Below are 120952 nucleotides of genomic sequence, written 5' to 3' on the forward strand. Positions count from 1 at the left end.
CCCTCTCCTTTCCTGTTCTCCCCCTACCTGTCCCAGTAAATGGCCCCAGTTGCTCCAGTCAAAATCCTAAAGCGAGTCCTTTCATTCTTCAAACACTTACTCCAGCCATTAGCAAGTCCAGTGGGCCCTAACTGAAAGGCAATGTCAAACCACCTCCCATACCCTCGTCTGGGGGCCAAGAATGCCATCTCACCAGGCTCTCCATATCCCCCTCCATGAGGCAGTCAGAGGGACCTAGTAAAAGCAGAACCTACAGCATTCACTTTATCCAGTCTTGCATTTAACAAATATCTGCACACCCACTCTGGGCCAGCACTGTTCTAGCACTTTCTAGACCTTGCTAGACATTGCATCCTCATCAGGAAGAGGATAACCGACAAAAATAAAGAGGGGAACGTAGAGCGTGCTAGAGAATGTTAGAGCTGTGGACAGAAAATAACAACGGGGTGGGAGGACATAGAGTGTGGTGACTGGCTGAATTCATTCCAGTCCTTTAAACAGAGGGTTGCAATTTTACGTAGGGTGGTCAGGGAAACCTCACTGAAAGGGGAATATGAGACCAGAAGGAGGCGGGGGAGCCATCTGCACCACACCTGGGAGAAGAGCTAAAACCCTTCAAGGGTTCCCTATTACACTAAAATAGAGCCCCAGTCCCTTAGAAATGTATTTACTTTTGGCTGTGCTGGATCTTTGTCTGTGCACAGACTTTTCTCCAGTGGCAGACAGCGTCGTCTACTCTGGGCAGGCTCCTCTTGCTGTGCAGAACAGGCTCAATAGCTGTGGTGCACGGGCTTAGTTGCCCCACGGCATGTGGAATCCTCCCAGACCAGAGATCGAACCCCTGTCCCCTGCACTGGCAGGCAGATTCTTTACCACCGGACCACAGAGGAAGTCCTGCCCTCTGTTCTTCAGCCACCACCTCCCGGGTCTGTCACCAGGCCAGCCAGCTGCTTCCCTATTTCAGGGTCTTTCCTCTGGGTGTTCCCCTGTCTGGGACACCCCATCCACCACTCCACACACACTTCATTCCCCTTTCTCCTTCTCTCAAGACTGGTTTCTGTCCATCCTTAGGTCTTAAGGATGACAGTTCCTCCAAGAGGCCTTCTCTGACCACCCCCAGCCCCCCACCACTCACCCTCTTGCTATCTTTTATTCTCATCATGGTTCTTATCAATGTCTGAAATCATCTTGTTTCCTGTCTGCCTCCCCTACCAGGAATGCCAGCTCCAAGACAGAGAATCTGGTCAGCCTGTTTACGGCCAGGAATGGGCCCTGGTACTGAGCAAACATTCAATACATATTTATCGAGTGAAGAAATCAATCGGTCAAGTCAAGCTAGATAACGAACTTGTAAATAATTAACGTGATTCAGGGCAGCAAATCGAGAATCACCCAAAACGAATCAACCCTCATCTCAGACTCTGCCATTTTATCAGCAATAAGAACAAACAGCAATAGCAATAAACAATAAAACAATTCAACAATAATTCAGCAATTCCATTTCATAATTCAATTCCATAAGACAGTTCAACAATACTAAAAACATGAACCTTTATTGAATTCCTTCACCTCTACCATTTTTTTTAATCCTCATGACAACCCAGTGAGAGATGGATAGCCCATTATTCCCACCTTAGTGAGTCCAAAAACTGAGGTTTAGGGGATGTTTTGTGACTTGTCCAAGGTCACTCAGCTAGTATGGGGCAGAATCAGCATCCTATCACCAGGTCACACAATGGTACTCAAATTCCTCTAAGTATCACGCAGCATCTACTGTATGCAAGGAATTGTGAGAATTTCAAAGGCTAGTTATCTCACAGGCATATTGAGATGTCTTAAATAAGAGAGTCTTCAGCTAATTCTAAACTACTTGAAAGAGATCCAACTATAGTAGACACGGAATGTGAATACCACATACTGAGCATTTACTGCCCACAGGGCCCTGGGTGATGCCCTTTGCATGCATTACCTCATTACTATGTATTATTGCCCCACTTTACAGATGAGAAAACTGAGGCCAGAGCAATTAAGTGGCTTGTTCAAGGTCCCATGACCAGGAAGTGATGGAACTGGGTTACTGAACTCAGACAGAGAAAACCTAGCACTCCATGGGTTAGATCTGCTCCACTACTAGAACTTCTGAGAATATAGAAGATACTAGAAATGTCTAAATCTGTCCACTGTCAGACATGTTTGCAGGACTTGCAGGAAAACATCTATATATTCCATTTTTGGAGAAGGTTCTTTCCTTTATCTAAAAGCAATGTGAGCCCCTGGGCAAGGTCTGGTCCCTCAGCTCCTTACCTGTAAGCCATGGCCCAGTATTGCCAGCATGCCTCCTAGGGAGGGGGCTTGGAGTTTGGCAAGAACAGCTCCTTCGGAAGTGCAAGGGCCAGGCCAGTGGCCCCCATGACAGTCAGGGGCCTTCTTCTGGCCTGTGCTAGGGTCTCTCTCCCATCGTCCTCTCTGCAGGGCCCAGCTGTTGGAGCCCAGTCTTAGTAGGGCTGGAACCATGAACATGATGGCCCTGAAAGCAGAAACCTTCCAGACTGGAAAATGCAAGCGCCTGTGTCCTGGAATGTTCTGCCAGGCAGCAGCTTTGGTGTGGAACAAGGTAGGTGTTCAGTCTTCAGTGAAGCAATTAAAACACTTTGAGGACAGGATCTTCAGCTTCCAGGGGGAAGACCCAGGCTGTAAGCAGAGGTCTTAAAATATCACTTGTTGTTTTCTACCCAGCGTATCTCCTCTGCGGTCCATTCAGTCTTGAAAAGACTTAGAATTCTAGAGCAGGGGGAGCAAAAATAAATTAGGCTCCCAACATTCAAGTGGGAACTCAGGATGTCCAGAAGTGAACCTTAGTTTTCTTTTTTTTTTTTATTTATTTTTTTATTAGTTGGAGGCCAATCACTTCACAACATTTCAGTGGGTTTTGTCATACATTGATATGAATCAGCCATGGGTTTACACGTCTTCCCCATCCCAATCCCCGCTCCCACCTCCCTCTCCACCATATTCCTCTGGGTCTTCCCAGTGCACCAGGCTGAACCTTAGTTTTCATCTTTTCAAAATCCTGCTTCATTCCCCAGCCTTCCAAGCCCAGCTAAGAACAATCACCTTCTTCCAGAGACCCAAGTGGAAACTGCAGGCGTCCTGGACTTTCACTCTCTTTCACACCCATAGCCTCTCAGTTACAGCTCCTGGCAGTCCCAGTCATCCAGAACCCGACCATTTCTCCCCACCTCTACTGCACCCACCACCTCCTGAGCTCCTGCAAGGCTCTGATTAGTCTCCCAGCTCCAGCCCTTAACCTGTTATTGTCACTCCTCAACTCAACAGCAGGGCTATTGACCATGTTAAAATTAAAGTCGAATCTCATCATCTCTTGTTCAGGGTCTTCAGTGGCTCTCATAATGCTCCAAGGAAAAGTAAGATCTCTCTGCTCCAAGTCCTCACTACTCTCCAGTCCTCCAACCTGCTCCTGAAATGTGCCAGGCACCCCCAGGACCTTTGCACAAGCCTGATACCTTTCCTCTGCCTGATACTCTTTCCCCAGGGAAATTATCCACCTAGCTTCCTCCCTCCCTGCTTTCCCATCTTCTCAGATGTCTTCTCAAGGAAGTTCACCCTGACCTTATAGAAGGTGCCAGCTTGTCCCTGTCTTCCACCTCTGCTCCCAGCTCTCCTGCCATCCCTTATGTGCTCTGGTTTTCCTTTGTTCCTTCCTAGCACTTAACACTCCTGACCCACTAAATAATGCACTTCTGTGTTGTACCTGTTGCTCATATGTTTTCCTCTGTGACAGGGGTCCCCAGCCTCTGGGATCTAATGCCTGATGATCTGAGGTGGAGCTGATGTGATAATAATAGAAATAAAGGGTGCAATAAACGTAATGTTCGGAATCATCCCGAAACCATTTCCCACCCCTGGTCTGTAGAAAATCGTCTTCCACGAAACCAGTCCCTGGTGCCAAAAAGGCTGGGGACCGCTGCTCTGTGAGACAAAGTCCTACCAGGTGAAGCTCTTTCTCTATTTGCTAGCATATCTTGGGCAGTTGGACTGAGCCTGGCACGTGGAAGGAGCTCAGTAAAGATTTGTGAAATGAAGGGGAGGCCCTGCAAAGCACAGAATTTGTGCCAAACAAAGATGAGAAAGAGAAGAGAGGAAATATTTTGGACTTTCCTGCCCCTTGGGGAGATGAGATGGGAAGAGGAAATCGGGGAGAAAGACCATGCAGGCCCCTCCCATAGCCACTCATAAACCTGTGCCCACCCCTACTCCAACAGAGAGGGCAGGCCCTTGACCTCTAAAGGCTGGGTAGTGGAAGACCTCCACCCACTGGGTCCTCAGCTGCTCTGAGAACACCATGACCCCGAAATCAGGCAGAGAGAAGCAGGCAGAGCTGTAGGAAGCCTCTTTCCCTACCTGTGGCCTCCCAGCGGTCTCCAATCTGGTGGTGGACTCTTCGAGGCACTCAGCTTTCTAAGTAAAGATATCGATTGCCGAAGAAAGCGAAGGGCTAAGAGTGATGTTAAGAGACGCAGCCTCTCTGCAGAGGCTGGCGTGCCGAGGTCTGCTGGGACACCCGCCACCCAGGCTGAGAGAAGATGGCACCGCTCCCCCCACACAAGTACAAATTCAGTCTATCCTTGTCCCTGGCTCTTTCATGAATCTGGTCACAGCCTGTCCTCCCTCCTCTCTCTCCCTCTCCATCTGGGTGTTAACAAGAAAAGCAGATTAGAACTGTCACTTCCATGACTGGTTCAGAGCTGCACCTCCGTCCACATGCGTTCCATTCCAACAGGTCCAATTTCCTTCCTCAATCAAACACCAAGTATTGGGTTTTGAGAAACTTTCTACTTGTTTGGATTTTGGGAGCTCGACTATGACCTGGGGTCAGTAACTCTTTTATGAACAAAGTATAGAAAAGGCCAATAATAAGGAGTTTGGTTTCCTTTGTGATTGCAGATGGAGTCCATGCAAGTCAAGTACACACAGGGCTGCCCAATTTATTATAATCAGGGGAGGTGAGTCCTGTAAGGGGATGTGCAAATGGTGTGGGTGAAAAGGAGAAGATTCTTTTTCATCATCTTATTGTTTAAGAGTGCATACTGTCCTTTTCAATAAGTCCCAATGCTAGACGAGTCCTTTACGAAACAATTTTTAAATACTCTGAAAAATTATAATTGGGGCATCTTTGTTGTTAATTAAAAAATAAATCTGAAGCCAAAGTTTTATCGTCATTATTTTATATAGAATGTCCTGAAATAGCCATGTGTTTAAAGGCGTCTACTAAAGCTATAAGCTCATTTTATCCACATGGGTGTTCATGGGTTATTATGATGCCCTTGGGAAGTAAGAGGTGTCCCGGAGTGATTGTTATTTAGTCATTGTTTTCTTTAGCATGAAGCTGAAGATGAACAGGCGTGATTTAACTGGGAAGGAGGACCACACAGACAGCTGAAATTCAGGACCAGCATGAAGATGCCTCCCGAATCTCATTTTCAGTTCTGCATACCGACCACTAAAGCGTCTCTAAACAGAAGCCCAAGGAATGACCACATAGTGTGTTTAACAAAGGCTTATCGCAGCTTAGGACTCTGACTGTGATACCTTCAGCCAGCCTTAAAGAAAAACTGCAAAAAAATAAAAGAAAAAAAAGAAAAACTGCGGAGGTTTACATACTTTTTCAAGGTGTTTCTATAAAGAAGAAAAACTCAAGAATTTAGATTCCCTGGAAGCAGTGACCTTAAACTTTGTTTTGTTTTCAACACAGAAAATAATCACATAAAATTAAGCTTTTCGAGAACGTTTCTATGATGATTTAATTTCAACTTTTTCTCCCTTCATTGAAGCACTAACTCTAGAATCTGAATAGTATTCTCCCCCTTAGATGTAATGATCAGTAACCCACTTTTTAAGGGCTTTTTATTAAGCAGACAAGGGCTTCCCTGGTGGCTCAGCAGTAAAGAATAATCTACCTGCAACGCAGGAGACTCAGGTTCGATCCCTGGGACGGGAAAATCCCCTGGAGAAGGAAATGGCAACTCACTCCAATATTCTTGCCTGGAAAATCCCATGGACAGAGGAGCCTGGCGGGCTATAGTCCATGGGGTCGCAAAGAGTAGGACATGACTTACGACTGAACACACACATAATAAGTGGACAATAATAGTATTGAGTGATCAGGTGGTACAAGGGATTAGCAGAGAGGTTAGCAAGAAGCTTTAGAGGGTTATGTACCTGGAGCTCCATTATCAGAAACTGGGCCGCACTGTTTGTTGGAAGCAAAACCTGTTAGCCAACTGAAGACACTTAATCATGGCAGTTTCTGTAATGGGTGATCTTGGTAGAAAGGGTAAGTTGTAAATAAGCACATAATAAGCACATCAGATACCCAGTTTTCATGCATTAATTTATTCCCGAAAGACCAGTTTAACTGTGATGAATTACCTTGTAGATAATAACAATAGAACTTACACATACCAAACCAATTGAGATCAACCACTGTGTGCATCTGTGAAAGCATTTACTTGGCTGATCCTGAGAGAATTATCTTAAAGCACTGACCCAGGAGCCTGGAGGGCTGCAGTCTATGGGGTCACAATAGAGTCTGACACAACCTGGCAACTAAGTATCAGCAACTTAGTCAAGTGCTTATTTGGTGCACAGTGGAGCTTCCCCAAGAATCTGAAAGTCAGTGTAGTCTTTTAACCTACAGTGCTCGCATCCTGTTTTGGGGGAAGGGAAGAACATAAACCCACTGCTTCTAGAAGAGATGTTGAATAAAGGTGCTTAGGATGAGTGTTTGATGTTCTTCACAGCATAATGCTAAGATTCAAAGGATTTCCAGTGATTCACTCTTGTTTGTAATGGGAAATTTTTGAAGGAGGATCTTTATTCAGGGAGAGAGAAACTACTTTTCTTCTGCCTCTTAATAGTGGAAATCTCTGATTAACAAACACACTGAAAATCCCTGGACAAACCTGAGATCTATGACTCCTTAAAGAGTCTTAGCAACTACACTGTATTGCTCACTCTTAGCAACTGTGTGCTGGGCACACAGCAGGAGACGTTCCATCTAGAAGCTCCTGTGCTTCAGGGGTGGAAACTTTCCTGTGTTATTTCTTTGCCATTTTCCTCCCCTCCATTTTTCTCAGTTCTCCCTGGAATTCTTTTGGCTCCATTTCTTGTTTTTTAATTTCTGATTCGTTCTGCCATTCTTTTCTATTTTTCGTCTGTCTTTTTGCTCTAGCTCCTGAGAAATTTCCTCAAGTTTATCTTCCAACTCACCTACTGATCCCCCCACACACATTATATTTTTAATTCCCCAGAGGTTATGGTTTTTTTGAATATTCACTTTTAAATAACATTTCAAGAGTGCATTTGCATCTCATCTCTCTGAGATATTGTTAATTATAAGATTTCTTTCTCTCTTTTCTGATGCCTGGACTGTCTTCTCTCTCCTGTCTCCTGTTTGTTTTATTGTGGTATCTACTTTTGAGTTAGACTTCCTGTGAGATTATCCTTGACTTTCTGTTTATATTTAAGGATAAAGCACTACAAAGTCCAGGAAACTGCTGTGTGGGAAGAGCTCGTGATTGGAGGACTTCCTGTAGAAGGATGAAGTGGGGACTGGGACCTTTCATTGGAAGGCTTTCATTGTCAGTTTCATTAGGTCCTTTCTCTTGAGATGATTAATTTCCCTGGAAATGAATAATCCTGTCTCCTGCCTAGGTTGGATAGTAGTGCCGATATTCTGAGACCTAAGAGAGGAACAAACGCCAGGCGCCTCATTGTTCAGAGCCAGACTCTCACTTGATCACCAAACCCTCACCAGCCCACCCCTCGGTGCCAGGGGTTTCCAAGTCCAGATTCCTGGACATTTTTTGGGCTGCCGTTGTTTCCTCTTCTATTATCTTCATCCTCGTGGGGTTTTACTTTTAAAATCCCCTAGTACAGTCATTTCACTTGGGTTCAGGAAGAGATGAAAATAAATGCACACGCTCTCGCCTCCAGGCCTAACTAGAAGTCCTACCCATTCATCTTCCACTTCAAGAGGTTTAATGCAAAGCACATTCATAGGCGGATCAATAGTTGTTCTCTGAGCTCCAGTGGAGCCCAACTGGGGGAGAGTAGAGGAAACCATATGGTGCAAAGATTTCTACATGCCACTGAGGCGGTGGAACGTCACATCACAGGTGGCCAAAACTGTCGTCTGAGCAGCTGGCACTTCCCAGCAGACACTCATGACAATGTTCACAGCGGAGTGGAGGGCAGAGAGGTGCCGTGGGATCAAAAGAACCTTTTTCTACAGGTGAAATATTTTCAGGCTCAGGGAGAAGAAAGACCAGTCAGTAATGCGTTTAGATCATCAAAGAGTGAGGACAAGCTTCTAGGTGCGATGCTGGCAGAGTGGGCCTCCTCAGGGCAGCCCATGCCTGAGACCTCCTCTGTTCCTTCTGCGGTGGCTCCTTCCCACCCTTCAGCTCAAGCGCCCCCTTCTCAGAGAGGCCTCCCTTAACTGCTCTGTTTAAATTAAGTACGGATTCAGGCTTCCCTAGTGGTTCAGTGGTTAAGAATCCACCTGCCAATGCAGAGGGCATGGGTTCGATCCTTGGTTGGGAAGACCCCTCTGCTGTGGAGAAAATAGGCCCAGGAGCCACAATTACTAGAGCCCGAGCACGCTAGAGCCCATGCCCCGCAGCAAGAGAAGCCACTGCAATGAGGAGCCGGAGCCCCGCACGTAGAGAGTAGCCCCCTGCTCTCTACAACTAGAGGAAAGCCCACCTGTAGCAACGAAGACCCAGCACAGCCCAAAATAAATAATAATAATAAATAAGCTAAGTACGTATTCAGTGTACACATGAGTCATGAAGCGGAGCCCATAAGCCGAGTTGCAGTTTCCTCCTTTGTAATGAGGAGGGTCAGACCTGTAGTGAGGGGCAGACCTGCCCGGAGCCCCAGTACATGTGGGCGCAGAGTGAGGCCTGGGGGTGAGAGGGGAGCCAAAGAGGAGAGCGGAGAAGAGCTTTCTTGGCAGGGGAAGATCCCGGAGGATTAGAGACAAAATATAAAAATACCTGGCACGTGGTAAGCCCTCAGTAAAAGGGAGCTTTTACTGCCTCTTAAAGACAACCCCAGACTTGGAAACCTATGTAAACAAAACAAAGAAATGATCACGTGCTTCGGACTTTTAAAGGACCCTCATTCTACCCAGGACTTGGCTGTGCCCCTCTCTCCTCACAGCCCCCCTCCCCAGGCATATTTGAAATAGGGTTCGGTTCACAGGACTTTTAAAATTTTGGATGCCAAGAGATCTTAATAGTAATAATAAACTTATGAATGGGACAAAAGGGAAATAGGGTGATTCTGGACTGGGAAATTCTTAAAAAGACAAAACCCTCCAGGGGCAAGGGGCAACTCAGGGCCTGCTCAGAGAAGCTCCTTCCCCCCGCCCCAAATTATGCCATGCCTACTACAAGGAAAGGCACAGCTCCCCAGCAAGCAGGCCACTGCAGGCTGCTCAGGAGAGAGAAATAATGCCCTCAGCCACCATCAATGGTGGTACCTGGAAGAAAAGTGCTGTGGTGAAAACAGAACTTGGACAAATAAAAGGGAAAGATCAGAGGCATGACCCAGGAGAGGAGGAGCATGGTGGTGGTGAGAGGTGAGATCTGCTTCTTCCTAGTTCTAATTAGTTCCTACTGAGGGAGGGGGATGGGAGGTGTGTTCATAATCCCATTAAATCCAGTGGGGGAGGGGTTGCTCTGCAGGAGGATTTTCTGTGTATCAACTTAGAACGCCCTTGAATTGCATTCTAAAAATAATTTCAGAAATGTTATCAAAGTAATATGTGTGGTTAATTAAAACAATTTCTTCAATGCTTTATAAGTAGTTCAAGCACCAGAGTCGTCACAACCCTCTAAGGATATCGATGACAGACCCAGTCGCTGTTTTTCAAAGAGAACACGGTGGTCAGTCCCACCCCTGACATCTCCCTCCCAGCCCCACGCTGCGCCCACCCCGCACGTACAGCTCTGGGACACCAGCCACCGGCCTTCCTTGCCTCGGGGCTTCCACGCAGCTGCCAGGGTGCTCTTTTCTGGAAAGCACATTTGCCCACACCATTCTCCGAGCTCTACTCCTTCCTGGGCCATCCCACCAGATCGAGGAAATCCCTGAGCCCAACACCTCAGACGAAGCCTTCAGACATTGGTCCGCTCCTTCCAGGATTACCAGCTGTCCCCTCGCCCTGTGCCCTCTGGCATCAGCCACAGCAGCTGCTTCCAGCAGCCTCTCCGGCTTCACCCATACTCTCCTCTCTCTGGAAGCCCTTCCTTCCATTTCTCAGCCTCCATGACCTTATGTGTCCTCTGGCCTCTAACACTATCTCACTGAAACCTTCCCTTTAAATTCCTCATGCAGCTGATGGTGAATTCCTCCAAGTGATCAGACTGTATTGCCATCACCGCTATTAAAGCATATCTGATTTAGGGTGTGACTTTTTTTTTTTTCTGTTTCTGTATTCCCTAGGAGAATGTGAGTTCCTAAAACCCTTATCTGATTTGTTGGTTTTTAATTATTCGCAGTGCCAGGCACTGTGCAAAGCAAAAAGTAAGCATTCGATAGCTGTTTCTTGGATGAACAAAGTGAATGAATGAATGAATGGTAGCTGGTCTATGGTACACTGCAGTTATCAGAGTGCTCCTTCTGGAAAGCAGACCTGATCATCACTCCCTGAGCTATATCCCTTCCGGGGCTCCTCCTCAGGTGATGAGGTTATAGAGGGAGCTAGTAATAAACAGGAGGAGCAGACAAGGGGGCAAGGGAGGAAGAGAGGAGAGAGGAGAGGAAAGTGGAGAGGGAGGGGAGGAGGAGGAGAATAGGAAGAAGAAGTCTATGTGACTCTGACGAATTACTCATTTTCACTGAGTTTCGGTTTCCTCATTTGTATAATAAAACGGAAGTGCTGGCCAGATTACCTTTGAAGGGATCTTCCAGTTATCAAGTTCCAGCCCTCTGGACTCCCAACTAGTCCTGAGTCTCTGGCAGCTATAACCCAAGTTTTCGCGCCATCTAGTGGTAAACAGACAAAGCAGCAGTGAGGAGAAAGGCAGAGGGGCTCGGTCATGTCCGACTCTTTGAGACGCCCCAGTCGACTGTAGCCCACCAGGTTCCTTTTCCATGGAATTTTCCAGGCAAGAATACTGGAGTGGGTTGCCATTTCCTACTCCAGGAGATCTCCTCTACCCAGGGATTGAAGCCACGGCTCATGCATTGGCAGGTGGATTCTTTACCACAGAACCACCTCAAACTTAATTATTTGATGAGGCAGCAAGAAATGAGATCAAGTAAAAGTCGCTCAGTCATGTCCGGCTCTTTGTGATCCCATGGACTACACAGTCCATGGAATTCTCCAGGCCAGAACACTGGAGTGGGTAGCCATTCCCTTCTCCCGGGGATCTTCCCAACCCAGGGATCAAACCCAGGTCTCCTGCATTGCAGGAGGGTTCTTTACCAGCTGAGCCACAAGGGAAGTTCAAGAACAGTGAAGTGAGTAACCTGTCCCTTCGCCAGCAGATCTTTCCGACCCAGGATCGAACTAGGGTTTCCTGCATTGCAGGCGGGTTCTTTACCAGCTGAGCTATCAGGGAAGGGTATTAACCAGGGAATTCCATTAACCTGGTAATGGAATAATTAATTAACCTCAGAAAATATAGGAAGCAGCCAATTAGGACGTCTGAAATGAAGACAGCAACAAAACAATTCCTGTGTACTCCTGTTTTCTTTTTTAAAATCAGTTTACAGCTTGCTATCCTGATTAAATCTTTACCTTGGGAGGGAACATACTTTTGAAGGACCGGTGGTGTGGAACTCTAATACCTCAATTAACCACATGCTAAATATTTAGTTTAAACTGTACTTGTTGTTTCAAATTTCTTTTTTTACCTTCACTGGAGTGTGATAAGAAATGTTAAAAATCCAAATATTGCCAATTAACACTGTAGAAAATATTAGGGACAATTCTGAGCGAGGTAGCAGAATAGCAAACTCCAGGGTCTAAATAATGCTCATGTGTAAGTTCCAATAAAATATACTGACCTAAAATTTTTATCAACCTGGTATTTGATTTCTAAATTACTTTCTAGTTGCCACAAATAAGAATCAACCAACCAACTTGAACTAATACATACATTTTTTTAATTGAACATATATTGAAGAATGACACTGAATTTTAGCTATAATCTGTCCCCAGAGTCATACTCCTGAAATGACTTTCTGGGCAAAGCAAACATTTAAAAGGTATTTTATAGACACTTAAGTTTAAAGGGCCGTGAGTGGGAAGGAGACAAATTGGTCCTACATTTAAACCATCTCTAAAAGGGAGATTCCACTGTAGTGTGTAATTATATTTGCAAGTAATAATAACCTATATCTGCAGAGCACATTACTTTATAAACCTGTTCTTATTCATCCTACCTTATTGTGGTCTGATAGAATCTTGCTAACTATTGATGAATACAATACATATGCAGGAATTATTTTTGTGTAACCCCAGAAATGCATATAGTATGACACTGAAACTGAACCATTGCACTGTATTGACTATATTTTCCAAACCAAAAATCAGGCTGCTTGTATTTTTTTTAACTTTTTATTTTATATTGGAGTATAGCAGGTTAACAATGCTGTGATAGATTCAGGAGGACCACAAAAGGACTCAGCCATACATATAAATGTATCCATTCTCCCCCAAGCTCCCCTTCCATCCAGGCTGCCACATAACATTGAGCAGACTTCCCTGTACTATACTAAGGCCGCTTGTACTGACAAGAATGTATGTGCCCATGGAGATGGAGGGAAAACTGGAATTCCCAGTACGTATCACCTGCAGACTATTGCTTCCTTGAAAAATTTATAATCTAGAAGTGTTCAAAACAACAGAAGCTACAGAAGCAAAGTCGATCAGTCTCTTTATGACTAGAATCAGAATCCAATCTTAAGTCTCAGAGACAGCTTTGAAGGAAGGTATGACTCGGTACTATTAATAACAACATGAAAGAATGTAGCGAGTTATGGATGATGGACTTATGAGGCAGGTCTGTGCCTGACTTCTATATTTTATCTGCCATTACATATACGCCTTAACCTGTAAGCTTAAAGATGGACCTCGCTTGTGCCTAACATAGTTACATAAAGGAGGATATGTTTTGTTTGGATAGGCTCCATTTATTTGACAAATTCCAAGAGAGTTTTAAACATACAGAGTTAAAAAACAAACTTGCCAGAAACAAAATGCTAATAATTAGCAGTTTTAAATGCTAATAATGCTTAAATGCTTCCCAGGTGGCTCAGTGGTAAAGAATCCCCCTGCCAGTGCAGGAGATAGGGGGTAGGAGGTTCAATCCCTGGGGTGGGAACATCCCCAGGAGAAGGAAATGACAACCTACTCCAGTATTCTTGCCTGGAGAATCCCATGGACAGAGGAACCTGGCGGGCTATAGTCCATGGGGTGGCTGAGTTGAACTCAGCTGAGCAACTGAGCGCGCGCACACACACACACACACACACAATGCTTAAATAGGTAGCCAAAACACTCGGGAAGAAGGCCCGTTAGCCCAGTGCAAAGTCATCAGCTCCATAGTCAAAGCCAAACAAGGAAAACACCTGCGATTAATTTCATGGTGATTTAAAGTATACTAGGTGATTGCAAACAACTCCCTTCCTGAATAGGGCTTCCCTGGTGACTCAGTTGGTAGAGAATCCACCAGCAATACGGGAGACCTGGAGTCGATCCCTGGGTTGGGAAAATCCCCTGGAAGAGGGCATGGCAATCCACTCCAGTAACCTTGCCTGGAAAATCCCCATTCACAGAGGAGCCTGGCGGGCTACAGTCCATGGGGTCACAAAGAGTCGGACATGACTGAATGACTAAACACACACACACCCCTTCTGAACTGGCATCCATTGAAATGTAAATATTTCTCATTCTCCCCCCTCCCCATTATTTTCCATCCTGAAATTCCATTTGGAAATTGTATATCCATAGACATCACAGTCATTACCTCTTCTTCGTTGATAAGGATGCTCTGCTTAGAGGTTTTTATGTGTTATTTTTCCTGTAATGAACCCTCAGCAATTCAAGCCCGTCTTTTCAGCTTGCTGCATGTAAGTGTCCCTTGATTAATGGACCTGTCACCTCCGCGAGCTGATATCCAACAACAAAGCCTCAGCTGAAAAACATCATTTTCTTATCCTGGTTGCCCAAGCACTTCTGGTTTCTAAGCTTTGCGCATATAACATATGTCCCCAGTACTTCATTCTGGGTTCTGTTAATAATAAGGAAAGTTACATTCACACGGATAATTGAATTGTTTAATTCAATAGAAATAATTTCTTTTCTTCAAATTATGTGCTTCATAAGATGGAGGTTTATTTCCCCCTTTCTGTTTTTTCACTACCATCAACTGAACTGCCACCTAGCCATTTAAATCAGTGTATAGGGCAATATAAACATTTTGTTTTTTGCTTGATTCCCACTGGAGATAAAAACTTGCAAGAATAGAATTGTTTTGGGGGGGGGGGGGTAGTGAGTCTGTAAATAAAAATATTTTGCTTTAGTAACAAAGGCATCAGTTCAGTTTAGTCACTCAGTCATGTCCGACTCTTTGCGATCCCATGGACTGCAACGCACCAGGCTTTCCTGTCCTTCACCAACTCCTGGAGCTTGCTCAAACTCATGTTCATCGAGTTGGTGATGCCATCCAACCGTCTCATCCTCTGTCGTCCCCTTCTCCTACTGCCTTCAATCTTTCCCAGCATCAGGGTCTTTTCCAAGGAGTCAGTTCTTCACATCAGGTGGCCAAGTATTGAAGCTTCAGCTTCAGCATCAGTCCTTCCAGTGAATATTCAGGACTGATTTCCTTTAGGATTGATTGATTGGTTGGTTTGATCTCCTTGCTGTCCAAGGGACTCTCAAGAATCTCCTCCAGCACCACAGTTTAAAAGCATCAGTTCTTCAGTGCTCAGCTTTCTTTATAGTCCAACTCTCACATCCATACTGACTACTGGAAAAACCATAGCCTTGACTAGATGGACCTTTGTCGATAAAGTAAAACAAAGGCACAGACTCAGAAGTGACGGCTGTATGCTTAGCCCATTTTGCTTGTGCTTTTATGTTGTCAGATTCCATTTCAGTGGAGGAATCAGAACTCTCAGATTATAAACAAGCAGAATTATGGGCTACATCAAGCTTCTAGATATACAACATTCCTAAAAAATTACATAATTTGGGGGGTAGAATAGCTATCAAGGGGATTACCAAGACAAGTGGTCCCAAAGTTATAAACAAATGGACTACCTCAAAAAATGTATTTCATGACCTGAATGAAAAAAGGAAAGGACAAAATGCCATGCTGAGGCTCAACTGCAAGTAGGAAAATGAAAAACTTCTTTCAATGCCTGGGGCTGGAGGGAATCTATATAAAATGCAGGCCTCAAAGGAAATAAGGGACCAGAGTATAGGTTCATGCACATATCATTTCTGTAGCCATAAAATCCTAAAACGTTTTCTAATAATAAGAAAGGAGGACTTCCCTGGTGGTCTAGTGGTTAAGAATCTGCCTTGCAATGTAGAGGATGAAGGTTTGATCCCTGGTCAGGAAACTAAGATCCCACATGCCAAGGGGCAACTAAGCCCACAATCTACAACTAGAATCCTCCCATCTCAACAAAAGATGTGGCATGACGCAACACATTCCTCCCGTGTGCTGCAGCTGAGCCCGGACACAGCCAAATCAATTAATTAACTTTAAAAAAAAAAAAAGAAAAGGAATGTAAACCTGGATCTCAGATGCTGGACACAACATCCAGTGGAAAGGAAGTAGAGGGTGGCATTCCCAGGGCTGGCAGGCACGCAAGGACAAGAAAGCTAAGATGAGGCAGGGACACCCAGGAACACACACATACCAAATCTAAGCAACAGTGAGACTGAAGGTCAAACATCCAGTAAAGAACCAGTGACAACGCAGGGGGCACGAGCACTTGGATGGCGCTGAGGTCAGCAGTGGTGTGCTAAGTATGAGTAATAAGACACTCAGCTGAATACAGTGTAAGAAAGCCCATTGAAGATCCCGGAAATATGCAGCTTACTAACACATGGGATAAAAAGAGAATTAAGGAAGCTTTCAGCCGAAACCAAAGTTTGGGATGAAGCAAAACATGAAAGAAACACATACATTTTCTATAGCTGACCACTTCCTTATTTTGTTCTCTTTTTCCAAAAGAGTGAATTGTCTCTTCTGTTTGATGTTCTTCAATAGTAACAAGAAATCCCCGAGTAGAACTCCAAATCCCCAAGTAATACATTGCTTCCGGTGGTTTGTTCGTTGTGTCATTCAACATCATATCATTAGCCGACAAATTAAGAGAAATACCCCTTTTTTTTTTTCATATTGGCAATCTCATGCAGATATTGTTAGGGTTCTGCTATTAAAGGTGTGTGAGGGGTGGTGCCCTTAGACTTCCTTCTAACCACGTCTGAGAAATGCTGATTCAACAAGCATTATTATTTGTTTCAGTTTCTTGTTTTCAGGACTATTACTCATATCTGGAAGAACTACCCTAGATTGAAATGAATAACTCAAATCTGAATCATGCAAAGTTTCTAATCTCCTTTTTCAGTCTTCAAAAATTTCTTTTCCACAGTCATCATGTAGTGATCCAAAGGAGTAATATTAAAAAGGATCTACCTACATCCTCAGGTCTATCCTTTTAAGTAAATTTAGATTCTGATAGAATACAAAGTACTATTTTTAGTACAAACTTTTGTGGCTCTTACTGCTTCCTGGTCACTTTCTTTCCTGGTGAGTGCTGTTTTGTTTTTGTTTTGTTTTCAAGTTTGCCCAGTCATTTAACATAGTATTGAACTGTGGTGCTGGAGAAGACTCTTGAGAGTCCCTTGGACTGTAAGGAGTTCAAACCAGTCCATCCTAAAGGAAATCAACCCTGGATATTCATTGGAAGGACTGATGCTGAAGCTGAAGCTCCAATACTTTGACTACATGATGCAAAGAGCCCACTCATTGGAAAAGACCCTGATGCTGGGAAAGATTGAAGGCAGAAGAAGGGAGTGGCAGAGGATGAGATGGTTGGATGGCATCACTGACTCAATGGACATAATTCTGAGCAAATTCCAGGAGATGGTGAAGGACAGGGGAGCCTGGTGTGCTGCAGTCCATGGGGTTGCAAAGAGTTAAACATGACTTAGCACTGAACAAAACAACATCCTCAGCCTGTTCTTTTAAGTAAATTTAGATTCTGATGGAATGCCAAGTGTTACTTTTTGGTACAAACTTTTGCTGCTCTTACTCCTTCCTGGCAACTTCCTTTCCTAGTGGGTTGTTTCCTAGTTGTTTGTTTGTTTTACAAATTTGCCTCCAAATCATTTAATATAGTATCCTCCATGGAATTCAGGTCAATCTGATTTTAAAACCTTTCACATACTTTAGGCTGATAACATGGAAGCTTTCAGTACGATAGGAATTATTCATTTGGACTGTCTGGGAACCCTCCAAGTTCTTTTTTCCCTTTCTTAAAGGAGCAAAACACTTTGAGTTTCAGGAATCTAGAGGTGTGAAAGGTGGGCTTGACTACCCCAGTCTACATGCACGTTTTTATAGAGACTATGGGGGCTTCCCTGATGGCTCAGTGGTAAAGAACTTGCCTGCCGCTGTAGGAGATAAAAGAGATTCGGGTTCGATCTCTGGATCAGGAAGATCCCCTGGAGGAGGGCCTGGCAGCCCGCTCCAGTACTCTTGCCTGTAGAATCTCAGGGACAGAGGAGCCTGGCAGACTATAGTCCATGGGGTCACAAAGAGTCGGACACAACCGAAGTGACCTAGCACACACACACGCGTAGGGAAATAAGTGAAGTGAAGTCGTTCAGTCATGTCCAACTCTTCGTGACCCTGTGGACTGTAGCCCACCAGGCTCCTCCGTCCATGGGATTCTCCAGGCAAGAATACTGGAGTAGGTTGCCATTTCCTTCTGCAGGGGATCTTCCCGACCCAGGGATTGAATCCAGGTCCCCCGCGTTGCAAGCAGACGGTTTAACCTCTGAGCCACCAGGAAAGCCCAAGGGGGATAAAGCTACTCTGAATTTCTCAGGGCTCCAGGAAAAGCCCTGACTCCTGAGACTCTTAACATGCCAGGATAATTAGATCTGTAGCCATTTGTCTAGTTAATTGCCCTCCTCTGAAAGGATGATCAAGTTCTTCTTCTCTCAGGGAGAGGCCAAAGAGCTCTAGTTGGACCCAGACACCAAAGTTCAGCCCCTAGGTGTCAGAAGACACCAGGGCCTTCTCCTCAGGTATTTACTTCAAAATGGAGAAGTTCCAAAACTTGGAGACTGTATTAGACAGTAGAAGCAGACACTAAGGGCTATCTAGCTCTAGGAAAGACTTTTTATATACAAAATGGTTGGAGTTAGGTTTCAAGCCCACTTAAGTTTTCCAAGGAGAGTTTCAGGAAGGGAGGGGGATAATGACCTCCTTCCTTTTTTTTTTTTAAAAGCACAGAAAAATGCCTTACCTGTGGCATGTCCAACTACAAGTGTAGGACTGCTGAGCCCTGGCCAGAGGGGAGGCCTGGAGTAAATGGGAGCCAAGTACTTATTATTATTTGTTGTTGTTTTAGTTGTTAACTCATGTCCAACTTTTTGTGACCTCCATGGACTGTAGCTCGCCAGGCTCCTCTGTATGGGATATTCCAAGCAAGAATATAAGAGTGGGTTGCCATTTTCTTCTCCAGGGGATCTTCCCAACCCAGGGATTGAACCGTCTTCTGCTTGGCAAGCAGATTCTTTACCACTGAGTTACCTATTTGTGCATGCATGCTAAGTTGCTTCAGTTGTGTTCAACTCTGTGTGACCCTATGGACTGTAGCCCGCTAGGCTCTTCTATCCATGGGATTCTCCAGGCAAGAATACTGGAGTGGGTTGCCATTTCCTCCTCCAGGGGATCTTCCCAACCCAGAGGTCGAAGCTGCATCTCTTGTGTCTCCTGCAGGCGGATTCCTTACCACTAGCGCCACGTGGCAAGTTCCTAAACCAAAGATAAATGTATTCAAAATACGCAAGGTAGCTCTTGTCACTCAGGAAAAGCTGAAGACCACACCAGGGAGTAATAAGAACCTGAACAATCTTAAGTATCCATCAATGGATGAATGGATAAAATCTTGTGCTATTCACAAATTGAGGTTTTGTGGTGACCCTTCATCAAGCAAATCTATCAGCACCATTTTCCAGCTACACTTGCTCACTTCATGTCTCTGTTACATTCTGGTAATCCTTGCAATATTTTAAACTTTTATTATTATATTTATTATGGTAAATTGTGATCAATGACCTTTGATGGTTTGCAATTGTTTTGACTTTTTAGCAATAAAGTATCTTTTAATTTAAAAAATTGTGTGATAAATATGATATATATATTCCATATAATACTGTGGAATATTATTCAACCATAAAAAAACAAGGAAATCCGACCACAACAAGGGTGGCCTCTGAAGGCATTATGCAAAATGAAATGTCAGAGAAAGACAAATACTGTAAGCTCTCACTTACACATGAAATCTCAAAAAACAGATAAGAAAACAAACCTCTTGAAAGAAAGAGATCAGATTTGTAGTTACCAGAGGCAGAATTGGGTGGGGAGGGGTGTGAAATTGGAGGTAAGTGGTCAAAAAAGTACAAACATCCAGTTATAAAATAAACAGGTACTAGGGACGTAATGTACAATGCAATGACTAGGACTAACACTATTGTATGATACATAGGAAAGTTAAGAGAGTAAATCCGAATTTCCTCTTTTTTAAATTGTATCTATATGAGAAAATGCATGTTAGCTGAACTTATTGTGGTGATCACTTAAAAATATATGTAGACCTAATTATCATTCCTTACACTTATACAATCATGTTGTCAATTATTTCTCAATAAAACTGGTTGGCGGGGTGGGGGGAAGGAATCTCAGCAATGGGAGTAAATGATTGGTGAGGTCATAGTACTGAAGTTGTGATACATTTGCTCCTGTTTTCTCTCTTTCTCCCTCCATTCCATTGCTCCTCTATCAGGATGCTTTCAACTTCTGGTAACAGAGATCACAACTTAAATAACAAAGGTATGTCATGATCTCATATAACAAGTATTCTAGAGATAAGTGATTTCAGAGTTGATCTGGCAACACCAGCATGTCACAGTTTGCACCTCTGATTCTTCTTATTCTTGGACTCTTCAGTCACAAGATGTCTGTTGCATCTCCAAATAGATTCTCCCCATCAGCATTGCAAGGAAGAAAGAGGGACCAAAGCATGGGGTTCAGTTCAGTTCAGTTCAGTCTCTCAGTCGTGTCCGACTCTTTGGGACCCCATGGACTGCAGCACACCAGGCTTCCCTGTCCATCACCAACTCCCGGAGTTTACTCAAACTCATGTCCATCGAGTTGGTGATGCCATCCAACCATCTCATCCTTTGTCATCCCCTTCTCCTCCTTCCTTCAATCTTTCCAAACATCAGGGTCTTTTCAAATGAGTCAGCTCTTCGCATCAGGTGCCCAAAGTATTGGGAGTTTCAGCTTCAACATCAGTCCTTCCAATGAACATTCAGGACTGATTTCCTTTAGAATGGATCTCCTTGCAGTCCAAGGGACTCTCAAGAGTCTTCTCCAACACCACAGTTCAAAAGGATCAATTAATTCTTTGGCACTCAGTTTTCTTTATAGTCCAACTCTTACATCCATACATGACTACTGGAAAACCCATAGCCTTAACTAGACGGATCTTTGTTGGCAAAGTAATGTCTCTGCTTTTTAATATGTTGTCTAGGTTGCTCACAACTTTTCTTCCAAGGAGTAAGAGTCTTTTTATTTCATGGCTGCAGTCACCATCTGCATGATTTTGGAGCCCAAAAAATTAAGTCTGCCACGTTTCCACTGTTTCTCCATCTATTTGCCATGAATTTATGGGGCTGGATGCCATGATCTTTGTTTTCTGGATATTGAGATTTAAGCCAACTTTTTCACTCTCCTTTCACTTTCATCAAGAGGCTCTTTAGTTCTTCACTTTCTGCCATAAGGGTGGTGTCATCTGCTTATCTGAGGTTACTGATATTTCTCCCAGCAATCTTGATTCCAGCTTGTGCTTCATCCAGTCCAGCATTTCTCATGATGTACTCTGCATATAAGTTAAATAAGCATGGTGACAATATACAGCCTTGACGTACTCCTTTTCCTATTTGGAACCAGTCTGTTGTTCCATGCCCAGTTGTAACTGTTGCTTCCTGATCTGCATACAGATTTCTTAAGAGGCAGGTAAGGTGGCCTGGTATTCCCATCTCTTTCAGAATTTTCTGAACTGAACTGATCGGCATTGCAAGGAAGAAAGAGGGACCAAAGCACAGGGTGGGGTTCCTTTATTAGGGCACCCACCCATCATCCTTCCCTGTATACTCATTGGTTAGGTTTGGGTCCAATGAGCACCTCCAGCCGCAGGGAGAGCTGGGAGAGTGAGTGTCTGGCATAAGCGGTCTGAAGAGCAATGATTGGCTTACACTGGGGGCTTCATCCCCTGGGGCTGGGCATGTTGCTGCCCAAAACTAAATCAGGATTCTGCTAGCAAGGAGGATGGGGCAATAGCCCTCAAGATTCAGATTCCCAGGTAAGAGTCAATGGGCCTAGTCTGGGTCATCCTGCTTGAGTCAGGAAACATGATTGAAAGGTAAGCTTTTGAAAGGGAAGCGGGAAGAAGAAGCAGGAAGCTGAGTACAGAAGAGACACAGCTCCACCTCCCTCTTCACTGGTCTTTCCAGATGGCAGGACAGCCTACATAATTTGTGAGGCCCAGTACAAATAAAAATGTGAGCCCTCTGGTTTACAAATTATTAAGAATTTAAACATGGTGGCAAGCACAGGTCCACGTGTGACCGCATGGGTCATATACCCATGAGGCTTGCCCTGGGTGTAGCCCAGAATGGAGAGACCATCCCAAGAGAATCAGCCTTGGTTGGGTCTGTTTTTATAAGAGATTGGGTTAAAGATATTCAGGGATGGTGGGGAAAGCTGTGGTTGGTATTGTTATAATTCACATATATCCAGGCTGTTGTACAAACTATTAGTTAAAGAGCAAAGAAAGAGGTGATCACGCCCCTTCTGCATGTGTAATAATCACAGGCAGTGGCAGAATTCAGAGAATACAGAGTTCTGAGCGGGCTTCTAATCTATTCCAACTGTGGCTGGGCAAGGGGGGGTGGCACTTCGGCTTTATTTCTTGTGCCCATGCAGACTTGACCATGCCAGTTTATTATTTGATCGTCTCAGTGGCCCTGTGCAGTGCAATGTATTATCTCCATGAGGTTACTGGGGCTCAGAGAGGTACACGGTCAAGCTGGGATTGGAAGCTAGGCAGTGTAAATCCAGAATTCATGCGTGTCAGCTCTCTGAAGTGTCAGCATTAGAACACATCTAATGAGGTTGGGGAAATTGTAAGGAGTGGGCTGTGTAAGACTGGACATAAAAGGGCTGTTTTTGAGGGACTCTAACTACTAGGGGCGGTTTCATTAGGGATATCAGTCCAGCAACAGAAATACAGGATGGATTATAGCCCCAAGGATGGCCACAGGAGATCAACTAGGGAGACTGAGCTGGAAAATAAACTTGATTTTTCTCATAAAAGTGTCTGTCATACTTGGTCAGTTTCTGAAATGAATCCACAAGCCAGGAACATTTGTCTAAATACTTTTAATCAAAATGCATTATAATAGGATAAAAGCCAGAGTGCAAACACAGTATTCATGTTTACTAAGAAAATGAATGAAAATATTCCAGGGAGCCGAATACATTTGGATAATGAAACTGCAAACAGCTTCTTGGTTTTCATTTTATTTAAAATATTTATGCAGTTAAAAAAATAACTTGATGTTCATTTTCTACCAAAATGCAGGAAATGTTGAAACATTTTAAATTAGTAGAGACAACACATATAAATAGAAGTCCTGTTTCAGCTGCAGAATAATAGTATTCCTGATCTGTATCATCCATATCTTGGCAATCAGCCCATCTCATTCTATTTGGAGAATAAGGTCAGCCTCAAACTCAGTTTATCTAATATCCAAAGTTTGTGAAAGTATCAAGTTTTATGAGATTTCTCAGTGAAATTAAGACACTGCTGATCTCATTTCAAAATCAATTTTCTTTCCAGGACAATTCTTGGAAACCTCAAAAATCTCTCGCTTTATATAATAAGCAGTATATACTCAAGGGATGATATCTAAAAGAATAAGTGCATTTATATAACAAAGATTCCTTAGTAAGTAGAAGATCACAGTGAAGGTGTCTTTGAAACTTTTTGCCATCTACTGAAAGGCAATAAGCTGATTGATATATCTGAAATACTTGCTAAGATGGATGCATTCTCTATGCTTGGGTCATAGAATATATAGTCCAAATATGATAAAGAGGAATGGGGATGGTAAAGAAAAAATTAGCCCAAGCCTCCAGAATTCTCCAATTTAAAAAGTATTTACCAGTGAAATGATATCTGTATTTTTAACTGCAGCATTACTTTTAACAGCATATGACTGGAAACAATGCAAATGGCCATTAATGGGAGAGAGGTTAAGTGTTACAGTGCGTGTACCTCTTCAGTCATGTCCGACTCTTTGCAACCCCATGGATTGTAGCCCGCCAGGCTCTTCAGTCCATGGGATTCTCCAGGCAAGAATACTGGAGTGGGTTGCCATGCCCTCCTCCAGGGGAACTTTCCAATCCAGGGATCAAACCTGCGTCTCCTTCTCACCTGCATTTCAGGCGGATTCTTGACTGCTGAATCACAGAGGAAGCCCCTAAGTGTTACGGTACATCCATACAATGGGCTAGATTGCGGTCCAGAAAAAATAAGCAAGCCCTTTATGTTCTGATAGGAAACAATCTCCAAAATAAATCAAATGAAAAATAACAGCAGCTCTAGTCTGTTACCATTTGGAGGGGGGTAGGGAGGGAAGGAAGGAAATCAGAGTGAATTTACAAATTTCCTTGTGCAAGCTTAAAAATATCTCTGAAAGAATAAACAAGAAACTGATAATCATGGTTGCTTCCAGGAAGGGGACCAAGGCAGTTGGAAATCTGGGGTAGGAGGGAGAATTTTTAATAACTATCCTTGGTACATATGTAAATATGTTATTGGCTTCCCAGGTAGCTCTAGTGGTAAAGAACCTGCCTTCCAATGCAGGAAACATAATGAGACATGGGTTCGATCCCTGGGTTGGGAAAATCCCTTGGAGGAAGGCATGGCAATCCACTCCAGTATTCTTGCCTGGGGAATCCCATGGACAGAGGAGCCTGGTGGGCTACAGTCCATGGGGTCACAGGGAGTTGGACACGACTGAAGTGACTTAGCAAATAGGTTATTACCTTTAAAAATAAAAGTTTTTTGAAAGGTCAGTTAATAACACTGCTCATCACTATATTCAATAGAATGATTACTAAGATCACATGATACAACAGGGACTAGGAGAATCTGTTTGTTACCCTGGGGTTTAGCAATACTTAGGCCAGTCTGGGAATTCCCATATTGTTTACTCTTCACAGGGGAAATGAATGCTCTGCTTTCATTTGAATGGATTAAGAACACAACTTTGCCAGCCTTCAAAGGCCCCTTCTGTAGTTCACCAGGTTTCTGTAATTTTATATGAAATGGGCAGGACCTATTGGAATGCCAGGTCTTCTGTATTCATTGTTGCTGATGGGAACAAATGGCCCGATACTAGTTTTGTTTATAATCACCCACACCCCCCAAAGAGCCATGTGGTATGCAAATATAATCCTCTCAATAAATATTCATTTGACTGAATGACTCTTTTTCCTTTTTTCATTATAAAAGCAACATGACTTGTTCTGGAGAAAGCCCAGAAATTTCAGTGGTGTTAGTCACGAGACTCTACCTTCTAGGCTTAGTGGAAATTGCTACCATTATCTCTGAGGGTTTCCCAGGTGGCGCTATTGGTAAAGAACCTATGTGCCAATGCAGGAGACATAAGCGACTTGGGTTTGATCCCTGGGTCGGAAAGATGATCCCTGGGAGGAGGGCATGGTAACCCACTCCAGTATTCTTGCCTGGAGAATCCCACAGACAGAGAAACCTGGCAGGCTGTGGTCCACGGGTTCACAAAGAGTCAGACACAACTGAAGTGACTTAGCACACATCATCATCTCTACAGCAAGGGTGTCAAAAACAAGTAATGGGTTAATCCCTGATGAAGAGGATTAGCTAACTGGCAGAGTGGATGCTCAGAAACACTCAGAGCTTCTTGCCAGTAAACCATTTCCATCATATCTATTCTAAGAAAACAGCATCACTGGGCACAGTGGGATATAGTCTGCGGAAGATAAGTACTAACTGTCCTAAGGAGCACGGTGTTCCTAATGTGACTGCCCAGCAGAGACAGCACCAGACCACCGTCAGATGCGCGTGCAATCTGCGCGTGCAATCTCCGCTTGTCAAAGGAACAGCATAGCTGTCTCCCACTTCTGCCAGAAATGTTTTCCGTTCTTGAAATGAGGGGAAGACAAATTCCTAAGGGGAAAATCCAAACATTCAACAACACTTTGTTTCTCCAACAGGGCTTCCCATGTATTGAAGCCCTACAGAAAAGTATTTTGTTCTTAAATATAATTACAGGTGCAGAGGAGGCAGGGTTCTCTAGTGACGGTGGGAACTCACCCGGCACAGACACTATGAAGTTTGTTAATTTCAAGACCAGCCCCGGGAGATGGAGAAACTGATGTCAGATCAGGACCACCAGCCGAGCGCTTGAGGCCACTACCGCGGACAAGCGTCTTGGCCTTTCGCAGCGGAGGGTGCGGGGCGCAGGGGGGACAGGGGGGCGGGGCCGCGAGGCGGGGCGCCGGGTGGTGGGGGGCGCGCACCTGCGGGGGCTGGGGGCGTGGGTAGCGCACTAACTGCCGCTCATTCCTCCTTCTCCTTCCTCGCCTCCTCCCCGTCTTCCTTTTCTTCTGTCTCCTCCTCCTTTTTCTCCTTCTCCTGCTCCTCAGGAATCTCCACCGACGGGATCTGTTCGCTGGGATCCGGGCCCGGGCTCACGTGGATTCGCACCGAGTGCTCCTCTGGCCGCGCCGCGGCCTCCTCGTCTCCATCCGGCCTCTCCTGGGAGGCAGGTGGTGGAGAGCGCGGGGCCCGGACCTCTGGGGCGGGGGCCTCTGGGGCCGGGGGCTCTGGGGCGGGGGCCTCTGGGGCGGGGGCCTCTGGGGCCGGGGGCTCTGGGGCGGGGCCCTCTGGGGCCGGGGGCTCTGGGGCCGGCGGCTGTGGGGCGGGGGCCTCTGGGGCCGGCGGCTGTGGGGCGGGGGCCTCTGGGGCGGGGGCCTCTGGGGCCGGGGGCTCTGGGGCCGGGGGCTCTGGGGCCCGGACCTCTGGGGCGGGGGCCTCTGGGGCCAGGGGCTCTGGGGCAGGGTCTTCTGGGGCCAGGGGCTCTGGGGCGGGGGCCTCTGGGGCCGGCGGCTCTGGAGCCGGGGGCTGTTCTGGGGCGGCCGATCCCGTCTGTCTCAGGGCGGCATCTTCCGAGCTCTTGGCCTGGAATCCAGAAAGAGTGACTAGTGAGGCAGAGGGGTCTTGGAGGGGTCTCGGACACTTTCCTCATCCTCGGACCCCTGAGAGGACGATGGCACCCTGCAGGTGAAATCTAACAGTTGTAACATTGGACGGTGCTGCGTCAGGGTTATTTGGTAGAAACATATATTGTGGGGAAGTTTAAGGATTCAAAGTCTGGGTAGGGTTTGGTGAAGGTCTTTGGGATATTTTAGGTGTCTGTGGAGCTGTAGGGCTGGAAGCTGGAGAGAGAATGCAGGTTCAACGGCAGGGCCCCGCACTGAAATGAGGGAGGAGAGAGAGGCTGTGACCAGGAGGGACCACAGCCAAGGCCTCTGCAAAGCTTAGCCGGCCTGCCCCGCCCAGCTAGCCTGGATGTGTGTTCGCTGGAGTATGAGAAAAACTCTAAGCAAAAAAGGTAAAGGCTGAGAATTTCCTGGTGGTCCAATGGTCAGCACTCTGGACTTCCCTTGCCAGGGCTGAGTTCAATTCCTGGTCGGGGAACTAAGATCCCACAAACCAGAGGGTGCAGTCAAAAAAAAGAGAGAGAGAGAGCAAGAGATAAATAAATATAAGGTAAAGGCTGCTGAGAGCAGGAGCAGTTGTGGCCTGCCCATTTCTCAGAGGGTCTCTCAGGTTGAGACCCCCAGGGAAGAATGGGCTGGGCGCCACTGGCGTTGGGCTGAACTGAGCCCCTGCGTTTGTGGACTTGGTGGGTATGTCCAGTCTCCAGCCTGCGGGGTTCTAGGGACCCAGGTTCCTATGGGTATAATTAGGGAAGTGGGTGAAAATCCAAGCCTTTGTGGATACCCACGGCCCCTCCTGCTGTCTGACCCCATCTGGGAGTGGGAGGAAGCTGGGGAGGGAACAGCCCCCAGAGGAGAAGGCCCGGTGGTTCTTAGGGAGTTTCACATGAGAGCAGTCAGTGTGCTTATTATGGAGACTAGCGAGCCCCTGAAGTGTACTCAAGTCAGAGGGTGCTGGAGGAAGGGAACTGGGTAAAGGTGGGGTTACCCAAGAAGCTCCTGGATAGCAAGGCAGTTCTGGGACCTGCAGCTCCCCGTCTTGCTGTTTCTGCATGTGTTGGAATGCCTGTTTCACCTCACCACCCCCAAACCCTGACAACACACTTCCAGGGCAGGATGCCTCGTGGGGCCCCTCGTGGGATCTTCTTGAAGCATCCTGCTGTGAATGGAGCCAGAAGGATCATGGGAAGGTTGATCAAATGTTTCACCTTGTTGAACATGCTTTTATACAAGTATCCAAGATATCCTGCTTCATCTCTGCCACCCCATGGGACAGCCAGGAGTAACCTGGGTCCCAGGATGTCCTGGAGGAGCTTCCCCAGGACACAGGGTGACAGAGCCAGGGTTTGGACCTGTGTCTTTAGGCTGCTGTTTAAGAGTTCCTTGCACTCCGCCCAGTTCTAAAACTGCCTTTTATGAGCACCTGCATGCAAATTGAATGCACATCTTCAAGCTGCCTGGGTGAAGAGCTAACACTTAGAAGCAACAAATTGCTGATCCATTTCAGATAAAACCTTTCACTGTGCTGAGAACACTATCAGAGCACCCATTTACTCAGCTCCACACACCAGCCAGCACCTAAGAGCCCAAGTTTAAAAACCAGCTCAACCTTGCCCTTAACAGTTTGTGAGCCAGACAGTCACATCTCTCCTCAGTCTGAGAATTTGTCCATTTCTTCCAAGTTGTCCATTTTATTGGCATAGAGCTGCTGGTAGTAGTCTCTTATGATCCTTTGTATTTCAGAGTTGTCTGTTGTGATCTCTCCATTTTCATTTCTAATTTTGTTGATGTGGTTCTTCTCCCTTTGTTTGTTGATGAGTCTGGCTAACGGTTTGTCAATTTTATTTACCTTTTCAAAAAACCAACTTTCAGCTTTGTTGATTTTTGCTATGGTCTCTTTTGTTTCTTTTGCATTTATTTCTGCCCTAATTTTTAAGATTTCTTTCCTTCTACTAACCCTGGGGTTCTTCATTTCTTCCTTCTCTAGTTGCTTTAGGTGTAGAGTTTGGTGGATGTATCTGGAGAATGTCTTGGAACCCTAGGTGACTTGGGTGTCATTCCCTGACTCCTGCTGTCAAATGACCTCTGAACAGGTCTCCTGGACTCTGACACCAGCCTGGATTGAGACGAGTTCACCAGGCTCCTTTGAATTCTGTCATGTAGACTGCCGTCTGCTCCCCATCCCCACCACTGAGCTTCTGCCTAACCCCACCCCACCCCCTTTCCCAGCAGCCTTCCTAAAGGACAGTTATGAACAACCATAATTAGTGCAATCATTCTAATTGGCATTCTTGGCATTAGTCACAGAAAAAAGTCCCAGAACTAATTTTAAAATTCCCTTTAGACTTAGGGGGTGGGGACCGTTGGCACCAGGCCTGTTGCCTTGGTTTTTCCTTTCAAATCTTTTAAATTGTCATAGACACAACATTAGATATGAGACCATCTCTGTTGTCTGGGGAGGGACATTCCCTGCCCACACCCAACTGCTCCTACCTCTGCAGCAGCACCCGAACTTCCATTTGGAGGAACACTCCTCACCCCAGCCCCTCCCCACTCTGAGTCCATGGGTGGGCACATGAGCTGGTCCTCACCAGAGACCACATTGGTGCTCCACACCTCAGGAATTGACATATGACTCAATTCTGTCCAATGACTATGAACCCTGGGATTTCTTGTTGGGACTACTGGGAAAGAGGTACTTTCTGTGGCAGTTGCTCAGCCAGGAGGATGTAACCTTAGGGGCTGTCATGTTAAGCCCCTGGGGCCCTGCCTGGGAATGGAGCCACCGGCCAGGGAAGCAGAGGTGACAGAATGGCAGATCTCATCCTACTGGCATCATTTGAACTTGTAGATCCAGGCTTGCCTGAACCTTTCAATGACCTGCTCCAGTAAATTCCCTGTTTTCTCAAGCTAATTTGAGCTTGCACTGTCAGTTGCATTTCTGTCACTTGCAACCAAATGAATCCAGACTGATAGAAAGAAGGAAAAATAGTCCCTACAATGGAACGCCTGGGTCCTGAGGCCTTTTCCCTAGCACGTGGTTAAAATGGCCCAGGTGGCTGGGTCTCCAACTGCATTACCTGTTCAAGCAACTGCTGCTGTCTGGCGGCCGCCTCCAGCGCGGCCAGCTCCTTGAGTCGAGCCCTGAGGAGGGCAAGCTTGCCGCCTTTGCCTCCCTTGGCACCCATCTTTCCTGCTGCAGCCAGGGCGGCATTGAAGAGCTTGGGGGTGCCCGCCCGCGGAGGGAGAATAAGCACACTCTTCTCCTTGGGCTTGTTGTTATTTCTCAGCATTCGCCTGAAAGAAAGCAGCATCCGCTAACATCACCGGCAAGCTCTGGGAGAGAACGAAGCCTCACTCATTTGGGCAGAGCCCTTTAGCTGAGTTGTGTGATGCAGGCTGGTTTGGCTGACAGTTTGAGGTCCTTTTCTGAGCCCAGCACAGTGCTGCTTGGGACATCACATCTCACTGAATGATCAGAACAGTCATAATGATTGGGGTCTTACTGAGGCTCAGAGGGGTTGAGTGACTTTTCTGAGGTTACACAGGAAATGATGCAGGATACTTTAATATATGGAATCGGAAATAGGATGCCCAGAGGAAAAAGAGCCTGAGCTTCTTGCTACTTCTTCTTTGGCTTTATTGTCATTTTATCATCATCACCATGACCATCATCCACACGGAGGGTCTATATGTGTCAGGCTGTGTGCTCAGACCTTTACAGGCAGGCATTCTTTGGTGATCCCCATGATCCCCTTTCCTGGTGTTTACACCTCTGTGTGACCCCCTTCCTTTGAGTGTGGTAGGACATGTGACTTGCTTTCAATCAATGGAATACAACCAGGGAGCTCAAATGTCGTTTTTGTGAATGTAAGCCACATAGGATTGCGGCCTCCGTCCTGCAAGACTCCTTCCCCTGCTGGCTTTGATGAAGTAAGCAGTCATGCTGGGGGAGACCGAAACCTGAGCGTGGCCACTGGCCAGTGACTGAAGCTGCCCCCAGCCCCACAGCCACGAGGAACTGAATTCAATCAACAACTGTGGGACCTTGGAAGATCCTTCCCCAGTTGAGACTTGAGATAAGACCCAGCTCGGGCCCACATCTTGATGACTGCCTTATACTGGATGCACCTAAGCTGTCCCCAGACTTCTGACCCCTAGAAACTCTGAGATAATAAATATGCGTGATTTTAAGCCACTCCATCTATGGTAACATTGTTATGCCACAACAGATAACTGATCTGCTCTCTGTTCTTTATCAGAGTAATCTTTGTACTAATCCTCGCACGAAGGTCCTATTATTCTCCCTCATTTCAAATGAGGATATGGAAGCCCAGAGAGGGTGAGTAATTTTCCCAAGGCCACACAGCCGGGAAGTAGCAGAGTTGGAATTCAAATCCATGCCTTTGACCCCAGCACCCCATGTCTTAATGATTACAAAGGAATATCACGTTTATTATTTTCTTGGATGCTGACAATACTCTGTGACAATACTCCATGGGTTAGGTGTGGGTTTGGGGATCCCACAGGGGCCTTGCTCCTGGCTGTGCCTGCAGTGTGCTGGCCAGAGGGATTATTGTACCTAAAAGAGCTGGGGAAACTGAGGCTCAGTATGAAATGAGTGACATGCCCAAGGTTGCAAGAGGTGGCAGAGACAGAGCTACAACCCAGATCTCAATGCAATATACCACTCTGCTTCTCTAAATAAGGAGAGAATGTTCCATCAGAGAGAGCCCTGGCCTTTTCTAAGGAACTGTTCACGCTACTGACACGTGGTGAGTGGTTTGGCTCAAGAACAAACGAGTTTCGCCTGTAATCTAGCCGGCCTCGGCAACTAATTGGCAAATTCATTCATCAGGGTCCCAGCAAAACTTGTTTAAAAATGAGGCCATTACTAGCTGCTTATCTAATCAGACGCAATGGATTTAAATTGTGCATATTGATATTAATTGCCCAAGACTTGCATTGTCTAGCTGGGGCTCCCCCGGGAGGCCACAAACACAATAATCACGAGGGACCTCTTCCAGGCCTGGCGCTGTCACCGGTGTTATCTGAGTCCATAATTCACAGCACGGCCGTCCGTGGGAAGGCTCAGCGTGGTGCTCAAATGACACGGAGGCAGCAGCTATGGGACTTTGCTGATTGCTGATGGCTGTCTCTGTTTTGAAACACTGAGCTGACTTCTGGGACATTTCCAGATTAAGGAAATTTATCCTCATTTTCAGCTGACACGCGTTTCACTATAATTACTGTATAATTCACCCCTGGAGAGAGCGGCATGGATGAGACCTTTTTGCCTCGTTTCTTGGAGTGGCCAGGTCAGAGAACGGAGCATCTCACATCTTTGGGGCCTTGGGTCCCCCATCTGTAAAGTGGGCAGCTTGGACAGAATCCCAAGCGGGGCTCTCACCAACTCAGACACCCCCAGGCCCTGTGGTTCTCAGCCCCGTCTCTCCTTGGGTGGGCAGAGCTCATCTGTGACCCCCCGCCTCTCTCCTGAAGCTTGCCTGTCCAGAGAAGCAGCCTCTGAAGAGCCGTGTCACTGCCCCCTCTGGAGGTGGCCTTCCTCCTCCTTCCTCTGGTTGCCTCTGGCCAGCACACTGCAGGCACACCCAGGAGTGAGGCCTCTGTGGGAGCCCCAAACCCACACCTAAGCCAGGTGGAGGGATGGGGTAACAGCTCTAATATGGCTTTTCTGAGCCATGCTCCTCTTGCAGGGGGGCAGGAAGGGAAGGGGAGGGGGACCTGGGGCCCGTTCTCAGACTTAAAGTCAGTTCTCATTATCTGCGGTGGTTAAACTCTGTCAAGCGTCTGCAGACACGGAATTAGTGACTACTGAGCAATGGCTTTTCAGGAAAATACAGGATTTGGTTACTGTGAGCCTCTCAACACAACATTTTCATCAACTGATCATTTTCTAACCTTGTCTTGTGTGTGTGTGTGTGGTGTCTGTTTTAAAGACATCTTATTTAATATTGTTGATTCATTTACAATGAACGTGTGGCTCTGTGACTCAGGCCTATACGTGGAAACACGAGGCCTCACTTTAGCACTGCACCTGGGGCCATTTTAATAGTGAACCACGAACAAAATTCACAAAAATGTGAAAAATGTGGTACAAAGTGAACCACAGAGAGACACTTGTTTCCAATCTGAGCTGAAATAAGAAGGCAGAGTGTCACCTTCTTCAATTTAGCTGGAAAGTGCACTTCCAATGGACTCAAATTTTTGCCACTGGGCACGTATCTGCGAATGTCCCTATAAGCCTTTGAGTATTGATTTGGGGGTTATGAATAAATTTTAGTGAGTAGGTGAGTTGAAAATACAGAATCCATGAATAATGAGGGTTGACTCTCCCTCAGGAGAGTAGGGTGAAGCAGGCAGACTTGGCAAAATTTGAATATGCTACTTATATGTTAATTGACTTTATTTTTATTTCCTCTTTCTTTGGCGGAAGCTCAGGTAACCAGTCATTGGAAGGGCCCAGTGGCTGCTCTGTGAGCAGCCAGGTAAGATGACTTACGGGGCAGCTTCCTTCCCCAGGAGACCCCAGCACCTTGTCTGTATTATGCTCTAAGGTTGACACTGCTTCCATTCATCTGGGAGCTGCCAAAGGGATTTTATTAAAAACTTAAGTCACAGCAAGTTACTCTGCAGTGTAAAACCCTGCATAGCTCCCCTCCCTCAGACTCAAAACTAAAGCTATATATGAGACTTCCCCTATAAGGCCCTACCCAATCTCACCCCTTCCACTCCTCCCATCCCATAACAGCCTATGCTCATTTTGTTGTTGGTCTATGTGAAACACCAAGTCTGTGCCTCCTCTGAACCTTCACACATGCTGTTCCCTCTGCTTGGCATGCTTTTCCCTACAGGCAGCTCACTCCTTCACTCTGGGCTGGTCTCCGCTGAGGTGCCATGTCCTTAGAATGACTCTTCCTGACCAACTTATCGCACATAGCTCCCTCCATCACCTCTGTCTCCTCAGGAGGCTTTATATTTCCTTATGGCCTTTATCTCCAGCTGACATATCACACAGTCACTCATTTCTCCACTGCTGGTCTCCCCGGCTAGAACGTAAGCTTTGTTTGGTCTCTGCTGTGTCCCCAGGGCCTCAACATATCAGCTCAACAAATTATTGTGCTGTATGAATGGATACTGGTGAGTTTTTTCCCTCGATCATGATCATTCTCGGTGTAGTTTATTCATGGTGACTGAAATGGAAAATATGAATATATGTTAAAAGGTATGGGAGGAAATGCCAGATAGGTGGGTTAAAAAGATATTATCCCACGGAAAATTACAGAGAGAATTTAATGGATAAAGAGGAACCATCATTATTATTAACATATATTGAGCTCCCTTGTGTGCTGGGCCCCCTGCTGGAGACATTCACACACACTGTTTTTATTTAATTGGCTCCACAACAAAGGGATCACCCTTGTTTTCCAGTGGAGAAACTGAGATCAGAAAGAAAAGTAGCTTTTCTGAGGTCACGCAGCCAGTACTGCTCACAGACAGCCTTTGAATCCCATCGCTCTCCCAAGTCTGCTTTTCTACCACATCAAGCTGCATCCGTTGCTCAATTTAAAACCTGATCTTATGGGTTTGAAAGCAAAGCAACTGCTTTTCTTACCTATTCCAGGGGATTCCCTAGCAGTCCTGTGGTTAGGATGCCAGGCTTTCACTGCCAGGGGCAGGGTTCAGTCCCTGGCTGGGAAACTAAGATCCCACAAGCTGCACAGCACAGCCAAAAATAAAAATAAAAAAAAAACAAAACTACCAGTCCCCCAACAATACAAAGTACAGATGCATGAGCTTATTCACTGCAGTACTATCTATAACTGCAAAATATTGGAACTAGCCTACATGCCCATTCATAGGAATGTTTTGCAGTTGTCAAAAGGAACGAGGAAGCTGTTGTAGACTCATAGAGAATGTTTTCTGGGATTTATTGTCACATGGAAAAAGTCAAGTGGAAAAGAAAATCTACAGTATGCTACCCTTTGTGTAAGACAGAAAGGGAAATAACAAAATGGTCATGAATCTTCCTATTTTTGCAAAAAGAAACACAGGAATTAAAAAGCAGAGACTAATGAGATTAGGCTCCTATAGAGGGTGCGTGGCAACAAGTGGGGGTATTTGGGACTCTGAGTGCACTGTTTTGTAGACTTCTGCCATGTTAATGTTCTACATATTCCAAACACATAAAATAAAAAAAAAAAGTGGGGAAACACTAAAATGGAATGAAAAATGAAACATGTGAACCTAGCTATACTTCAAATGAACAGAACAACCACAGTAAAGGCAAGAAAACAGAATCAATCCAAACAACTGAATACAACATGTATATCATAGGTACTCAGGCTAAAGACAGAAGGAACTACTCTCTACTTAAGGCTTTCTTCTTTCCAATAGTGTGGGATAGGAATTCTGGTACTACATTATACTGTAGGACAGAACAAATGAGTAAATGTAATGAGGATAAAGGGACTCAAATTTCTCAGTGTTGAGAAAGAAATTTACAAATCTGGAAAAGGAGATTAGAATGAACTCTGTGATACTGGATTGAAATTGTTAGATGGAAATAGAGACATAGATAGACACAGACAAAAAAAATAGATGTTGATGTTTATGTATATGATGCACATATATGTATATATTTGCATTTATACACACAAATGTACATGTGGGTACCTTTTCCAGCTGCACATGTGGGTATATTTCCCAGCTCTATCCACTGTGAAGGCCTAGTAGCAACCCAGTAGCAATGAGTGAGTGAGTGAGTGAAAGTCACTCAGTCATGTCTGACTCTTTGTGACCCCATGGACTATACAGTCCATGGAATTCTCCAGGCCAGAATACTGGCGTGGGTAGCTGTTCCCTTCTCCAGGGCATCTTCCCAACCCAGGGATCACACCCAGGTCTCCAGCATTGCAGACAGATTCTATACCAGCTGAGCCACGAGGGAAGCCCAAGAATACTGGAGTGGGTAGCCTATCCCTTCTCCAGGGGATCTTCCCGACCCAGGAATTGAACCAGGGTCTCCTGCATTGCAGGCAGACTCTTTACCAGCTGAGCTACCAGGGAGTATTCAGACCTTAGTTTCTGAAAACCATTCCCTTCTAAAAGGAATCAAGCCTCCTTGGAGAAATGACTATTTCCAGGGATGCAGCATGGAAAGTATAAGATGAATCTAAGGCAACTTATTATGCCTGTAAGCAAAAAAGTGCTAAAATATAACAGGGACGTAACAGAAGTTCACTACACCCAGCCTGCAGAGGTGTCCAGTGGCCAGTCTGGAACTGGAGCATCAAAACCATGATTGTAACAGGGTATTCATGGAATAAAGCAAATCTGTATCTCTATAAATAGATAAATGAATAAACAAATGGGAAAGAAAAGAAAGCTCTTCCATATAGTAGGACACTAGTTAATAAATGTAGCAGGCATGATGGAGATAGAAAATCACCATTTGCAACCATCATGGCAGTCATTGCAAGGAACCTTCATTGGAGGCTGAAAGTAGTGAGTGAAAGCAAGATGAGGAACAGGAAATCTAAATCGTCTTGACTTCTTACTCATTACTTACTAATTATTTAACCAGTGATCAGAGTAAAAATCATCAGTATAGTGAGGAAGCAGCACCGTGTGCCTCTCGATATGCTGTACTGAGAAGGACACAACATCACTTCTCAGCAATTTCTGCCTCAAACGCAGAACCTGAAGATAATGATGAGAAAATATTAACATCACGTAAACTTAAATGGAGGGGACTTCCCTAGCGGCTCAGTGGTAAAGAGTCTGCCTGCCAGTGCAGGGGATATGGGTTCAATCCCTGGTCCACATGCCATTGAGCAACTAAGCCTGTGTGCCACAACTACTGAGCCAGCACTCTAGCTCACGTTCTACAACAAGAGAAGCCACTACAACGAGAAGCCTGAGCACTGCACCTAGAGAGAAGCCCCTGCTGGCCACAACTAGAGAAAGCATGTGGGTAGCAATGAAGACCCAGCACAGCCAGAAATAAATAAATATATCTTTTCAAAAAAACTTAATGGAGGGCTATTCTGCAAAATAACTGGCCTGTCCTCTTCAGAGATGTTAAGCAATAAAGATCTTAAAGATCATTAAAGATCTGGGACTCTGGTCCCAGATCAAAGGAGACTAACATGGCAACGTCATGCAAAGGAGATCCAGGAATAGAAAAGAAGAAAAGAAAAGCTATAAAAGACCCTCTTGGAACAATTAGCAAAATTAGACTATGGATTAGAGGTGAGATAACAGTATTGTTTCAATCTCCAATTTCCTAGTTTTTAGGAAGGTACTACGGTTATGTAAAAGAAAGTCTGAGTCCTTAAGAAAAATGCACATTAAAGTCTATATGGATTTTTTTTAATTAAAAAAAAAATGTACCTGGCCTTCTTGCGGAGCAACTTCTGAGACTCAGGATAATGCACAAGAATTTCATTCAGGTCCTTCTTATCCAGAATGAAGAGGTTGGTAAACCCATGGGCCACCACGTTAGCTGTGCGCCGGTTCCCGCCCCCAACAGCCAGCAAGCTGGGGCAGAGACGAGAGGGAGGTGAGGCCCTTCAAGGCTGTGGTTTTGATCACATCAGCACCTTCATTTTCACCCCTGCCTGGGGAGCACCATGATGGCCTCAGGTGGGTGAGAGCTGGGCCTGAGACAGGCTGGGACCTGGGGCCCTTTACTGCAGGGCTGCAACGCTTGCACCTGGACAAACGTCTCCTCCTTGACACCCTAGCCACCCCTCTGGCCCAACCCCTGAACACACCCCTACCTTGAGCCCATATAAGAAACCAGCTCACCCCCCTCACCCCACCTTAGGGAACAAGTGAGCAAGGGAAACTTTTGCTCGTTCTTTCTCCCTCCTGTGTGACCAGGGCCCCAACAAAGCCTTGCCTGAATTTCTTCTCTGACCTCACATCAATTTCCACACCTCGGTCGGTATCAGTCCCACCTCTCTCACATGTCAGCAAGTGCCGGTACAGCCCGCACCGTGGTTTCCTCAAACCCACCAGAGGGCCCTTGAGGATGTGGTCCCCGGCCACGGGTCACACCCCCTTCCCCAGCCTTTGCCCGGGTCCCCTCATCTCACCCCGCTCTGACCTTATTTCTCCGAACACAGATCCAGCCTTCAGCGTCACCAGCACGGATTTCCCATCCGGGCCACCCAAGACCTGCACCTGCCCCGCCTGGATGATGTACATTTCCCGGCCTATCTCCCCCTGAAACAGAGAAGGGGCGGTCCCCCTGTCATCACCAAAGGCAACCACAGAAGCAGCGGGGCTGGGACCGGATGCTGGTGGCACAGCATGGGGGACCAGCCCTTCCGCTGGCTTGGCATGTGGTTCCCCTCGGGGGCCTCAGTCTCTCCATCTGTGGACTGGGGAGAGTGACCACCCCCACCACCCTGTCTAACTGGCAGGATTATGGTAGGGACTTAGCGGTATGATGGAAAGTGCTAGATAAGGAGGCCCAGGTGTAGGAGTATTTGGCAGATTCCCAACTGTGCATACCATGAGGGCCCCGAGGCATGGAAAAGCCCACACGGTTCACACAATCAGCTGATACCTGTGACTCCCCCACATCCTATCAGGTGCTTGGGAGGCATTTGCTAACCGACAGGGGAATGACAGCATGAATGAGAATGGCCAGCACTTATCTATCACTTCTCTGTGCCAGGTGCAGCTCTAAGTGCTTTATGTGGCTGGGACCACTGAGTCCTCAACAGCCCTCTGCGGTAGGAACTCTGCCCAAGGTCACAAAGTTCAGCAAGGCAGAGCCGGGATTTGAACCCAGGCCGTCTGGTTCCAGAGCTCACGGTTGTTATGAGTTGAACTAAGTGCCCCTGCAAATTCATATGTTGAAGTCCTAGCACCCAGCTCCTCAGAATGTGACCTTATCTGGAAAAAGGATCATCAGAGATGTAAAGAATTAAGTGAAGATGAGGTCATGCTGGAGCTGGGGGAGCCCCTAACCCAATAGGACTGGTGTCCTTATAAAGGGGCCTTTGGGTACAAAGTCAGGCTTACAGGGAAGGTGGTGTGAAGAGACACAGGGAGGAGACAGTCAGGTACAAGTCGAGGAGAGAAGCCTGGAGCAGATCCTTCGCTCACTGTTCTCAGGAGGCACCTACCCCACTGACACTTGGACCTTGGACTTCTGGCCTCCAGAATTGTGAGTCAATGCGTTTTTGTCGTTTAAGCCACTGTGTTTGTGGTACTTTGTTATGGCAGCCCTAGCAGACTGATACAATTTGGTCTTACTCCCAAATTAAACCAAAGGAATGAATGAATGACTTGCTTCAGACTACAATCAGAAATAGCCAGTCTGCCAAGTACCTTCTAATCCTCATGCCCTCACAGGCCGGCACCCTGGCCAGCTACCTATTGGTCATACCTGGCGTGTTTAAGGAGAGACAGACCAAGGACAGGTAAGGGGCTTTTGCTTTTGATTCATTTGACAAATGTTTCTTGGGCATCTCACACATGCATGGCCTTCTTAACAACAACAACAACAAAAAAGTTTCCTTCCCCTGTTTCAGAGTCCAATTTGACAAGGGACTGAAATGTGAGGTGTCCAAAGCACTCACCCTCATCTCACTAAGCAGCCCAGGGGTGGCCTAGGGGGTGTGTCTCAGTGAGATTGTCACAGAACAAAACCTGTCAGCAGAGGGCACCATTCACACATGTTCACCAAGTGTTCAGCTTCCGCAGCAAACTCCCCAACAATCTGATTCACTCTTTCTCATCCAAAGTCAAGTCTACATTACCCACGAGTATACTAGCTACAACAATGGCACCAACTCTGCCGGCCATGGTGCCAGACTCCATATGCTCATATGTTTTAATTCTCACAACCATCCCATGAGGGAGATACTATTAATATCCCTACTTTACCTATGAAAAGAGTCAGATTCAGAGAGGGCAAGCCACTTCCCCAAGGCTGCACAGCGAGGAAGTGACCCCAGTGTCAGACAAATCACTATTGCTCCCGAACCTCTCCTGGCCGCGAAGGCTGCAGCTTTGAATTCTCAGCCATTGACCGCATCCTTGTCCCTCTTCCTTCAGCTCTTTGCTTCCAACTGTACGCTGTTGTGCAGCCTACAACTTGGAGTCGGGGCCCTTCTGGGGCTGGGGGTTTCTGAGCCTTACAGGGGGTTCTTGGGCAGGATTTCCACGCCCGTTCACACACTAAGCCTTATTAACAGCTCTGAAATCTGGTCCCTGCTCCCCCACTCTGACCACTCAGTCACCAAGTGACCTCAGTCTCACCTTAAATCCCAAAAAACGGGAGCAGAAGGGGTCTTAGAGACTGTCTGGCCCTGGGATGCAAATCCATATGCTCCCCAGGATCAGGTGGGTGATGGAAAGGAGAGAAGCGAGCCGGTAAGGCAGTCGGGAGTGGTGGGGCATGGGGCATCTCTTCAGAGCCATTCCCTTCTCCACTCCAGAGGACTCTTGCTATTTGGGAAAGTGGGGCTCAGTGCTGGCCAGTTTTCTGTTTTCAGCCAGAAATCTGGATTTTTATGTGAAACCTTCCTTTTTTTTTTTTTTTTTTTTCGCTGTACTGCATAGCTGACAGGATCCTAGTTCCCTAACCAAGGATTGAACCTGGGTCGTGGCAGTGGAAATATCGCATGCTAACCACTGGACCACCAGGGAATTCCAGAAACCTTCCCATTTTTTACAGGTTGGAGACTAATTCAAAGCTTCATTTTTAGATTAAACTGGGTGTGTGGGGAGGAAACAATCCATGAAACATTGTGGGCTGGCTCCTTGGCAAGGACCGTCAGTTTGCAACCTCTGACCTATCCCTCCCCTTATCCAGCCCCATTTTCCTGACATGAAGACCAAGACCCTGGAAGCAGTTCCATGTACACAGTCAAGACCTGACCCTCTTTTGGCTCCTCACTTTCCTCTTCTGTAAAGTGGGGTTCCTCATCCTGGTCCCCATGGTCCCATGAGGAGGGAGCCAGGTTGAGACACATCTGAGCTTGTGCCCGGAGCTCCTTCTGCCAAACAAGCCGGGAGCCCTGGGGTCAGCTTGCCACCTGCCTCCCCTCCCAGCAATTCCACTCTTCCCACGCCTGCAAACCTCACCACCTTCCCAGGGGCCCCCTCCAGCCCAGCTCCGATGGGCAGGGGCTGTGAATCCCAGACTGCCTTGCGGCCACCCCAGCCACTCACCTTCTTGCACACGTAGTCATTGGGCAGGTAGACGACAGAGCGCAGCCTCTTCAGCATGTCAAAGATCATCTGCCGGTCACAGCCCTGGCCCCAAGAGGAGGGGAAGGAGCCATTTAGAGGAAGGCGTGGGCTTGGGGCCTTCCAGAGTCCTGAGGGTGGGGCACTGGGCAGGCTGTACCTGGAAGAGTGCCACTTTGCTGACGATGTCATAGTTCACGTCAATGGCGAGGTCCAGCCGCATCTTGTCCGGAAGCTGCACCATCAGTTCTGATTCATCTGCGAATGAGACCCTGCAAGGGTCAGAGGCACAGCCAGGCCCCTCCTTCACACACACACAGCGCCGGGTCCACACTGCTCTGGCTGGGCCCCTGGATGTGCCATTCCTCTAGCACTCGGAATCACTCCAGATTGGGAGGGTATGCTCTCTGCCTCCAGGCCTTTGCCCATGCTGTTCCCTCTGCTGGGAACAACCCCCTCTGCTTTCCTGGCTAATCCCTACTAATGCTTCAGAACCCAGCACTCACGTCACCTCCTCCAGGAAGTCTTCCCTTGACATCCTCCCACCCATCTATTATGTTATCAGTCCTTGTCCCATAGCACGTATCACACCCTTTATTGCAGTTGTTGGCTGATGGTCTGTCTTCTCCACTTACATTATAAGAATGGCATTTGCAAGAACTAAAGTACGTGGAGGATGTACTATGTGCCAAGCACTGTTTTACAGAGTGCTTTACCAGGATGATTTCATTAACTTCTCCCAGCAGCCCAAGAGGTGCCCACTACTAAAACCCACCTCACAGACAAAGGAAGGACAACTCAGGAGGGCAGTGACTTGCCCACAGCCATGCAGCCTAGGGGATGGAATCAGGGCCCCACCCAGGCCCGGTGACTTCAGAACCTATCCTGTGAGAGCAGTATGTCTGTCCACCATGGCGTCCATGGTACACAGTGCAGAGCCTGGCACAGAGTAAAGGTTGGTAACTGGAGACAGAGATGCACCCGGGACCCCAGTCCCATGCTCTGCCCACTGTACATTGGCTTAGGGTTCCAGTGCTGGGTCTGTGCAACCCTGGGCAGGTCAGAGTCCTCTCTGGTCCTTAACATGTGCCCCTGTGAAAAGGGCCAATGATATTGAAGTCACAAGGCTGTTACTGGGATGGAATGAGGCAGTGGAAGTGAACATGCCTTGGAAGCTATGGTTAAGTGCATTGTCCACAGACTTGCCAACAACCCCAGCTCAGGAGACTGTGGGCCTCAAGTGTGGCTTCTTTGAGACCAGACTGAACCCCGTGGAGGTGAAGGGGAGCCCTTTCATTTTGCTGAGGGCCTTGGGGGACTCTTAAGGCACTGTGCCAGGGGTCCATAAGCTTTTCAGAGCCTTCCAAAATGACGCCTAGGCTCTGAAAACAAAAATGTGTGTATGTGTGCTCAATTGTACCTGACTCTTTGTGACCCCGTGGACTGTAGCCCACCAGGCTCCTCTGTCCATGGGATTTTACAGGCAAGAATACTGTAAATTTAAGTGGAAAGCATACAGACAGATGTTTTCATACTAGGGCCACCTGGGAAGCACAAAAACAAAATTACTAACTCAGGTGGTGTTAGTGGTAAAGAAATTCCCCTGCCAATGCAGAAGACACAAAAGATGCAGTTTCAATCCCTGGATCAAGAAGATCTCCTGGAGAAGGGCATGGCAACCCACTCCAGTATTTTTGCCTGGAGAATCCCATTGACAGAGGAGCCTGGAGGGCTGTAGTCCATAGGTTCACAAAGAGTCCAACATGACTGAAGCAACTTAGCATAAAGATAAAAAGGAAACGGGGGGGGGGGGTCAATTAACATATAACTAGCATGTCAAATTTCCTTAAGGATTCCATTCAGAATCTGTGAGAACTTCACTATATTTGGAAACAATTTATGGGTAAGATTCTCCCACTTTGCAAGAATTACTGAGCATACCTCATCATTAACAAGAAAGCTGAACCATAGTGAATGGACATGTGTTGTTTTAGCCAATTTCAGAAGCAAAGCATGACAAAAAATTATAAAATACATTGTAATAAGCTATAATGGAAAAGGATCTGAAAGTAAATTTTTAAAAATTTATAAAATACATATTATATGTATGTATGGATGTATATGTATACAGGGCTTCTCTGATGGCTCAGTGGTAAAGAATCTACCTGCAATGCAGGAGACCTGGGTTCAAACCCTGGGTAAGGAAGATGCCCTGGAGAAGGAAATGGTAACGCATTCCAGTATTCTTGCCTGAAAAATCCCACAGATGGAGGAACCTGGCAGGCTACAGTCCATGGGGTCACGAAAGAGTCAGACACGACTTAGCGACTTCTTGTATATGGAAAGCAAGAAAGGTGAGAGAGACAGAGACAGTCTTCTTCCCTTCCTGGTTCCAACTGCACTTCCATCTTTGAATGAAGATGCATTTCAAGGTGGAGGAGGGCATTCAGAAGACAAGCCCCTCAGGTCTTCAGGGGGTCTCTTCATGGCCTAGCTTGGACACCTCCCAAGGCCTCCCTAGGCATCTCACTTACATGTTGGGGCCACAGCCCAGAGAGGTCCCCATGCTCGGGGCCTTGGGGAAAGAGGACAGGGGCGGGGCCCAGGAGGGCGGGGCCCTGGGGGTGGGGCTGGGTGGGGAGGAGGGGCGCGGCCTTACCCAGCATGCCTTGGGAGTGCCAGGTGTATTCGTACCAGGTCTTGACCCGGTTCTGCACGGACTTGGGGATCTTGTAGAAGTTCATGTACTTCACGGTGCTGTCCATGCAGCTGCGGTAGTAGGTCTGTCCCGCGGTGGCGGCCCCCACTACGTCTCTCATCTGGGGGGGTTGGGGGGTGGTGGTCAGGGAAGCCACTGGGTCAGAGTGGGGCGGGGCTTCGGGGACATGGGTTGTGGGCACATTAATGTAACACAGGCCCCCGGGTGCACGCTTGCCGGGCTGGTAGGAGATCAGGAGAGAGGGAAACCCATATCCACACTTAAGAGGTTTCGCTGACCCAGAGTAGACGTGGAGGAGCGAGGCTGCTGGCCCTTCAGGTGGGCTTAGGTCTCTGGGGCCACACAAGGAGGGCAGGTCTCGCTGGGCTGGGCCGATCCTGGTACCAACGTGACCCCTCAGAGGCCACTTTGACCACCCGCGGGAGGAAATGGGAAGCAGGTGCGCTGCTCCTTGGGGCAGAGCCCTCAAGGGTAACACTGAGGATCCCTGGTGGTCGCCTCATGCACTACAACAAGGTGAGCCGCACGCCAGGGCCCCGCACGTTAGAATCCACCAAGGGGTTCTCTCCAGGCCAACAGCCCAAATCCTCAGCCTCTGCAGGAAGCCACTGGGCCCAGCTCTCCAGATACCCCCAGAGGCTGACATTTCAAACGAGAAGAACCTTCAGAGAGAAAGTGGGACCTATACCTCCATCACCACCCCTTCACCCGGCAGGTCCCAGAGCTCCAGGCTCCTGACTCTCCGCCCAGTGCTCTTTCCTGGGCTTGGTCTAAAAGGAACGGGCACAGATGGTGACGTTTCTGGCAGAAGCGGGAGGAAGAGGGGCCCTGCAGGTAGGTGGGTCAGGACAGACTAGTGGCCCAGCTACCTGTCCGATCATCACGGAGAAAGCGAAGACGCCCGTGAAATAGTTTAGACCCTGGAAGACAATTTCAAAGAGCGTCCTGGGGTCGGGCAGGCCACCAATGGTGATGAGGGTCTTCACAGCCCAGTAGTAACAGCGAATGTAACTGCGGAGAGAAGAGGAAGGGGACCTCAGTCATCACAGACTCAGCCTGTGGATCCTGGGCAATCTGGCTTGAATATATGTACGTTGTACAAGAGAGAAAAAGCTTTATAGCTCATGAGTGCAAAAAAAGGGGAGGTGGAACCCTCTCCCAACCGCAGAGCCCTCTGCACAGAGCATGTTTGCAGGTGCTGTGTGGTTTGGTCGTGACTCTGCCCCGACCCTATAGAGACATGCTGTCATCCCCATTTACAGATATGGAAACTGAGGCTTCCAGAGATTGCTTGGAAGACTTCGCAGAATAAACCAGGGTTTTCTGGCTCCTGATGCGTGGGCTCCTTCAGTTTTCCTCCATATGTTTTCAAAGTCCACAGTCTCTGCTTTGCTCTCCCATCATAAGGTTCAAGAACAAGCTCAAAATTGGAAGATATCTCAAGGGTCACCTTTTCTGACCCTCCCCCTCTCCTGTCCACTAACCAGATAGTGAAACTGTGGGCCACAAAGGAAAGGGAACACCCATGGTCACCAGCTGGCAAGTTCCAGGGCTGGGGCTGGAAAACAGGTGTCACCTTCTCTCTAAGCTGTCATCAGTAACCCCCTGACACAGGCGCATGAGCCATCAGGAAGGGAGGTGGTTGATGGGGTCCTGCCGTGTGGAACAAGGTATACAAAATGCCCAAGCTTGTGTAATCATCACAAAGTAGCAAAAGTCCCTCCCTCACTATCTTTTGAGTTTTAAAGGTTTGCATGTTTACTAATAATTGCAAGTTTGCATTATTCCAACAGAGCAGCCTCACTGTTCTAATTCCTAGCCATTAAGTCCTACAAAAATAAACCTAAGCTTTTATAGTAACTTAATCAATACAGAAGTAAAACCTTTATAGCTATTTAAACGGATTTAATTACCAAGGTGCTTATGTTCAGACCTTCAGACGATGCCTTTCCAGGGGTCAGCAAGGTTGAGGTCACCAGGGCCTAAACTCAGGGCATTCTCAGCAGGCTTTCCTGTACTTCCTGTCGTCCTACCAGGGCACAGGAGCTGCCCAGAGCCTGCCCTGTCCCCAGTGTCCTGATACATCCATGCTGCCAGGGTCCCTGCTTCGCCGGGAAATGGAGAACATCATCCGACTGGCCAATCATCTGGTCCGAGATTGATCCCAAACTGGTCCTCCCCTGGGCTCCGTTCACCAGCTATTTATGCGGTATTGTGGTTAGATCATGGGCTCTGGAGAGGACTGCCTGGGCTCAAACTCAGCCCTGCCACTTTCTAACTGCATTAAGTAACCCATCTCGCCAAGCCACAGTGTCCTTTTTTGAAAGGGGCATGGCCATAGACCATCCTTCACAGGGCAATCATGAGGATGACGTGAGGTGAAAAGAGCACCTGGCCCATGGTGGGCCCTCAGGAAGCGTCAGCTGTCAGCACCTTCCCTGTCACTGGTTCCGGCAGTGGAGAACAATAGACTGGCCTGTGAGCTCACGAAGTTCAGTATCTAGTGGGGGTAGGCATGTCAATGTGCAGTGAGTACTGGGGGATGGGTGGAGAAGCAGAGGTTTTTGGGGGAGTTGGGCAGTGGGGGTCTTGGCCTCTGAATAGCTGTGAGGCCTAGGGCAGGGCTCTCACTAGGCCTCCCAGCCCCTCATTAACACCTGGTCCAAGAAAATATACCCATGATAGGTCTGCCCTGTCAATCCCCCATCATATCAGTTCTGGCCACCAGGGGGCATGCTAAGCAACCTTTCAGTTCGGTTCAGTGGCTCAGTCGTGTCCAACTCTGTGACCCCATGGACTGCAGCATGCCAGGCTTCCCTGTCCATCACCAACTCCTGGAGCTTGCTTAAACTCATGTCCATTGAGTCGGTGATTCCATCCAACCATCTCATCCTCTGTCCTCCCCTTCTCCTGCCACCTTCAATCTTTCCCAGCATCAGGGTCTTTTCCAATGAGTCAGTTCTTTGAATCAGGTGGCCAAAGTGTTGGAGCTTCAGCTTCAACATCAGTCCTTCCAATGAATATTCAGGACTGGTTTCCCTTAGGATTGACTGGTTTTATCTCCTTGCAGCCCAAGGGACTCTCAAGAGTCTTCTCCAACACCACAGTTCAAAAGCATCAATTATTTGATGCTCATCTTTCTCTATAGTCCAACTCTCACATCCATACATGACTACTGGAAAATCCATAGCTTTGACTAGACAGACCTTTGTTAGCAAAGTAATGTCTCTACTTTTTAATATGCTGTCTAGGTTGGTCATAGTTTTTCCTCCAAGGAGCAAGCGTCTTAATTTCATGGCTGTAGTCACCATCTGCAGTGATTTTGGAGCCCAAGAAAATAAAGTCTGTCACTATTTCCATTGTTTCTCCATCTATTTGCCATGAAGTGATGGAACCAGATGCCGTGACCTTTGTTTTTTGAACGTTGAGTTTTAAGTCAGCTTTTAAACTTTCCTCTTTCACTTTCATCAAGAGGCTCTTTAGTTCTTCTTCACTTTCTGCCATAAGGGTGGTGTCATCTGCGTATCTGAGTTTATTGATATTTCTCCCGGAAATCTTGATTCCAGCTTGTGCTTCATCCAGACCAGCATTTTGCATGATGTACTCTGCATATAAGTTAAATAAGCAGAGTGACAATATACCGCTTTGACGTACTCCTTTCTCAATTTGGAACCAGTCTGTTGTTCCATGTCTGGTTCTAACTATTGCTTCTTGACCTGCATACAGATTTCTCAGGAGGCAGGTAAGGTGGTCTGGTATTCCCATCTCTTGAAGAATTTTCCAGTTTGTTGTGACCTACACAGTCAAAGGCTTTGGCGTAATCAATAAAGCAGAAGTTTTTCCGGAATTCTCTCGCCTTTTCTGTGATCTAACAGATGTTGGCAATTTGATCTCTGGTTCCTCTGCCTTTTCTAAATCCAGCTTGAACATCTGGAAGTTCATGGTTCACGTACTGTTGAAGCCTGGCTTGAAGAATTTTGAGCATTACATTGCTAGTGTGTGAGATGAGTGCAATTGTGAGGTAGTTTGAACATTCTTTGGCCTTGCCCTTCTTTGAAATGAAAACTGACTTTTGAAATGAAAACTGACTTTTTCCAGTCCTGTGGCTACTGCTGAGTTTTCCAAATTTGCTGGCATATTGAGTGCAGCACTTTCACAGCATCATCTTTTAGGGTTTGAAACAGCTCAGCTGGAATTCCATCACCTCCACTAGCTTTGTTCGTAGTGATGCTTCCTAAGGCCCACTTGACTTTGCATTTCAGGATGTCTGGTTTTAGGTGAGTGATCACACTATCGTGGTTATCTGGGTCATGAAGATCTTTTTTGTACAGTTCTTCTGTGTATTCTTGCCACCTCTTCTTAATACCTTGTGCTTCTGTGAGGTCCATACCATTTCTATCCTTTATTGTGCCCATCCTTGCATGAAATGTTCCCTTGGTATCTCTAATTTTCTTGAGAATTAAGAAAATCAAGTCCCCTTTAGGGGGACTGAATTGGGCACTCCTTGGGTGCTGGGTGCTGCTGGGCCACCAGCAGAATGAAGATGAGTGATCCATATAGCTCTGGCTTTCACTGAAGCCCTTCCTGACTAGAGAAGACAGCTACTGACATGGATGGCACATCTTAGCGGTCTCTTGAGTATTCCATGCCAGTAGACCTGTGGGGACCCCTGCATATTGCCCCAGACCTGGCCAATGCAAAGCAGGATGAAGAAACCAAATACATAGGAGCTTAGGTCCTTAGGCCCCGTGGACTATAGCAGGCATTCAAGAAATGCTCACTATTTTGAAAGTTATTATTATTAATGATATTGGATTTTTAGAGGAATTCTCCTTCACTAGTTGTGCTTTTGCATATCTTGGGTTTCCCTTTAGGATTTTATTTGGAAAGGGTAATGCTGCCAGGAAAGTGTGCCTCTCCACTGCACAAGAAGTCCCAGAGGGCTAGCCCTGTCTTCCCAACTCTGCCTGCCATTCCTTGCAGGCCTGCCTGGGATGGGTGCCAGGCCCTGCCCTGGGAAATGGCTTCTTAGCCAGGTGGCATATGAACCTCTCTGAGAATTTAAGCACAGTTAGGAAGCTTCTCCTTAGAAGTCAGCATGCTCCCAAAATTCAGTTCTGATTTCAAGGGAGGTTTGTTAGGTTAGGAACCTAGGTTAGGTTCCCAGTGTGCTGGCTTCCCCTTAAGAAGGACCATAGCTAGGAAGTGGGGTCACTGACTCCTGTCCAGGCATGGGCTAGATGTGTTACACACATTAATTTATATCTTTCTCATGAGAAATCTGTGTGATCCCACCCCCATTTTATAGATGAGAAAACTGAGTCTCAGAAAGGGTAAGGGCCTTACCCAAAGTCACAGAGCAAGATTTAATGAATAGCTTCTGTTCTTCCCTTTGCACAGAAGGCCTTTGAGTCCTCTCTCTGCCCCCTTGTGAGGGGATGAATGAATGAAAGAGTGAGTGAGTGAGTGAATGAATCAATGGTCTAGTCATAGTCTCTGGACCACGGCTGTGGGTGGGTTCAGCCAAGGGGAACAGGGGCAGGGTCAGTGGTGGTGTCAGGGTGTTGGGCCCTGATCCCACCCCCAACACACAGCACCCCACAGCGGATGTCAGGTTCCCCCTCCTGCCTGCTGGACTGCCCTGGACCCTCAGACTCTCTCGGTGAGCTCCCCTCAGGCCACAGGCCCATCTCAGGTGACAGGTCACTGTGGCCGAGTACTGAGGCATTTGGCCTGAGAAGGGGACATTCTGGACCAACAGCCACTCTATAAAAAAGCCACCTTGGGACTTCCCTGCTAGTCCAGTGGTTAAAAATCTGCCTACCAATGCAGGGGACCAGGGTTTGATCCCTGAACCAGGAAAGTCCCACATGCTACAGAGTAACTAAGCCTGCATGCCTAGAGCCTGTGCTCCGAAACAAGAGAAGCCAGCACAATGAGAGGCCTGCTCACCGTGACTAAAAAGTAGCCCCTGACTCACCGCAACCAGAGAAAGCCCATGTGCAGCAGTGAAGACCCAGCACTACCAAAGGAAATAAACAAACCTTTTTTTTTTTTAAAAAAAGAAGCTACCTTGGATGTGGGTGATCACCTATTCTCGCACCAGCTAGAAGCAAGTGTAAGGAGGAGGTCAAAGTGTTGACGAGTTGGATGGAGAGCGTTTTGCATCACGTGCAGGCACAGCCCAGGGGGAGGCAGGGCCTGCCTGAGGGGACTCGCAGCCCCTTGGGCCTGAACTCTGCCTCTGCCTCCGTCACCACAGCTGACCAAGTGCCCACTATGGGCTGCCACTGATTCCTTGGGAACGAGGTGACCCGGCAACATGGCGGCAGCAGGACTCCTCTCTAGGGGTCTTGGTGCCACGAATTACTAAGACACAGGAGGAAGACTGCGGCTCACCTGTTTCCCACGCCATCATAAACCCAGTGAGTGGCGCCGAGGCCCTCATAGGCCGATGCCCAGTAATACAGACATGAGTTCAGATGTAAACTGTAGAGCAGGTAGGCTGTGGTCCTGATAACCCTGCAGAAAAAGGAAGGCACGAACGCAGCAGTTGAAAAGCTGGCAATGACATCTCAGCCCAGGGGTGGGGACTGCAGGGAACAGGCGAGTCCTCACCCTCCCCAGCACCCGCAGGGATCCCCGTATCGGAGCCGCAAGGCACCTGGCCCGTGGGAACCGGTGGCTATACTACGGGGCCTACTGGCTGCTCTACTGAGACTGTGCTGGCTAGGAATGGTGATGCTCCAACAGAAAGTTGTCAAGACTGGGGCCCAGAAGTAGCACAGAGCTACCTGTGCAGACAATTCTGGGGAAGTGGAGGAGCTGAGGGGGGAATGCATTGGGCGGGGGCCGGGGCGGGGCGCCAAGAAAGGACATGCATGCTGAGAAGCGCTGTCCCTGAGAAATATCAAGAAGAGCCCTGTTCTCCAGCGTGGCCTGGCTTGTCCTGTGTTCCAAGCCTGGGCATCTGCAAGATGGCCCCCTGTGTCCCTACAGCCCACCACCCATGTTTGAGTATTTGGGGGGTCAGTTTCCTGAGCTGAAACCAAATCGAGGCCCAGCTCCCTGGATATGCAGGGGAGCCACACACGTCAACCTGCATGTGCCCTCCTCACAATTGCGGGAAATGGGACATTCCTGGATCTTTAAAAAACAAACATCCCTTCAAAGAAGGATGAGGAAGAGGCCTGGCTTCCGGCAGCTGGTAGTGGCTAGGGGGCCTGGAAGCCGGGGAATGCTGAAAGGGGAAGGGATGGGATAGAGAATGTCTTGCTCTGTTCTTGCTGCAAATATCCTGGGACATGTGTGTGCATGTGTGGGGGGTCTCACCTGTAAACGTAGGCTTTGCTGAGGATGGATTCCAGGCGGTTGTTAAACTCAAAGAAGGCCATATACTGGGAGGAAGAGCAAGGCATCAGGGTGGCCCGCTGCCCTCCCCTCCCCACCCACTCCCCACAGCTGCCAGGACTGAGGGTTCTTTCTGCAGCCCCTCAGTGGGAGGAGGAGCCAGGATGGATCTGAACGTGTGGCCCAACTCCTGCATCACCATTAGTTGTTGCTAGTACTAATAACCCTCACCTCATGGAATTGAGCAGTAAGCACTTGTAAAGCCTCCAGAACAATATCTAATACATAGCACAGCGAAGAAGCACTTACAATCATAAGGAATTTCCCATAATTCCTTGCAGCCACCCTTTCCTGATGCCTCACCAGTGCTGCTTAGACCAGGCATCAAGATGTTGGCACCAGTGCAGAGCACCAGAGGAGCTGGAGGCCTTGGATGGGGAAGCCCACGCTTCTTACCTTCAAACAGCGGGGCAAGCGCAGGAGGGGATTCACACCGAATTTCAAGTAGAGTAAGTCCAAGGGCAAGAGGCAGAGCATGTCCATCTGAAATGCCAGCAGGACACCACAGTGTATAAAACAGCGTGTAATTCCCAGGGTTGTGGGATGGGGTTGGTGGCGGGGGTCTCCACCTTCAATGGAAAGGCGAGGTCAGGATGCCCGCGGAGGGGCTAAAACTAGGGCAGCAGGTATCCACCAACAAGCCCCAGCCTGTGCTGGTCCTGTGGGGGAAGCCACGTCACATTGGCCTCAAAACACCCAGGGCCCCCAAAGACACAGCCTCCTGAGACCCCTGGCACACACCTTAAAGCGCTGAGATTTCAGGTAATTGTTGCGCATCTCCTTTTTGTCCGTCTGGAATGAAATGGAATAATGACTGTGAAATGGCCTGAGAGCTTCCCCCTGACCCCATCGGAGCAGTGATGTAAATTCCCGCCCAACCTCCATCTTCCTATCCAAATAACAGCCCCAAGGGTGCAGAGCCACTGAATGGACCAGCGGAGCCTGGTGAAAGCCTACAGATGGGGAGATTGAGCTCCCCAAGGTGGAGTGGGGGTGTGTCATCCAAGGTCACTCAGCTTGATTCCGGCTTCTTGGATGGAAAGCGGGTATGCCGACTTTACTCTCTCAGCACGTTAGCCTCACCTGGATCATTTGCAACCTTATTCACTGCTCTGATCAGACCAGGAAAGAGGTTGCCCAGGGAATTCTTCTTCCTGTGTATTATTTTAGAAGCTCAACCTCAACTTGTCTGCACACAGAGGAGACCCAGCTCCACCCGCATGGAATTTTGAAAAATGACCTACACAGGGAGATGGGGACTTTGCCACATCACAGTCAGGATTTTGGTTTCCTCCCCAGAAAGTGCACCAGAACATGGACTCCCCAACTGGTCTGAGGAGTGTACTTTTTGCAGGACCCTGCCCCACCGCCACCCCAGGAAATGTTATGTCAGCAGTTACCTGTGCTGAGCACTCTGCATACATCACCTCCATGGAGCCTCACAGCAATGGTAAGAGGTGAGAACAATTACTATCCCCATTTTACAGATGAGGAAACTGAGGCTCTGAGAGGTGACACAGTTAGTTCTCATACAGCCAAGATTTGAACCAGGTCTGCCTACTCTGGAGACCATTCTCTGGACTACTTCTTCATCTCTAATTCCATCAGGTGGTCCAGGAACCATCTTCCCCACAAACAAAGATGTGTGTAATTCGAATGTATCAAAGATGTGTGAAACAAACAACCATGCTGTTGAATAGGCACGAGTGGATGTCCTGAGATTTCCCAGTTCATTTAGCTTCTTGTCCATCCCAGCATCAGGGGCTCTGGTGGCAGGGTCTGCCCCCAGCCAACCCCCCCAACCCGGCTGTGACTCACTATGATGTCCCCGCCTCTGACAAACTGCAGGCGCATCTGGAACACGGTGATGTCCAAGAGGTAGATGAGGTCGCACAGGTAATCCATCAGCAGCCAGAGGTGGATGTTGTTCGGCGTCTGATAGGGGAAGGCCCAGCGCACGGGAATCAGCCAGCAGTTCCAGTTCCAGGCCAGCACCACGAAGAACAGCCACAAGATGTACATCAGGTCTGCAGGGGTGGGGGAGGGAAGGTGCTGGAACCTCAGTCGGAGAAGGGCCCCTCGCCTTGCCGTGCAATCGGGATGGGGCTTTCTTATTTCCACTTATCAGTCTGCACTTTCTTACCAGCTCTAAATGTGGCCCTTCTTGAGGGAAAGTGAAAGTGTTAGTCATTCAGGCGTGTCCAATTCTTTGGGACGCCACAGACTACTATAGACTACCAGGCTCCTCTGTCCATGGGATTTTCCAGACAAGAATACTGGAGTAGGTTGCCATTCCCTTCTCCAGGGGATCTTCCTGACCCAGGGATTGAACCTGGGTCTCCTGCATTGCAGGCGGTTTCTTTACATACTGAGCCACCAGGGAAGCCTGGTCGAGGGGGAGCATAAAAAACTATCTTTGATATAAAAATAAATCACAGCTAGGCCCTAACAAACTGAGTACTCTCAGTAGGGGATGTGAGGTCATTACTAGTTCATAGACAGCTAACAGAAAACACTTCTGATCTCACTCTGGTTGAATTTTTTCCAAAAATGTATTTCCTGCCTTCCTAAATACACAGTAGTGAACAATGCATAGAAAATGGACAGATGGATAGATGCACAGGTGCATGGAGGGATGTCACGTGGGCATTTTTTATTTATTTACTTTTATTTTTTGGCCACATCTAGCAGTTTGTGGGATCTTAGTTCCCTGAACAGGGACTGAACCAGTGGCCCCTGCAGTGAATGTGCAGAGTCCTAACCATTGGACCCAAAGGGAATTCCCCCCAACCTGGGCATTTTATTTTATTTTATTTATTTATTTTTTCAACCTGGGCATTTTAAAGGATCTGTGGACACCAGGGTTGGAGTTCTCCCCATCAATAACTTCTTGTGTGACCCTGGGAAAGTCCCTCTCTGGTCCCTGTTCTGTCCTCCTCAGAGAAGTCACAGGAGAAGTCAGATTAAAAAAAAAAAAGAAAGAAAAGGCAGGGAAACCCTTTGTAAAGTGCTGTGCACATATGAAGGTTTGTTATTCCTAAAGAATATAAAATGAGCTAAAGGCAAGTGAGAGGCACTTCACTTGAGATGTTGGAAGACTTTTTCTCCTCTGCTCAGAGCAGCAGATCTGGGAAAGGAGCCAGTAAGGGCAGAGTAGAAAAAAAGACTTGGCCAAGAGTCAGGAGTCCTGAGTCTGCTGCTGACTAGTTGTGTCTTTAGGCTAGTTAACTCCTCTGTGCCTTAGTTTCCTTGCCTGTTAAGATGGGTGCTGTATTCCTTCCTAGTCCAGGGACTTGTTTGTTTGGGCCCCTCCCCCCGCCCCGCCCCTGCCCTGCCCCACCCCCTCCATGACGTGGTGGTCACGCCCACTGCCCGCCCAGGACTCACTGGTCAGCGGGTCGATGCTCTGGGGAAACTGGTACTTCTTCCAGGGGCGGCGTTTGAACTTGCAGCAGAGCATCTCACAGTAGTGTTCCTCCTCTGCCTGCCCCGCTTCAGCTGGCTTCACTTCCGGGGCCGGCTCTGGGGCTTTTTTGGCTGGGGCTGTGGGATGACACTGGTGACCCTCTGACCGAGCCCCAGGGCTCAGGCCGAGGATGCAAAGACAAGGCCCCCAACTGCAGACACTGGAGCTGGAGCTGAGGGGACCCTGGCAGCTCTTCACAACCAGCCACAAGGTCTGTGTGTTCTCCTGCAGCAAACCCCACAGATCCTCTTAAATAGCAGTCTGAGCACCTGCTCTGAAATGCTTACCTACTACCAACAGGGGACCACTGCTCAGGATCTGCCTAAAATGAAGTGTTTCTGGGCAAGCTGGGTGTTTCAGTTGAGTGTCTGCTTGTGTGTCTGTGTTTGGAAACCCTGGTTCTCTCTGGAGGTGGGGGGACATTAGTACCCAGAACTTCCACCCCCAGGAATCAGGAAAACATTGCCCTAGGTTTTTCAGCACAGGAATCTCAGCTCCTTCGTCTCTAAAACAAGACACTGAATGGGATCACAGCCTTCCTGTGCATCTATGGAGATGTTTGTTGGTGGACTAGAAATTGGCTCTTAAAGGTTCAATATGGCTATGTTTCTAGCTTTAGGATTATGAAGTCAGGCTCTGCTAGGTTCATTGTCAATATTTTGAGTTCAAAGGCACAGCCCTCCTTTGGAAAACCCTAGAAAACCTCCCTGGCAAGAGAGCGTGGTTCTTATTTCGTCCTGGCACTCTGAAAGGAGAAAACTTCCAAATAAATATTGTAACCAAGGCCTTTGAAAACTAAGACTGTGTGGTTCCAGAGTGGGTTATGGATACCATCTGAATGTAAGACCATAACATACGTCCCAGGGTGGACCACCTACCTGCCTACCAGCAGGAAGGGGGCAGAGGGTCAACCAGGGAACCTGCCCTCTGGGAGGCAGAGCTAAGTACAACTGGATCATCGGCCAGAACTCTGACCTTCTTTCCTCCCCTGAACACGTAGCTAAACCTGTACATAAAGGATCTCAAATTCCAGAGAGTGGAGATCTGCACTTCTCTCAAGCACCTCCACCATTTTCTTGGGGCCACCCTCCCCATGAGTTGAAAGAGGGTTCCAGGGGTCCCACTGCAACCCGGGTCTGGTAGACCATCACCAGTTCTGGACTCACAGGGCTTGGGGCTCTCCTCATCGGAGGTGACATCAGGGTCAATGAGCTTCTCTTTCACCTTCTCTGTCCGCTCCTTGAAAAGCTTCACCAGCTCCTGGAGCCGGTCATTGATGATGGCACTGTTCTGGCTGGCTGTGGAGGTTGCACGGTCCTGATCACTGTGGAAACAGCACCCAGAGCTGAGCGGACTGTGTAGGGAGGGACCCCTGCACCCCCAAGCAAGGGCAGAATCTGTATCCCACCTGGCCTGAGGGGGGTCAATCCTGCCCCAGTCTCCCTCTTGACATCAAAACATCAAACCCACCCTAATATCTCCTGGGAGGAAATTCAGCTTGGGAATTGCACCGGGATACCCAGATTTTAGGAAATGTACTATACAGGCTCTGATTCAGATGGGCAATTCTGAAAAACTTTGGATTCCACTTGTGATTTAGGGGGCACCTTTTGGAACTCAATTCAGGGCCGTTAGACTCAGTTTGGGGTTCACATGAGATACAGGACCAATCAGAGAGGGGATAGGGGTTACTGTTTGAGGTTTAGGAAATAGCTGATTAAAAAAACAATGCAGGGAATTCCCTGGTGGTCCAGTGGTTAGGACTCTGAGCAATCACTGCCAAGGTCGTGGGTTTGATCCCTGGTCAGGGAACTAAGATCCCACAAGCCATGCAGCATGGGCAAAATAATTAGTTTAATTCAAATAAAATTAAAAAACCATTACAGATACATTATAAATCCTTTTAACTTATAGGACTTTAAAATGTATGAACTTGCATCAAGAGAGACAGACATAGACAGACAGAATGAATGAGAGTCTGCCTGACAGTCTGCTCAGCGTGGGTCCAGAGCCCTGGGTGAGTTGAGATGGGAGGCTGTGTGAATCAGCCTAGCTCCATGTTCTCTGCGGAGTGGCCTGTGATCCTCTTGCTGAGCTGACGGTGACACTGGTGTTTACAGATCTGTTGTTTCTTTCATACACTGAGGCACTGAAACTCAAGCCAGCTACTCTCTTGTGCTCAGCTGAGCTAGAGAAGAGCAGTGTGGGGTCGTAGTGAGAGATGGCACCGGGGGTGGAGGAGACATGAACTGCTCACCCACTTTGGGGAGCAGTAACCACCCAGCCAGGGGCCCCGATGCCCAGGTGTGGCCATGTCAGCTTTCTTCTGTGCACAAGCCATGCACAACTCTAGGCCTCCTCATGGAAGAGCAGCCTGGCACTATCCCTTTCCAGTCTGACCAGGGAGATCTTGAAAGCCACAGAAAGATGGCAGAGCCACTGTTGGCTGGGTACTTAAATGACCGCAGAGAGCAGTCATGCACTGACCCTGAAATACGCATCTGGTGACACCTCTGACAAGAGACATCTTATTCCTTAAGGAACTGAAACACTGAGGTCTATTTGCTATAGCATCTTAACCTACTGAGGGAATACCTAGGGCTCCATGCTGACCACCTTAAGAGCTTTTTCCCCCAAGGGAATTTTTATTATTCTACATGATTTCTGCCTTATCTTCTCATATGAACCCTAACCCCGCCCTGATCCTATTGCATAAGATGAGACTCCACTGTAACTAAAAGGAATCACTGGATGATAGGTGAGGTTTGGGGTTTTTTCCTGCTTCTTTGGCTTTTCTGAACTTTCCACGATAGTGCTAAGCATAAACTCCATAAAATTACAGGCAGAAAAAAAAGACTGGAAGGAAAGGCCATGGTTTCCTGAGGTCACTCCAGGAGTGTGGCTGGGGAGGAGGTGAGATGCCCAGGCCAGAGCCCAGGGCTGGGGGATTCACTGTCACTAGCCTACATAGACCCTTCAGGAAAACATCTCCCACTGGCCCAGCCCTTGAGACGGTCAGATGTCAGAGACACAGGCCCTGATGCCCTCACAGTGGCCTTTAAACATTGTTCCATGGACCAGCTGCATTGGAATCACCTGAGAAGCTTATAAACACCTGGCTTCCCCAGGTCCACTCTCCGTGGTTCAGGACACAGGAGGCCCAGAGCCCAGGCCCATTCTGCAGACCAGATTTTGCACAACTGCTGGGCCAGCCAGAAGCAGCCAGGGCAGGGGACCCAGCCCTCCCTTACTGCTTGGAAACCACTGGCACAGTCTGCCTTCAGGCAGAGTGTTCTAAAAACATCCATGCTCTCCCCAGCTCACCTCCCTTTGCTTGCCCATCCCCACCCAGACTTCTGACTCCCTGAGACCCCAGAGGCGGCCCTCACTTACTCAGTGCCCTGTGGGCTGGTGGGGTCCGACCAGGCGACCACAGGGGATGCAGCCGGTGACAGCATCTTGAGCTCTTCAGCCTCATCATCTTGGGAAGGCAGCCTCTTCCTGCAAGAATACAGACATGGAAAGGGACTTCAGGGAGGCAGGAGCCACAAGCAGGGAGCCAACTTGGCGCCCTGCAGATCACCCAGAGCAAATCCTGCGTGGGAGGTGGGGGCAGAGGATGGTGCTGCCCAAGGGTCCTCGCTTGGCTGCAGGGAAACAAAAAGGGAGAAGAGGGGACACAGCCGACCTCCGGACCTTAGTCTCTGCATCCGTTCAGCGGCCTCACATAAAAGTAACAGCACTGACTCAGAATCAGGTAAACCCAAGTTTGCTCCCCAGCCCTGCTTCTTCCCAGTGTGTGACCTTGGCAAGTTACTTAAACTCTCTGAATGGCCTCAGCTTTCCCCTCTGTAAAATGGGACTGTGTGTGCTGTGCTTAGTAGCTTAGTCGTGTCCGCCTCTTTGAGACCCCATGGACTACTGTAGTCCCCAGGCACCTCTGTCCATGGGGATTCTCCAGCAAGAATACTTGAGTGGGTTGCCATGCCCTCCTCAGGGGATCTTCGCAACCCAGGGATCAAACCCAGGTCTCCCGCATTGCAGGTGCTTATCACTCAGTCAGGTCTCATTTTAAACATCCTTCTCCCCCCACCGCCCAGTCTGACGGCACCGAGCTCCCCAGTCCACCCCCACCTCTTTCTCTATCACACCACCGTTCCAGCCTCCAATAAGGTGTGAGGGCTCACATTCCATCCTGTTAACTCTCCTAGAAGCTCAGCTTCCCTCCCTTAACAGATGTGTCCCTGATTGGAAAAACTGACATCCACAGGCCATGGAGTCTGGTCTCCCACACGTGGTATGACCTGGAACAAGCCCCATCCCCTCCCAGAGCTCCCTCTTCCCTACCTGAAGGATGAAGACTAAATTATCCTGGGTCCCCACCATTCAGTCCAAGTCCCCCAGTGTTGCATTTGGAACTACTGGTGTCTTGGCTGACAGTGTCTAGATTTGAATACATGTGGTACTCCTACCATTCCCCAGCACCGTGACTCAGGATTCCACCTTTAGGGCTTCTAGAGGGATACAGTCAGAGGGATGTGCAGCATTTGCTTTATTCCAGAAGACTCTGGAACTACCCTGTTATCTTTTGCCAACTCAACTAAAATGGCAAAGCTGATGGGTTCGCCTCTTTTACACTCTAATTAAAAGGAGGCCTGCAGGGGCACTTCCCTGGTGGTCCAGTGGCTAAAACTCTGCACTCCCAATGCAGGGGACCTGGGTTCGATCCCTGGTCAGGGTGGTACATCCCACATGCCACAACTAAGACCTGGCATAGCCAAATAGTCATCAGGGAAAAGACCCTGATGCCGGGGAAAACTGAAGGTGGAAGGAGAAAGGGACAACAGCGGATGAGATGGTTGGATGGCATCACCGACTCGACGGACATGAGTTTGAGGAAGCTCCAGGAGTTGGTGATGGACAGGGAAGCCTGGTGTGCTGCAGTCCATGGGGTCGCAAAGAGTCAGACACGACTGAGGGACTGAACTGACTGATAGCCAAGTAAATAAATAAATACTGAAAAAAAAGGATGCCTGCATACAAGAAGACTGGGGCAGAAAACTCACAACTAGGACTTAAACTCAGCCCTCCTGCCCCCAGCCTTCTGAGGGCCTGGAGAGAGTCCAGAGAGTGGATGTCAGTCAGAAGCTCTGTTCCCCCAGCACTGCCCAGGGCCTGGCCCTGTGCTAAGCACTTCACTTACAGGAGTTGGTTGAATTTTCACATTGCTAAGGTACAGGGAATGTTTCATCCCCATCTTCTCATGGAAAGATGGGAGCCTAGGAAGATCAAATGACTTGCTTTAAGCCTCACATCTGGTAAGTGGTGACCTGGGATTCACTCCAAACCACAGCTTTGTGCTGTGAGAAGGGCCTTGCCCACATGCTCCCCTCTACCCCTCTGTTTGGGTGGCTTCTCTGCTCCCATCAATTGCCCCGTGTTCATTCCATCCCTGACCATAGACATCCCCATCGGTCTCTTATGTCAGGCGTCAGAATTCCTTCTTGGGGGCAAGCTCAGGCTGAGGCTTCTCCAGTTTCTCACAGTCATGTTCTGCTTAGCAACTCCCTGGAAGAGTCTTGTGTAATTACTTGTTCACTATCTCCACTGCACTAGAATATCAGCTCTATTAGGACAGGCTTCTCCCTGATGTGTCTACAGCACCTAGAGCAGAGGCTGGCCCATAAAGATGTTCAAAAAATGCTTGCAAATGAATGATAACCAGAGGAGCCTCAGAGACCCAGCTCATAAGCAAAAGGTAGGAGCTTGGATTCTAGCCCCATGTGACCTTAGTCCCCTCCCTGCTCCCCAGTATCCATCTCTAACCCAACCTGTACAGTTTCTCCACCCTAATAAAGGGACTAGAGGGAGGTAGACCAGATGTCTACAGTCATGGTAGTGCCTTATCTTCTGCCATCTATACGCTGTATATGATTCAATGAATTAACCATGAGGACTGATGTGTCTGTGAGCTGTGTTCTGAGGCCAGGTGAGATTATGCCTCTCTTCTCCACATTAAAATCTAGGAACCTTCTGTTGATCACATCCAGCCATTTCTATCCCAGCAGGTGTCTGACTTCAGCTGAGAAATTACTCAAAAGCTCATGGATGAGAACAAGAATTAATGAAGAAAAAAAGAACCATCTCTCAATCCAGCCAGCAAAGGAAAGGCACTGGTGGCTCTTCTTTAGCTTAAATAACCATTCACAAAGGACAGTACTGCTCCTCACAGCCTGCCTATAGCTCTATACAGGAAGGTTCTCAGATACCCGGCTCAGGTTGTCCAAAACCACCTCTAACCATGCAGCCACTAAAAAGTTATCTCAAGAAGCATAACAGTGTGTGCAACCCTGAGCAGGAATTTCACATTTGAGAAGGAGCCTGAGGACAGAGGGCAGAAGACCAGAGAGACAGCCACAGCACCACGGTGGACAGGATTTAACAGGCGAGGACTGTTACGTCTGTTCTGACATGTGGAGCTGGAAGATGTCAACACAGCATCACAGTGACAGCCTGGCAATATGGAAAAGGGCTTAATAAATAAGATGTGGTCTCAGACGATATATGATCCAATCATACCTTCAATTAAAACCACTCAGAAGCCTGGGCCCACAAATAAGGTATGGAAAAGAGGGCAGAAAAATAAAACCACAACCTAACCTAGGGTGGTGGGTTGAGGGATGGTTATTGTATCTAGAGTTCTTTGGTATTTCCACTGTCATTTTTAACAATAATATTAGCCCTGTCACATCTATTACCCCCTTCAAACCATACAATCAAGGGTATTCTGAACAGGGCTTCCTCAGGGACCTCTTTCTAGAGCCTGAAACCAGGAATTAGGAGACCCGGAAAGGGGTGGGCCCCTGGCCCCCATGCTGACAGCATCTCACTGAGTGACCTTGGGCCAGTTTCTTCCCCTCTCTGGCCCCAGTATCCTCTTCTACCAAGTGCATAGATGGCACAGTGCTACAAAACATCCAAGAGAAGCATAGAAGGCGACCTGAGGCTCCCTGTGGCCGATCCTGGGACCGCAAGGGTGTCAGATTTGGCAGGAGACAGGGGCAGCTGCGCGGGAGAGGGTGGGCTTTCCTCCGCGATGAGGGGGCGACTGTCAGCATCAGCGTCTTCCACCTGCACTTCTGGGTGCTCTTCCGTGGCAGGTACTGGGGAGGGGAAGGAGGACACAGCGTCAGAGAGGAGCCAGGTCCCCGGAGTCTCGCTGTGTTCTCCGGGGAAGCCACAGAGAGTGTGCGTGGAGGGGCCCGTGGCAGCCTTGCCTCCAAACAGGGCCCAGAGGAGAGCTCCATGCAGGGGACACAACGATGCAGTGTCCAGGGCCCTCTGAGGGCCATGGTCCTGGCGGCCCCTGACCCAGGAGCCACGGGAGCAGCCATGACGTCACAGGAGCTCCCGGACACAGCCTGGAGCCCAGCCTGGTTTCCCTGGGCTGGAGAAGCAGCAAGGCCCTGGGGTGGGGGTTGGGTGGCAGCACTGAGAAAGGGCTTGGGGGGCCTGCCTGGGGGGCGCTGAGTCCTAGGGTCTGGCCTGGTGCAGTCTGGCTCAGCTGCTTCCTCTCCCTGGGCCTCAGTTTCCCCATCCCAAGGTAGGAATGATGAGACTCTCCCAGGCCAGTGGGGGCAGCAGACATGGGGGTACAAGACCTCATTTTTTTTTAATCTTTTATTAAAGCATAGTTGATTTACAATGTTGTGCCAACCTCTGCTGTAAGCAAAGTGACTCAGTTACACACATGTATTCTTTCTTTTCATGTTCTTTTCCATTACAGTTTATCACAGGATGTTGAATCTAGTTCCCTGTGCTATACAGCAGACCTTGTTGTTTATCCACCCTATATATAATATTTTATATCCAATCCCACACTTCCAGTCCTTCCCTCTTCTCCCTCCCTCCCCAAAGGCAACCAGAAATCTGTTCTCTACATCTGAGAGTCTGTTTCTGTTTTGAGATAGGTTCATTTGCACCATATTTTAGATTCCACATATACTGATTGCATATGATATTTGCCTTCCTCTTTCTGACTTACTTCATTTAGTATGATAATCTCTAATTGCATCCATGCTGCTGCAAATGGCATGATTTCATTCTTTTGTGGCTGAGTAGTATTCCAGTTATACATGTACCACATCTTTATTCATTCATCTGTCAATGGGCATTTAGCTGTTTTCATGTTTTGACTAAATAGTGCTGCTACTAAATAGGGGTGCATGTATCTTCTGAATTATAGCTTTGTCCAGGTATATGACCAGGAGTGGGATTTCTGGATCATATGGTAATTTTATTTTTAGTTTTCTGAGGAACCTCCGCACTGTTCTCCACAGTGGCTGTACCAACTTACATTCCTACCAACGGTGTAGGAGGGTTCCCTTTTCTCCACACCCCCTCCAACATTTGTTATTTGTAGACTTTTTCATGATGGTCATTCTGATCAGTGTGAGGTGGTACCTTCTAGTTTTGATTTGCATTTCTCTAATAATCAATGCTGTTGAGTTTTCATGGGCTTACTGGTCATCTGTATGTCTTCTTTGGAGAAATGCCTGTTAATGTCTTTTGCCCATTTTTCAATTGGGCTGTTCTGTTGGTGGTTGTATGAACTGTTTGTATATTTTGGAGACTAAGCCCTTGTCCATCAACTCATTTGCAAATATTTTCTCCCATTCCATAGGCTGTTTTTTCTTTCTTTCTTCCTTTTTCATGAGTTCCTCTGCTGTGCAAAAGCTTGTAAAAGTTTGATTAGGCCCCATTTATTTATTTTTGTTTTTTATTTCTATTGCCTTGGGAGACTGAACCAAGAAAGCATTGGTATGATTTGTGTCAGAGAATGTTTTGCCTATGCTCTCTTCTAGGAGTTTTACATGTCATGTCTTAGGTTTAAGTCTTCAAGCCATTTTAAGTTTATTTTTGTATATGGTGTGAGGGTATGTTCTAACTTCACTGATTTACATACAGGTAACTTTCCCAGCACCACTTGCTGAAGAGACTGTCTTTTACCCATTTTATATTCTTGCCTCCTTTGTTGGAGATTAATTGGTCGTAGGTGTACGGGTTTATTTCTAGACTCTATTTTCACTGTTCCATAGATCCACATGTCCATTTTTATACCCTTACAACACTGTTTTGATGTTACTGTAGCTTTGTAGTATTATCTGAAGTCTGGGAGAGTTACGCCTGTTGCTCCATGGCTCCCATCCCTAGGCCGCCTCACAGGATTGCTTTGGCAATTCTGGGTCTTCAATAGTTCTTATAAAAATTTTTGGATTATTTGTTCTAGTTCTGTGAAAAATGTCTTGGGTATTTTGATAGGTATCATGCTAAATTTGTACATTGCTTTGGATAAAATTGCCATTTTAACAGTATTAATCCTTGCAATCCTCTTGGAAGGGAATGGGATATCATTCCATTTCTTTGAATCCTCTTTAATTTGCTTTACTAACATTTTACAGTTTTCAGCATATTAGTCTTTCACCTCTTTGGTCAGGTTTATTCCTAGGTTGTTTTATTTTTTTAATTAATTATTTGGTTTTGGTTGCACTGGGTCTTTGCTGCTGGGTGCAGGATTTTCTCTAGCTGTGGCAAGCAGGAGCTACTCTCTAGTTGCAGTGCGTGGGCTTCTCATGGCAGTGGCTTCTCTTGTTTTAGAGCATGGGCTTCAGGAGTTGCAACATGCAGGTTCGGTAGTGGCAGCGCACAGGTTTAGTTGCTCCGAGGCATGTGGAATCCTCCCAAACCAGGGATCAAACCCGTGTCCCCTACTTTGGCAGGCAGATTCTTAACCACTGCACCACCAGGTAAGTCCTTTTTTTTTTTTTTTTTGGTGCTATTTTAAAAGGGTTTTTTTTTTTTACATTCCTTTTCTGATGATGTTTCATTGTTATTATAAAGTGTTGCAACTGATTTTTTAATATTAATCTTGAATCCTGCTACCTTGATAAATTCATTTATTAGGTCTAGTAGTGTTTGCGTGGAGTCCTCAGGGTTTCCTATGTATAGTATCATGTCATCTGCATGTAGTGACAATTCTACCTCTTCAGGGCCTCACACTCTTGAAGGGCCTCGAATGGAGACATTTGAAAGCTTCCTACAATCAAGAGTGACAGATTGTTTTTATAATGTGTGTTACCCCTGTGACATTTGGTATTTCCTTATTTTTGCATCTGCCAAGAGCCCCCAAAAATAATCCCCTCAGCTCCTCTCCTGACCTGAGAGGCTTCGCATCCTGAGAATCAGATCCTCCCTGGGGAGCCTGGGTGTGTCCCTGTTTTGGGCTTCATTACCCTTCCCAGGGACTGTGGGGACAGATCTGCCCCTAGGCAGAGCTCAGAGGATGCTAAAGGGCTGGTAGGGTGCCCCTACTCCCCACTACACCTGGGCCAAACCACGCAATAGTAGCCAGGTGCAGGTCTGGGTACCAGCAAGGCAGATGCACACCCCCAAAATGTGGAGGGACGTGTTTTGAAACATTTGGATATGTGAGCTTTTTTTTAATGGTCACATGGGAAAAGCCAGCACATTATGAAGGTTGGTGGAGGGAACACAAGCAGACCTCAAGACTCTGGAGCATTTGTTGTACTAACCCTAAGCCCTCAGGAAAAAAGGATAAGCAGGACTTTTGCTAGACTCACCAGAGATGCCCCAGGCTGTGCAAAGCAGGAGAGAACCATAGGGTGGCAGGGACCTCCCCTGGCTTCCCCCAGACCTCGGGAGAGGGAAGCTGGAAGTGGGCTGGGGGCATGGAGGCAGCCAGGACTAAGGCAGCTTCTCAAAAATGCTCAGGGCCCCGGGTGCCTCCGGCGTGGCCCCCTGGCAGCAAAAAACACCGTGGCCTCAGCATCCATGAGGCTGTCTTAGGGAGCCTGGGAGGGACCATGTGGTCCCCTCACTCCTACCTCACCCTGCATAAGACCCTACAAACTGAGTCACTCTCAAAGGTAGGGGGACCTCCTAAACCCAATGTTTCATTTCCTGCCAGTTTGACAGAGTAGGAACTCAAGACAGAAATCATATTTGTTTATATTATACTGATTTATAGAATAAGAATCTGTGATTAACAATACAAAGAATAATATTGTATGCTTAAATTGGTTTAGAGAATAATAATATTTACTGTTAAGCACTTCCTATGTGCCTACTAGGCATTTGTTTCACTAAGCTCTAAGTGCTTTATTTATATGTATATATAAACCCTTTCATCATTCCCAGCCACTCTATGAGGTCATTGTTATCACTGTCCCCATCTTGTGGAGAAGGAAACTCAAGCAGAGAGGTTAAGAAACCTGCAGCAGAGCCCAGATTTGGACCCAGGCATCCTGGCTCCAGAGCTAAAACTCTCAGCCCACCCTGAGGTTGGTGACCAGCCTACATACAGACTTCGGTGCCAAGCAGAAGCACTGAAATGGAAATAATCTTGTCACTGCATGCTGTCATTGCCTCGACCACAGCATCTAAAATCATCGTGTGTCAATCACAGTTCGTTCAGACCACCATCCCAATGTGTCACTGTGGCTGTTTCTCAAAGCATGGGGCTCCCAGGGACCAGAGAAGGCACACGATGATTTTAGATGGCACAGCCAAGACAAAGGATGACATAGAATGAGACCATTCCTCCCTTTCCAGAGCCAGCGTGGGCAGAGAGGAAACCTCAGGTTAGTACTGCTATGGCCTCAACGCCTCCCAGATATGTCCGGGTTCCCCTCTGCAGACTCAGCTATGAGCCTTCAGCAGGCTCCCACCTCACTAGAAATTACCAACACGACCTAGTTCCCCATATCTTTGTGGTTATTACTATTTATGCCCTTCTATTTACGGCAGGCCGGGCTGGTTTTCCATTTGAATTATAATGTAAAGCTTCCTATTTAAATACACTGAATTGAATGAGAAAGTGAATAAGCAAATAAGCGCAGAGTTGGTACATGCTTGCATGCATGCGTGCTAAGTCACTGTAGTTGTGTCTGACGTTTTGTGATCCTATGGGCTGTAGCCTGCCAGGCTCCTCTGTCCACGGGATTCTCCAGACAAGAATACTAGAGTGGGCTGTCACGCCCTCTTCCAGCAGAGCTGATGCAGGATATACAAAAATCAAGAAGTGATGTAAGGGTGGGGGACATGGGGGACCCTTTGGAGTGAGTAGATTTAGGGCTGGCCTGGAAGACTGGGCTTGGTGTGTCATCCCCAGTAGCTCATGTGGAGAACATCACCAGTCATGAGGTTGGTCTGCCCAAGAGCTCTGAGAGACAGCCCTGAGCCACCCCCGAGCCACCGCGACCCCCAACCTCAGGGGTTACGCGCTCTCTGCTAACCAACCAAGCCCCGGGGTCACCTGGCCAGGTGATCTTACTCCACTTCACCCCCATTCTGTGTCCACCTCAAGCCAGGAGGAGGGGAGAATAAGAGGGGATATCTTCTCATGAAATGTTCAGCTTCACCTGCCTGTGGACATTGCAGACAACCTTGCCCAGTGCCATCCAAAAACAAATGAATTAAAGGCAAAACGTGCAGGTCTGGTTTGAGTCAAGGCAGACTCAAAGTGACAGGGGTTCGCCGCGAGGCACCAATGTCCCCCAGCTCTTTGTCAGCAGGCAGCAAACAGCAGGAGCCCGCAGGCCACTGTGGGCCACCTGTCACAAATAAATGGGTCCAGACAGGCTCTCTCTCTGCACTGGCCCCTGGGGATGCCTCTCCTCTGGGTCTGCCTGTCAACACCTGGGGGGCCTCTCCTTTCCTGAAAGAGAATTTGCTGGGCAGACAGCCACAGTCCTCAGAAAGTCCAGCTCCCAGCAAACTCTCAAGGTCAGTAGATTCTGTCTGCAGTGGACCTTCACCTCGTCTCCTGGTCCATTTCCCTCTGATTATTCTTCCCCCCCCCCCCCCCCAACCCAGCTCCTTGATCCAAGCCTCTTCATTGGCCTGGAGATCTGAATGACTTGTTTAAACTAGGGTACGAGTGACTAACCCGTATAAAAACTGATGATCTGCAAAATGCCACGTTTAACCCCCAAAAAATGAATTGTTAATTGTGGAATTTTAGGCACAGAGAGAAGGGGACTATTATGCCTTAAATCACCACAAAGCAAGATGAAGGCATTGGTCAGCAGAGGAAGAAGGGGTGGTTTTCCAGGAGCCCAGATAGCAGTCCCACACCACGACCACAACACCCATGCAGAAATCAGCCCAAGCCATGCAGAAACACACAACACAGACACCAGCATGCTGGGCGGGCAGTTTCACGCTACCTAGACGACGGATTGAGCTCCTGGTCTCCTTGACGAAGCTGGAGTTGGACAAGTTTGTCCTCCGGGAGATGAGGACAGGGATGCGGGTGATGGGAGGGCGGTAGCTGGGCACATTGGGGAGGTGCTCCACCAGGTTTGGGGGGGCAAGCCTGGGGGTCACTTGGCCAGGAGACTGGTCCTGGACTAGGTGATTCAGCTCCATGTCCCGGCCTGGCTTAGCCATAGTGCTGAGGCCAGGGGGTCTCAGGCAGAGGCAGGACCCTGGGGACCTGAGGAGCAATGAGGAGCAAAGAGTTGGGAGAGGCAGAGAAGGTGGGGCTCTTCCCCACCGGTGCCAAAACAGACCCAGCCCAGTGCCCACCTGCACTTTCAGCAGTGCACCCAGAGTCTGAAGCATCACTATCATCCCTGGAGGGCAACACCAGTCATGTGGCTGGTCCACCCACAGCTCTGACAGCCCTGAGCACCACCCAGTTCTGGCACTTTCTCTCCTTAACCAACCATCATAGCATTTCCTACTTTAGAATCAAAGAACCTAGGACTCCTCAGGCTCTTAGGCTAACACTTAAACATTCTTAGTCCGGTAGGATTTTCCATCCTAAAGAAACCCTGGAGCTCAATTAATTTCACTTCCAACCAGACACAATAACTTTTCCTAGGTCCCTGGTTCCCCAAATAGGCTGCATATTGGAATTGCCTAGGGAGGCCTGGCAATGCCTGATGCCCAGGCCCACCCCAGAGATTCTGATTTAATGGTCTGAGGTGAAGACTGACACCAGGATTTTTTTAAATCTCCCCCGAATGATTCCAATCGCAGTCATGAGAACCACGACTCAAGGCCATTGCCTCTCAAACACAAATGTGCAGAGAGATCTCCAGGGATCTTGTGATAGTGCAGTTTCTGCTTCAGCTGGTTGGTGTGGGGCCTGGGATTCTGCATTTTAAAGCAGCTCCCAGGTGACACCAAAGCTGCTGGTTTGAGAGCCACACTTTCAAGTGGCAGCAGACAGAAGGCCATGCCTCAGTGTTTCTCAAAGTGTGATTCCCAGGCCACCTGCTTCCAAATGACCTGGGGAAGGGCGTGGAACCAGCCCCATGAAGCCCTAGTTTGCACCCCCTGATCCTGGTCTTGTTCATCTTTGTGGGGTGCAGACTTAGTGGGTTTCCAGTAGATTTGGGTTAAAGTTAACAAAGGATTTTTTCAAAGACCAGGTGATAAGCAGACTCAGGACACCTGGGGTTAAGACACCTAGGTCCATCCCATCTCCAACACTGGCTGCCTGGGAAACAGGCTCACGACCCCAATTATGGTCTCTTCCTTCAGGGCCAGGGATGCATGGTCATCCCCACTCTGCCCAGTGAGGTAGGAATTGTTACTTCCCCCTCTTCTTGACTTGAAAGCCACAGTTGAGAGGTCACAGACTGGCTCCAGGCCACACAGAAAGGAAGGGGGGGGAGCCAGGAGTGACATGAAGGTCTGTGTCCTTGCTGCCCACACAGAGCCTCAGTTTTCTCATCTATAAAATGGTCTGTCTGTCTCCCAGGGCATCTGGAGCACTACTAGTGCCTTGAGGATTGTGGAGGTTTGCAAGGCCTGGGTTCAGTCCAGCTGGCCTCACTCCCCTAGACTCTGGCCTGTCATCCCTGAAGTTCTCAGGATTAGGGGTCGGAGTGACAAATGACCAAACTTGTACCAAAGATCTCAGCAGTAAGGAAAAACTCAAAAGACGCAGTCTAGGACATGCTTTTAGCAAGCTCTCATCCCAGTTTTCATTCAGGTATGATACATTTGAGCCAAACTCTCACTGGTCTGTAGCCTAGAGAGTTGTGGACCCAGTAAAGAGGCTCGCAGGAGGGATTAGCTGGGAGTAGGGTTTCCCTAGGCCTCCTGGGGTCCTGGGGTTTCCCAGGTGGTGCAGTGGGAACCCGCCTGTCAATGCAGGAGACGCAAGAGATACGGGTTCGATCCCTGGGTCGGGACGATTCCTCTGGAGTAGGAAATGGCAACCTGCTCCAGTATTCTTGGCTGGAGAATCCCATGGACAGAAGAGCCTGGTGGGATACAGTCCATGGGGTTGCAGAGTCACACAGGACTGAGTGAGCACGCACACACCTGGAGTCCTGGTGGGGTAGGGGTGGGGGGAAGGTGGGGGGCAGGGTCTCAAGGCAATTCCCTTAGGGCCTTTGAAATACATCATCAGACTCTGATTATGTGGCCCTAAGATGCAGAAAATGGGTTTTGCCTGAGGATGGGATGAGTTAGGGAGGGGAAGGAGTTGAGAGGCAGAGGGGGAGGGCTTGCCCCTGTGCCCCGGCTGCCCCCAGCCTGAAAGAAGCCCGGACATTCTTATGCAACCCCACCCCCACTGCACACCTACCTCCTGAGCTGTCGGCCAAGGCCTCTTCTTGCAGCTCCTGCGAAAGATAAAGAGGAAACTGAAGTGGTGACCATCCAACCATCCCTGCCCTGGTCCAGCCCAGCCAGTGTTGGGGGATCTGCCCTCAAGCATCTTCATGGGCCCAAGTCTACTCCTTACCCTGCCCGCTGGTCACACCTTCAGCCCAACTTCTGCAGCAACCAGTACACACAGGAGCCCCAGTCCCCAACACCTGGACCTGTCACTTATCATGAGGGGAAATTATCGGACAACCCTCTGCGTGTGGAGACAAAGCAACTAGAGCAGCCCCCACGGCACTCTCCGCCTGGCACCACATTTCACAGCCCACAGCCGTGTACAAAACTCTGGAGAGGGGTTTTTAGCCCCATTTTACAGATGTGACCACTGAGGCCCAGGGTAGGGTCTTACCTAGGGTCACATAGCCACATGAGGACTGGAGTCCAGGACCACTGCTGCCCACTCACGGCCATGTCGCCAAGGCCCTTCTTGACGCCATCTGATCCCTGACACAAGCAGGGCCTTATAGCAACTACCACCCCACTCTTCTCTATTCAATGGGCATCTCATCAGCTGAACCCTCACCCCCCATAAACAAGTGGACATGGCCCCATAACCTTCCACTGACTTCGGCCCAGGCCTCCAAGCCGGAGCACGAGGCCTGGCGCTGCTCCATACCTGGTGTGAGGTGCTCTGGTCCTGGGCTCCACCTACTTCGTCCTGCTCCTGGGTTCCACCCACTTCACTCTGGTCCTGGGCTCCGCCCACTTCACTCTGCTCCTGGGTTTCACTTTCTTCACTCTGGTCCTCCTCACTCTGTGCCACCAGATAACTATCCAGCAGGACACTGTGACTGTGAGGGGGTAGGAGGCAAGGTCTGGGGTTAGGGACATTAAATGTTTTCTGAGCTGTGCTGACTGCCAGGCTCTGTGCTGGGGGCTGGGGCACAAAGATGCCTAAGGATCGGTCCTCGGCCTCTTGAAGCTCCCAGCACTGGGCAGGCGGCAGATACCACGTCCTGTTAACAATCTCACAGTCTGCATGCATCATGTGCTGGAGCAAGCGGCTGTGAAGGGCACAGCCACAATTCTGCTAGGAAGGAGGGCTTCCCAGAGGAGGTGGCCTGTGAGTTGGAAATAGGTGGGGAATGGTGTCCAGGAAACAGGAACAGCATGTGCAAAGAAAATGCTGGAGCACGGTGTTGAGGAAACATCCTCTGCGGCGGGGGAGACTAACAGGCACTGTATGGTGTTCAAAATCTATGCCCAGCATTTCCCCTCTTAGAGTCTCCAGGCAACCTTGAAGATGGAGGCAGAGAAGGAAGTATGAGAAAAGTGAAGCCCAGAGAGGTCAACTGGCCTGACCTAAATCACACAGCATATTGTCCCACATCACACAAAACTCAGACACACACCCTGATTTTGTTGCATGCCATGAGGTCAGAGCCACACTGCAACTGCTGAAGGTTTCAGGGGCCCCTGGCCCAGGCTAAGGCATACATGAGTGACAGGGGGCCAGGGTGAGACTATAGGGAGCAGAGGAGAATATGGCAAATCAGAGAACCCCTGCCCATCTGAATCAGCAACCCCATTCTGCTTGGAATGGGTGTCCAGCAGCCAGACCTGCTGATTTTCAGGAAAAGACTGAACTACACCTTTGAAAAGTGGGATCTCCCCATCTTTAGAGGCTGATAATTAATCCAAACTAATATCTATGTTAAACTGTATGATCTATATTGACATCTATATTAATATGTCAATATCTCAAAGAGCCTGTCTCCAGGCTAAACTGGGCCCTGAGATGCCTGTGTACAATCTCTGGATTAAAATGATGACTTTGGGGGGAAGGAGCCAAGATGGCGGAGGAATAGGACGGGGAGACCACTTTCTCCCCTACAAATTCATTGAAAGAACAATTGAACGCAGAGCAAACTTCACAAAACAACTTCTGATTGCTAGCTGAGGTCATCAGGCACCCAGAAAAGCAGCCCATTGTCTTCGAAAGGAGGTAGGACAAAATATAAAAGATAAAAAGAGAGACAAAAGAGCTAGGGATGGAGATCCGTCCCGGGAAGGGAGTCTTAATAGAGGAAGTTTCCAAACACCAGGAAACCCTCGCACTGGCGGGTCTGGGGGAAGTTTTCAAATCTCGGAGGGCAACCTAACTGGGAGGGGAAAAATAAACAAAACCCACAGATTACGTGCCTAAAAGCAACTCCCAGCAGAAAAGTACCCCAGACGCCCGCATCCGCCACCAGCAAGTGGAGGGGGAAAGGAGGGGAGCAGGCGGCATTGCTTAGGGTAAGGACCGGGCCTGAGTGCCCTGTGGGCAATTGGAGGGAGCTGTGGGACAGCAAAAGAGAGAGAGAGAAAATTAACCGGCCCGAACACACTGCCAGCCGTACGCAGAACAAAGTGTCTGAGCAAATCCAGAGGAGCTAGCCAGCTGCGGACCAGCCCAGCCCCACCGAAGGCGGGAGGCAGGGGGGAGGGGAAGGGGCAGGCTCGGCCCCAAGGACCGCATCCCCTACCGCACTGCAAACAGGCCCCCAGTTTCTAACCAAAGACCTTCTGAGATTCTGGCTGGTCGACATCCACCAGGAGGGACGCGGCTAAACACAGGGCGCACGCACCCAACCGGCGTAGGCGGGGACTGGGGCTAGGGACGCGGAGGGCAGAAGGCGCACACACCCGACTGGCGCTGGCAGAAGCTGAGGCTGGGACCGCGGAGGGGAGAAGGCGCGCCGCAGCCGGGGAGAGCGCGCCCGTGAAGCTCCTGGCTGCCTGAGCTGCTTGGACCAGGGAAGGCACAAAACGCAGGCGCAGCCGAGTCCGCGCTTTGTGGAACACCCAAGGGCTGGAACCGCGTGCAGCGCAGGGCACGCTCCATATAGAACAGCCGGGAGCCTGAGCAGCGTAGACGGGGAAAGCAGCGCCAATCCCTCTCCGCAGCGCGACGGAACTAGCTACCTGAATAAGAGACCACCTCCACCCGCCTGTGCCAGGGCGGAAATTGGGCACTGAAGAGACCGGCAGACAGAAGCCAAATAAACAAAGGGAACCGCTTCAGAAGGGACCGGTGCAACAGATTAAAACCCCTGTAGGTAACACCGACTACACCGGAAGGGGCCTGTAAACATCGAGAAGTATAAGCTGGAATGAGGAGCTATCTGAAACTGAACCAAACCCACACTGACCACAACAGCTCCAGAGAAACTCCTAGATATATTTTTACTTTTTTTTAATTAAAAATTTTTTTTCTTTTCTTTTTATTTTTTCTATTTTCTTGTAAAATTCCCTATTACTCCCCCATTACTCCTTAACTTTCATTTTCATAGATTTTTATGATTTTTTTAATTAGGAAAAAATTTTTTTTCTCTTTCTTTTTTTTTTTTCTTTTTCTCTTATTTCCTTTTAAAAGCCCCTATTACTCCTCTACTACTCCTTAATTTTCATTTTCATTTCACTATAACCTTGCAAAAAAAAAAAGAGAGAAGCCCTATTTTTAAACCGAACTTCATATATATTTCTAAAATTTTTTGTGTTTTTGTTTTTAATATTGTATTTTTAAGAGTCTAACCTCTACTCTAGATTTTTAATCTTTGTTTTTCAGTATGTGATATAAATTTTGGACATTTAAGAATCCAATATTCAGTTCCCATTTTTACTCAGGAGTGTGTTGATTACTCTCTCCCAATCTTGACTCTCCATTTTCTCCCTCAGATCACCTCTATTTCCTCCCTCCCCCTTCTCTTCCCAATCCAATTCTGTGAATCTTTGTGGGTGTCTGGGCTACGGAGAACACTTTGGGAATAGACAACTGCGTAGATCTGTCTCTCTCCTCTTGAGTCCCCCCTTTTCTCCTCCTGCTCATCTCTATCTCCCTCCTCCCTCCCCTCTTTTTCATGTAACTCTGTGAACCTCTCTGGGTGTCCCTCACGGCAGAGAATCTTTTCACCATTAACCAAGAAGTTTTATTATCAGTGCTGTATAGTTGGAGAAGTCTTGAGACTACTGGAAGAATAAAACTGAAATCCAGAGGCAGGAGACTTAAGCCCAAAACCTGAGAACACCAGAAAACTCCTGACTACACGGAACATTAAGTAATAAGAGACCGTCCAAAAGCCTCCATATCTACACTGAAACCAACCACCACCCAAGAGCCAATAAGATTTAGAGCAAGACATACCACGCAAAGTCTCCAGCAACGCAGGAACATAGCCCTGAACATCAACATACAGGCTGCCCAAAGTCACACCTAATACATAGACCCATCTCAAAACTCATTACTGGGCACTCTATTGCACTCCAGAGAGAGAAATCTAGTTCCACGAACCAGAACACCGACGCAAGCTTCCCTAACCAGGAAACCTTGACAAGCCAATCGTCCAACCCCACCCACTGGGTGAAACCTCCACAATAAAAAGGAACCACAGACCTCCAGAATACAGAAAGCCCACTCCAGACACAGCAATCTAAACAAGATGAAAAGGCAGAGAAATACCCAACAGGTAAAGGAACATGAAAAATGCCCACCAAGTCAAACAAAAGAGGAGGAGATAGGGAATCTACCTGAAAAAGAATTTAGAATAATGATAATAAAAATGATCCAAAATCTTGAAAACAAAATGGAGTTACAGATAAACAGCCTGGAGACAAAGATTGAGAAGATGCAAGAAATGTTTAATAAAGACCTAGAAGAAATAAAAAAGAGTCAATTAAAAATGAATAATGCAATAAATGAGATCAAAAACACTCTGGAGGGAACCAAGAGTAGAATAACGGAGACAGAAGATAGGATAAGTGAGGTAGAAGATAAAATGGTGGAAATAAATGAAGCAGAGAGGAAAAAAGAAAAAAGAATCAAAAGAAATGAGGACAACCTCAGGGACCTCTGGGACAATGTGAAACGCCCCAACATTCGAATCATAGGAGTCCCAGAAGAAGAAGACAAAAAGAAAGGCCATGAGAAAATACTCGAAGAGATAATAGCTGAAAACTTCCCTAAAATGGGGAAGGAAGTAGCCACCCAAGTCCAAGAAACCCAGAGAGTCCCAAACAGGATAAACCCAAGATGAAACACCCCAAGACACATATTAATCAAATTGACAAAGATCAAACACAAAGAACAAATATTAAAAGCAGCAAGGGAGAAATAACAAATAACACACCAAGGGATTCCCATAAGGATAACAGCTGATCTATCAATAGAAACCCTCCGTGTGGGACCCAGGAAACCATGCTTTCTTTGGGCTGGTTGTCCGTTTTTAAGGGGGACTGCCAGCCTGTCCTCCAGTAGCCCTGTGGTAGATCACTCCCACCCCCAGGTCTGTGTTTTCTGTCCAGTCACTCCTCCAAGAAGGGGAACCCCATACCCTCGTGTCCCAGGAGGAAAGAAGTCGTTCTGGGGTGAGGCTGCTAAGAGCTTCACTCTTAGCACCTCCACCCCTCCCTGAGTCCAGCTCTTGTGGACAGACTCCTGTGAAGGAGCCAGTTCCTCACTGGCTCAGCCTGGGTGCTCGACAGCAGTGGGTGCAGAATGCCCTGGGGAGCTAGTCAAAGCTGTGATTCCCAGGAATTCTCCCACCAGGCCAGAGGAGGCCCAGGGACATACATGCATCTTTATGCAGGTGGCACACCCACTCTCCCTTCCCTCATCCTTCCTACTCTTGCCCTTGCCTCCTAGTTTTTAGAATAAACACACTACCTCCTTGCTCAAAAAAAAAAAAAAAGAAACCCTCCAAGACCAGAAGAGAATGGCAGGACATACTTAAAGTAATGAAAGAGAATAACCTACAACCCAGATTACTGTACCCAGCAAGGATCTCATTCAGATATGAAGGAGAATTCAAAAGCTTTACAGACAAGCAAAAGCTGAGAGAATTCAGCACCACCAAACCAGCTCTTCAACAAATGCTAAAGGATCTTCTCTAGACAGGAAATGCAGAAAGGTTGTATAAACGTGAACCCAAAACAACAAAGTAAATGGCAACGGGACCACACCTATCAATAATTACCCTAAATGTAAATAGGTTGAATGCCCCAACCAAAAGACAAAGACTGGCTAAATGGATACAAAAACAAGACCCCTATATATGCTGTCTACAAGAGACCCACCTCAAAACAAGAGACACATACAGACTAAAAGTGAAGGGCTGGAAAAAATATTTCACGCAAACGGAGAACAAAAGAAAGCAGGAGTCGCAATACTCATATCAGATAAAATAGACTTTCAAATAAAGGATGTGAAAAGAGACAAAGAAGGACACTACATAATGATCAAAGGATCAATCCAAGAAGATATAACAATTATAAATATATATGCACCCAACATAGGAGCACCGCAATATGTAAGGCAAACGCTAACGAGTATGAAAGGGGAAATTAATAGTAACACAATAATAGTGAGAGACTTTAATACCCCACTCACAACTATGGATAGATCAACTAAACAGAAAATTAACAAGGAAACACAAACCTTAAATGACACAATGGACCAGCTAGACCTAATTGATATCTATAGGACATTTCACCCCAAAACAATCAACTTCACCTTTTTCTCAAGTGCACACGGAACCTTCTCCAGAATAGATCACATCCTGGGCCATAAATCTGGTCTTGGAAAATTCAAAAAAATTGAAATCATTCCAGTCATCTTTTCTGACCACAGTGCAGTAAGATTAGATCTCAATTACAGGAAAAAAATTGTTAAAAATTCAAACATATGGAGGCTAAATAACACGCTTCTGAATAACCAAAAAAATCATAGTAATAATCAAAAAAGAAATCAAAATATGCATAGAAATGAATGAAAATGAAAACACAACAACACAAAACGTATGGGACACTGTAAAAGCAGTGCTAAAGGGAAGGTTCATAGCATTACAGGCTTACCTCAAGAAACAAGAAAAAAGTCAAATAAATAGCCTAACTCTACACCTAATGCAATTAGAGAAGGAAGAAATGAAGAACCCCAGGGTTAGTAGAAGGAAAGAAATCTTAAAAATTAGGGCAGAAATAAATGCAAAAGAAACTAAAGAGACCATAGCAAAAATCAACAAAGCTAAAAGCTGGTTTTTTGAAAAAATAAACAAAATTGACAAACCATTAGCAAGACTCATTAAGAAACAAAGAGAGAAGAACCAAATTAACAAAATTAGAAATGAAAATGGAGAGATCACAACAGACAACACTGAAATACAAAGGATCATAAGAGACTACTACCAGCAGCCCTATGCCAATAAAATGGACAACTTGGAAGAAATGGAAAAATTCTTAGAAAAGTATAACTTTCCAAAACTGAAACAGGAAGAAATAGAAGGTCCTAACAGACCCATCACAAGCAAGGAAATCGAAACTGTAATCAGAAATCTTCCAGCAAACAAAAGCCCAGGACCAGATGGCTTCACAGCTGAATTCTACCAAAAATTTAGAGAAGAGCTAACACCTATCTTACTCAAACTCTTCCAGAAAATTGCAGAAGGTAAACTTCCAAACTCATTCTATGAGGCCACCATCACCCTAATTCCAAAACCAGACAAAGATGCCACAAAAAAAGAAAACTACAGGCCAATATCACTGATGAACATAGATGCAAAAATCCTTAACAAAATTCTAGCAAACAGAATCCAACAGCATATTAAAAAAATCATACACCATGATCAAGTGGGCTTTATACCAGGAATGCAAGGATTCTTTAATATCTGCAAATCAATCAATGTAATACACCACATTAACAAATTGAAAGATAAAAACCATATGATTATCTCAATAGATGCAGAGAAAGCCTTTGACAAAATTCAACACCCATTTATGATTAAAACTCTCCAGAAAGCAGGAATAGAAGGAACATACCTCAACATAATAAAAGCTATATATGACAAACCCACAGCAAGCATTACCCTCAATGGTGAAAAATTGAAAGCATTTCCCCTGAAATCAGGAACAAGACAAGGGTGCCCACTCTCACCACTACTATTCAACATAGTTTTGGAAGTTTTGGCCACAGCAGTCAGGGCAGAAAAAGAAGTAAAAGGAATCCAGATAGGAAAAGAAGAAGTGAAACTCTCACTGTTTGCAGATGACATGATCCTCTACATAGAAAACCCTAAAGACCCTACCAGAAAATCACTAGAGCTAATCAACAAATATAGTAAAGTTTCAGGATATAAAATTAACACACAGAAATCCCTTGCATTCCTATACACTAACAATGAGAAAACAGAAAGAGAAATTAAGGAAACAATACCATTCACCATTGCAACAAAAAGAATAAAATACTTAGGAGTATATCTACCTAAAGAAACAAAAGACCTATACATAGAAAACTATAAAACACTGATGAAAGAAATCAAAGAGCACACAAACAGATGGAGAAACATACCGTGTTCATGGATTTGGAAGAATCAATATTGTCAAAATGGCTATTCTACCCAAAGCAGTCTATAAATTCAATGCAATCCCTATCAAGCTACCAACGGTATTTTTCACAGAACTAGAACAAATAATTTCACAATTTGTATGGAAATACAAAAAACCTCAAATAGCCAAAGTAATCTTGGGAAAGAAGAATGGAACTGGAGGAATCAACCTGCCTGACTTCATACTCTACTACAAAGCCACAGTCATCAAGACAGTATGGTACTGGCACAAAGACAGAAATACAGATCAATGGAACAGAATGGAAAGCCCAGAAATAAATCCACGGACCTATGGACACCTTATCTTTGACAAAGGAGGCAAGGATATACAATGGAAAAAAGACAACCTCTTTAACAAGTGGTGCTGGGAAAACTGGTCAACCACTTGTAAAAGAATGAAACTAGAACACTTTCTAACACCATACACAAAGATAAACTCAAAATGGATTAAAGATCTAAATGTAAGAACAGAAACTATAAAACTCCTAGAGGAGAACATAGGCAAAACACTCTCCGACATGAATCACAGCAGGATCCTCTATGACCCACCTCCCAGAATATTGGAAATAAAAGCAAAAATAAACAAATGGGACCTAATGAAACTTAAAAGCTTTTGCACAACAAAGGAAACTATAAGCAAGGTGAAAAGACAGCCCTCAGATTGGGAGAAAATAATAGCAAATGAAGCAACAGACAAAGGATTAATCTCAAAAATATACAAGCAACTCCTGCAGCTCAATTCCAGAAAAATAAATGACCCAATCAAAAAATGGGCCAAAGAACTAAACAGACATTTCTCCAAAGAAGACATACAGATGGCTAACAAACACATGAAAAGATGCTCAACATCACTCATTATCAGAGAAATGCAAATCAAAACCACAGTGAGGTACCATTACACGCCAGTGAGGATGGCTGCTATCCAAAAGTCTACAAGCAATAAATGCTGGAGAGGGTGTGGAGAAAAGGGAACCCTCTTACACTGTTGGTGGGAATGCAAACTAGTACAGCCGCTATGGAAAACAGTGTGGAGATTTCTTAAAAAACTGGAAATAGAACTGCCATATGACCCAGCAATCCCACTTCTGGGCATACACACTGAGGAAACCAGAACTGAAAGAGACACGTGCACCCCAATGTTCATCGCAGCACTGTTTATAATAGCCAGGACATGGAAGCAACCTAGATGCCCATCAGCAGAAGAATGGAAAAGGAAGCTGTGGTACATATACACCATGGAATATTACTCAGCTGTTAAAAAGAATTCATTTGAATCATTTCTAATGAGATGGATGAAACTGGAGCCCATTATACAGAGTGAAGTAAGCCAGAAAGATAAAGAACATTACAGCATACTAACACATATATATGGATTTAGAAAGATGGTAACGATAACCCTATATGCAAAACAGAAAAAGAGACACAGATGTACAGAACAGACTTTTGGACTCTGTGGGAGAAGGCGAGGGTGGGATGTTTAGAGAGAACAGCATCGAAACATATATATTATCTATAGTGAAACAGATCACCAGCCCAGGTTGGATGCATGAGACAAGTGCTCGGGCCTGGTGCACTGGGAAGACCCAGAGGAATCGGGTGGAGAGGGAGGTGGGAGGGGGGATTGGGATGGGGAATACATGTAACTCCATGGCTGATTCATGTCAATGTATGACAAAACCCACTACAATATTATAAAGTAATTAGCCTCCAACTAATAAAAATAAATGAAAAAAAAAATGATGACTTGGGACCAAGGGCTAATGTGATTTTTGTGGTTAGAATTAGATCCAGCCTCCTAAAAGCCTCAACCCACACCATGGACCACTGTCACCGAGGGGCTGACGGAGGATGCTCTTTAGCATCTGCTGCCCAGAAAACCTCAATCCCCCATCCTCTATCCAAAGGGGCAAGTCTCAGCCTCTGAGGTGGGTAAGGAGATGGGGCCCAGTTGGTTTGGAGACAGCAGCCTGGGAGAAGGAATCAGCCAGCAAACATGTTGTCACAGCAGTTCCCAAGGGCCGAGTGCCAGGCATGGAGCCAAGCACTTGGCACACACAATGTCCCACCAAATCCTCACCCAAATGACCCTAAGAGCCCAGCTGCGATCGATCCCATTTGAGCTTAGTAATCAGAGGCTCAGAGAGGTCAGATGGCCTGGCCAAGGTCACATAGCATGTACCAGGTGAATCTGGATAGAAGATGGGCATATCTGACCCCAGTGCCAAGTCCTTCATACTCTACTGCTGCTCTCTGAGTGTCTGCACAGCCCCAGGTGATGTGGATGAGTGAGGTGAGTGTCTGGAGGATTAAAGCACCCAACTCATTTTCTTTCTCTTCATTGTATACATATTTCCACTGTGAGGGGCCTAAGTTGTCAGACTCTATCCTGCCCAGGAAGAAACAGATTTTCTTAATGAAAAGGGCATATTATGACTTTCACAGGGCTTGGCACATCAGCCTTCATGGGCCCCTTCCTTCATAAATATGTTTTTAAAATTATATTTTGTGGACTTCCCTGGTGGTTCAGTGGCTGAGACTCTGTACTTCCAATGCGGGGGGGCCAGGTTCAAACCCTTGTCAGGGAGCAAGATCCCATGTGCTGTAACTAAGACCTCCTGCAGTCAAATAAATATTTAAAATTCTATTTTGTGACTGCATTCATATGAAGATTAACATGTTAATACTATATTTAAAATATTCTCTTCCATCTTAAAGTTCATTTGTTGGGTCTGCTTTTGTTTTTTGTTTTGGGGGGGAGCAGTGCTTTCTTTCTTTTTTTTTTTTTTCATTTATTTTTATTAGTTGGGTCTACTTTTGAAAGAAATTAAAATGTTCTTTGCATGCTAAGTCACTTCAGTCGTATCTGCACTTCCTGACCCTATGGACTGTAGCCCGCCAGGCTCCCCTGTCCTTGGGATTCTCCAGGCAAGAATACTGGAGTGGGTTGGTACGCCCTCCTCCAGGGGATCTTTCCGCCTCAAGGATCAAAGCTGTATCTCTTACATCTCCTGCACTGGCAGGCGGGCTCTTTACCACTAGCACCACTTGGGAATCCCATGTTCTTGGAGGGCTTCTGAAAGTATTACAGAAACCATGCCCTCAAGCCTAACAGAGAAGGCCCTGCCCAGAATGGGGGGTTTGGCTGGTGCTGCAAGAAGCTGACTTGACTCTCCTTCCCTGAAACAGATGCAGTGGCCTCCTCGTTTCTCAGAGCACGGAGGCCGAGGAAATGAACTTCCCACAGTCCCAGTCGGAGACTTCCTGGGGTCTTGCTCATTCTAGAATCAGGTATGGAAAGTAAGTCCCTGGGAAGCCTCCATTTGCTTATCTATCAAATGGGTAGGACTTGTTCAGCCTCTACCATACAGCCTGGCCTTTTTTTTTTTTTTTTGCCACACTGCTTGGGATGTGGGCTCTTAGTTCCCTGACCAGGGATCAGACCCATAACCCTGCATTGGAAGCACAGAGTCCTAACCACTGGATTGCCAGAGAAGTCCCAGCCTGGCTTTTTTGAGTGAGGTTAGAAGTGCCAGTGAGAAGCTAAGAGAAAAGTCAAAAACCCTCCCCCTGTCCAGAGTCATCTGGATTCTCCATCTCTAAACATAGGTAAGTTGAACCGTTTCTTGTCTGCAGTACCAGATGTCTGCTTAGGAGCCCAGCCTGACCTGGGACACAATCCCAGCTCTGCACTCGCTGCCATGGCACCCTGGATGTGTGGGTTGCTATCTCTGGGCCTCAGTTCTCTCATCTGTTAAATGGGATTAGCAGTAGGAGCCGTGGCACAGCATGTGGCAGGGAACATAAGTGCTCATCAAATGACAGCTATTATTAAGACTGTTCCTGTCGTAGTTATTATTAATCCCAGAGGAGGCGGCGAACTATGAATCACCTACAGAGATGGAAGAACATCTTACACAAACATCTCCAGCTATGGAGACACCATAACAGGCCCTACGGTGGCCCTGTCAGCCTCACCAGGAGCTGTTTGGGGAGCCATGTACCCAAAAACCTTATTGCCCCTGATTGGGAGTATTCCCACTGCCTGCGAAGGCCCCCTCCTGACCTGCCCAGAAGCAGCAGGCCATGAACTTCTGGAAAGCTCCCAAATTCCTAGGATTTGCAAGCAGAGGCTCAGACAGACTGGCTGAGGCGGGGAACGCAGAGGTCCCAGCTCTCCGAGTTAAAGATGTGGGAAGTAGCAGCTACAGCCTCTGGCAAGAGTTTACCAGTCCACTGCTCCTCCCTGAAGTCACAAAGCAGGCCGTGTCCCCAGCTTAAGGACCTCACTGTAGACTCTTCGCCCAGCATCCCTCAACCCCAAAAGAATGAAGGAGGGGAGCCCTTAGGGAGAATCAGGCACCTACTTGGGTCTTGCTGTCTTTGCCAACAGGAACGCCCATGATGCAGGAGCTCAGCTGGGGGCAATGACATTCATCCCAAGCCCCGGGTCAGTGCGTGCCAGTGGAGAATTGGGGAGCCCCGGCCCAGCCCCGAGTCTGCAATGCAAACTCCAGAGCCAGTGTGACCTGAATGGTGGATGAGCCTCCAATCCTTCCTGCTTCTAATCAGATTGAGGGGATGTGCAGGGACCTCTGTAGAAACGCCCCCAGGGAGACCAGGTGGGGACCAAAAGGCTGTGGTTGCTAGGAAAAGCCGAGCTGTTACCAGCAGAGATCAGGTCGCTAGGCGACCATCTGCCCGTTACCAGGGCCTGTGCGTCATCAGTAACCCCTGTGTCTCCACAGAGCTGGCAAGAGCATCCTTCCCCAGGCGGCAACAGCCCAGCCGCCTGTCCCACGCCTGACACCCTCTGACATTGTGCCTGGGATCAGCCACTCTGTCATCACAAGACCCTTGTCCTTACTTGGGCCCTAAGCCCCAAAGGTCCCTGAGTTTGAAGTTCTGGGCAAATATGTGTGTGATCAGGTACGTGCCTGGCAGTGTTTGCAGGTAACTGTATGCGTGTGCTTGTGTATAGTGTGGATCCACACAGGTGAGTGCACCTGTGCCTATGTTACTTGTGCATGTCTGCAGGCTGTGTGTGGGTGTAAGTGCCCTGACAACACGTAAGTGTGCACATAACCCAGCATGTCTGTGTCTGTGTGTGTATGCACAGTGCAGATATGTGTGGAGAGCCCATGTGTATTAGGCAGAGAACATATGTGTAGTTGGTACGTGTGCCTGGGTGCATTGGCTCCCTGGCCTTCAAGTGATGTTTTAGTTTAAGAGCCATGGCATATAAAGGGATGTGTAGGCCTGTGTGTTGGGATGAGGATTTGATGGCAGAACAGCTCAGAGCTCTGCACTATACCCAGAGGCAAGTGGAAAGAAGAGAGCAGATAGGGCTGTACTAGTGAAGACCCAGGCAGCACCTAAGGTCTTCACTTAGGGAGGGGCACTCACCAGATAGTGAGAGCATCCTGGCTCTGGGGGGGGGGGGGGCCTAGAGGGAAGAATTAGGACCAGGTTACAGAAGCCAAAAGGAAGCACTCTTAATTTTGGCAGAAGAAATAATTTCCTAAGTCAGAGGTATGTGTGGATGGAATGGATAGCCTTTGAGAGGTTGTGAGCTCCCCATTATTGGAGGCAAGCAAGTAGTTATGTGGCCTCCTGCTAAGGACAGAAAGATTATATGTGAACTGGGCAAGCGTGGACTCAAAGCAGATGAGACTAAGCAGGCTTCTAGCTCCCAAATCCTATGTGGTCTCATGATTTAACTGTTTCCTGACTGAGACTAAAAGTGACCCTTAGTTGAGATGAAAAGGTTGGTGGTTTTTGATGGACCACATACTCCACACCTACTGCATCTGTTCTTAGCCGGCCCTCTGACCACTCAGCAGGGGCTATTATCCCCACTGCCAGACCTCCCATTTTACAGATGTAGAGGCAGAAGATCTATGTCCACCTGCTGCTACCCAGGTCACTCTGGTGAGAGAAGCAAAGCTTGGGTTCCTAACACTCGCAGTGCTATCTTGCCTTAGGCCATGGCCAAAGGGACAGGGAGGTAGGCTGTGGGCCAAGGGGTACCACAGAGGGCAAAACGACAGGGACAGGGAATAATGCCAGGGGGGTGAATCAAGGGGAAAGACTAAATCACCTGGTCTGATCAAGGGGAGAGATTAAATCACCCAGCCACCTTGATGCTCCTCCTGCTTCAATCTCTGCACAATGCAGCTGCCAGCCTGCGTCACTCCCCTGCTCACAATCCTTCCATGGCTCCCTGTTGCTCCCAGGAAGTCAAGTTCAAGGCCTTCACAATCCGGCACCTCTGAAGGATCATCTCCCCCCACTTCAAGTTACACTGTCACTCTTCCTGGGCCACACAGGCTGCTCGTGAGGCCGCAGTTCACTTCCACCTCCTTGAAACACTTTCCAACTGGGCCTCCAGGTCCCACACTCTTCTCATCTCCCTCTCCTCCTCCTTGGTCCTTTCTGGTTCCTCCTGAACTCCAATCTGGCCTTTGGGTCTTTCCTTCATCCATACTCACTCCCCGGGCACCTCCTCTAGCCCCACTTTCAATTCCATCTACAGGACCAGACACCTGCCTTTACATCTCCAGTCCAGCCTCTTAACCCCGAACCCCACTCAGGCATCCAGCCATCTGCGCATCACCTCCATGCACATCCATCTCTCCAACTGCCCTTCTGTCTGGCTCACATGGTTCAGGATCCTCTCCCCAAAACCCCCTTCTTGTGGAGGTGCATTCTACATTTGTTTGCACATATAGGGGTGGGTGGGGTGGGGGTGGTTGTTGAGTGTTGGATATTGTGAATCCCAAGGTCATTAGGAGCCCAGTGGAGGTCTCCCAGCAGTCCCCTAGCCCCTCTGATCAGTGCTCAGTGGTACAGAACACAGCACAGAACAAAGGGAAGCGCTCCTGTGAGAGGCACTCCCGTGGGATGCAGAAAGCATTCCCACCCCAAAAGCCACGGCAGCGCTTCCCTGGGTCATCCCTAAGCCAGGCGCACTAGTGTCTTACTCCTGCTCCTCCTCTTCGTCTTCCTCCTCCTCTCCGCCTTCCACCTCCTCTTTCTCTCTGCCTTCTTCTTCCTCTTTCTCTCCACCTTCTTCTTCCTCTTTCTCTCCACCTTCTTCTTCCTCTTTCTCTCTGCCTTCCTCCTTCTCTTTTTCTTCGCCTTCTTCCTCCTCTTTCTCTCTGCCTTCCTCTTCTTCCTCCTCTCTGTCTTCCTTCTCTTCCTCCTCCTCTTCTTTTTCCTCTTGAATCCGAGGCAGCTCCCTGAGTTGAGGTCAGAGGCAAGAGGTGAGGTCACTTTTAGCTGCACCCCAAGTCCACTTCCTACCCCAGTTCTCAGTAGGATGTCCTATAACCCCAAGACTGCACATGGGGAGCCCTGGCCTCTCTCTAGCAATGAAGGCTCTCTCCCTGCATGAGAGGCCTGTCCTGGCCCCCAACCGCCCTGGTGCCGACCTTAGGTCACCCCTCATCCTCCCTGGTCCTCAGTTTCCCCATCTTTGCAATATAGGTCATGGACCTGTGGACCTGAGGCCTCCTGACTTGAGCGGCTAAGACTCCATAGGGACTGAATTGAGAAGCTTCTGTCCTTGCAGAGGGTGACCTGGCCATTACTACCATGGTTACACACTCCCTTCCTCGATGACCCTGCAACTCCCTTCTGGAAATGTATCCTGCAGATATACACACATGCACATTCAGGGACATGTAACAAGAGTGCCTGTGGCAGATTATTTAAAATAATAAAAACGGCCATTAATAGTGGACAAGGTAAGTACAGTATGGCAGATCCATACAATGAAATTCTATGTAGTTGTTGAAAAAAATGAGTATGATCTCCATGTACTCAATGTGGAAATATCTCAAGGTACAATGTTGAACGAATGTAATAAGGTCGATGGATGTGATATGCTATCTTTTGTGCAAAAAATGAAGGGAATCCACGATCACATATGCTCAGATAGGCCCTGGAAAGTTACAGAAGAACCTTGGCAGCTGTTGTGCCCAGGCGGAGAAAGATGTGTATCTGGTGGGAGGGAGAGGGAGGAGAAGGTAGGCTTGGTCCCTGCTCTCTGCCCTTTTGTACCTTGGGGATTCTGTACCATATGCCTGTTATCTTCCCAGACAATCTTTTTTTCAGGGCCTTCTCTGGCTCCCACCTGGGCATCTGCTCCACCACCTCGCCCTTCTCTTCATCAGCTGGAGCTGCCTCTGAGATCCGCGAGCCGGTGCTGATGCTGCCCTCCTGGTGTTCATCCTCCTCCCAGTGAGAATCAACCTCTTCTAGGATGAGATCCGACTCCTCTTGCTCTCCAGGGAGGATGCTGACTACAGGGGACACAGGGTATGGGGGAGAGTGGGCCTGGGCCTCTGAGTTCCAGGGACCACACAGGGAGCCTTGCTCATCACCAGTCACGCGCCAGTTCTCAGCCAAGCAGTGGAAACAGCATGCTATCACCGGGACTATTGACAACCAGGCCAGTGCTAAAGTGGTGGGCTAAAGCCCATGATAATTCACCCTGTCTCCTTCCATTACCTCCCCCTCTCTTTTTCCTTTTGAGACAAAGCTTCTCTGGCGGCTCGGATGGTAAAGAATCTGCCTGCAATGCAGGAGACCCAGGTTCGATCCTTGGGTCAGAAGATCTCACCTGGAGAAGGGAAGGGCAACCCACTCCAGTATTCTTGCCTGGAGAATCTCATGGAATGAGGAACCTGGCGGGCTACAGTCCATGGGGTCACAAAGAGTGGGACACAATCAAGCAACTGACACTCACTTTTCAATTACAGTTAGTTTTTGTTTCTCAGCAGGGCCTCCCTCTTGGAGGTCTGTACAGAAACGATGCTTCCAAACACAGCGTCGCAGGTGACCCATGAGACCCATGCTCAAAGTCCACCTGCTGTATCCAGGTGCAATGGCCTGGAATGCCCCAAGGGTTACAGAGAGAGCTTGTTCACCACCTGTTCTCCAGATGCCACCCCCACTGACAGCATACATTGTGCCCATAATCTCAGAACCTGCCTCTGGGAGTCTAGAAAGACTTTCTCTTGGCCTGGAGGCTCCACCTCCAAGGGAACTTGACTTTCTCATGGAAGTGGTCTCACTTTCAACATTTCTCTGTGGACTCTGGTCCCTGGCAAAGAAAGTGGGGCTGTGAGCGTGGCAGAAGAGGGTGCAGGGGAGGTTCATCGGGAGCTTGAGCCCACCCCCAGATAGGAGAAAGATTACCTGGTAGCAGGTGGTTCCCAAAAGCTCCAGGGATCTTGGTGGGCCTGAAGCCAGGTGTGAATTACTAATGGTGACTTTAAGTAGAAGCTGGCCTCAAGTCTTCTCCTTTGACTCTGGGAGTTATTGTTCATAGTGTAGAATAATAACAATAGTGCCAGCTACACTTATTGAGCATTTACCATAGTAAATATGCCAGGCCCTGTACTAAGTGACTTACACGGATTAACTCAATTAACCCTCACATCAACCTTTTGAAGTGGGAATAACTATTATCCCCATTTTATTTTTCCTCTTTTATGTTTTATTCCCCATTTTACAGATGAGCAAACTGAGATGCAGGTTAAGGCTTTCTTTCAGGGTGTTTCCCTCATGCCAGGCTCAGAGGCATTCTGCCTTCCAAGAGTTCTCCCTCCCCACGCCTGCCTCCTGTCTTCCAGGTATGGATGTTATCCTGCCTCACAGAGGAGGCGCCCGCGTGCCCTCTAAGGAAGCATCCCACCACATCGTGGGATACAGTCCTATCTCCCCTATCCCTCTAAGCACCCTGGATTTTGACCAGGGAAGATCCTCCAACTGTGGCCCTGAATCCAGTGGTGGGACATACAGGTCACAGGGGCTTGCTGTTCTATGCTGTCACCTAGCCTTGGTGTGGGGTCTTCGTCCGGACCACCCCTTGGGGGTGCAAGTTCCTGCTTGACACCCAGCGGCCACCCAGGGGCCAGAATATCCCCTGACCTGTGAGCTCATGAGCCTTCACAGCAACCCTGCAGGGTAAGAACAGTCCTCTCCCGATGTTATAGACCAGAGAGGCTGAGTGACCTGTCCAAGGCCACACAGGATGCCAGAGGCAGTGCCAGGTCCCCTGACTCATCTCCTAGGTGCTATCCTAGGTGACAAGCGTGCCCCAGAAGCACCTCCCCGGCACTGGCAGCCACTCCATGACAGGCAGTGGATGCCATCCTTGCTCACATCCTTGCTTTCCCTCTCGCTAACCCTTTCTTTTTAGGTACTAATTAGTGAGTTGGCATTTTATAAGCATTTCCTCCTTTCATCTCTGTGCCAGGCCTGTCCCCATTTTATAGCCAAAGAAGAGGATGGTGCCTGAGATCACCAGTCAGAAAGGGCAGGCAGGGGGAACCGATCCTGGGGCGGGGCCCTCCTGTCCCTGGAGCTATTTATGGGACCCTCTCTGCAGGTATCTGACTCTCAGCTCTTCCAGTTTTTCCAGGGTCCATCCAGGCGCCCAGGTCACAGATGCGGCCATGAGGCATTATGGATGCTCAAACTAACATGGAAACTGCTGCTCCATCCGGGGCTTAAACTTTGGAGTGCCTCAGGGCACACCCCTTCCTGCGCAGTATCCTCCCAGCCTAGGGCGGTCTTCAGGGCAGCCAAATGGGGTTCTAACTCCAGTAGCAGCAGGTCGATAGCCCCATACAGGGAGGGAGCTGCTGCTTCTAGGACCAGCCAACAGGGAGCCAGGGGCACGGACTCTAGGCCAAGGCCTCTTCCCAGTCCCTGGTTTGCTGGCAAAGCCCTGGCCTGGCCTTAAAACCCCCATCCTCCCTGGCAGGCCTGGGTCACGACACCCGCTCCCTCTGTCTCTCACTGGCCCAGACCCGCATCTTCTAGCCCCTGAAGCACTAACTCCTCACTAACTGGGTATTTCTCAAAGTGTGGTCCTTCTCCACTATACCATCATCAGAATCATCTGAGCAAGTGGGTGCTTCTTGAAAGTGAAGATTATCAGGCTCCCACACTCTTTAAATTAGAAGGTCTGGGGGTGGGACAATCTTCATAGCCACCCCCAGATGTAACCTGAAGTTCAAGAACCCCTGCTTCAGTGGCCTTCTCTGCCCCTGATGTGTGCTTAGCCTCAGAGTCATCTCTGCGAAGTCACCGCCGTGCTCAACCACCTGCAACGGCTCCCCGTCGCCTAGAGCCTGGTCCCCTGACATCAGGCCTGACTTTTCCAGTTTTACCTTCTGCATCAAGGGCTCTGGGCTCCAGATTAGCTGAAGTGCCCAGCCCTTTCCCGGTACACTCTCACCGCCAAGCACATGTTCACCCTGTTCCCTCTACCAGCTTGCCCTCCCCTCGCTGCCAGTCTGAGACCTCAGGGGTCTCAAAACTCAAAGGCCTGTGTAGCTGGGGAGATGAGAGTGGAGGGTACCACCTGCTCTCAGGTAGCAGCTGCCACTCACACGGTCCCCAACACATAGCATGGGACCATGACAGCCCGATCTTCCTAGCTGTCAAGAGAAGCCAGGTTTTTCTATGCCAAGTCACCTGATTTTTCAATGTTGACAACTAATGCCAATGTTTAAAATCCTCCTTGTCCCAAACAAAGACATCTTGTGGGGCAGCTGGGACCCAGGGCAACTGGCTCAGGACCCCTGGCTGACTCCTTCCGACAACCCCAATATGCGGGCCATATTAATTCACCCACGTCTCAAACCTAAGTACTCCCTTTAGCCTTGCCCGGAGCAGTAACATCATGCAATCACAGGTTTGATGTACTACCATATGCTTTTTAATGTCAGTTAAAGCATGTGATGTCATCCACTAGTGGTCCCCAAATTTTGGAGGGGGAGAACATGGCCAAGCCTAAGGAGATCCTCTTCTGGGAAAAACTGTGTCCCATGGGGGCACTGTGTCAGGCACCGTCTTGAGAACTGTGTGGGTGTCCTTTCAAAGCCATGCCCGTAGGCATCCCTGCAGCCTTCTGGTGGGAGGTCCTCCCGCTGTCCAGCCTAAACCCTACAGGCTGCCAGGCTGGCCTTCCCTTTGCTTTGGTGGAAAAGGGCAGCCTTAGTCTCTGAGAGGCAGTTCTGGGACTGGCTCCCCATCACCCTGCCTGGGATTGGGGTGGGGGGGGAGCAGTAGGGGGTTCAAGGAGAGTGGGGAGTTCAATGGCCACCTCATTCCCCTCCCCAGCAGGTCTTCTCTTCAGGGCACCCTTCTTTCCTTCCATCCATCTGTCCATGTGTCCATCTGCGCTCTCCCAGGCTCCCTTCCCTTTTGTTTCAGAGGCTTCCAGCTGCCACCACCCCTGAAACAAAGGAGAAGACAGAAGAGTGGGTGGCGGGGTGGACAGGCAGAGGGAGTGAATGAGCGAAAGGATGGAGGGGGAACTGGGGGACCGGGCAGGGGAGGGGTCGCCCTTATCTGAACAGTGTTCGCCCCAAGAAACTATATCCTAGTCCTAACCCCTGTTACCTGTGAGTGGAACCTTATTTGGAAATGAGTTTTTGCAGGTGTCACTAGTTAAAGATCTCAGGGTGAAGTGATGCTCGATTTAGAATGGGAGGGACCTAAACCCAATGACACCTCCTTATGGAAGACATGAGAGGGAGGTTTGGCGGACACAGAAAAGGCAGCGCTTGGAGGGCAGCTAGACGCCAAGGGGCATCAAGGATGGCCAGCAGTCACTGGAGCCAGGAGAGAGGTGCGGCACAGTGCCCACCTCAGCGTCCCAGGGCCGATCCTACCAACACTTCGATTTTAGACTTCCAGCCTCCTGAACTGAGAGAGAATACATTTCTGCCGTTTGAGGGTATCCATTTCTGGCCTTTGTTATGGCGGCCCCAGGAAATTGACACACCCTGGTTTCATTCATGACCCACATGCTCCAGGCACACAGTGAGGTCCTGCCTGCAGCTGGCTTTCAGAGGAGCAGGGAGCGGGTTCGGGGTGGGCGGGGGTGGGGGGGGTCCATCCTCAGATCTCTCAGTGGCCCCTGGGGGTGGAGGGGGTGGGTCTCTGTTCCAGGGAAGGCTTCCGGTCCTCTAACCTTGGCCGGGCTGAGCAGCTGATGCTGGGCCCAAGGGATTCTAGTCACTGCTCCATGACAACTGCTCTGTGACCTTGGGCACATCTCTGCCCTTCTGCCCACCCCAATAGCCGTGGGCGGCCCTGCTCTGCACCCTTTAGGGTGGCCGTGAGCTCGAGACTGAGTGAAGCCTGCTCTGAGCCTCCCCTTCACGACACCACCACGATTATACAAACCCCATCGCCTCCCATGCCTGAGCGCCACAGTCAGCCAGTCTGTGCCCGCCGCCCTGTGTCGGAGTGAGCCTGTGTGCTAAGTCGCTTCAGTCGTGTCCAACTCTGTGTGACCCCACGGACGGTAGCCCGCCAGCTCCTCTGTCCATGGGATCCTCCAGGCAAGAACACTGGAGTGGGTCATAAAGGCCACCATCGTGGGGCTGGGGCAGGCAGCTCTGGGGCACCCAGGGCCCACATTCCGAGGGCCTGTGTCCAGGGTCAAAGAGGGCGACTGCCCTGGGCCTGAACTCTGCTCCGCTCACCTCCAACTCTCATCACAGGCCTGACACAGAGCAGCCCTCTGTGAACATTTATGAACGAATGAATGGAAGAATGAATGGATGTGTGGGTGCCCCATATGACACATGCCTTTCCAGAGGCCATGACATGAAGGAAGAGCAGATTTTGGATCTCAGCCCTCCCCTCCTGGCCCCAGTCCTCCTACAGGGCTGAGATAAAAAGCAATACATACTCCCTCCCAGCTCAAGGTGTCCAGTACACCCAGAGAAAGCCCATCTCTCTCCTTTCACCCCATAACCAGGGACTCTGCTGAGCCAAACCCACTAGCCCAGGGGACCATGGGACACTCTCCCTAGGGCTTCGTCGCAGGAAGGGAGGCTCATCTGACTTGATCTCAGAATTATTTTTTCTGGATAGAAGCTGGCAGGCAGGCCAGGTTCCTGCCTATGTGCCCATCCCCTCGGCTCCCTGGTCCCCAGGAGGGGGTCTCCAACCACCATCTGATTCTGGGCCAGGATCTGGCTACCTGGCCAGGCTGACCTGAAGTGTGGCCTGCAGAGCGTGGGCTCTCCCAGATCCAGGTCTGGAGACTGGTAGCCCCAGCCGTCCCCATGTCCTTGCCAGTCCCACGCACACTCAGACCAAACAACCCCCACAGAGATGCACACAAGGACCCACTAAGATGTCACTTACTGGTCTGCACGTCACATGTCACTGGGGCGTCAGACTCCTGTATGGGGAGAAACAGGGAAACACTTTCTGTGGGCTCCTCACCGGCCTTCCTGCTTCAGTCAGCCCTCCTGGCACACAGGGGTAAGAGGGCCTCCTCACAGCGCCCAGGACACTCCCTCCCCCTCAGAGTGGCCCGCTGCGCTAGCCATTCCCCTGCCAGGCTCAGCGCTTGCCTGGTCCCACCTCAGCTCCCTTGCCCAGGTGGGCACCGGCCTTGGTTGCCCTCTCTCTGGTTCTCTATGCATGAAAACCCTCTCCCATCCTCCCCTGAGGGTTCTCTCAAGGCTCCATCTGCATGCAGGCCTCTCCCTGCCAGCCCATCCTCAGAGACCCCCACTCAGTCAGTGCATCTTCACCCACTCATCATTCCTGCTGCTGGACACCCCCCTTTCCTCCTCTTGGGGAGCTCCAAAGCTGTTTCTTCCTCTGCTGCCCACAGAAGGTGTGTGAACATGGAGCCTGAGGGGTCAGCCGGCAGGGAAGCAGTCCTGAAGCTTCCTGTCCACCTTCCACTACAGGGGGATTACCACCCAGGCCTTCCATTCCAGGTGCTTCTATGAAAATGTCCAATTGTGTCCAAGGGAGAAAGGCAAGGTGGCAGGTTCTTGGAGAGGGAAACGCAGGGTGCCCTGCTCCCCGCTCCAGGCCATGTGGGAGCTCTAGGTCATCAGAAATGCACATGGGGCCCGCTGGCTTCCCACGAGCCCCACTTCTTCCTAGAACATTCTGGGCCTCTCTTGTCTCTGGGCCTTGGCGCATACTGACCGTCTGCCTAAAGGGCCCTTCCTACACCACCCCCTTCACTTTCACCCACCTTCTCCTTACTCCTCCTTCAGGTCTCAGCTTGCAGGCCACCTCTACTAGGAAGTCCTCCTTGATGCTCCTGGGAGGCTCCTCCTCTGCACCCCACATCCTCTCTGCTCTCCCCACTGAATGTGACCAGCTGGCAGGCGGTCACTGTGCTCACAGTGACCAGAGCGTGTGTGTGTGTGGAATAGACATAAGCCATGCAGACAGGCAGGCTGGGGGGGCTGAGTTCCAGTTGCAGGCTCCCTTCTTCCATCTGTGCCCTCCCCCACCAGGGACCATCTCACCCTTGTCTGAGCTCCCAGGACCCTCCCACCACCACTACCCAGGATCCCTACTCCCCCAGACAGCACCCACCTGCTCCCCACCCTTCCCACGGATCACTGGCTGTGGCAGGACCATCTCCAGCCTGTGTAGGATCCAGGCCATCAACCTGCAAGAAGGAGAGAGAGAAGGGGCCATGTCCAGGCAGGAGAACTCACAGGAAGACTGAGGCCAGAGTCAGACCCCTCCCCAAGGCAGGTAGCAACCTGCCAGAAGATGGACCAGAACCCAAGTGCCCAGCCCTGAACACCACTGCCCCATCCCTGGCCTCCCCAGGTGAGCCTTTGGTGATTGTTCAGACCCCAGCAAGTAACTCAGTCCCCCACTATCCTCCATCCCATCTCTAAGATTCATTTCCAGCCCCTCACACACTGCCAGGGTGGGAGCACTTAGCAGTACCTATCTTGATTTTATTTTTTTTGGCCACGTGGCATTAGGGATCTTAATTTCCCAACCAGAGATCGAATCCGTGTCCCCTGCATTGGAAGAGCAGAGTCTTAACTACTGGACCACCAGGGAAGTAGCTATCCTGATTTTAAATGTGTCTATCCTTTGAGCTAACAACTCCATTTCCTCTGATTCACTTGCACATGAAAGCGATGATGCCTGTAGAAGTATATTAACTGTCCCAAGAGTGGAAGCCCACCTAAATGTCCACCGAATGGTTAAATAAAAGCTGCTACATGGGTATAATGAAGTAGTATGCAGCCGCTGAAAGAGTGGAACTGACCTTTATGTGTAAAAATCACCTCTAAGATACATCTTTAGGTTAAAAAAAAAAAAGTGAGATGAACTGGAATCTACTGCTAGAGTCTAGCGTATCTAGAGTTTGCTGCTGCCGGGTATGTATGTTTGAAGGAAAAATGTTCTCCGAGCTCATCTGCATCTCGGAATTGTGCAGAAGCAGGAGAAGCTGCCTGAGAAGGCAATGGCACCCCACTCCAGTACTCTTGCCTGGAAAATCCCATGGACGGAGGAGCCTGGTAGGCTGCAGTCCATGGGGTTGCGAAGAGTCCAACATGACTGAGCGACTTCACTTTCACTTTTCACTTTTATGCATTGGAGAAGGAAATGGCAACCCATTACAGTGTTCTTGCCTGGAGAATCCCAGGGATAGGGTCACACAGAGTCGGACACGACTGAAGTGACTTAGCAGTAGCAGGAGAAGCTGCTGATGTGATTGCCCAGGGAAGGGGCGCTGCAAACCCGTTGGAATTTTCTCCCAGGTGCATGTGTTACTTTTCTAATTCAAAAGACTCGTTTTTTTCTTGGGGGGGGCGGGGGGCGGTACTGGGCTGGGGCCAGGCACTGAGCCTGCTGCCTGTAGGAGCAGAGGTGTTTGAGGGGCTCACCTGGCAGAGTCCTGTGGGGGCGGCAGGGAGGAGGCTTGAATACTGGGCTGGGGCTCTGGGGTCGGTTCTTCCTCAGGCTCCGGGGGGCCAGGAGCGGGCAGGGAGGGGCTCTCCTGGGCCTGCGGCACGGGCTTGATCTCCGGGGCGGGTCCTGGGGGCTCTAAGTAACAGGGCGGGGGATAAGGGGGACATGGTGGGGCTCCATGCAACCCCTAAGGGTATGGGGTCCAGATTCGAGGTGTCAGTGTGACTGAGTGGGGAGCCCTTGGGGACCACCCTAACTGCCCCATCCTCAGACAGACATGGAGCTGAGGTGCAGGGACTTGTCCGGGCCTTCACGAGGCTGTCCCTGGCTTCCCAGCCTGGACTGGGGAAGGGGTTTCAGGGTTCCCACAACAGCCAGTTCCCTGCAAGCTGAACCCCTTCCCGAGCATCCTTGGAGCCCCATTTGTACCCCCAGCCCAGTCTGTGACCATCCCAGGCAGCCCCTCCCCAGGTTCCTTCCCCGTACCTGGACCCAAGGGAGCATCTGTACGCTCATCACTCCAGCCCTGGGTCAAAACAGGAAATGACGTCACGGAGGAAGAGGCCCGGTGCGCTCAGGCCCCGGCCAGCCCCGCCCACCCTTCCCCTCCACCCCTCGCCCCTCCTGCATCCCCTCTTGCAGCCCTTCCTCCCTACTAAGGACCCTCCCGGGAGGGACCCGCCATGGGTCCCAGGGGTGAGGACCACTTGCTGGAGTAGTAGGCCCTTCCTGGGTAGTCAGCTGCCTGCTCTCCCTTTTCTTCAACTCACCTCAGAAATTTTCGGGGGCTGAGGCAGCATTTTCTCCAGATTCTGTTCGAACCACCGGAGCAGCCCGGGCCTGCACAGGGGCCAGCGGTCAGCTGAGCAAACTCAAGAGATCAGCCCTTCCCCGGCTCCCGTTCCGCACGGTGGGGACCTGGGACTGCATACTCTTAAAGGGCTTCCAGTGGTAGGGGGACTTCCGCCAACCTGAAATTCTGACCCAAGGCTGGACAAGGCTCTGGAACCACAGGCCCTGCCTTGGCCTCCTGGACAGTGGATGAGAGCTGGGGCTGCTTGCGGACCTGAATGCAGCTTTGGGGTTGTGGGGTGCTCCCTGTGACTAGCACAGAGAAGCCTGGCTTCATGGGTACGTGAACAGTGTGGTCACACAGGGCCCCATACTTAGAAAGGCTCATGTTTGGTTTAATGCTGTATTGTCACCATCTTAATCCTGCATTTTCATTTTGCAGGGGGCCCCACCAATTACGTAGCTGGCTCTGGGATAAACATTGGGTCCCCAGATCCATCTAGCTTCCAGGCAGCCCCACTCTCTTCAGGGAAGCTCCATGCTCCCAGGGGAACCTATCTCCCAGGTGTGGCCCAAAAGAAAGCTGGCAAGTCCTCTGGGTGCCTTCATCCTTAATGGCTTTACTGGTCTCACAAGTCTCCAGAGTAACCCTGGGGACCCATGACCTAGGCAGCCTCCAGGGGACAAAAGAAAGAGCAAGTGGGAGCAATGAATGAATAAATGAATGGTATGTGTGATTGTATATTCATTCATTCATCTCTTCTGGGCTGAGCCGCCTTTGTACAGCAGGCACTGTGCTGGTCACTAGGGGTTTGGCAGTGACCTAGACAAACACGCCTGAGTTCAAGGACCCGACAGTCTAACAAGGCACAGGCAGGTGGAGCTCAGTGAGGCCCCTCCCAGGAGAGGGACATGGGCTCCCCCATTTGCCACAGTCACCACCCAGCCTGCCACCCTCTCAGTCAGTTCTGAGAAGTCAGAGCAAGTGGAGCAAGAATGTCAGTCGCTCAGTCGTGTCCGACTCTTGGTGACCCCATGGACTGTAGCCCACCAGGCTACTCTGTCCATGGGATTCTCCAGGCAAGAATACTGGAGTGGGCTGTCTTCTCCTTCTCCAGGGGATCTTCCTGACCCAGGGACCGAACCCAGGTCTGCATTGCAGGCAGATTCTTTACTGTCTGAGCCGCCAGGGAAGCACCCTGAGAAGTCAGAAGCTGTGGCCAGCTGTGAGGCCAGCTGGGCACCCTAGTGTCCCCCATGGTGGCCCAGACCCTGCCTCTGGACACCCACCTCCATGTGGCACCCACCTACACAAGGCCCACCCCTAAGCAGCTCACCCATGCCTTCTCCCCGTCCTCAGAAAGTGGCCCCTATCCAAGGATCTCCCAGTAATGAACACAAAAAACTATGAGCAGCACAGGGCCCATCATTCCCATTTTGTGGATGAGAAAAGTGAGGTCCAGAAGAGCCAAGAGGCATGTCCAAGGTCACACATAGAGGTAGTGGTGGACCCTGGGCTCTGGGCACGCTGAGCCCACCACACACACTACAGATGGGGCTCGGGGACAGGGACTCACCCGGGGTCTTCGGCCCTGGGGGGTTCACTGGGTTCATCTGAAAAAGAAAAGAAGCCTGTCAGCAGCAAGAGGCCTGCCCAGAGCCTCCGGTCAACCCAACTCAAACCCAGGTTTGAACCAGGCCTGAGACAGATGAGCTCTGGCCCCATGGACTCTTCCCCCAGAGCTGGGCCCAACCCAGCAGCCCCTAAGTGCTCAGTTGCTCAGTCATGTCTGATTCTTTGTGATTCCATGGACTGTAGCCCGCCAGGCTCCTCTGTCCGTGAAATTCTCCAGGCAAGAATACTGGAGTGGGTTACCATTTCCTTCTTCAGGGGATCTTCCCAACCCAGGGATTGAACCTGCATTTCCTGCATTGGCAGGTGGACTCCTTACCACTGAGCCACTAGGAAGTCCTAGCCTAGTCCTAGCCTCTGAACCCACCACTATAATGCCATCTGGCTTCCTGTCCTTACCTGAGCCCCCAGTGTCGCACTGTCCAAGGATCTGTGCTCCTGCCTGCTGAGACAGACAGACAGACAGACATCGGCAGAGGATACAGGTGCGCTGGCCTCCCTCCTACCCTTCCCCCACCTGACCCACCTCAGCTCCCAACCCCAGTAATACCTGATCTGGCCTCTCCAAGCCCGCAGCAGTGTTCTGGGCGGGCCTGCTGCTGCGGACGGGCTGCGGGACAACCTTCTCCATGCCATTCCTGAGCCAGGTCAGCACCCAGCCTCTGGGACCACTGAGGGACAGAGAGACCGGCCTGTCCCCAACGTCCCCACCCCTCCCTGGTCAGCACGGCAGTTCACAGCATCCTAAAGAACTTGGTTTGAGCCCCAAGCCTCTATCTCCCACTGTGACTCTTCAGACACATCAACTCCCTCCTAGAGTCTCGTGTCCCTCTCTGGAAAATGGGGAGCACCAGTGCTTGCCGACGTCAGGCCTGCCCCGTGCCATTCGAAGCCCACCCCACTGAGACACTCAGTAAGACATCAGCCAGTTATCCTTGTGCCCAGTTAGCCTGGCTCCAGGGGGCCCCTCCTGCACTTGGTTCGTGTCTTGTGTTCTAGAAGGGTTGAGGGTTTCCTGTGGGGTGTTTCCTTGTGACCAGAGGCTTGTCAGCCTAACCAGAATCACAGACTCACTGTCTGAGGCCAACCCCGCCACAGACATGCTCACTGGGGCAACCACCCAGGGTCTAAAATGTGACCTTTTGGGGAGATTTCTTGGGAAAGTCTGGATTTCTGTCTTCATGGGGAAAATCAGAAGCTCTGGCCGCACCAAACCTGCATTTCACCCAAGCACTGAGAAATCTCTGGTCCCCAGCCTCCATTTCTCTTGGTCATATGGTCAATTTGGCCCAGGAGAGCCCCCTCCTCTGCCTGAGGCTCCCCTCAGCCAATTCCTAAGGAGAGCCCCCAAGCCCCCTCCCTGGCTTGGGTGGGGGCTGGCCCTGAGGAGAGGGGAGGGTGCTGCAGTACCTGTTAGCTTCGGGAGCCACAGAGACCTGGGCCTGGAGGGATGTGGGCGGAGTGAGAGCAGTCTCCTGGGTTCCTGGAAAGAGTCCCTCTGACTTTAGGACTGGACCCTCTCAGAGACCCGTTTCTACCCTGCTGGGGAGGTCAAGTCAGAGGCAGAGGAGAGGGGAGAACCCTGAGGGAGTTGGAAGCCTGCAGTCCCAGCTCAGCTCAGCTAGAAAGTCCCCAGGAGTCTGCCCTTAGCTTCCCTGAGCCTCAGTTTCTTCATCTGTGAAATGGGTCTGCCAGCCTCATGGGCTACTGTAGGGCTCTAAGTGGAGGATACAGCCCTTCTCCCTCCCCTCCTTCCCCCCACCCACCAGCCGGGGCTTCCAGCGCTCACCTTGAGAGCCAAGAGTAGCCGCAGCCACTTCCTTCTCCACGCAGGGCTCCTCCGGTGGCTGGAGGGTTCAAACAGGGCCATGTGAGCCCCCAGTGATGCCAGCCCTGGTACAGGCGGAGCCAGCCCTTGACCCACCCATGACCAAGCCCCCACAAGACCAAACAGGTCTGTTCTCATAGTGGTCTCTGAAATCCTAGGGCCTCACCTCCCACCTGGGAGACAAAGTGTTTCCCAGAAAGCTGCCCCACTCAAGTATACACACACTTATATTTGCATATAGACCCAGACACAGATATTTGTTTGTACACGCGCACATGTATATGCCCAGTCACATAAACATACATACACACATATATAGGCATATACAAATATACTTGTGGTTTTGCACTGACACACAAATATGCACTCATGAACACATTATTTCAGGTCTAGTAACACACAAATACACACGCAGATGTGCATACATGCACAGGTGCACAAAATATGTATATAAATCTAGAGCTGTCCCAAGCGTGGACCAGGAACCAGTGGCAGTCTGCAAACTGTTACTGGTCCACAATGTTTAAGAGGTTTGCAGCAGATAGTATATCGACACACTGCTTCCTTTAAGGAGAAAGTCGTACTGCAAAACAATACCAGCTGAACTAAGCAGTGTGCTTAATACATAGTAGATTTATCTCTAGCAAGCTCCTGGTCTCCTCCTGGACTGGCAACAAACAGTTCAGGGCCTGGCTACTTTGATTAGCTCTGTTTTAGACTCTAGAGGTTAGAAAACAATGGTCAGTGGGCCAAATCCAGCCTAGTGCTAGCTTTTGCAAATAAAGTTTTATTGGAACACAGACACCATGTTCATTCATTTACATGTTATCCATGGCTGTTCTCACACTGCAGTGGCAGAGTTGAGTAATTAACAGAGATAGTGTGACCTACAAAGTTTAAAATGTTTACTATCTGGCTGTTTACAGAACCAGGAGACTCCGGACACCCATGTTTCCTTTTGGCCCCAACTTTCTCTGTTGTGGAAGCTAAGTGGGGGCAACTGACCCAAGATGGGGATTCTCTGAGCAGCGAGGCCAGCGTGACCTTCCTGGCTCTTCAGTTCTTACCAGGGACACTTCCTCTAGCTCAGTCTCCTCGGGGGCTGTTTCAGGCTTCGGCTCCAACTCTGGCTCTGGTTCTGCCCCCTCCTCCTCTTGCTTGGTCTTCTGAGGTGTCCCTGGGGGCTGAGGCAGCACCCTCTGGACCCAGCCCAACATCCTGACACCTGTAGGGGACAAAAGTCCTTAGGTATCCCCTGAGTGCTCACGGTTGCTCCCACCTTTCATGGGCTGCTTTTGTGAGTTACATGTTTCCCTTTTCTTTCACCATCTTTAAAAAACATTTTTGCAATTATCCGTCCAGGTATTTTCCTTATAGAAACATTCAAGCCCACAAACATATGTGTGTAAAGAGGTGGGTCATGATAGTGTTAGAGAAAAAGAGGAAAAACATCCACATATCCATCCGTGTGTTGTTTATTCACTTAAGTCATATCTGACTCTTTGGTGAGTCCATGAACTGCAACCCACCAGGCTCCTCTGTCCACAGGATTTCCCAGGAAAGAATACTGGAGTGGGTAGCCATGTCCTTCTCCAGGGCATTTTTCCAACCCAGGGATTGAACCCGTGTCTCCTGCATCGCAGGCAGATTCTTTACTGCTGAGCCACCAGGGCAGTCTGTAGGAGACTGGATATTGGGAAGTACCTAATTGTTCATCTGTAAGCAGAGCACAGGCTAAATAAATATCCAATAATGGAATATCATGGAGCCATTGATTCTAAGTAGGTCTATTTGAACTAACATGGAAAGACCTACATGCTCCAGACTCCAGTCATGAGCAAATTGAGTAAATGCTCTATACCTCAGTTTGCTTGTCTGTAAAATGAGGATGTTAATAGTAGCTATCTTGTGGAGATAATTGTGAGGATAAAACAAACTGATGAGAAGAGTGACTGGCACATGATGAGAGCTTAATAAATGTTGGCTGTGACTATTATTGGATGTCAAGCAAAAATGCTAATTTTAGATTATCATGTTCAGCATAACCCCATTATAAATTTTTTAAAATACATGATGAGCAGTATATGAATGGAAAATAACTTTTTTGCTTAATATACTATAAAAATTAACATATTTTCATGATTTAGAAGTTTTTAAGATAAAATAACAGGTTCCCTTTTTCATGGTTTACTGCGATAGCTACCTTACATGGGTTCAGATTCTGGCTTCACGTATCTTTAGGGAATGGGCAGCCCTGACCTTGTGATTACACCCCTGCAGGACGGCCCGGTGCAGCCAGTATCACACAGATCAATATATGCAAACTGCCAGCCCTTATAGGGCGTTTTTGAGGCTGTGCTGGCATGGTATGTCCTCCTTCCCCTGGCCACAGGCAGCCAAGGTATTAGTAAAGTGCTTCTCTGTCCCTACACTGCCAGGGACCCGGGTCTAGGGCTGCAAAGGGCAATCACAGGCCCAAGATCCCTGCCCCAAAGCCAGATCCACATGGCCTGCCCTTCTGCTCACAGCCCCGACTTCTGTCTCCACTCTGGCATCAGCAGCCCAACTCCTCCTAAGTCAATCTGTGGTTTGGGACACAGCTCTTAGTGAGGGGGTCAGATCCCTGGCTCAGCTGCCCACAATGTGAACCTGGGCCAGACACGACATCTCTGGTCTTCCCTTTCCTTGTTGGGTGTGGGGGTGTCGACACTGATTTCCAAGGTGGGCAGAGCCCCACATGGCATGTTTGGGATGGCAGATTTCACCACCCCAGCCAGGCACAGACAGCTCCAAAAGCCATGATCACTTCATCCTTGTTCTCACCTCCACCTCCTCCTCAGCCTCAGGAAAATAAGCATTTCTTCATCACCGCTTTATAGCTAAGGAAATGGAGGCACAGAGAGGTCAGGAGACCTGCCCAAAGTAACACAGCCAGTAAGTGACCCAGCTGAGCTTACGCTCAGTCTGGCCTGAATCCAAGTGTCCTACATCTACCTGGAAGTGCTGACATTTGCCCAGGATTGGCTGCTTCTGCACCCCAGTCCTACGAGCCATTTCCCAGCAGGCAGCAATTCTGGTTTGTGTTTCTGAACCTTTTGGAAATGACGAGGGGAGCTTTCCCCACTCCAATGTTCCATCTTTTCCCAGCCATTTCCTTCTGGATAGAAACACGTGCAGGTCCCACCCGTCTTTTTGCCCTGTTGCTGCTGATTCCACATTGATGAGGGAGGCATAGGCAGGAAGGGGGCCTGGGAGTGGTACTCAGAGCAACAATGGTACCTGGACCACCAGACTTTCACAATCTTCCAGGGAAGCTGGGGGGATGCAGATTCTTAGGCCCCTCTAAACACTCCGCAGGACCTGGAATCCGTATTTCACAAGTTGCCTTGGAGATTCACTAAGGTTGAGCCTCACAGGGAAAAACAGAAGCCTCAGGTTTCCAGCCTTGCCAGATTCTCCATGTCTAAATGCCTTGCTGGGAGATCATGGGAGGGGTCCCATCAGGGGTCCCATCAGTGGTCCCACGGAGCCGCCACCTCACCCTGAGTTACCTGCTCGGATGCCGTCCACCAGCCAGGACTTGCCTTCTTCCTGCTTCTCTCGGCTGGCCTCTCAGACACAGCGGGGATTAATTGGCAGCAGCAGGGCCGTGTGCAAAGGATTAGGAGATGCTAGAGAGGGTGGGGAGGTGGTGGTGGAAGAGAGGCAATCGATGCCAAGGGAGCTGTCAGCAATCCCCCAGGGGCCAGCAGGGATCTGGGCCTCAGGGAACGAGCCCCACGCGACCCTGGTCGGGACATCGTGATTCCCCACAGACTTTGACAAACCCATCTAGTGATGGTGGGAGAATAACTGCTTAGAGCCCCCAAGGAATCCTGGGAGACTCCTCAAGGTGACAGGGGCTCATCAACTCTCAGTCAGCAGTGGCAGCAGGCACATCCCAGCTCTCCAGTCCCAACGCAGGGACTCAAGCAGAGTCTTTCTGTCCCAGAATCTTCTGCAGCTTGGGCAGGGTCTCAGCACCCCCTGCCCTGGGATCCACCAGAATGGCTGTAGTCCCAGGGCTGGGCCTTTAAGGAGGTTCCAAGGACTGATGACTGACTGCATTCAAGCCGGCCTCCTGAACTGAAGTCAGACCCTAGAGGGGAGATGGTGATCTCAGGGGAGAAGGGGAGAGGGACAGAGACCCAGGGCAAAGGGGTTCAGTGAGGTGACAGGACCTGGGTGGGGGGCAGGGCAGTGGGCTGTTTAGCAAAAGGCAGGGGACTTAAAAAGCAGAGACATCACTTTGCTGACAAACCTCTCTAGAGTCAAAGCTATGGTTTTTCCTGTAGTCATGTATGGATGTGAGAGTTGGATCATAAAGAAGGCTGAACACTGAAAAACTGATGCTTTCCAATTGTGCTGGAGAAGACTCTTGAGAAGCCCTTGTACTGCAGGGAGGTCAAACCAGTCAATCCTAAAGAAATCAACCCTGAATATTCATTGGAAGGAATGATGCTGAAGCTGAAGCTCCAATACTTTGGCCACCTGATGGGAAGAGCTCACTCATTGGAAAAGACCCTGATGCTGGGAAAGATTGAAGGCAAGAGGAGAAGAGGGTGAAAGAAGATGAGATGGCTGGATGGCATCACCGACTCAATGGACATGAGTTTGAGCAAGCTCCAGGAGATAATGGAAGACAGAGGAGCCTGGCATACTGCAGTCCACAGACTCGCAGAGAATCAGACATGACTTAGAGACTGAACAGCAGGGGACTTGACTCGATCATCTACAACATTTCTCAACCTTGCCTATGTGCCAGGCAGCATGCCAGCCTCAGCACACTGAGAAAGACAGAAATTGGACCTGCCCTCACAGAGCTTCTATGCCAATGGAGGATTCAGAAATAAAAAAGATTAACGATGAGTTTGAAAATATTGCAGATATGCTGAGCGCCATGAAAGAAACACACAGAGCAGAAACGTGTATGAGGTGATAAAGATCTGGGGGTGGGCATAAGTGCCTCTATGCAGAGGCAAATATTTGAGCTGAGATGTAACATTTAAGTGAATGATGTTCCAGGCAGAGGACACTGGAAGGGTAAATAAAGGTCCTGAGGCTGAAATGAACTTGGATGCACCTGAGGGACAAAGTGGGACCGGGGGCTTAGTGGGGGCAGGGGAGAGTGGTGGGAGATGAGCTCCAGAACAGATCAGGTAGGGCCTGTAAGCCACAATCAGAAGCTTGGGTTTTAGCTGATGGCCCATGGAAGCCCACGATGGTTCAGTTTAGAACAGGGGCTGGACACAATCTGTGAGGCTGCTATCTGGTGGGTAGGTGTGGAAGCAAGAAACTAGTCGGGAGGTAGTGGAGGAGCAAGCCACTTTGTGACTGGATGACCCGTGGGCTCTACTTCTTATGCTAGAACTCGGATATGCGACTCACCTGCAAGGCAGCTGGTATCAGAGAATGCTCTTTCTGTCAGCACAGTTGGACACCAATGGCAGAGCTCAAGGTGGCCCCTGTCATGCTTTGTCAATATGCCCAGCTGCTGGGGATCAGCACTCCTCCCCCAGGTATCTCCAGCCAGACACCTGCTAGGAAGGGCCAGCTCTCCTGCTCTGCCGGGGTGCCCAAGTGATGGCCTGTATCATCGGTGACACCTGCCCTCACCTCTACTCAACGGAGGCCAGGGCAGAGACGATGAGGCTTGGACTAGGGTGGTGAGGGAGAGAAAAGGGGAGGGGAAGGAAGAGGGAGGTGTTGAGGGTATTCAGCTTGGGAAGAGTTTGGGGGGAAAGTCATGAGCTCTACTTGGTTACAATGTCTGAGAGACATCTGAGTGGAAATGTGCACTGGGTAGCGAGAGGTGTGTGTGTGCTGTGGCAGTGGTAGGGGTGGGGGTTGGGTTGGAATTTAGGAGAGCCGGACGCCTGGAGATAGAAATTTTGGAGGCATCAGCTCACCTTATAAATGACGATTAAAGCTGTAGGACTGATTGAATCCAATGTAAAGAAGAGAAGGACCAAAGATGATGACTGGCATGGTGTGATTTGGGGAGAAGGAAGAGGGGCTGGGACGGAAACTGAAGGAGCCGCTGGGGAGGGAGGGGGAGGACCAAGAAGTGGAGCGTGCTGCAGCCAAGACAGGTGAGTGTGCTGGGAAGAGGAGTGGTCTCCTGGGACCACCATGTGAGCCAAGGCTGAGCTGTGCCCCCAGGCTGGGCAACCTGGAGCAGGACTCCTGGGCAGTGGGCAGAGTCAGGTGGGCCTGGCTGCAGAGTAATGGGGCTCAGCCACACCCCCATTGGATGACTCTCCTATACTTATACACAGAAAAAAGCCAAGCTCAAAAGATCCCAATGGTTTGTGCATACAAAGCTCAAAAAAGAGCATTATCAGACTGTCTTGTCTGTATGGCTACAAACGTAGGTAGTCAAACTACAAAGAGAAGCGGAGGGGGTCTTCCCTGGTAGTCCAGTGGTTAAGACTTCACCTTCCAACGCAGGGGGTGTGGGTTCGATCCCTGGTGGGGGAACTAAGAATCCACATGCCTAGGGGCCACAAAACATAAAACAGAAGCAACATTGTAACAAATTCAATAAAGACTTTAAAAATGGCCCACATTGAAAAAATCTTAGGAATAAAAATAGGAAAAGCAGTGGTTATGCTGCTCAGCCAGCAGACTGGTTACCTCTTTTAGGAGGTGGGATTGGAAAAGGGGCTGTGGAAGCTCCTAGGGGCTGGCAGCGCTCTGAAGTGTTTTCTTTAGCTGACATCAATTTTGAATACAACATTATTGTAGTGTAATTTGTATGCCATAAAATTCACCCATTTTAAGTATACAGCTCAATAACTTTTAGCAAATTGACTGGACAATGCCACATCTACTTTCAAAAACAAATCTACTTCAGAACATTTCCATCACCCCTAATAAGATCCTTCATGCTCATTAGTCACTCCCCATTCCCACACCCAGGCCCAGGCAACTAGTCTTGTCTCTAAAGATGTGCATTTTCTAAACATTAAATACAGATGGACTGTACGATATGTGGAGTGTTTTTGTATCTGGTTTCTTTCATTTAATATAATGTTTTGATGGTCATTCACATTGTGGCATGTATCCATAATTCTTATCTTTTTCATTCCCAAGAGTATTCCATGGCTATATCTATATTCCATAGATATACCACAGTCTGTTTATCTATCCATGAATCAACTTAAGTTGTTTCCATATTTTGTCTATTATAATTAACGCTGCTATGAATATCTGCATGCAAGCCTTTGTGTGGACATATATTTTCATTTCTCCTGGGAAAATTCTTAGGGGTAGAATTTCAGGGTCATATGGTAAATTTAAGGCTTCCCAGATGGTGCTAATGGTAAAGAACCCGCCTGCTAATACAGGAGATGCAAGAGACAAAGGGTTCGATCCCTGGGTCGGGAAGATCCCCTGGAGAAGGAAATGGCAACACACTCCAGTATTCTTGCCGGGAGAATCCCATGGGTGAGGAAACTGGAGGGCTACAGTCCACAGGGTCACAGAGTCAGACACGACTGAAGCGACTTAGCACACACACACTCGTGGTGAATTTATGTTTCATGTTTTAAGAGACTGCTACACTGTTTTGCCAAGTAGTACCCCTGTCTTGACCTGACTGGTGGTTACAAGGAGTCTCACTTTTTCAGCTGTGTCCAACTCTCTGCGACCCAGTGGACTGTAGCCCGCCAGGCTCCTCATTCCATGGGATTTCCCAGGCAAGAATACTGGAGTGGGTTGCCATTTCCTTCTCCAGGGGATCTTCCTGACCCAGGGAGCAAACCCGGGTCTCCCACATTTCAAGCAGACGCTTTACCCTCTGAGCCAACAGGGAAGTCCAGTAATTATGAGTTATATTACATATTTAAGCACTTTTTCGATTTTGTAATTTTTAAAGATTTTTTTGATGTGGACTATTTTTAAAGTCTTTATTGAATTTGTTAGAGTATTGTTTCTTTTTTTTTTTTATGTTTTGTTTTTTGGCTGCGAGGCATGCAGGATCTTAGCTCCCCAACCAGGGACTGAACCCACACCCCTCGCATTGGAAGCACGGAGTCTTAACGACTGGACCGTCAGGGAAGTCCCTGGATTTTGTTATATTTTTAACTTTAAAAGAGTGAAAATTTTTCAATGAGGTGGTGAATGAAGTCAACCCTAGGAAATTTTTCTCTAAGGGATGGGACTTGGAGATGCTGCTCGGGGGCTAGATGGAACACTACACTAGAGGAGGAGGAGCTAGGGAGCCGAATCCTACAGGAATCTCACAGCAGGGGTCCCATGGTCCATTAGGCTCAGCAAGTGGACAGGTGTATGCAAAGCACATGCCAGGATATGCAAATAAGTTTGCATCTCCACAGGGTTTCCTCATGGGGGTGGAAGGGTTTCCCCCTTCCAGTGGTTTTCTTTTTTTTTTTGGCTGCACTATGTAATCTGCAAAGATCTTAATCCCCCAACCAGAGACTGAACCCAGGGCCACAGCAGTGAAAGCGCTGAGTTGTAACCACTGGACTGCCAGGGATCTCCCTCAGTGGTTCTGAACACTTCAGGGAGCTTGGCTTAGGCCCTCGTGACCTCGCTTTGGGAAGGTGGGAGGGAAGCTGCAGACCTACAGGGGTCTGGCCGTGGAGTATCACCTGCTAATCCCTGTTGTGCTGAGGCCACCAATCTCACTGATCCCCTTATGCTGACCCTGGATCCTGGCAATCACTAATCTCCACCTCTGGAGCCTCAAGGACTGGCAGGCAGGGCAGCGCCCTCTTCCCTGAGGTCTGCGAGGAGAGAAACACCCTGCCAGTTCAGATACCCCTCTTGACAGGTCCCAGGACCCTTGCCTAACACAGATGGGAACTTTGAGGCCCAGAGAGAGACAGTAACTAGTCTAAGGCCACACAGCCTGCCCTGGCCAGCCCTACCATGGTTACCCCCAGGAAACCCCAGCTCCTTGTCTGATTCTCTCAACATGCCCATCCTGTGTGAGCCCCAGAGACAGCAACCTTCAGGACGGCCAAACAACGGGGCCAGTGCAAGGACCCAAGGGGGCAGCAGGCTCTCCTCGGAGCCTGTGGTTGCCAGGGTTGCCAAGGAGCCGGTGCCCTCACAATGAGCCTGCAATGGGCATTGTCTCTGCAGAATGTCCCTTTATTCTCCTGTCTCATAAGGCACTGGGGCCCGGCCCATCTCTCTACCTCTCTTCCCCATTGAGTGGGCAAAGGAGGAGAAAGTTTCTATAAGCCTGTGCACCTGGGGCTGGTGGCCTGCAGGTGAGGTACTGCAGAGGTGGATGGGGGCAAGGGTCTGCCTTCCCCCTCCTCTCACTGCTCCCATTCCCTTCGAAAGCCCAGCGCCTGGGGCAGCTTCCCCATCCAGTGGTAATGCCCTCTCCCCACTAAAGGTCCTCTCTCCTCCTACCCGCCTCCCTGTTGCCCACCTCCATCTCTCACCACCCACTAGGGCCAGAAAGGAAGCAAGGACTCAATAAATTCTCACTGAAGTTTAAACGACTCAAAGGCTCTGGGAATATCTGATTTTTAAAAGGGAGCGCTGGAGAACCAGCCATATTTTTTTCTAATTCATATCCATTATGTTTCTCCCCTTATTTAAAATGTCCCCATGTCTCCCTGTAGAATGCTGAGTAAATGTCAGGTATCTGAGCTAATGCCAGAAATCCATAATTAATTACCCAGAGGCAGGTGGAGCCCACTTCTGAACCCACTTGCTGCTGTTGCTTCCTGCTCATTATTGCAGAATAGACACAAATGGCATCTCTTTTAGACAATTCCCTGAAAGCCCCAGCCCCAGTCTCCCCACACACACCCCCTCCTCTCCGGACCTCTGCCAGAGCCCTTAGCACATGCTCTGTGAGTGTGTGTATATCCGTGTGTGTGTGTGTGTGTGTGTGTTCTGAGTGTCCCTGATCCCACCACAGCTCCTGGCTCACAGTAGGTGCTCAATACCTGTTGGATGACAAGTCAGCACTGGCCAAGGTTGTGTTCCCACACAGAAGGGTGTCTGCTGCAGGTGTCTCCACCACCCAGCCATGGCCCGCATCATTGACCTGGTGCCCTGGGAGGACGGCTCCACCCACGTGTACGCGTCCCCGGCCATCCTACTGCCCATGCCCCGGAGGCGCAACCAGCTGGCCGGCGTGAAGCAGCAGCTCTATCACCCAGCCCTGCCCAGTCTGCGCCGCATGGACATGGACTCTGTCAAGGCCTGCCTTTCCGATGAGCACTGCCAGTCCACCACCTACTGCCGCAAAGGTCGGGCCACCTGGTCGCTGTTGGTGGTCCCTCAGGGCCTTAGGGGAAGGCGCGGATGGTTTGGAGGAGAGAGATCTCAGAGGGAGAAGGCAGGAGTGGCCGATGAAAGGGTTAGAAGGACTAGTCCCAGCTCTGCTCCTCCTTGCCTGAGACTCCTCCGGGTCTGAGCCTCTGCTTCCCTATCAGTAAAATGGGAATGCTAACAGGGTGGCCTCTCAGGGCTGTTGGGAGATTGTTGTTGTTCAGTCGATAAGTCAAGAATGACTCTTTACGACCCCATGGGGGTCCTCCACTACCTCCTGGAGTTTGTTCAAATTCTTGTTCATTGAGTCGGTGATGCTATCTAACCATCTCATCATCGGCTACCCCTTCTCCTTTGCCTTCAGTCTTTCCCAGCATCAGGATGTTTTCCAATGAGTGATATCTTCATATCAGGTGGCCAAAGTATTGGAGCTTCAACTTCAGCATCAGTCCTTCCAGTGAATATTCAGGACTGATTTCCTTTAGGATTAACTGGTTTGAGATTAACTTTGTGAGATTAAAGTGAGATAAGGCATGAGAAGCCCTTAGGGTAGTGCCTGGCACATACTATGTGCTCAACAGTAATGTTATTGTTATTATTCACGGAGAGAGAACTGCAGAGGTCAGCAGTGCAGGAAGAGGAAGAATAATAACAGCAGTAATAATTTCTGCCCAGTCAGCTCTGTCTTTGAAAAAGAAAGAGAAAGATACCTGTCATGAAAGAGAGGGGAACATGGAAGCCTCTGGGGTTAAGGACTACCCGCGGCCAAGGAAGAACTCTTCACTGGCTGAGAAGCTTGGGCATTGAGGTAGGGGTGCCATGCAGATGCCCACATGCAGGCATTTCATTGCCCGCTTTGTACTTGAGTCTGTACTTGAGTGTGTACTTTGGACAAAGGCCTTCTAGCTAGAGGGAGCAGCACATACAGAGGCCTGGAGGGGAAAAGCTGCTCAAGGTGTTGGTGAACTTGAGGGATTTGGTTGGGCCCAAGGACAAAGTACGTGAGGGCAGCAGGAGCTGTGGCTGGTGGTGGGGACGCAGCTCAGGGAGGGCCCTGTCATTGAGCTCAGCAATCTGGACTTTCTTGGGAGGTAGATAAGAACCCCTGAAGACTTTAAGCAGGAAAGAGGTCTGAGCATTGGGGTGTCGGGGAGTGGGTGACCGAGAGGGACAAGAAGTGGATAATGGGGGAGAGGTTAATGGTTAGGACACTGGGAGGGACCACAGCCTTCAGGAGGTAGTGACAGTGTCTTGGCCATGGGGGAGGGATTTGGAAGGTATTTAGGAGATAAAGGAGTAGGACTTGGTACCAGTGTGAGTAGAGGGGCAAGAGTGGGGAGCCCAGGGTGACACCCAGGTTCAGACTCAGGTGACAGATGGAGTGAGCCTGTCAGAGATGATAGGGGTATCTCCAGAGGTCCCACAGAGACCCCTGCAGGGCCAAGAGGGAAAACACAAATATGGGAAGTGGGTAAGGAAGCCCTGGGGGGTGGGGTGAAAGTGAGGTGGAGCCCCCTCACCCGCCCCTCTATAAAGGGGAGCAGCTATAGGGTCCCCCTTGACTGCTGTGTGGGAAGGGTCAGCACAGTTCTACCAATCTCCTAGCTCCCAGGAGAAGCCAGGAATCTAGATTTATAGGGAGAGCTCTTGATTTAGATATGCATTTTATTGCAAGTAAGTTTTAATCAAAGCAATGGAGCCACAGGTTCAAAATGTTGTAACAATGCACTTTTTAAAAATTCTTGCTCTTCCTCATTCCACTCATTCTCACTTACGGGTAACCACTCTGAGTTCCTGATGTATCCTTTCATTCTTTACCAGGGCAAATACAAATCTGTTCTTTTCCTCTCCAACTTTTTTTTATTACAAACATATTCAAACATAGAGGAAAGTTGAAAGACTAATATTTTGAACATTTATTACCTTCTACCTGCTTCAATTAATGTTTTGCCGTATTTATTTTCACTCTCTCTCTCTCTCTCACACACACTCACACACACTTTAGCAATCAGTTTCCAGTGATAAAAACAACTTCCTACATGACTCCCTACTATTATCACATTTAGGAAAGTTAAAGATAATTCCCTAACATCCAATATTCAGTCCATATTAAAATGTCCCCAATTATCCCCAAAGATATCTTTCATAACTGTTAAAAAATTTTTGGAACCAGGATTTGATCTAGGATTGTGCCTTGTAATTGGTTGTCATGTCTCTTGGGCCTTAGTCTAAAACCAATCTATCCACTTTCCATTTTTCCCTCATCGTATCAACTTCTTAAGAAATCCAAAACAGTTGTGTTGTAGACAACTCTTACATCGTGAATTTGAGTAGTTCTTTCCTCATGGTATTGTTTACCTTGATAGTCTAGTTTCTGTAAACCAGGAGTTAGGTGTAGAGGCTTGATTGTAAAAGCTTTCACAAGTTTTGAATGCCATATTCGCCACGAGGGCTCGGCAGGGGGCACCTAACATCAAACAGCACTATTAGTGATGCTGTTTGATGACGTGGTTAGGTGATGACCTAAAGGTATATTCTTGTTTGCCTCCAATCATCTCAATTTTAGTCTTTAAAGACAAAGGTAGCACATGGCATATACTCTTCTGTACCTTGGAAGTTCTTGAATCAAGAACTTTATTTTTAATCAAGGCATAGTGAGGATCCATCATGGTTTATTTAGCCAGTCCATTAATGACAGACACTTGGGTTTTTTCCAGTCATTTTCTATTATAATACAAACAACGCTGAAATGAGTAAACTTTATACCCACATCATTTCCCAGTTGTGCAAAATATAAAATAGGATAAATTCAAGTATAGGGTCAAAAGATATGCTTATTTATAGTTCTGATAGATAATGCCAATTTCTCTCCATAGGTGCAAATTAATTAATTATCCCCTCTGGCAATGTATGGCAATGACCCTGTTTCTGATAACTGCACCAACTCCTCTCCCTTTCTCTCTCTCCAGATGACTTTGATAATGCCTACTTCACACTTCTCGGTGTTCCCAACAAACCCCTGCAGTGCTTGGTGAGCGTCCTTTGTCCCTGGTTTGCCCTGGAGAGAGGACCTGAATGTCCTTTGTGCACCCAGCACCTCCGGTCCCGATCTCCATTCCGCTCACTTCCTCAGCTACCTCTCTGGGATCTTACCCCGCCTTTCCCATGTCTTTCAGGGGCTTCGAGAGCCCCCTGGGTCAGATGGTTCGAGTGCGCCCCGCTCCCTGACTTCCTTCCTCCTGGCAGGACATCACGGAGACCGGCCAGAGGCTCCGAAACAGGTACCACGAGGGAAAGCTGGCTCCCATCGCACCCGGCATCAACAGGGTCGACTGGCCCTGCTTCACGCGCGCCATCGAGGACTGGTCCCGATTCGTGTCCTCTGCGGGAGAGTTCAAGCTGCCCTGCGCGAGCAAGAAGGGTCAGTCTAACCGCGCGGAGGATGCCCGAGGGCGGGAAAGACAACTGAGCCGCTGGGTCCATAGAGCTGGGACCCCGGGCGCTGACCAAGGAAGAGTTAGGGGGCTTCCGGGGTGGAATCTGACAAAGACAGGGGAACTGCCGCTGCCGCTGCACTCAGAGGGTGCTGCGCGCGGACTGGTTGAGGCGCTCGGAGGCGGGGCTTATATGGGAAGGGGGGCGGGGCCAGGTCCGAGCAGTGGGAGCCAATGGGGCGGAGGTGGAGGGCAGGCGGAACAAAGTCCGGAGGTGGGAGTGGTTCCTCGAGCAGGCGCGGGGCGTGGCTTGGCCTAGGGGCGGGGATCAGGTAAGAGCCCCGGCGCGGGCTTGCTCAGGGCGGGTGTGGGGCCGGAGATCAGCGGTCTTTTCGCAGTCGAGAGCTTCAGCGGCTATGCGGTGCGGTACTTGAAGCCGGAGGTGACCCAGAACTGGCGGGTAGGAAGGGCTGCTCGCCGACCGGTCCCTGGGCACGCCGGGGTGGAGGAGGAGCTGCTAACACGGGGGTCCGGGTGTGGGAGAAGAGACCCGGACTGGGGTCTCCGGGAGCCCAGAAGGCTAAGATCTCCGGCGGTCAGCGCTGTGTGGGGCGTCGGCGAGGGGCGAGGCCCGTGTCCCCCCTCCTCAGTAGACACCCCCATCCCTCTGGCCCGCCCCAGTTCTGTCTTAACCAGAATCCAAGCCTGGACCGCTATGGACAGAAGCCCCTGCCTTTCGACTCCTTGTAAGTGACCCCCCACAGACCCCGGGGGACCCCATACCTGGGAAGGAGGCTGGGGTCTTGGCAGCTTTCACTAGCACATACCAAGTGGCCCTTGAAAATGTGAGGCCTCGAAAGCATCGATTGACTACAAAACACCATAAGAAAATTGCAATTTCAAAATGAGTAAATGTTTAATTCCTACCAAACGGAGCATCCTGTCCTCCAGTCCCTAGCAACTCCACCCTTTCAGAGTGGAGGCGTTTGGGTGGGGTGAAGGTGCAGTGTAATTCTGGTGGGATGGCACCTCCCGACGTGGCGGTTCCCAGAGAGGGTCACTCTTCTCCGCCTCGGCCTCACCCTCCTGTATTTCAGGAATGCTTTCCGACGTTTCGGCTCCAACTACAGGTAAGGCCCCAACTGCAGGAGGCGAGGAATGACCCCGGCCCGACCCCGCCCCATCTGGCCGCGCCTCCGGTCCGACCGCGCTCGGCGGCCTCAGCGCTCAGGCGATGCTCAGATCCCTCTCCACTCGCAGAGCCTCACGAGGGAGGTGCCGGGGTATTGGTAGCCTCCTGGGTGATGTCCGGAGGATTCGAAGGGCTTCCCCCTGGAGAGATCCTCTCCAGGCAAAAGTGCAGCCTATTGGGATGTGGAGGGAGCAGTCATTGTTGTTCAGTCCCTCAGTCATGTCCGACTCTTTGCGAGGACCCCATAGACTGCAGGACGCCAGGTTTCCCTGTCCTTCACCATCTCCCGGAGTTTACTCAAACTCATGTCCACTCGATTTGGCCCAGTCAGGACAAAAGACAAAGATGGGGAGTAGCGGGGTGGGGGGTTACCTGGGCAAAGAGCAGGGACGGAAAGAGTAAAGAAATGTATAAGAAATATCATGGAAAGAGCCAAGAATCTGCCTTCCAGGAGGCAGGCAAGGTGGTAAGGACTGGGACTAGTGTTCCCAATAGGAGGATGCAAGATACTCAGGCTCCTTCGTAACTTGGCTGTCTCCCACCTCTCCAGTCCCATTCCCTACACTTCAGCAGTACCAGACTCCTGGGGGCAACCCAAATCACCCACACAACCGAGCACTCCACATCTTTGCTTGTGCTGTTTCAGTGCCTAGATGATCCTTCCATCTCTGCTTGGAAAACTCCTCCTTACTCTTTAAAGCCCAACCCAGATGTCCCATCCTTCTTGACGTCTTCTCTGACCTTCTGCTCCTCCCCTCCAACTCAAACCACCCCCCTCCAGAGCATCACCTCTTGTGCGTCCCTCTCTATTTTGGAGCATGCAGACTATTGCATTATAATTTCATATTGATGAAAGTTTGCCTTCTCTCATCTACCCTTGCACATACAAGGGAATGCTATCTGTTTTTATCCTACTATATAATGCCTGCCTGAGTAGGTTCACTAAATGATTGAAAAATGAATCAGACTCACAGGAGATAAGGATGAGGCAAATTGGAAGTGGGGCCTGAAAATCAAAGGGACCAGCCAACAATATATGAAAGGAAATCGGGAGCCAGTGAAGGTTCTTGAGCCATAAGAGACAGGATAGAAGCTGTGTTTTCAGAACCTTGAAGGCAGGGAGGTGGGTTTTGTGGGGAATACCTAGAGAAGGACAACCTGATTTTTTCCCCAGGACACTCTAGAGGCCCCCATCTCACCCCTGTTTCTTTCCACAGTCGTGTCAACTATCTGACCCCCTGGCGTTAATCTGTGAAAAGGAGGCTGACACCCAGGCTGCCTAACTGTGCCACTCACGTTCCCCAGCAGGACAAGGGTATATGGCGGCTGTACCCATCTCCCTAAGTAGAAATAAACCTTATACTCCACAGGGAGACACTCAACCTGTGTGTGTGTGTGTGTGTGTGTGTGTGTGTGTGTGTGTGTGTGTGTGTGTGTGTGTGTGTGTGTGTTGCAATGGCTAGGGGAGGATCAGAACCTCAGGATGATGATACTTTACCCTAACCTGCCTTCTGCCAGCTCCTGGAGGACTGATGGGGTCTAGGAAAGATGTATCTTGTGACCCCAGGCGAGAGTCAGGGTCTAAGCCTCAAGCCCCAGCTGGGAATGAGGTGCAAACACAGGCTGGGAATTAGGTTCTATCTGTGCCCCTGTCCACTGCTTATAGGCCTGCAGGCAAGCCCCTTCCACCTCAGACTCTGAATTTGAGTCAAAAAGAGAAAAGAGAGGGTGCAAAAGGGACTTAAGACCCCTCTCTCAGAAGCCCTTGCCATACCAATATAGGCTGGGGGGCTTCCCTGGGCCTGGGTCCCCTTGAAGAAGTGGAATCAGGCCCTGGAGGTTTGGCCGAGGGCCCCGATTCATGGTGAAGCAGCACAGTTTAGAAGTAAGGTGAGGTGCCTGAGGCCACTCAGAGAAGGTTTCCTCTGCCCAGAGCATTGCCAATGAATATACCGCAGAAACAAAAAGTTATCTGCTCTGTCCACAAAGCTTCAGGACTAGTTCTGATTGCCTACCAACCTACAGAAAGGAGGTCTGATGCCCTGCACACAGCCATGGGTTTTCCTGGGCCAAGTCCAGAATAACGCTGTTCAAAGGGTGTGTCAAAGAAGAGTGTCTTGGCGTGGCTGGGGTTAGAGCAGCCAGCCTCGGCACTTAGCTCCAGATTCTTCCAAACACCATCCCACCTGTGGCCAGTCAGCAACGACAGACCTAAATCAGGGTCAGTAGCCACCAAGCTCACGAGGTATTTGAACAGGACTTCTGACACTATGATCTGGGACTTCAGGGATCCACGAACCTTCCAAAGTCATGTGCAAAGCCATGGGTCCACTCACGTGCTTTTTCCATGAAAAATCTTGTTTTCACTTGATTCTCAGTAGAGTCAGTGCCCACAGAGGTTAGGAAACCCTGACTTACATCCTCCTCATCACCTGCAGCTTTAAAAATCCCCAGAGATGAAGAGAGGCCACTGAGCCCGAGCCATTGTCTCTACGCCCTCAAGTCCCCTCAGTCCCAGGGGGCTCTTTGCTCCTCATAGAGAGATTACTTTAGAAATTCTCCCTGTGGCCATTGCCTTGGGGATAAGCTTCCATGGCCTCATCTCTAGGCCTTCCTGGCCTGACCCCAAGCCACAACCCAGGCCCTGGGCCTCAACGCACTACCCCAGCCCAAACTCCATCACCAGTCTCCTTGCTGTTCCAAACACTCAGGCTCTTGCCTGCCTCCTAATCCTTGGTCAAAGCCTTCCTCCCACATGAAATGCTTTTGCCATCTCTTCCTACCCAAATCTCATCCTTTCTTCCAGGCAGTCCTCTCCCCAGTCTTCCCTTCCTCCCCAGTTCTTCCCCAAGATTATGAGGACAGAAATAGTAGCCTCTGGCCCACAGTAGGCTCTTGGGAAATACTGTATTTGCTGGCCCCTCTCATCTGTCCAGTAGGATCTTGGACTTAGGAAGGGGGCCTTGGGCCTCCAAGAACCAACATAAGACCTGGATGAAATGAAACAACTCCTACAAAGTAATAGTTGTGTTTATTACAGAGTAACACACAAGACACATACTCTCACCCTGGGCCTGGCAATAGGGAGGATCGGGATGGAGGAAGGGTCCTGGCTGAGGGAGGGTGGTGGGAGGGTCGGGGAAGACTCTTGCACCTAGTATTTTGTACTGTATTCCAGCAGCTTTGACATTTTTGACCCTATCTTTTGATATACATGAAAACCTCAAAACTCTCTCATCCCAAGTCCTACCTTCGTGGCCAGTTGCACCAGCTTGGGGTCTGGCAAACAGCAGGTGCTCGGTGCTGCTTACAGATGAACAAAGGCAGGAATGCAGACCCAGAATGGGGATGGACATGCACGCAGAGTGAAGAGGGAGATCCCACAAGCCCTGGCCCACCCCCACCCCTCCCCTCGACCTCCTTTTCAAGGCCCTGTGAGGACGACTGGGCATTCCTGCCAGAATCTTTGTAGATCTACGAAAATCAACAGCAGCCAAGGCTTTTCCTAGAGGCATAACCATCAAGGAACAAAGAATGCACCGGCTTGAGGATGGGATGCGGAGCTTATCACAGGCGAGTCTGGCCCAGGCAGGGAGGCCCTGGGCAACTCTCCAAGGTCTGAGCAGTTTGTGGTTCTCATCTGGGGCCTGCTCTGGAGAAGGGATGAAGTTGGAGGCTGGGAGGTCAGGTGAAGGCTCTCTATGGAGCTGCCTCTGCACAGATGGGAAGATGCAGAACGGTGGCTCCAATCCCTCAAGGAGTTGAGAGCACGCCACGCCCCCCACCCCCACTGCTGGTGAAGAGCTCTCCCGCTCCCCTGGCCAGCCCGGGTGCCAGCACCAGTCCCGGCCATTGTTCCCAGCTTCCTGGCCAGCAAAGAGTAGGTTGGAACCAGCACCCCGGGCTCCAGTGGCTGGAGGTGGAGGCCTGTGAGGTTCAGAGCCTAGGACAGCCCGCCCCACTGCCTATCCCCGACCTGGCCCACCTGGCCCGCCCCCACAATTCCAGGCCTCTCTCATCACAAACTGTCTGGCTTTGGGAAGCCTCTGGACTTCTCAAGGGTCAACACAAAGCAGATCTTCAGGTCTGCCGGCCCCGTCTCATGGAGATGGTATGAGGCTCCAACCAACAGGTAGATAGGAAAGTGATGCGGGGGGGGGACGGGCGATAAAGACAACCCTGACACTCGGATAGGAGAGTGGGGCTGGCTCCCTTCTGCCTTGGATATTCCAGTCCTCTGCTTTCCTGAGTGACTGCTACATGTCCAACACTCCACATGGGTCATTTCACGGGACCCTCATCCTAAGCCCAGAAGAGAATGTTACTGGCTCCATTTCACAGATGAGGAAAATAAGGCCCAGAAAGATTCAAAAACCTTCCCAAAGCTTTGGTGCTTATGAGCAGCAGAGGCAGGACTCCAGCCAGGCCTGACTGTGGTGCTCTTAACCACGAGAGCACAGCAGGGCCACCTCGGTTCATGGGCACAGGCTCCACTCCGGGACAGCGGGGTCCTCTCCCACTGCCCCGCTGTGGCGCTGAGCCCAGAGCCGGCCACACAAAGTCAGCAAGATGGTGGGCTCCCTGGGAGAGTTGTCTCTGGTGATCCAGCCTGCCCTGGCAATCACTTTGAGGACCCAAGAAAATGTACACCCAGCCAAGCCATGCAGGGGGTATTATTAACCCCAAAATGTGAAATTTATGTTAGTGTTTTTTTTTTTTTTTTTTTGGCTGAGCCTCAAAGCATGCAGGATCCTCGACCAGAGATCAAACGCATGACCCCTGCAGCCAGTGGAAGCGCAACAAACTACAGGACTGCCAGGGAAGTCCCTATGTTAGCCTCTCCCTCTTAGTCCTCTGGCTCTCATCCAGAGGTCACCCCTCACCTCAAGGGACCACCCTCTCCCTATACTGTCAGTGGTTGGGGGCAGAGAGAATGATAAGCCAGAGACTAGAGAAGATAGTGCCTGGGACTTCCCTGGTGGTCCAGTGGCTGAGACTCTGCACTCCCAGTGCAGGGGTTCCGGAGTTCAATCCCTGGCCAGGAAACTACATGCCATATGCCACAACTAAGATCCAGCAAAGTCAAATAAAACAAATAAATATATTTTTTAAGAAAGAAGAAGACAGTGCTAGTTTGTACCCCTAGCCATAATGTTGGCCGTTTGCCCATGAAAATTCCATGCTCTAAGGATGGAGTTTTGGAACACAGCAAACTGTGGGGTTCCTGGGTAGGTAGGTGGGAGAGGTTATCTGTGTGTGGTCAGGTACAGTGAAAGGCAGCTGCTTAAGCCAGTTTATGCTGTTCCTGTCACAACCAAGAGAGCAGAATGAGGCAGGTGGGGAGCAGACTGGAGGCCTGGAGAGGCAGGGAGGGGAAAGGGGGCCACAGGTTGATCCCGTCACCTTCCCAGATTCAGGTCTCTTAGGAGCCTCAGAGATCAGAGTCAACACCTCTGCTTCAGATGGAACTGAGATCCCGAGAGAAGCAGAACCTGCCTGGGACCACCTTCTATCAGAGGTCTAAGACCTGAACCCCCAGGCCAGGGCTCCATTTACTGCCCTGGGTGTGGCCCAAGTTGGAGTCCAGAGGCTGAGGGCCAGGTGGGAGCCCCACTGCTTCGTGAGAGATGGAGTGGGGAAAGAAGAAAGAAAAAGTCATTACAGCCTCTATGTGAGATCTGCCAGGGCTGCTCCTGCCCCTGGCATACGCGAATCACCGTCTGTCCAGGAAGGGCAACCTGAAGCTATAAAGCACCAAACACATGCCAGTGCTTCCTAGGAGTTCCTGCAAGGTGGGTGGGCTTTGCTTAAGGTCACTCAGCTAGAAAGGAAGCCAAGATTCAAGCCTGGCAGACACACAAGGGGCCCTGGGCATCATTGCTGAGAGGCAATGAGAGGAAGGAACCACCCAACTTTTCAAGGGCAGGTCCCCCATGGCCACACACGGAGAGAAGCATGGTGTCCTGGTCACATCTGGGGTCCTCCAGCCTCCCCACTAAGCCTGCAGCATTTTGAGTCTCCTGCAGCGGCGACAGCTTCTGGTCCTCTTTCTACCCTCACCTCCACCCCACCTTCAGGGCAGCGATCCCTGCTGACCACACTCTACTAGCTCTCAGACTCCAGGCAGAAGTAGTTGCTTCTCCCTTCCTCTCCCCACCTCCACCCTTGCCTGTGAGAAGCAGAAGGAGCCTGAGTTGCAGTTGGCTCCCTGGGGGACAGGGATGGGGGCAGAGAGGGTTCAGGTAGGCTGAGGAGGTGGCTGGATTGGACATGCAAAGGATCAGCCTGTGACAGGGTGAGTGGAAATGAGGCCAGAACGGGCCATCCTTGGGGGCGGGGCCCACAGGCTGCTCCAGGAAGGCCCTGGCTTTCCACTGGAGCCAAGGAAGCTCTCCTGCTTACCAGGCCCAGGCCCCAGCTTCTGACCATCCATGAGCTGCTGGTCCCTCAGTCCAGCTCCCTCTACAGCA

At 49.1% G+C, this 120952-nt stretch overlaps 2 protein-coding genes across 2 annotated transcripts; one reads left to right on the forward strand and one right to left on the reverse strand.

Annotated features, from left to right (window-relative positions):
• Positions 1–26019: 26019 nt before the first annotated feature.
• Positions 26020–100771, reverse strand: CNGB1 (cyclic nucleotide gated channel subunit beta 1). Its single transcript, XM_061134652.1, has 34 exons — positions 100622–100771; positions 99516–99573; positions 99137–99209; positions 98277–98397; positions 98126–98171; positions 97671–97707; positions 97605–97610; positions 96072–96141; positions 95788–95827; positions 95277–95436; positions 93958–94033; positions 92755–92791; positions 86708–86876; positions 85554–85811; positions 70833–71007; positions 70137–70173; positions 61512–61674; positions 57905–58012; positions 55678–55835; positions 54433–54588; positions 52864–53072; positions 51787–51837; positions 51442–51528; positions 50968–51032; positions 50035–50157; positions 44505–44646; positions 43576–43735; positions 41077–41174; positions 40899–40982; positions 37816–37934; positions 37098–37244; positions 29762–29978; positions 26479–26640; positions 26020–26253 (listed from the first exon to the last, which is right to left on the reverse strand). Exons 1-34 carry the CDS (start codon positions 100769–100771, stop codon positions 26020–26022), a joined length of 3996 nt encoding a protein of 1331 aa, XP_060990635.1.
• Positions 100772–108685: 7914 nt separating this feature from the next.
• On the forward strand, positions 108686–115844 carry SPMIP8 (sperm microtubule inner protein 8). The gene is given in 9 exon segments (XM_061134666.1): positions 108686–108790; positions 108792–108824; positions 109579–109834; positions 112826–112887; positions 113103–113277; positions 113689–113750; positions 113972–114036; positions 114388–114420; positions 115700–115844. Coding segments are annotated over 9 exon segments (822 nt in total). The 3' UTR covers positions 115731–115844.
• The last annotated feature ends 5108 nt before the right edge of the window (positions 115845–120952 follow it).

Source organism: Dama dama, chromosome 4, assembly GCF_033118175.1.
Source record: "Dama dama isolate Ldn47 chromosome 4, ASM3311817v1, whole genome shotgun sequence".
Classification (NCBI taxonomy): domain Eukaryota; kingdom Metazoa; phylum Chordata; class Mammalia; order Artiodactyla; family Cervidae; genus Dama; species Dama dama.

What these genes read in the sequence shown, in the direction of transcription:
- CNGB1 (XM_061134652.1), bottom strand. Translation starts at nt 100,771, where the DNA reads ATGTTGGGCTGGGTCCAGAGGGTGCTGCCTCAGCCCCCAGGGACACCT. An exon ending in GTGGGAAGGGTGGGGAGCAG is followed by an intron (nt 92,792 to 93,957) that starts GTGGGTGCTGTC and finishes CTCCCCATACAG; the next exon opens with GAGTCTGACGCCCCAGTGAC. An exon ending in GTGGTGGAGCAGATGCCCAG is followed by an intron (nt 85,812 to 86,707) that starts GTGGGAGCCAGA and finishes ACCTCAACTCAG; the next exon opens with GGAGCTGCCTCGGATTCAAG.